The 118,192-nt window shown below is 44.6% G+C and overlaps 1 protein-coding gene and 1 long non-coding RNA gene across 5 annotated transcripts; one reads left to right on the forward strand and one right to left on the reverse strand.

Annotated features, from left to right (window-relative positions):
• The first annotated feature begins 1,551 nt into the window (after positions 1-1,551).
• Positions 1,552-84,019, forward strand: OTOA (otoancorin). 4 transcript variants are annotated; one of them, XM_055099999.3, is made up of 28 exons: positions 1,552-1,646; positions 1,956-1,984; positions 2,076-2,106; positions 2,224-2,251; positions 4,776-4,863; positions 8,260-8,391; positions 10,445-10,680; positions 14,631-14,734; positions 20,853-20,953; positions 23,959-24,098; positions 28,233-28,356; positions 32,929-33,144; positions 38,052-38,219; positions 39,984-40,124; positions 42,210-42,268; positions 42,464-42,581; positions 46,001-46,074; positions 49,648-49,783; positions 51,368-51,558; positions 53,971-54,064; positions 59,397-59,526; positions 63,865-64,052; positions 68,058-68,213; positions 75,114-75,256; positions 75,558-75,694; positions 76,216-76,313; positions 80,273-80,468; positions 83,605-84,019. In XM_055099999.3, the coding sequence occupies exons 1-28, from the start codon at positions 1,556-1,558 to the stop codon at positions 83,673-83,675; spliced, it is 3,420 nt and encodes a 1,139-aa protein (XP_054955974.2). In that variant the 5' UTR covers positions 1,552-1,555; the 3' UTR covers positions 83,676-84,019. The 4 variants fall into 4 exon arrangements, with proteins under 4 accessions (XP_054955974.2, XP_054955977.2, XP_054955976.2 ...); XM_055100002.2 differs by having other exon boundaries at positions 1,556-1,646; positions 23,959-24,140; XM_055100001.2 differs by lacking the exons at positions 1,552-1,646; positions 1,956-1,984; positions 2,076-2,106; positions 2,224-2,251; positions 4,776-4,863 and adding an exon at positions 7,059-7,459.
• A 1,087-nt stretch (positions 84,020-85,106) lies between these two features.
• On the reverse strand, positions 85,107-90,505 carry LOC134729422 (uncharacterized). Its single transcript, XR_010110517.1, has 3 exons — positions 90,346-90,505; positions 89,939-90,061; positions 85,107-86,175 (listed from the first exon to the last, which is right to left on the reverse strand). It is a non-coding gene; the product is annotated as an uncharacterized LOC134729422 (long non-coding RNA).
• Between the last annotated feature and the right edge of the window lie 27,687 nt (positions 90,506-118,192).

A 118,192-nucleotide genomic window follows, 5' to 3' on the forward strand; every position in this document is an offset into this window, starting at 1 on the left:
GCTTTTTAATTGTTTAAGGCAGGACGGTTTATCCATTGCCAATTACTCCATCATGGCTAGAATAAAATTATGATGAATTTCTTTTTATTGTTATTACTGAATGGTATCCCACTGAATGGAGATCCACGTTTAACCTTTCACCTGTTATTGGATATGTGATTGTTTCCAATATCTGGCTACTATGAATGAAGCTATATAAATCTTTGTGTAGACATGTTTTCATTTCTCTTGCTTAAATACCTAGGGGTGGCATTTCTTGATCATAGGGTATTGTATATTTAACTCTGTAAGACACTGTCAAACAGTTTTTCCAAGCAGCTGTATCAGAGTTCCTGTTGTTCCATATCATCACCAACATTTGATAGTCAGTCTTTGAAATTTTTGCCCATTCTAGTGACTTTGTAGTGGTCTCGTTGTGAGTTTAATTTGCTAGTTCTTGTTAGCTAATGTGATAATCGTTTGTGTGCTTATTGGCCATTTTTACATCTGTTTTTATAAAGTTTAGCTTCATATCTTTTTTTTTTTTTTTTTTTTGAGATGGAGTCTTGCTCTGTCACCCAGGCTGGAGTGCAGTGGCGTGATCTTGGCTCACTGCAAGCTCCGCATCCAGGGTTCACGCCATTCTTCTGCCTCAGCCTCCTGAGTAGCTGGGACTACAGGCGCCCGCCACCACGCCCGTCTAATTTTTTTGTATTTTTATTAGAGACGGGGTTTCACCGTGTTAGCCAGGATGGTCTGGATCTCCTGACCTCATGATCCGCCCACCTCAGCCTCCCAAAGTGCTGGGATTACAGGCGTGAGCCACTGCGCCTGGCCAACTTCATATCTTTTTAACATTTTTTCCCCTTGGCTTGTCTATCTTCTTATTGAATTATAAGAGTAGTTTTTGTATTCTGGATATAAATTTCTTGCAGATAAAATAGAGTCTATACCTTTTTTTTTCCAGAGTCTCGCTCTGTTGCCCAGGCTGGAGTGCAGTGGCACAATCTTGGCTCACTGCAACCTCTACCTCACAGATTCAGGCACTTCTCCTGTCTTAGCCTCCCAAGTAGCTGGGACTACAGACATGCACCACCATACCCAGTTAATTTTTTATTTTTAGTAGAGACAGGGTTTCACTATGTTGGCCAGGCTGGTCTCGAACTCCTGACCTCAAGTGATCCACCCACCTTGGCCATGCAAAGTGCTGGGATTACAGGTGTGAGCCACCATGCTTGGCCCAGAGTCTACTTTTGACTATACCTTTTTGCTGGATTGAGAGGAGTCGGGGATAGTGGTAAGATAAACAGGCCATTGTAGTCACCAAGGAGAGAGATGATAGTGTCTTAGACAAGAATGGGGGTTTAGATGGAGGAAAGTAGGTGAGTTTTAAAATTATTTTTAAAAAAGACTTCAAGGGATTCTGGGTGTACTTGGTTTTTCCTTTTGTCTTCTGAATGTCCATATATATATATATATATATATGTTTATATATATGTATATATATGTGTGTGTGTATATATATATATATTAAAAAAACATGAATCACTTCTATGCTTAAATTAACTACAGGAGAATGTCTCAGGAACCTACGACATACTCCCTTTTCTTATTCCTTTTTCTGAGCCATGGAGTGTCGAGTTATACAGTGCCAAATTCCAGGCAGGGTAAGTCCTGAGGGAAGAATCACCCTTTGTGGTTTCCACACAGTTTAGGGAATGAGGTGGGATAGATACATTAGGTACATGATGCTGTAAGTTGTTTTTGGGCTGTGGGTGTGTGCATGTATGATTTTTCAGGATTATTCTAAGAGGATTTTTCAAGCCACGGTTTTCTCAGAGTGGACAGTTATAATTAAAATTCACTAAAAATTTCCTTCATGAGTGGCTTTCTGGGGCTTTTCCTCTAACCCATATTTGTAGTTTTGAAGGTCACACAATTCAATTCTAGTTATACATTCAATGGCTTTCTTACAGATTTGCATCCATTGTTGCAAAACATGGCGGTGAGTATTCTATTTCTGTTAATCAGAGTCCCCTCTACTGGAATTGCCAACTTTTGGTTGTTATACTTGATGTTATCTCTTTGCCTTTTAGGAAGAAATAATAGATGGAAGCTATCTGAATGGTAATGTGCCCCCTTGATCTCCACTTGCTTCTTCTAAGAATTTCAAACAGAATGTAGCTGTGATCTCTCTGGAATGATTCCTTTTAAAGATGTCTTTTCATTTTACTCCCATTGTAGCACTGCTGGATCTCATACAGTTTCAAAGGTAACCTGCCCTAGAGGAGAGGGGAAGGGATGGTATAGATTTTTAATAAAAATTCTTAATGGAAGTCTCTTAATTGTAAAAAGTAATATGTGCTCATTACAAAAAATGTCAATCAATGCACAATGTGTTAAAAGTCAACACCCTTGCTCCACGGGCATCATTCCTCCTCACTCTAGCATAAGAGCTGATTTTTTTCTTTTTTTTGAACGGAGTTTCGCTCTTGTTGCCCAGGATGGAGTGCAGTGGTGCTATCTTGGCTCACTACTGCAACCTCTGCCTCTGGGGTTCAAGCAATTTTCCTGCCTCAGCCTCCTGAGTAGCTGGGATTACAGGTACCTGTCACCATGCCCGGCTAATTTTTGTATTTTTAGTAGAGATGGGTTTTCACCATGTTGGCCAGGCTTGTCTCAAACTCCTGACCTCAGGTGATCTGCCGGCCTCAGCCTCCCAAAGTGCTGGGATTACAGGTGTGAGCCACCGCAACCGGCCTAAGAGCTGAAATTTACTGAGTGCTTTCTATGTAGTGGGTATTCTACTAAGTGCTTGGTATAGAAACAATCTAATCCTCACAAGTGCCACACAATGTAGGTCCCATTGTTATCCCATTGCACACAATGGTGAAACTGAGGTCCAGGAAGGGTAAATCAAGGACACACAACTGGGACGTGAACCAGTGGCCTGGCTCCAGGACCCATTCCCTTTACTGTTGCGTTATAAGCTGCATACAGACAGATACCAGGGACATGGGGCAGGGAACTAGGTAGTGTGGAAATGCCAATATTAATAAACAATTCTAATATGATGAGTACTATAATCGATAAGAAATAGGGGTCTTGGGGCCTCATGTCAGGGATACCCAGTTATGTTAAAGTGAAAGATTCCCATAACCACTCCTTTCCCTAAGATAGCACCAATGGGTACTTTTGGATATATTCTTTCAGTCTAAGTATTTTATTTATTTATTAATTTATCCATCCATCCATCCATCCATCCATCCATCTCTTTATAAGATTACAGGCCGGGCGCGGTGGCTCATGCCTGTAATTCCAGCACTTTGAGAGGCCAAGGCGGGCGGATCATGAAGTCAGGAGTTCGGGACCAGCCTGGCCAACATAGTGAAACCCTGTCCCTACTAAAAGTACAAAAGAATTAGCTAGGCATGGTGGTGCATACCTGTAGTCCCAGCTACTCAGGAGGCTGAGGCAGGAGGATCACTTGAACGCAGGAGGCAGAGGTTGTGATAAGCCAAGATTGAGCCACTGCACTCCAGCCTGGGCAACAGAGTGAGACTCCATCGCAAAACAAACAAACAAACAAACAAAGAAGCAAACGTAAGATTACAAAAGGCTTTTCATAGGCTGGGCATGGTGGCTTATCCTGTAATCCCAGCACTTTGGGAGGCCAAGGTGGGAGGATCGCTTAAGGCCAGGAGTTCCAGCCCAGTCCGGCCAACATGGCAAAACTCAGTATCTACTAAAAATAGAAAAATGAGCTGGATGTGGTGGTGCACGCCTGTAATTCCAGCTACTTGGAAGGCTGAGGCAGGAGAATCGCTTGAACCTGGGAGGCGGAGGTTGCAGTGAGCTGAGATTGCACCACTGCACTCCAGCCTGGGTAACAGAGTGAGACTCTGTCTCCAAAAAAAAAAAAAAAAAAAAGAGAAAAGGCTATTCATGGGCATTTACTGTGTGTTGGGCACAGTCTTACGCAATTTTCATGTGTGAACAAATTTTAATCTCACAGTTGTTAGCCATATTTCATATAAAGGGAAACTGAGGCACAAGAAAATTTATCAAATTGTCTCAAGCCACACAACTAAGTGATGGAACTAGGATTCAAATCCAGTTTGGAGCCCACACTCCTAACTATGCTATTCCAGCCTCTCATGGTGTACCTAGCGTCTGCTTTTAAATGTACATCTTTCTAACACAATCAGTTTGGATTGTAGTCAATCTAAGCAGATTGTTACGGGAATTAGAATATTGCATACAGCTTAGAAATTTGGGAATTGGCTTTGAGAGAATGGGATCCAGGCAGATTCCTAGAATTGGAAACTATCCTATCACTGTGCTTGGTTAAGAAATGTTTTACTTCAGGCTGGGTGCGGCAGCTCACTCCTGTAATCCCAGCACTTTGGGAGGCAGCGGTGGGAGGATTGCTTGAGCCCAGGAGTTTGAGACCAGCCTGGGCAACATAGTGAGACCCCATCTCTACAAAAAATTAGCTGGGTGTTGTGTCATGCACCTGTGATCCCAGCTGCTTGGGTGGCTGAGGTTGGAAGATCACTTGGGCTGGGGAGATTGAGGCTGCAGTGAGCCGTGATCGCGCAACAGAGCAAGACCCTGTTTCAAAAAAAGAGAAAAGAAAAAAGGAAAGAAAAGAAAAGAGAAACCTCCCACTTCCAAGCACAAAGTCCTAACACCCCTGGTCCATCCCTACCTGTCCCCTGGGCACTTAGCTAGTACAGTAGTGCTTGTAGGAGAATCTGTCATTGTGATCTTTTCCTGTCTGTCTTCAACTGAAGCTCCCACGTGTGGACGGATGACCTGTCCCACAGAGTCCTGGCCTATCTGAATTCCCGGAATGTTGCCTTCACCATCCCCAGCCTGCAGGTGTGTACCTGAGACCCATCTATATGTTCCCATCTCAGTGCTCAGGGATTGCAAACTCAGGGGCCAGGTAAGTTGGAGAAGTGGGCTGGATGTAGAGATAGTCTTTGCTTCTGCAAGGAAAAGGGTTCTGTCCAGTTTTTCTTGAAACATGATATAAGCTATTTTGTCTTTCTTTCATTTTCCCACCTTTGATGGAGACATGGTATATTAGGATATAGGCTGAGCTGCTATAACAAAAAGACCCCCAGATGACAGCAGCTCAAACAATTTAGTTTATTTCTTTCTTGGACAATAGTCCAGAGCTAAGTGGGAAAGCCACAGAGAAAAGGCAGCTCTATTCCATGAGGTTATCCAAGGACCCAGGTTCCTTTTATCTTTCTGCTTTGTCATCTCCTGGGGAGTTATTGCCCATGTGGTGGAAACACCTCTTCCCTTCTCCAATCCAGGGGAGGGGTGGGAAGAAGAAGACAAGGGTAAGCATCTTCTCTTCTGAGGATATGACGCAAGTTACACAATTCCCTCTGTACACATTAGATTGGCTCACACACCATAGTCACATCTTACTGCAAAGGAGCCATGTACCCAACTAAAAGTTGAAGGGTTCAATTGATAAAGAGCAGTGAGAGAGTGGATATTTGGATATAGTGATCAGTCTTTCTACCATGGGTCCAAGAAATGTACTACTGTAATGAAAACAATAGCACAAGCGTGTTGATAGGTGGCAAAGGATATTTGCCTTAAGGGGCAATAGGGCTCGTGCCTGTGGTGGTGACTGCGGTGAACTGCACAGCACCTGCCTGACTGTTAGCCTAGTGTGGCATGTTGTGTCTTTATCATCACACTGTGGATAACACAGAAAATTGGAGAAAAATTCTTTCAGTATTGAGAAAGTTATTCAGTTTAGCAAAAGGCCATTTATGTCATTAATTAATGAATAAAGTTCTGACATATGTCTTCATTGTTTCCATTTTTACTTATGTTTTAATGAAAATGGAAACATCAACCAACATTGATATCACAAATATAGTCAGAGAGCTTATTGTCTGCCAGGTCCCAGGACAGCCACTAGCTGGAGGTGGCTGTTGGCCCCACATGGCATCTGCTTTTCTTCTCTTCTTCATCAGTCAGGGAAACTGAAAGAGAAGCAATGCTTGCCACTTTTCTCTCTAGCAGTAATGGATACTCATGAGATGTATCTACTTTAATCTGATACATCTCTTCCTGTGTATATACCATATTTACTTATTCATTCAATATCTACTGAGTTAACATCTGCTTTCTGCCAGGCATAGCTCTAGACACTGAGGACTCAGTAGGGAACAAGCCAGTCATGATACTACCCACAAGGACCTTTCATTTTAGGGGTGAGGCTTTAATTAAGCCACTATTCACCTTGGTCAAGATAGAGAATAATAGCTGGCACTATTGAGCACTTACTGTGTGCTAGCAACTATTGAAAACACTTTACACACTGAATCCTCGTAATAACTCTATGTGGTAAGTCCTTTTATTGCCTCCATTTTGCAGATAAGAAAACTGAGGCCCAGAAGAAGTGTTGCTGATTTAGCAAATAAAAATACAGATGTGACTCTGCGTGGTGGCTCATGCCTGTAATCCCAGCACTTTGAGAGGCATAGGTGGGAGGATTGCTTGATACCAGGAGTTGGAGACAAGCCTTGCCAACATAGCGAGACCCTGTCTCTACAAAAACAAACAAACAAACAAACAAACAAAAAATTAGCTGAGTGTGGTGGTGTGACCTGTAGTCCCAGCTACTTGGAAGGCTGAGGCAGGAGGATTGCTTGAGCCCAGGAGTTTGAGGTTACAGTGAGCTATGATCATACCACCGCATTTCAGCCTGGGCAACAGAGCAAGACCCCGTCTCTAAAACAAAAACAAAAACAAAAAACAGATGTCCAATTTCGTTTGAATTTCAGATAAATAATGAGTGATTTTTTTTTTTTGAGACAGAGTCTTGCTCTGTTGCCCAGGCTGGAGTGCAGTGGTGCCACCTTAGCTCACCACAACCTCCTCCTCCCAGGTTCAAGCAATTCTCCTGCCTCAGCCTCCTGAGTAGCTGGGACTACAGGTGCATGCCATCATGCCTGGCTAATTTGTGTATTTTTAGTAGAGATGGGGTTTCACTATGTTGGCCAGGCTGGTCTCAAACTCCTGACCTCATGATCCGCCTGTCTTGGCCTCCCAAAGTGCTGGGATTACAGGTGTGGGCCACCTTGCCTGGCAAACAATGAGTGATTTTTTAAGTTAAGTATGTCCTATGCAACATTTGAGACATACTTATACTTAAAAAAAAAAAAAGTGTAGTTTTTCCCGAAATTCAAATTTAACTGAGCATCCTGTATTTTACCCAGCAACCCTAGTTCAGTAACTCGTCCAAGCCACACAGCTAGTAAGTGTCAAGGCGGGGATTTGCATGTGGCTTGTCTGGGTCTAGAGTTCACCTTTTGCCCATGACATCACACTGGGCATGTCTGTTTAACGGAGATTTAGAGAACAATTCCCCAGACAGCAGAGGAAATCTCTTTCAGGAGAGGCTGATGGCTTCTGCTCCTTGCCCTGTAGGGGGCGCCACAGAGTATGTTCATTTCGCCTGTATTTTGCTCCTGCGCTGGTAGCTTGGGTTTGGGCACAGTGCCATCTGGGGTTCTAAACTTCCTGGACAAAGGCCAGCTGCTGCTGATGGGAAACTCAATCACCTACAGGGACCAGGCAGGCCATGGAATGGGGGAATCGGGCTGGCTGGGCCTGAGAGTTACTTCAACAAGCAGCTGTCCCTTGGCTTGCCAATTATTGCCAAAAAGGGGATGTGCGCCCGGTGTTGCCAAACCTTTACATTTTTCAAGAGAAGTTGGAAATCTTGATCTTGTGAGGAATCCCATTATTATTATTATTATTATTATTATTATTTTTTTTTTTTAGATGGAGTCTCGCTCTGTCACCAGGCTGGAGTGCAGTGGCGTGATCTCGGCTCACTGCAACCTCCGCCTCCCGGGTTTAAGCGATTCTCCTGCCTCAGCCTCCCAAGTAGCTGGGACTACAGGCGTGCGCCACCACACCCAGCTAATTTTTGTATTTTTAGTAGAGACGGGGTTTCACCACGTTGGCCAGGATGGTCTTGATCTCTTGACCTCGTGATCCACCCGCCTCGGCCTCCCAAAGTGCTGGGATTACAGGCATGAGCCACCGCGCCCGGCCCCTCATTTTCAAATGTTGGCGACTAATGAGGAAATTTGGAGGTGGCCAAACCAGACTGCTGGCCACTAGCTGTGGTCTCTGCAGGGAATGAGGTGGCCGGGCTGGGCCTCTGGCCATGGTGCTGACCATGTGCTCCTGCTCTTTCTGTTCTCACCGACTCTCCCAACACCCCAAATACAGGCAGCCGTGGAAAACCACCTGGAGCAGCGTCTGCACCAGCCGCAGAAGCTGCTGGAGGACCTGAGGAAGACAGACGCCCAGCAGTTCCGCACTGCCATGAAATGCCTCTTAGAAGACAAAAAGGACAGCTTGGTGAGGCGCCCTTGGCATCCCGGGGATAGAGGAAGTCCAGCACCACGTGGTATTTGTTGAATTGAATAAAATGGAGCCTGACTTAGGCCTTGGCCCTTCATTGTCTCTTCCTCTCTCCTTCTGCCTCCTCCAACCCCCTGGGGGCTTTAGGACCTAAGTTTTCTCACTTACTTTCTCCAAAGTTAAAATGAAGAGCCTTACAATTTTTTATTTTATTTTTGTTTTAGAGTCTCACTCTGTCACTCAGGCTGGAGTGCAGTGGCACAATCTCAGCTCACTGTAACTTCTGCCTCCTGGGTTTAAGTGATTCTTGTGCCTCAGCCTCCCAAGTAGCTGGGATTACAAGTGTGCACCACCATGCCTGGCTAATTTTTGTATTTTTAGTAGAGACGAGATTTTGCCAGGCTGGTCCCAAACTCCTGGCCTCCAGTGATTTGCCTGCCTCGGCATCCCAAAGTGCTGGGATTACAGGTGTGAGCCACCATGCCTGGCCTAATTCATATTTTTGTCAGTACTAAGAAATGACGGGTCCTAATTAAGGATCTGAGAATCTCCTGGTTGTTTGGGTCAATAAACATCCACTAGTAAAAATTACTATGCACCAGTGGACACAGAGATCCTCCTGCACTCAAGGAGCTCACGGTCTGGAGGGGAGACAAAAAACAGGAACAGTTAATTTCCACAAAATGAGTTTAGTGATCCAAGAATATCACAAAGCAAGGCCTCTGAGACCTTAAAAACTGGGACTTAAAAAAGGTAAGTCATTTGCTCAGGACACACAGATAATGGAGGCCCTGGGATTGGAACCTGGGAATGCCTGACCCTAGTACCCATCAGGCTTAACTGGTAGGATTGTCATGAGAATTAATCAGATGATGCGTTTGCTCCAAGCTTGGCACAGTAGAGTCAATGCTCAGTAAAATGGAGGCTTTTTTTTTTTTTTCTTAGAGACAGGGGCTTGCTCTGTCACCCAGGCTGGAGTGCAGTGGTGTAGTTATAGCTCACTGCAGCCTTGATATCCTGAGCCCAAGTGATCCTCCCACCTCAGCCTCTCAAGCAGCTAGGACTACAGGTGCGCACTAGCACACCCAGCTAATTTTAAAAATTTTATTTTTTAGGGATGGGGTCTCCCTGTGTTGCCCAGCCTGGTCTCAAACTCCTAGGCTCAAGCGATCAACCTGCCTCAGCCTCCCAACATGCTGGGGTTACAGATGTGAGCCACTGTTCCAGGCCAATCAGTCCTTTTCAAAAGCTCCCCAGATGGGCTGGGCATGGTGGCTCATACCTGTAACCCTAGCACTTTGGGAGGTTGTGGGCAGATTGCTTGAGCCCAGTAGTTTGAGACCAGCCTGGACAACATGGCAAAACTCCATCTCTACAAAAAACAGCTGAGCATGGTGGTGTGTGCCTGTAGTCCCAGCTACTTGGGAGGCTGAGGTGGGAGGATCGCTCAATCCCAGGAGGTTGAGGCTGCAGTGAGCTATAATCACACCACTGCACTGCGGACTGGGTGACAGAGTGAGACCCTGTCTCAAAAATAAAATAAAACTTTAAAAAAGCTCCCCAGGTGATTCTGATGTGCACCCAGAGATGAGAACCACGGGCTTGGAGGAAAGACGCATGAGTCCCTTTAATGCATTATAGAGTTTGGTTCAAGATGCCCTGGGGCCACATAAGGGAGGGAAATCTGATCTGAAGTAGGAAGTTGGAGGGATCAGAGACTTCACGAAGGAGATGGCAATGGAGCCCAGACTTAAAGGATGAGCTAGATTTCACCAGAAAAAGGAAAGATGCAGAATTCCAGGTAGACCAAGGGCCTGAGGTATGCTGGTCAGGTGTATCTGGAGAGTGGGGAGGCTCCACAGTGAGTGGAGCAGGTAAAGGCCTTGACTTTGTTCTGCAGGGAATGGAAAGTTCTAGAAGTTTCAACATAGCAGCATGGTGTTAAACAGTGATCCTGACTTTCCCCACTGTTGCAATGTGTGGTCCCTCCCAGGGCTTCCAAATTGAGAGGCAGCTCTCAAACTGACCCTGGCTTCTGTCATTGCTTTAGGACCTGAAAGACATCATCATCGACTTAGGAGAGATTCGAGAACGAGCCTTGCAGAGCCCTGGCGTGAACCGCAGCCTGTTTCTCATCACACTGGAGAGGTGTTTCCAGATGCTGAACTCCCTGGAGTGTGTGGAGATCCTGGGCAAGGTGCTGAGGGGGTCCTCAGGCAGCTTTCTCCAGCCAGACATCACAGAGCGGCTCCCTCGGGACCTGCGCGAGGATGCCTTTAAGAACCTGTGAGTGGTTCCTCCGACCTTTTTTTTTTTTTTTTTTTTTTTGAGATGGAGTTTCACTCTGTCGCCCAGGTTGGAGTGCAGTGGTGCAGTCTCGGCTCACTGCAACCTCTGCCTCCCAGGTTCAAGTGATTCTCCTGCCTCAATTCCAAGTAGCTGGGACTACAGGGGCGCCTACCACACCCGACTAATTTTTGTATTTTTGTACAGATGGAGTTTCACCATGTTGGCCAGGCTGGTTTCGAACTCCTGACATCAAGTGATCCACCTGCCTTGGCCTCCCAAAGTGCTTGGATTACGGGCATGAGCCACTGCACCCAGCCACTCGCACCTTCTTAACTCATCACACTATCCTTCAGGGGCTGCCGTGAGAATGCAAAGAGATCTCACCTGGCAGCAGGGAGAAGACAAGTGGGGACAGGTTGATATGCACGTTTTGGAGCAAAAGCTTAACATCTGTAGAGTTAGGCTGGGTGTGGTAGCTCACACCTGTGATCCCAGCACTTTGGGAAGCAGAGGTGGGTGGATCATGATGTCAGCAGTTCGAGACCAGCCTGGCCAACATGATGAAACCACGTCTCTACTAAAAATACAAAAATTAGCTGGGCATGGTGGTGGGTGCCTGTAATCTCAGTTACTTGGGAGGCTTGAGGCAGGAGAATTGCTTGAACCTGGGAGGTGGAGGTTGCAGTGAGCTGGGATCATGCCACTGCACTCCAACCTGGGCGACAGAGTGAGACTCCATCTCAAAAACAAAAACAAACAAACAAACAAAAAACAAAAACAAAAAAACCCACATAAATAAATACAGTGGGAAAAAAAGTGTTACTAAATCCTAGCTAGATATGTTGCTTGCTTAAGTGTGTTAGTCAGATTGGGCTGCTGTAACAAAAATACCATAGACTGTGTGGCTAGTAAACAAGAAGCATTTATTTCTCATGGTTCTGGAGGCTGGGAAGTCCAAGATCAAGGTGCTGACAGACTTGGTGTCTGGTGAGGGCTCGCTTTCTGGTTTATAGGTGGCACCTTCTCGCTGTGTCCCCTTGTGGTGGAAGGGGTGAGCAAGCCCTCTGGGATCTCTTTTATAAGGGCACTAATCCCATTCATGAGGTATCCAGCCTCATGACCTAATCACCTCCTCAAAACTCTACCTCTTAATACCTTCATGTTGGGAATTAGGATTTCAACACATGAAATTTGGGGAAACGCAAACATTCAGTCCACAGCACAAAGGCTCTGAGCCTGGGTCTTGTTCCATTGATTTAAAAACAATCTGAGTGTGTTTTAAAGATTCACTGGCACTAAACTGAGACTTTGTTCTTGAGGGACAGCAGAAGGAGTGACAGAGCACTGAAAAAGGAGGACTTTTCTCCTTTTGAGATGCCATGCCAGCTTAGATTGGTTACACCTAGCCCTGCATGAAATTGCGCTTTGATGTAAACCAAATTCGAGGATTGTGTCTAGGACTTGAAGGGCCATAGGCATTGCAACCACCGCCAACTCCCTCCTTTTACTAATCGTAGTGCTTTATGGCCATAAAGCACTCTTTCTAAATCTAAAAATGATTTAGAAGAAGGAAAAGACCAATATGATTATAACAATGTGGGAGATTCCTTTTATCTTTTGCAGCCAAATGACAGTAGGGAAAACAGACAGTATGCTGACCTCATTGTTTCTCTAAGTTGCCAGTTTTTTTCACTAAGATGTATATAAATGAAACCCTTTTGCTCTGCAGGCTATTACACTATTCCTTTTAAATTCAGCATCTCTTCCCTCCTCCGTTCATGCAGGTTGTGGAAGAGAACATCATTGGGAGAGAGAGTTTATTGGTTACTGCTCACCTGAGTAAGCAGTAAGCCCAAGTGGCAGAAAAACCCATTCAAACTGGCTTGAAGCAAAAAGGGAATTATTGGAACATGTAATTGAATAGTTTTAGGTGTAGGGCTGACTTCAGACGCAGCTGGATCCAGAGACTCAAATGATGCCATCAGAAACATCTTTGGCTCTTTGTCATATATGCTGAAAACCACTGAATTGTGCACTTTATTTATGTAATTTTTTTTTTTTTGAGACAGAGTTTCACTCTTGTTGCCCAGGCTGGAGTGCAATGACCCCATCTCGGCTCACTGCAACCTCCACCTCCTAGGTTCAAGTGATTCTCCTGTCTCAGCCTCCCAAGTAGCTGGGATTACAGGTGCATGCCACCACGCCTGGCTACTTTTTGTATTTTTAGTAGAGACAGAGTTTCATCATATTGGTCAGGCTGGTCTCAAACTCCTGACCTCAGGTGATCCGCCTGTGTTGGCCTCCCAAAGTGCTGGGATTACAGGTGTGAGCCACTGCACCTGGCCCAATTGTGTACTTTAAATGGGTGAATTGTAAGGTGTGGGAATTATATCTCAACAGAGCTGCCCCCACTTCCCCAAAAAAGGACCAAGAGGTGAGGAAGTGGAGACAATATGTATGGAATATTCTTTGGAAGGTGTTTAGCTGTGAAGGGGAAGAGGAAAATGGGAAAAATAGTTACATATACCTAAGGAGTGTGTTTGGGGGTATTTTTTATTTTTAAGTTCTGGGGTACACGTGCAGGATGTGCAGGTTTGTTACATAGGTAAACATGTACCATGGTGGTTTGCTGTACCTATCAACCCACCACCTAGGTATCAAGCCCAGCATGCATTAGATATTTTTCCTAATGCTCTCCCTCCCCCACCCCACCCCACCCCCACAATAGGACCCAGTGTGTGTTGTTCCCCTCCCTGTGTCCGCGTGATCTCATCGTTCAGCTTCCACTTACAAGTGAGAACATGGGGTGTTTCATTTTCTGTTCCTGCGTTAGTTTGCTGAAGATAATGGCTTCCAGGTCCATTCATGTCCCTGCAAAAGACATAATCTTGTTCATTTTTATGGCTGCATAGTATTCCATGGTATATATGTACCACATTTTCTTTATCCAGTCTATTATTGATGGGCATTTGGGTTGACTGCATGTCTTTACTATTGTGATTAGTGCTGCAATGATCATGTGTGCATTTATCTTTGTGACAGAATGATTTATATATTTTTGGGTATATACCCGATAATGGGATTGCTGGGTCAAATGGTATTTCTAGTTCTAGATCTCTGAGGAATCGCTACACTGTCTTCCACAATGGTTGAACCAATTTACATTCAGGAAAGGGAAGGTTTTTTTTAAAAAATATACTTTAAGTTCTAGGGTACATGTGCACAACGTGCACGTTTGATACATAGGTATACATGTGCCATGTTGGTTTGCTGCACCCATCAACTCATCATTTACATTAGGTATATCTCCTAATGCTATCCCCACCCCCTCCCCCCACCCCCCGACAGGCCCCGGTGTGTGATGTTCCCCTTGCTGTGCCCAAGTGATCTCATTGTTCAATTCCCACCTATGAGTGAGAACATGCGGTGTTTGGTTTTCTGTCCTTGTGATAGTTTGCTGAGAATGGTGGTTTCCAGCTTCACCCATGTCCCTGCAAAGGACACGAACTCATCCTTTTTTAGGGCTGCATAGTATTCCATGGTGTATATGTGTCACATTTTCTTAATCCAGTCCATCATTGGAGGACATTTGGGTTGGTTCCAAGTCTTTGCTATTGTGAATAGTGCCACAATAAACATACGTGTGCATGTGTCTTTATAGTAGCATGATTTATAATCCTTTGGGTACATACCCAGAAATGGGATTGCTGGGTCAAATGGTAATTCTAGTCCTAGATTCTTGAGGAATCACCACGCTGTCTTCCACAATGGTTGAATCAATTTACACTCCAACCAACAGTGTAAAAGCGTTTCTATTTCTCCACATCCAGGAGAGGGAAGGGTTTTAACACAAGACAGCTTTGGGTCACATTTGCTGTTGTGACTCCCTTTTTAATGCAGCCCCCACCTGCTTGTTATTAGCTGATGCCTGTTTTTGTGTCATTTAGATCTGCAGTGTTCAAAGATCTCTACGACAAAACCTCGGCTCATTCCCAGAGAGCTCTCTATTCCTGGATGACTGGAATATTGCAGACATCCTCCAATGCCACTGGTGAGCCTGTACTTGGAGGTGGGGTCACTTTTTGGGGGAAGAATATCTTCAGAAGAGGTGCTTCATCTCTGAAAACATGGATTTGATGTTGTTCTCTTCTGATTTTTACCACCTCCCACCGCTTCGAAAAACAGTTTGATGTGGCTTATGGAGTAAAACACATACCCCATTTCGTCAATGCAATTCGCACATGTGGAAGTCTGAAATAATGATGTGTTTGTATTTCATAATCTATGTTGTGTCCTAGTTTTTCAGTGGAATATAAATAATGATGGTAGCTTAGATTCAATGTGAACCTTGAGTAGGGGTACAAGTTCAAAATCTGTATTAAAAAATCTATATTAAAATGAGAGAAGAGGCTGGGCACAGTGGCTCACGCCTGTAATCCCAGCACTTTGGGAGGCCGAGGCAGGAGGATTGCCTGAGGTCAGGAGTTTGAGACCAGCCTGACCGACATGGTGAAACCACATCTCTACTAAAAATACAAAAATTAACCGGGCGTGGTGGCGGGCACCTGTAATCCCAGCTACTCAGGAGGTTGAGGCAGGAGAATCGCTTCAACCGGGGAGGCAGAGATTGCAGTGAGCTGAGATTGCACCACTGCACTCCGGCCTGGGTGACAGAGCGAGACTCCGTCTCGAAAAAAAAAAAAAAGAGAGAGACAGAAGAGAATTTTATTAGGAAATCTAGGCAATAAAGCACAGAAATTTAACTCTGAGCGTCCTGGCTACCAAAGCAGGTAGGTCAGGATTTATTTATTTGATGGATGTTGCTTAAAGCCTCCTTGTGTCCTAGAGCAGTCAAATTCATAGAGACAGAAATTAGAATGGTGGTACAGTTTCGATTTTGCAAGGTTCAAAATATTCTGGATATGGCTGGTAGTGACGGTTGCACAATAGTGTGGATGTGAATGTACTTACTCCCGCTCAACTGTACACTTAAAAATGGGGCCAGGTGGGCTGGGCATGGTGGCTCATGCCTACAATCCAGCATTTTGGGAGGCTGAGTCAGGCAGCTCAACTGAGGTCAGGAGTTCGAGACCAGCCTGGCCAACATGGTGAACCCCCTTCTCTACTAAAAATACAAAAAATTAGCCTGGCGTGGTGGTTCATGTCTGTAATCCCAGCTATTTGGGAGGCAGAGGCAGGAGAATCACTTGAACCCAGGAGGTGGAGGTTACAGTGAACTGAGATCATGCAATTGCACTGCATCCTGGGTGACAGAGTGAGACTCTGTCTCAAAAAAAAAAAAAAAAAAAAGAAAGAAAGAAAAGAAAATAAAATTGGGGCCAAGTGCGGTGGCTTACACCTATAATCCCAGCACTTTGGGAGACTGAGACGGGCGGATCACTTGAGGTTAGGAGTTTGAGACCAGCCTGGCCAACATGGCAAAACTCTGTCTTTACCAAAACAAACAAAAAAACAAAAAAAAAACAAAAGCCAGGTGTGGTGGCGTGTGCCTGTGGTCCCAGCTACTCAGGAGGCTGAGGTGGGAGAATCACTTGAGCCCGGGAGGCAGAACTTGCAGTGAGCTGGGATTGTGCCACTGCATTCCAGCCTGAGTGATGTAGTGAGACCTTGTCACAAAACAAGCAAACAAACAAACAAACAAAACAGCGATAGAAAAAAATGGCTATATAGATTAGCAATACAAACAATTTCTCAGATAGCTTCAATTTGTTAAACTTTTAATGTCAGTAATGTAAACAGAATAAACTTTTTAAAAGCTCATTATGTATCAATAGCTGAAGATAGAGAAGGAAACAAAACAAAGTCTCTGCTCTTACGGCCCTATTGTTTTATTGTGGGAGGGTTGGTGGAGAAAATTTTTTTAAACATGTAAGTAAATAAAGAGAGAGAGAGAACTTAGAAATTTAGATACTGGTAGCGGCTATGAAGAAAATAAAATAGTTTGTTGAGACGGAGTCTTACTCTGTCACCCAGGCTGGAGTGCAGTGGCACAATCTCGGCTCACTGCAACCTCTGCCTCTGGAGTTCAAGTGATTCTCCTGTCTCAGCTCCTGAATAGCTGAGAGTATAGGTGCCTGCCACCATGTCCAGCTGATTTTTGTATTTTTAGTAGAGATGTGATTCCTCCATGTTGGCCAGGCTGGTCTCAAACTCCTGACCTCAACAGATCCACCTGGCTTGGCCTCCCAAAGTGCTGGGATTACAGGCATGAGCCACTGCACCCAGGCAGAAAGGATATTACAGGTACTTTAGACTAGAAGAGCGCTTGGCAAATGTTTTCTGTAAAGGACCAGGTAAATATTTTAGGCTTTGTAAGCCTACCGTCTCTGCCTCAGCTATTCAGCTCTGACACTGCAGCTTGAAGACAGCTGTAGACAATAGATGAATGAGCATGCCTGTGTCCCAGTAAAGCTTTATTAATGGATGCTGAAATTTGCATAATTTTCATGTGTCACCAAATAGGATTCTTCTTTTGATTTTCCTTTCAGCTATTAAAAAAGGTAAAAAGCAGGCAGGGTGCAGTGGCTCATGCTTGTAATCCCAGCACTTCGGGAGGCCCAGGCAGGAGGATTACTTGAAGCCAAAAGTTCAAGACCAGCCTGGGCAACATAGCAAGACCCCATTTCTTAAAAAATTTATTAAAAAATAGCTGGTGTCCTGGTACATGCCTGTAGTCCCAGCTACTCTGGAGGCTGAGGAGGGGAGGATCCCTTGAACCTAGGAGTTTGAGACTGCAGTGAGCCATGATGGAGCCACTGGACTCCAGCCTGGGTGACAGAGCGAGACCTTGTCTCTAAAAAAAAGTCCAAAATAATAAATGTAAAAACCACTTTTGGCTCATGGGCTGTATAAAAACAGATGATGGGCTGAGTTTGCCCCATGGATTGTAGTTTGCCAACTCTTGGACTAAGGAATCAGGGAAGACCTCTCAAGTGGGTGACATTTGAATCAAGACCAAAATGAGGAGATGGAACCAGTCACGTAAGGCTCTGGAGAAAGGGCATCCCAGAGAGAGATCCCAGGAAATACAAAGGCCCTGAGCTGGGAATGAGCTCGGTGTGGGGAAAACATAAGGAAAGCAGATGGGGCTGGAGGATGGGGAATGCCAATCAATCTTTTCCTGGAATTCAGCTCTGAGATTTGTGCATAATGAACATTAAACAACATCATAATCAAAGTCTCAAATGCATAGTAGAATTCCCTCTGCCTGGTGCATAATTGTGGCCTCCAGGAATCAGAGTCTCACACTGGGTAACCATGAGAAAGCCACTCAACCTTCAGACTTCTCTGTCTTTATTGCCAGAGTTTAATTAGGCACAGACTTTCCTTCTAAAATTCTTATACGGTGCGCTTCATTATTAAACTACAGTGAGTTAAAATTAATTCTGTTTGGACTTAAATTGTTTTTTCATGAAGGCCCTTGAGGGAACTGGAAATACGTTGGCTGTTAAAAATATCCCAACCTTGCTGGCCAGGCGTGGTCGCTTACACCTGTAATCCTAGCATTTTGGAAGGCTGAGGAAGGAGGATTGCTTGAGGCCAGGAGTTCAAGGCCAGCCTGGGCAATGTAGTGAAACCCCCCCTCTCTATACAAAAAAATTAAAAGATTAGCCTGATGTGGTGATGTGTGCCTGTAATCCTAGCTACTAGGGAGGCTGAGGCAGGAGTTTGAGGCTTCAGTGAGCTATGATCATCCAACTGCACTCCAGCCTGGACAACAGAGGAAGAAAAAAAAAATCCCAAGCTTGGGGATGATTGATCTGCGGAAATACAGTTTATGCTTAGTAATAAGTTAAAAAATAAACAACTAAGCTTGGTTCTTTGTGAATGTGTGATTCTAGCCTCAAAAGTTTCCAGCCCTCTATATAGGCAAGGCAAATGTCCAGGGTCCCCATCTAGAGGATCGTAGGAGTCTGCCTGTGTCACCCCAACATCTTTGATTCCTGGTTTGGGAGAGGCACTCCATATTTTCTTGTGAATCAGTCCATATAAAAGTTGATTTCTCCATCTTGTTTGGGCATCTGTCATTGCCCACGGCTTCTGCAAATAGCTCTTGGTGTTAGAGTCACTGCACCCTGTAAATGCTCCCCACTTCCTTCATTTTCCCCAAATGCCTCCAATACGATATCGTGTGTAAATGTCTTTTGCTAAAGAACTGGGGAGCATTGGCAGCCACTTCCAGCTCAGTGAAACTTGAAGTCTGATCCTAGACTTGAGATATATATATATATATATATATATATATATTTTTTTTTTTTTTTTTTTTTTTTTCTGAGATGGAGTCTGGCTCTGTCACTCAGGCTGGAGTGCAGTGGTACGATCTCAGCTCACTGCAACTTCTGCCTCCCGGGTTCAAGTGATTCTCCTGCCTCAGCTTCCTGAGTAGCTGGGACTACAGGCGTGCGCTACCATGCCTGGCTAATTTTTGTAGTTTTAGTAGAGATGGGGTTTCGCCATGTTGACCAGTATGCTCTCGATCTCCTGACCTTGTGATCCACCTGCCTCGGCCTCCCAAAGTTCTGGGATTACAGGCGTGAGCCACCGCACCTGGCTGACTTGATGGTTTTTAAAATTCCACTGACATCTCAGTGATGGGGAATTTCAAAAGCCAGAACGGGGTGTCAGAGAGAGTCCTCTGGGAATTCAGTGGAGGGAGAAAGTACTTCTTGTGAAGGAGATAAGAGAAGGCTTTAAGGGAGAGGAAAATTTGAGCTTGATCTTAAAGTAGGATTTGGATGCAGAAGGGGTAAGGAAAAGCATTGTAGGTGGTGAGCAGGGCCAAGGCCAGCCAAGATTTGGAGAATGTTTTGGGGAGGTACAAGTAGTTTGCTTTGGTTCAAGTATAGTAACATGGTGATAATCAGTGAGGATGATCCTTACTAGTGGTAGTGATGCAAGAGAGTCAAACATATTTCATGTTGCCAGATTATTATTATTATTATTATTAGACAGAGTCTCTCTCTGTCGCCCAGGCTGGAATGCAGTGATGTGATCCCGGCTCACTGCAACCTCCACCTCCCGGGCTCAAGAGATTCTCCTGCCTCAGCCTCCCAAGTAGCTGGGATTACACCTGGCTAATTTTTCTTTGTATTTTTAGTAGAGACAGGATTTCGTGATTACAGGTGTGAGCCACCACATCTGGCCTCATGTTTCCAGATTATTTAGTAACCAATCGAATGAAAAAATAAAACTACATTTTGTGGGTTTTAACTATTAAAAATAATCTGCATTTCTTATTTATTTATTTATTTTTAATTATTATTACTTTTTTAAAGAGACAGGGTCTCACTCTGTTGCCCAGGCTGGAGTGCAGTAGAGTGAGCACATAGCTCACTGTAGCCTCAAATTCCTGGTTTCAAGCAATCCTCCCTTCTCAGTTTCCTGAGTAGCTGGGACTACAGCTGGCTTTTTTTTTTTTTTTTTTTTTTTTTTTTTTGTAGTGATGAGGGTCTTGATATATTGCTCAGGCTGGTCTCAAACTCCTGGCCTCAAGCAATCCTCCTGCCTCAGCCTCCCAAAATGCTGAGATTACAGGTGCCTGGCCAGAAAGAATAATCTGTATTTCTAACAAGTGGCCAGGTGACACAGATGTTGCAATTCCAAAGACCACACTATTGAGTAACAAGGTCTGAGGTGGTGCGAATCTGTGTTCACATCCTACGTGTGATCTCACAGGTAGGCCCTACGTATATGATTGTTGAATGAGTTAATAACAAATTAATGTGGCTGGGCGCGGTGGCTCATGACTGTAATCCCAGCACTTGGGGAGGCAGAGGCGGGCAGATCACCTGAGGTCAGGAGTTTGAGACCAGCCTGACCAACATGGTGAAACCCTGTCTCTACTAAAAATACAAAAATTAGCTGGGCATGGTGGCGGGTGCCTGTAATCCCAGCTACTTGGGAGACTGAGGCAGGAGAATCGCTTGAACCGGGAGGCGGAGGTTGAGATGAGCTGAGATCACACCACTGCACTCCAACCTAGGCAACAGAGTGAGATTCTGTCTCAAAAAACCCCGAAAAACAAAATAACGAATTAATGAATGCAAGAAGTAGGTCTTGACAGCAAAGATGCTGTTGACTATCACATACCAGTGTAAAGGCTTTTATTTATGTATGTACTCATTTATTCATTTCTTTATTTTTTGTAGATGACTCTGCTTCATGGGTCAGTGCGGAACACTTATGGGTTTTGGGCAGATACATGGTTCACCTATCGTTTGAAGAAATTACAAAAATTAGTCCTATAGAAGTAAGTTGGAAAAGTACATTTATATGTCACCATTACTAATACACTTGGGGTAAGGTGTATTCTCAAACTCTAATGTTCATCCAGCCAGTCAAGGTGCCTTGGAAATTGTATACCCTCCTCAGCCCAATAGACCTTGGGCCTCTGAAGAAAACTATTGGAAGAAAGTTTCAAGTGGGCAGTCATGGGATTGTTTCAGTGTGGAAGGGCTAAGAAAAGAAAAAGAATTGTGGACAACTAAGATCACATCTCTGATGTGAGCAAACATGATTTAAAGGGATTGTTGGCTATGAACCAAAAATCATTTAAGGGTATTTTTGTACTGGAGAAGGCCAAGGACAAAAGATATAAAGTTTCCCATCCTTGGGAGCATGAACTCAAAGCAAAAGCAAAATGGATTAATAGCTACTTCTATTTATAGCTACTTCTGTTAATAGCTACTTGAGCATGAGCAATGGTTAGATTTTAATTCTAGAGTTTACAGTGGAGAAATACACACATTCTAGGATTACTTCACTCACTAGTCAACCTGTCCCTCTCCTTTTGATGTTGACCCAATGACACTAAAATCCCTTGGGCATCATGATTCTTGAATGCGGTCTCCAAAGAATGCTGCCAACACAAAGGGATTCATGAAGAGACTGTGGGCCTTGCTTCCAATTTTTCTTCTTCTTCTTCTTCTTTTTTAAGTCATATGTGCCCTGACTCTTCAGGCCAGTGAGAGAAGTGTTTGCCACAAATGACTGGCCTGTTCAAGGACCTATTGACCCAGCAATGTGTGGTTATTATGAAACCAGAGGCAGAACGAGGTTTCTCTCTTTTACCTAGGGGGCTGGGAGTATTTCAAGTGTCTTCCGATTTTTATAACCCGCAGTCCTAGAATTAACCCCGCACCCCACTGCCATTTACTCTCTCAATGTAGAGTTGCTTTGAGTAGGTAACAGCTTAAATTCTTAGAAAGCTGAGCCCCCTAGAGGAAATTTCTAAGGTCAAGCACTTATTTGCAACTTTTTATTCTCTAAAAATGTAGAGAAGGGAGAAGTCAAGAATAACACTGCTAAAAGGGAATTTTATTTTATTTTATTTGTTTATTTATGAAACGGAGTCTCGTTCTGTCGTCCAGGCTAAAGTGCAGTGGCGTGATCTCAGCCCACTGCAACCTCCTTCTCCCAGATTCAATTGATTCTCCTGCCTCAGCCTCTTAAGTAGCTGGGATTACAGGCACATGCCACCACGCCTGGCTAATTTTTATATTTTTAGCAGAGACGAGGTTTCACCATGTTGGCCAGGCTGGTCTTGAACTCTTGACCTCAGGTGATCTGCCTTGCCTCAGCCTCCCAAAGTGCTGGTATTACAGGTGTGAGACACCGCACCCAGCCTAAAAAGGAATTTTATATGGACAAAGAGTACGATCCACAAAGGAGAGACAACTTTATGAGCCCCTTTGAGCACAGCATAATAGTGTCTCAAAATATAGAATGTGCCGGCTGCCGTGGCCCATGCCGGTAATCCCAGCACTTTGGGAGGCCAAGGCGGGAGGATCACTTGAGCCCAGAAGTGCAAGACCAGCCTGAGCAACATAGTGAAACCTCATCTCTACAAAAAAAATTTAAAAATTAGCCAGGTGTAGTGGCGTGTGCCTGAGGTCTCAGCTACTTGGGAGGCTGAGGTGGGAGGATCACTTGAGCCCAGGAGGTCGAGGGTGCAATAAGCCATGATCACACCACTGCACCCAAGCCTGGGTAAAAGAGTGAGACTGTGTCTTGGCCGGGCGCAGTGGCTCACACCTCTACTCCCAGCACTTTGGGAGGCTGAGGCAGGTGGATCATGTGAGGTCAGGTGTTCAAGACCAGCCTGGCCAACATGGCGAAACCCCGTCTCTACTAAAAATACAAAAATTAGCCGGGCATGTTTGCACATGCCTGTAATCCCAGCTACTCAGGAGGCTGAGGCAGGAGTATCACTTGAACCTGGGAGGCTGAAGTTGCAGTGAGCTGAGATTGTGCCACTGCACTCCAGCCTGCGTGACAGAGCGAGACTCCATCTCAAAAAAATAAAAATAAAAATAAAAACAAAAATAAAATAAAAAGAGTGAGTCAGTGTCCCCCCAAAATTATATATATAATTTATAATCTGCTAGAAATACAAGGAAGAATAGATAGATATGAGTCCTGTAGTAGTAGAAGACTTGCACGTGGCACCCTTGGGCATGTGGGCCAAAAAGGAACAAGAATGTTGGGAATCTGAATAGTATATTTAATAAGTTGAATATATATGCACCAAACTTTGTGTCTTACAAAGAGAACACATACTCTTTTCCATCACCCAAGGGCCATTTATAAACTCATTCATCTATTAAAAAAATTCTGATTCTTCAAAGCAGAAAGTTTGTGGACCACATTCTCTGACCTCCATATAACAAATCTAGAAATAAATGTGCAAAGATTAGCTTTTAAAAAGCCCAGTTTCTCAGATATTAAAAAATAATTCTTTCCTAAAGAATAGTTAGGTTGAGGAGGAAACCAAAGTAGCAGTTACAGACCACTAAGAAATCAATGACAATGAGGCCAGGCATGGTGGCTCATGCCTGTAATCCCAGCACTTTGGGAGGCCGAGGTGGGTGGATCACTTGATGCTGGGAGTTCGAGACCAGCCTGGACAACATGGTGAATCCCCATATCTACTAAAAATACAAATATTAGCCAAGCGTGGTGGTGGGCACCTGTAGTCCCAGCTACTCCGGAGGCTGAGGCAGGAGAATTGCTTGAACTCAGGAGGTGGAGGTTGCAGTGAACTGAGATCATGTCACTGCACTCCAGCCTGGGCGACAGAGTGAGACTCCATCTCAAAAAAAAGAAAAGAAAAGAAAAAAAGACATCAATGACAATGAGAACCAGGAGGTGTATCCAAGTGTCCATGATGGGGCACAGTGCAGACCACCAGGGTGGGGCCACACTGGGCCACTTCCACCCTCCTCACTGATATTCTCGTCCTTGTCCACCAACTAGATTGGGCTGTTTATCAGCTATGACAACGCCACCAAGCAGCTGGACACGGTCTATGACATCACACCTGAGCTGGCCCAGGCGTTTCTGGAGAGGATCAGCTCCTCCAACTTTAACATGAGGAATACCTCCACCATCCACAGGCAAGGGCATGAGCTCTGGGCCTTGGAGCCCTTTCCCAAGATGTGATCTAAGCATCAGAATTCTCTGAGCAGCAAAACACCCAGGGAGGGAAGGGAGGTGGCTGGTCCATCTCTTTGAATAGTCCCATATTTCTCTGTGCATGTGAGGAGAGGTGTCTGCAACTTTTTTTATGAAGAGGTTATGAAGCAGGGTGAAAGGGTAAATGCTTTCTGAGCATCTCCTGTGTGCCAGGCATTTTATGCAACCTTATCAAGTGCTAATTCTGTCTCTCAGCACAGAAATGAAACATTTTAAATACTCAGGACTGGGTCCTGTTCCAAAGTGAATGTGTGATTTCCGTTTAAGTTGAGTCAAGTGTTGGAAATAACTCATGGGTCCCCATATATGAGAACCGCTTGTTATCAGACTCTTAGCTGGGGAGCCCCTGGGTGAGATCAGCTCTAGAATTTAGTGACTGTAATGTGATCCTCCCTAAAACCATTCCCAGCAGGGGAGGAGGGACAGGAACTCTACATTCCAGGGGTGTCAGGAAGGGAGTGGGCAATGGGAAGGAGGTGGTGAGTACAGCTCAATACTCCCTCCTTTTCCTTTTATTTATTTATTTTTTTGAGACAGAGTCTTGTCCTGTCACCCAGGCTGGAGTGCAGTGACGTGACCTTGGCTCACTGCAACCTCCACCTCCTGGGTTCAAGCAATCCTCATGCCTCAGCCTCCAGAGTAGCTGGGACTACAGATGTGTGCCACCATGCCCAGCTAAATTTTTTGTATTTTCAGTAGAGATGGGGTTTTGCCATGTTGGTCAGGCTGGTCTCAAACTCCTGACCTCTTGAACTGCTGACCTCAGGTGGTCTGCCTGCCTTGGCCTCCCAAACTGCTGGGATTACAGGCATGAGCCACCACGCCTGGCCCATTCAATCCTCTTTTTTTTTTTTTTTGAGACAGAGTCTCACTTTGTTGTCCAGGCTGGAGGGCAGTGGTGCAATACCAGCTCACTACAACCTCCACCTCCAGATTCAAGAGATCCTCCTGCCTCAGCCTCCCAAGTAGCTGGGATTACAGGAGTGTGCCACCACACCCAGCTAATTTTTGTATTTTTAGTGGAGACTGGGTTTCGCCATGTTGGCCAGGCTGTTCTCAAACTCCTGACCTCAAGTGATCCACCCATCTTGGACTTCCAAAGTGCTGAGATTACAGGCGTGAGCCACTGTGCTGGGCCATCATTCAATCCTCTTCTGTCCGTCTCTCAAGGTCTTATTATTGCCACACTGCTCCCATCCCATATTACCTTAAGGTTTTTCAAATGAGCCACTCTTAGGGAATGTACTCATAGGAAACAATTACATCTGTTTCACCTACCTTTAGTAATTTTCACTTATTAGCATGTGTCCCATTTTTCTATGGTTTCACACACACAAAAATAGCCTCATGATTAAGAACATGGGACCTCGAGCCAGACTTCGTGGCTTAATCCTGCCCTGCTGCTTACTAATGGTGTGATCTTTGCTATTTTTACATCACCTCTCTATACTTCCGCTTCCCCATCTGTAAAATGGGAGATAAAAATATGCCTACTGCATTAAGGTCTTTGTAGGGATTTGCACACTTGACACATAGTAAGTGCTCAATGAATAATATTTTTTCTTTTTATTTATTTATTTATTGAGACGGAGTCTCACTCTGTCGCCAGGCTGGAGTGCAGTAGCACAATCTCGGCTTACTGCAACCTCTGCCTCCTGGGTTCAAGTGATTCTCCTGCCTCAGCCTCCCAAGTAGCTGGGACTACAGGCACACGTCACCACGCCCAGCTAATTTCTGTATTTTTAGTAGAGACGGGGTTTCACCATGTTGGCCAGGATGGTCTTGATCTCTTGACCTTCTGATCTGCCTGCCTCGGCCTCCCAAAGTGCTGGGATTAGAGGCGTGAACTACCACGCCCAGCCTATTTTTCTTCTATAATTTATTTTTTTAAATTGATAAATAAAAATTATATCTATGGTGTGCAACATGTTTTGAGATATATATTCATTGTGGAATGGCTAAATCAAGCTAATTATCATTACCTCACATACTTTTTTTGCGGTGAGAACACTTAAAATCTACTCTTAGCAATTTTTGAGTATATGATACATTGTTATTAACTGTAGTCAGCATGTACAACAGATCTCCAGAACCTATTTTCCTATTTAACTGAAACATTGTATCCTTTGTCCAAGTCTCTCCAACTCCCTTCCCACCTCCAGCCCCTGGTACCAACCATTCTAAGGCTCTGCTTCCATGAGTATGACGTTTGTTTATTTGTTTTTCAGATTCATAATATAAATGAGGTCATACAGTATTTGTCTTTCTGTGCCTAGCTTATTGCACTTAGCATAAGATCCTCCAAGTTCATCCATGTGGTCCCATATGATAGAATTTCCTTCTTTTTCAAAGCTGAAGAGCATTCCATTGTGTATCCACCAAATTAAAAAAAAAATCCATTCATCCACTGACGTGTTGGACGCTTAGGATGATTCCATGTCTTGGCTGTTGTGAATAGTTATTCTCAACGTGGTTATTAACGCTCAGCCCTCACTTCCCCTGAGTCTTCTTTACTCGAAGTTAAGCAGATCTCTTTTCCTCATGAGACACACTTTCAAATCTTTTCCCTGGACCTGGCAGCTCTCCTGTGGGCATGTCTGAATATGTCAATATCGCTCTGAGAGGGTGGAGCCAGGCTGACTGTGGTCAACTAGGTAGTCTTCATTCTAACTCTAAGAGCATTCATTAATGAATGAGTGCTTGGTTTCCACCAGGACGTATGCAAATCAGTTGGTATACCACTTCTCATTTAACTTTCACAATCATCCTCTTTCTTTCACTCATGTTTATTATGATGTGCTACGATGAACAAAGAAAACCTCCCATTTATTAGAGGCTCAGAGAGGGAGAGGCACCCTGTCTCTGTACAGTATGGGAGTACAGAGTGTGCACTGCAGAACTGTGTATAGCGGCCTCACACAGAAGTTAAGTAACTTGGTGGAGATCAAACATCTCACAGAGCTGGGCTTCAAACTGCAGTAGGCCTGAATCAATGCTCTTAATGATTAGAAACATTGCTCTCAGTTATACCAGGGTTCCAATCTCACTTCTGCCCTTCCATTGTTTTCCTCCAGTCTTTTTTGTTTTCCTTCTGAAATCTTTGCATCATCTGGGTGGGTACCAGAAGGCATCCTAGAAACAGATCTCTGCCTCAGAGAATCCCTCAGGGTGAGATCAGCTCTAGAATTTAGTGATTGTAATGTGGAAAATGGGGAGTTTTCTGTGGCTACTGGCACCTTTCTTTCCTTATTCCCTTTATTCATCCCAGGTGGAGAGATGGCATAGGTGGATGGATCTACATTTAAGTCCCAGCTCCACCGACTTGCCTTGGACAAATCAAATCTCAGTTTCCCCATCTGTGAAATGGGGCTAATGAGAGCACCTGCCTTGTAGGGTTGCTGTAATGAGATAATGCAGGTAAACGGCTCAGTGCAAGACCTGATAAGTGGTAGCTGCTATTAATATAATCAAGACCCCATTGGTTTGGACTGGGGAAGGGGTGTCGTTGTGTCCACCAGCTCTCAGCCCTCTGTTATGGAACCAAACTGGGTCTGTTTGCCCATGCGCAATGGAAAACCAAACACTGAAGCACTAGGTTTTTGTAGAGAGAAACGTTTACTGTGAATCAACTGTCAAGGAGACAGAAGACAGTGCTCAAATCTGTGTCTCTGAGCTGGGGACTGGGGCAGGTTTTATAGGCGGAGGGTAATGAGACTTGATCTGATTGGGTCTTGCTACAGGGTGATGCTGGGAGGTGTGATCTGATTGGATCATGCCATGAGGTGATGCCAGGACTCAATCTGATTGGATCGTGGACCATGCCATGTGGTGTCCACTTCATAATTCAGCCCCCATTCCTTGGTCTCGTCTGAGCAGTTAGGTTCCGCCTGTGGTTGCACATTTGGTTCATCTGAGGATGTTCAGGTTATGTGACCTTCAACCTGGGAGTCCGTGGCAACTGAAAAACAACTCACCATTTTATTACACAAAATTGAACCAGAATGGGCTGGTTCTGCGGTTACACCTCCACCACCATCCCTCCTCTTCTCACACAGGCTGGGGCTGCTGGTTTGTTTCTACAATGACCTGGAATTGCTGGATGCCACTGTGGCTCAAGTCCTGCTTTACCAGATGATCAAGTGCAGCCACCTGAGGGGCTTCCAGGCTGGCGTCCAGAAGGTACAGCTGGGGTGCAAGGCCCTGAGGCCTCTGCCTCAGTGTCACTAGCCAGAGAAATGGGGAGAACAGCCTAGCTTAGCCTTTGGGAGAAAACACACAGCATTAGTCGGGATTTAAGCCCAGTCACAGCAGATGGCATCTCAAATACTGAGGTAAGTGTAACATCGAAGCCCAGACAGAAAATAGCAAAGGAACAGACCCTGGGGAGATCAAAATTTAATCAGAAAGCCGTCTCAGCCAGGCGTGGTGGCTCATGCCTGTAATCCCAGCACTTTGGGAGGCCAAGATGGGAGGATCATTTGAGGCCAGGAGTTTGATACCAGCCTGGTCAACATCATGAGACCCTTGTCTCTGCAAAAAATACAAAAAAAATGGCTGGGCACGGTGGTTCACACCTGTAATCCCAGCACTTTGGGAGGCCAAGGCAGGCAGATCACCTGAGGTCAGTTTGAGACCAGCATGGCCAACATGGTAAAACCCTGTCTCTACTAAAAATACAAAAACAGGCGTGGTGGCATGCACCTGTAATCCCAGCTACTCAGGAGGCTGAGGCAGGAGAATTGCTTGAGCCTGGGAGGCAGAGGTTGTGGCGAGCTGAGATCGTGCCACTGCACTCCAGCCTGGGTGACAGAGTGAGACTCTGTCTCAAAAGAAAAAAAAAAGCCATGTGCCTATAGTGCCAGCTACTTGGGAGGCTGAGGTAGGAGGATCGCTTGAGCCCAGGAGTGCCAGCCTGCAGTGAGCTATGATAGTGACTTTGCACTCCAGTTGGATGACAGAGCAAGACCCTATCTAAAAAAAAGAAAAGAAAAGGAAAGAAAGGGACAGCTACCTCCAACTTAAATATGCATACAGATCACCTGGGGATCTTAACTGCAGATTCTGATTCAGGAACTCTTGGTTGAGGCCCAGGACTCCCATCTTCCTCTTCTTCCTCCTTCTTCCCTTGGCCTCCCAAAGTGTTTGGATTACAGGTGTGAGCCATTGCGCCCAGCTGACGCTGCACTTCCAACAAGCTTCCGGGTGATTCTGGAACCGCTGCTCTGGTGAGCACGCCTGGAGCGGCAGGAGATAAAGCAGTGGTTCTCAAACCTGCCTCTAGATTAGTAACATCCCTGCCAGGTGCCACCCCCAGAGAATCTGATGTTATTGTTCTGGGGTGTGGCCTGAGGTATGGCCTGATTTTAATGCTTCTCAGGTGATTTCAATGCAGCCAGGATTGAGAACACTGGATTGCAGGGTGGTTATGAGTTCCCAAGACCAGATGAGCAAACACACTCTCTCTCATTTTTCTTCCTCTCCATCTCTCTCTTCTTCCTTCCAGTCAAGTCTCAATTCTACCCCCTTCCAGTCCACTTTTTGTGGCCCTTTTCAATTTGCTTAAAATCAAAAAGATGACATGAAAATAATATTAAATGAAATTTTGATAAAGCCATCAATAATTTCACAGCAGTTTCCCACACATCACCATAAAGTCCCCAAACACATTTGACATTTGAGAGTGTGGTCATCTATTTTGGTCAGCGCATCTTTATTTTTTTTTAAGATTCTTTTTTTTTTTTTGAGTTTCATTCTGTCACCCAGGCTGGAATGCAGTGGCATAATCTCAGCTCACTGCAACCTCCACCTTCCGGGTTCAAGTGGCACAATTTCAGCTCATTGCAACCTTCGCCTTGCCTCAGCCTCTGGAGTAGCTGGGACTACAGGTGCATGCCACCATGCCCGGCTAATTTTTTGTATTTTTAGTAGAGATGGGGTTTTACCATGTTGACTAGGCTGGTCTTGAACTCCTGACCTCAAGTGATCCACCTGCCTTGGCCTCCCAAAGTACTGGGATTACAGGCGTGAGCCACCGAGCCTAGCCTGTGAATGCATATTTTTGTTTCCAAGGAAAAGAATCCGTCCCAAGCAAGCTCAAGCAAAAATAAGAAGATAAATGTATTTTAAGGCCCAGGGGTCTCAACATGTGGCAGCCCTGACCAAGGAGAAGGTGGCATGCAATTAGATATGAGGGAGCCCTTTGGGATCATCTAGCTCAGTCGTTCTCAAACTGGAGACTGCATCTAAATCACAGGGAGGGCCTGTTCAAATACAGCTTGTGGCAGCGCTCCAGTTTTGTGGAAGAAAATTTTTTGGCACCAGGGACCGGTTTTGTGGAAGACAATTTTTTTCCGTGGACTGGGGCCGGGGGATTGTTTCAGGATGATTCAAGTGCATGACATTTATTGTGCTCTTCCTTCCTTCCCTCCCTTCCTCCCTCCCTCCCTTCCTTCCTTCCTTCTCCTTCCTTTTCTTTCTTTCTTTCTTTCTTTCTTTCTTTCTTTCTTTCTTTCTTTCTTTCTTTCTTTCTTTTCTTTCTGTCTCTCTCTTTCTTTCTTTCTTCCCTCCTTTCTTCCTTCCTTTCTTTCTTCTCTTTCTCACTTTCTTTCTTTCCTCCTTCCCTCCCTCCCTCCCCCCCTCCCCCCCCATCCCTTTCCCCTTCCCCTCTCCTCTCCTTTCTTGATGGAGTGTCGCTCTGTTGCCAGGCTGGAGTGCGGTAGCACGATCTTGGCTCACTGCAACCTCTGCCTCCCAGGTTCAAGCAATTCTCTGCCTCAGCCTCCTGAGTAGCTGGGACTACAGGTGCACGCCACCACGCCCAGCTATTTATTGTATTTGTAGTAGAGACGGGGTTTCACCATGTGGCCAGGATGATCTCATTCTCTTGACCTTGTGATCTGCCTGCCATGGCCTCTTAAAATACTGGGACTACAGGCGTGAGCCACCACGCCCGGTCTGTGCACTTTATTTCTATTATTACATTGTAATATATAATGAAATAACTATAGAACTCACCATAATGTGAAATCAGTGGGAGCGCTGAGCTTGTTTTCCTGCAACTAGACGGTCCCATCTGGGGGTGATGAGAGACAGTGACAGATCATCAGGCATTAGATTCTCATAAAGAGCGCACAGACTAGGTCCCTTGCATGCACAGTTCACAATAGGGTTTGCTCTTAGGAGAATCTAATGCCGCCTCTGATCTGGCAGGAGGCAGAGCTCAGGCAGTAATGCTCACTGGCCTGCTGCTCACCTCCTGCTGTGGCTGGTTCCTAACAGGCCAGGGTCCCGGTGATCCCCATCTGTGACCCGGAGTCTGGGGATCCCTGGATTTCGGAGCCCCACCCAGTCTCTGATTCAGGAGGTCCGGGAGCAGCCTGGCAATCTGCATTTCTAACAAGTTCCCAGGTGTTGCAGATGCCGCTGGGTGTGCTCCACACTTTGAGAGCTGCCACTGTAGTCCACCCCTTCGTTTTACAGATGGGGAAACTGATTTCTAGGTAAGGCAGTTGCTGAACTTAGAGAACCCAGGCGCTTTGACAGTTGTTTCTTCTACTTAACTCTGCTGCCCCCCAGTGGCTATTTCAATATTGCCAGAAACCCGTTTTGTGCACCTGCCTGAAATGACTACGTTATTACGTAAATTCGGGTGTTAAAATATGAACCATTCTTGTTTTTTGTTACAGAGCTCATTGTATAGTAGGTGACTTTATCACATTCCTTACCGAAAGCAGCTGTAACGCACACTTTACTATCATTAGGCAGGCATATTGCAATAAAATAATTATTAAAATGATCATAGAAATGTGCAAACAGGCGCAAGAGATAATTTTAAGAAGAGTAAATTGTGCTTCTGTTCATATTACAACTCTGTAAAAACTATGTAGTGTCTCTATATTTATAAAGGTATAAGAAATCTTGGAAGCATATACACCCAATTGCTAATCATGGTTATTTTTATGTGGTAGGATGTTCAGGAGACTCTTACTTTCTTGTACTGTGAAGAGTTATTTTTGGCTGGATGTGGTGGCTCATGCCTCTAATCCCAGCACTTTGGGAGGCTGAGGCATGTGGATCACATGAGGTCAGGAGTTTGAGACCCGCCTGGCCAACATGGTGAAACCCTGTCTCTACTAAAAATACAAACATTAGTGTGGTGGTGGGTGCCTGTAATCCCAGCTACTCAGAAGACTGAGGCAGGAGAATCGCTTGAACCCGGAAGGTGGAGGTTGCAGTGTTGCAGTGAGCCAAGACCACACCATTATACTCCAGCCTGGGTGACAAGAGCAAAACTCTGTCTTAAGAAAAAAAAAAAGTTATTTTTACACAGATTATAAATTATTGTGAAAAGGCCCCTGGCTATTTAATGAAAGGAAAACAGCCTGTATATATGGATATAGAGTTCAAGGTCACCAGAGGACAACAGATGCTATAAGAGTGTAGTGTAGTTATAAAGGGAACATTTCTTTCTGACATGGATTAAGGTTGATTTAATAACAAATTAATATTTAAATGAAGTACAAAGGGAATTTTTGGCACATGAAAGCCAAGGCCAGAGGAGGTGTCCTCCGTGTGGTGTCTCACTGTCTGGGCATGGCAGGAGTCCCTTTCCTTCATCGTTTCTGAGCCCAAAAGCTTTGATGGGACAGGGTCAAGGGAGGTGCTGTGGAGTCCTAATAGCCCTGGATATGGTCAGAGGGAGCCACCGCCCTGCTTCCTATCAACACTCATTCCAGTTTGCTCTCCTTCCAGCTCAAAGCAGAACTCCTGGACATTGCCATGGAGAACCAGACCCTCAATGAGACCCTGGGTTCTTTGTCGGATGCAGTTGTAGGTTTGACCTACAGCCAACTGGAATCCCTCTCCCCCGAGGCTGTGCACGGAGCCATCTCCACCCTCAACCAGGTCTCAGGTTGGGCCAAGAGCCAGGTCATCATCTTGTCTGCCAAATACTTGGCCCATGAGAAGGTCAGCTGGAGTTTTAAACTCTTTTTTATTCCCCTAAGATGACCTAAGTGTATTAGACCTGCCAGGCTGCCATAAAAATATACTGTAGATTGAGTGACGTAAACAACATAAATTTATTTCTCACAGTTCTGGAGACTGGGAAGTCCAACATCGAGGTGTCAGAAAGGTAGGTTTCATTCTGAGGCCTCTTCTCTTGGCCTGTAGGTGGCCGCCATCTTGCTGTGTGCTCACCTGACCACATGAGAGCAAGCTCTCTGGTGTTGCGTCTTACAAGGAAACTAATCCCATTGGATCAGGGCCCCACCTGACCCTCATTATCTCATGACCTCATCTAACCCTTAAAGGCCTCTTAAAGGTCTCACCTCCCAATGCCATCACGTTAGGGGTTAGGACTTTGACATATGAATTCTTGGGAGACACAAATATTTAATCCATAACAGTCAGTTATACACACACAGCAGGGGGCAACCGATCAGTAAGAAGATGATGCTGAGGAGGACTGCCTGGGTTCAAATCCTTGCTCTGCCATTTACTAGCTGTGTGACACTAGGCAATTTGCTATTTTCACTTTGACTCAGTTTCTCTATTTGTAATATGTGGACAACAATAGCACTTACTGCCGGGCAAGGTGGCTCACACCTGCAATCCCAGCACTTTGGAAGGCTGAGGTGGGAGGATCACCTGACGCCAGGAGTTTGGGACCAGCCTGATCAACATGGTGAAATCCCGTCTCTACTAAAAATACAAAAATTAGCTGGGCGTGGTGGTGCATGCCTGTACTTCCAGCTACTTGGGAGGCTGAGGCAGGAGGATGGCTTGAACCTGGGAGGCAGAGGTTGCAGTGAGCAGAGATTGTGCCACCACACTCCAGCCTGGGTGACAGAGCAAGACTCCATTTCAAAAAAAATTAAACAACAACAACAACAAATCAGTAGCACTTATCCTGTAGCATTGCTGCGAATATTATGTGAGTTGGTACACATGAAGAAGCCAGACCACCAGGTGACACCACAGAGTAGGAGCTCAAGGGGCATTAGCCATCCCTGAGTGGGATCAACGTGTGGGACTCATCCCAGGATTTTCCTGCCTGCTGTTAAGCTGCTATTAGGTTGATGCAAAAAGTAATTGCGGTTTTTGCCATTACTTTGGGATTAGGGATGATGCTATTTTATTCCAATCTTGGGCTGCAGAGAGGGAACTGTCAGGCAGACAGTCCTCTTTGGTGGAGACAGGAGTCTTAATCTGTGTTCTTGCTGCTCCTGGGGTGGAAAATGGACATTCTTTTGGGGACAATTAATGTCCCTGGGTTGGGTCCAGTCCAGAGGGCTCCAAATCTGGGAGACTTGAGTTCTAAGCATTTTGGTGTCATCTAATTTTTTTTTGATACGGAGTCTTGCCCTTGTCGCCCATGCTGGAATGCAATGGCACAACCTCAGCTCATTGCAACCTCCGCCTCCGGGTTCAAGCAATTCTCCTGCCTCAGCCTTCCGAGTAGCTGGGATTATAGGCACCCACCACCACACCCAACGAATTTTTGTGTTTTTAGTAGAGACAAGGTTTTGCCATGTTGGCCAGGCTGGTCTCGAACTCCAGACCTCGTAATCCGCCCGCCTCAGCCTCCCAAAGTGCTGGGATTACAGGCATTAGCCACTGTGCCTGGCTTTTTGTGTCCTTCTCGTTTAGTCCACACTCCTGGCCATTTCCCAGGATGCAAACTGGCTCACAAGGATTGGATTAGGACCCATTCCAATCAAATAATAATAACAAACATTTATTTATTTTTGGCTTCTGGATATTAATTTTAATTACTTTGAAACAACATAATTTACTACCAGATGTTTAACAAGCACCCATTATAATTGCTAAACTGTGAATTTAGTTTTAACTGTGTCTGACCAACTATACAAAACTCATCAATTTTTATTTTGACAAAAGGTAGTAGGCTGGGCGTGGTAGCTTATGCCTGTAATCCCAGCACTTTGGGAGGCCAAGATGAATGGATCACTTGAGGCTAGGAGTTTGAGACCAGCTGGACAACATGGTGAAACCCTGTCTCTACTAAAAATAGAAAAATTAGCTGGCCATGATGGTGCACACCCGTAATTTCAGCTACTTGGAAGGCCAAAGCAGGAGAATCACTTGAACCCAGGAGGCAGAGGAGGTTGCAGTGAGCCAAGATCATGCCACTGTACTCCAGACTGGGCTGAGCTACAGAGCAAGACTCTGTCTTAAAAAAAAAAAAAAGTAGTAGGAATCCCAAAGAATAAAGGAGAGACTACTCCTTAAAGGTCATGTTTACTAACCTAGCACCGTAATTCTAGTGTTAGTACCTCCCATGCAGCTTGAAGGAGGATATGGGAAGAGGTGAAGATGTTGAAAATGTAAGGGGCCCCATTTTGCTTGCTCTAAAGCAAAATACCACAGTGTCTCACAAGGAAGAAAATCACTAGGCCAGGCACGATGGCTCACGCCTGTAATCCCAGCACTTTGGGAGGCCGAGACAGGCGGATCACGAGGTCAGGAGATCAAGACCATCCCGGCTAACACGGTGAAACCCTGTCTCTACTAAAAATTAAAAAAAAAAATTAGCTGGGCATGGTGGCGGGTGCCTGTAGTCCCAGCTACTCGGGAGGCTGAGGCAGGAGAATGGCGTGAACCTGGGAGGCGGTGCTTGCAGTGAGCCGAGATCGCATCACTGAGGTTGGAAATGAAAACAAAAGCTTTTGATTCAGGTGGTAAAATGAAAACAAAAGCTTTTGATTCAGGCGGTAAAGGGGTTTAAGAGTTATAGAGTAGAATCCATGCATCCAGAAGGCAGTGCTGGAGTCGGCCTCAGGAACTGGGGGGTTTCTTCTTCTTTTTTTGTTTTTTGAGACAGGTTCTCACTATGTTGCCCAGGCTGGAGTGAAGTGATCTGATCTTGGCTCACTTCAGCCTTGACCCCCCAGGCTCAGGTGATCCTCCCACCTCAGCCTCCTGAGTAGCTGGGACCACAGGCACATGCCACTACGCCGGGCTGATTTTTGTATTTTTTTGTAGAGATGGGATTTTGCAATGTTGCCCAGGCAGATCTCAAACTCCTGGGCTCAAGCAATCTACTCGCCTTGGCCTCCCAAAGAGAAGGAGTAGGGAATTTCTTCTTGGCATCCAAGTCTTTTTAAATTTCTTCAAGTTTTTAAAGCTGGGTGTGGTATGTCATGGTTCTGAGCCAGATATATTCCAACCACATTCCCCAAAGTAAATCCAAGTGGGAACTGGAGCAGGATGTCGGTAGAGAGGGCGAGGGAGGGATGAAGGGCAGCTGCAGCTCCGAGGGCTGGTCCTAGCCTGCTTCCTCCATCGCGGGGCCAAGGGAGGGGGGGTTTGGAATAACAAACATTTACTGAACACTTACTATGTGCCAGGTTGTGTTCTAAGTGAATTAATAATTTAATCCAACAATCCTCTGAAGTCGGTAGTGCTGTAGTCTTCATTTTCCAGTTCATTCACATGAGGTACAGAGTGTGTAAGGGAACTGGAAAAGGCCACGTGAAAGTTACGCAGCTGGGATTGAACCCAGGGCACCTGGCCTCAGAGCCATCTTGTTTAACTCCTGTGCTCACTGTCTCCATTATGGCACCATGACCAATGCCCACGCACTCCCACTTTCTGACTCAGGTACCAGGCCAGCCCATTCATCTGGTCTCTTCTAGCCTCGTGGTGACTTTATGTTGAAGGCTTTGAATCCTTGTTTCTGGACCTTGACTGGGGCTCCATGGGTCCACCTTGACAGTCCTCTCTGAATTTGATTTTAGGGAGTTGAGGGAGACGGTTTTGTTCCCTCCCAGCCCAGGACAAAGTGGTTTGTCTCTTTCCTAATACCCAACTCTTCCTACTGAGGGGTGAGGCCACTTTTACTCAGAAGGCAAGAGGTCAAAAGGTCTTGCCTTCTTTGAAGACAGCATGAGATCACCCATTATACACAGAATAACTAAAGGAACCCACTCAGCTGTCTTTTCATAGAACCAAAGCATGTCCTTGATTATATGGAAAACTATCTAGCATCTTCACTCTAAAGGAAGGAAAAAAAACCCAAGTATAATTTCTTTCTTTCTTTCTCTTTCTTTCTCTCTCTCTTTCTTTCCTTTCTTTCTTTTTTCTTTCTTTTTTCTTTCTTTCTTTTCTTTCTTTCCTCCTTCCTTTCTTTTCCTTCCTTCCTTCCTTCCTTTCTTTCTTTCCTTCTCTCTTTCTCTCTCTCTTTCTCTCTTTCTTTCTTTCTCTTTCTCTTTCTTTCTTTCTCTCTCTTTCTCTCTTTCTTTCTTTCCTTCTTTCCTTTCTTTCTTTCTTTCTTTCTTTCTTTCTTTCTTTCTTTCTTTCTTTCTTTCTTTCTTTCTTTCTTTCTTTCTTTCTTTCTTTCTTTCTTTCTTTCTTTCTTTCTTTCTTTCTTTCTTTCTTTCTTTCTTTCTTTCTTGAGACAGAGTTTTGCTCTTGTTGCCCAGTCTGGAGTGCAATGGTACAATCTCAGCTCACTGCAACCTCTGCCTCCTGGGTTCAAGCAATTCTCCTGCCTCAGCCTCCCAAGTAGCTGGGATTACAGGAACCTGCTACCATGCCTGGCTAATTTTTGTATTTTTAGTAGAGATGGGGTTGCACCATGTTGGCCAGGCTGGTCTCGAACTCTTGACCTCAGGTGATCCACCCGCCTGGCCTCTCAAAGTGCTGGGATTACAGGCGTGAGCCACCACGCCTGGCCAACTCTCTTTCTTGATAGAAGGAAGGAAGGCCTGTGGAGGCAGCATCTGTCTGGCTCACTGCTGTGCCCCTAAGGTGTCACCCATCCCTATACTTGGCACATAGATGGGCTGAGTGCACGTTGGAGAGGTGAAAGGCGGGAGCAGAGCCTGACTGCGCAGTCGCTCCTCTTCCAGGTGCTGTCTTTCTACAATGTCAGCCAGATGGGCGCACTGCTGGCTGGGGTCAGCACCCAGGCCTTCTGCAGCATGAAACGCGAGGACATCTCGCAGGTCCTGAGAAGTGCCGTCTCCCAGTATGTATCCAACTTGTCACCTGCCCAGCAGCAAGGTATCCTCAGCAAGGTGAGAGGAAGGTGTCTGGTGCTCAGCCACATGTCACAGGGGGTATGTTTTTGGGGTTGGTGAGTGGGCTGTGACTTTGGGCCATGAACCCAGGGCTGGGATTGTCTCAGCTGTTGGTGTCTGGGGTGGCTCTGCCTTCTCCTGGTGGCACACCTTCCTTCCTTTCCAGACGGAGCCCTTCAGTCATGCTGTCATTCTTCCCAGACCCCTTTGTTCTGCCAGACAGTCTAATCTGGAAGACTTTTCTTAAATCAGGTTTCCTGATCTTATAACACTTCAGGTTCAAGTGTTTTTTTTTTTTTTTTTTTTTTTTTGAGACAGTCTTTCTGTGTTGCCCAGGCTGGAGTACAGTGGTATGATCATAGCTCACCACAGTCTCCTGGGCTCAAGCAATCCTCCTGCCTCAACCTCCTGAGTAGCTGGGACCACAGGCATACATCACCATGCCTGGCTAATTTTTTTAACTTTTTGTAGAGACATGGTCTTGCTATGTTGCGCAGGCTAGTCTCAAACTCCTGGCCTCAAGCCACCATGTCTGGCTAATTTATTAATTTTGTAGAGATGGAGTATTGCTATATTGCCCAGGCCGGTCTCCAACTCCTGGCCTCAAATAATCCTTCTGCTTCGTCCTCCCAAAGTGCTGGGATTATAGGTGTGAGCCACTGTGCCTGGCCTAAAATTTGTTTTTCAAATCTAAAAATAAACCCCAAAGTCCTAGGGTGCATCTGAAAGCCCTTTTCATGGTCCACAGCCATGTCCGTATTCTGTTTTTTTGTTTGTTTGTTTAGATAGGGTCTTGCTCTATTACCCCAGCCAGCATGCAGTGGCGTGATCTTGGTTCACTGCAGCCTCCACCTCTGGGGCTCAAGGGATCCTCCCACCTCAGCCTCCCAAGTAGCTGGGACTACAGGCCTGTGCTGCTCACTAATTTTTGTTTTTCTAGAGATGGGGTCTTGCCATGTTGCCCAGGCTGGTCTCAAACTCCTGGGCTCAAGTGATCTACCCGCCTCGGCCTCCTACAGTGCTGGGATTACAGGTGTGAGCCACCATGCCTGGCCCCTTTTTTACTTGTCAGGGAGTCTTTTGACATCTTGCTCTATCAGGTCCGTTCTGTCCAATGGCAAAATCTGTTAAGAAACCAAAACTTGGCCAGGTGAGGTGGCTCACGCCTGTAATCCCAGCACTTTGGTAGGCCAAGGTGGGCGGATCACGAGGTTAGGAGATTGAGACCAGCCTGGCCAACATGGTGAAACCCCGTCTCTACTAAAAATACGAAAAATTAGCCGGGTGTGGTAGTGCACTCCTGTAGTCCCAGCTACTCGGGAGGCTGAGGCAGGGAAATTGCTTGAACCCAGGAGGTGGAGATTGCAGCGAGCCAATATCGTGCCACTGAATTCCAGCCTGGCGACAGAGGGAGATTCCCATCTCAAAAAAAGAAAAAAACCCTAAAACCTAAGGGGTTTGGCCTAAAACACCAATACCTTGCAGATAGCAAGTAGCCCATACAGTTAAAATAAAGAAATAAGGAGCACAGGTTTTGGAATCAGACAGACTTGGGCTTGAATGTCACTTACTGACTTTCAACTCATCACACTTTAAGTCTCTGTTTCCTCACTTGTGAAATGGGGATGATGCTACTCTCCACTTCCTAGGGTTACTGAGTGGGTCTGATGGATTTTATTGCCTGTGATGTAGTGCCTGGCCCTTCCTCAAAGCTCAATGCATTTTTTACAATGTTGTTTTGTTGCTTCTCACTTTTGGCAGATGGTCCAAGCGGAAGACACTGCCCCAGGCATCGTGGAGATACAAGGGACTTTCTTTAAGGAAGTGTCTCTCTTTGATTTAAGGAGGCAACCTGGATTCAACTCTACAGTCCTGAAGGATAAGGAACTTGGAAGGAGCCAGGTATTACCATGAAACACAGATCGATCCTGTATTTCTGACTATCTGTCTTGTGAGAATGAATGGTCTGTTTTAAGGTTAATTTGATAAAAGAAATTTATTTCTGTGGGATTAGTATAGGAGGCAGAAGAGTATAGTGTTAAGAATTTGGACAGGCTGAGGCAGGAGGATCGCTTGACGCCAGGAGTTCGAGACCAGCCTGGGCAACATAGCAAGCAAGATCCTGTCTCTACAAAAAGTTAAAAAATTAGCCAGGCATGGTGATGCATGTCTGTGGTCCCAGCTACTCAGGAGGCTGAGACAGGAGGATCACATGAGCACGGGAGTTCCGCAATGCAGTGAGTTATGGTCATGCTACTGCACTCTAGTCTGGGCGACAGAGCGAGACCCTGTCTCTTAAAAAAGAAGTTAGACAAGACCTGAGCATGAATTCTGGCTCCCACTTACTTATTAGCTTTGGAGAAGTTCCTTATATGGCCTCAGTTTTCTCATGTGCAAAATGGGGATAATTTTGATAATAAAATGAGGGTCACTGATACATGCCACCTGGGCTGTGTGCTGTAAATATTCGCGGCTATTATGTGTATTATTAAATGCTGTGAGCATTGAGGCCGCTTGGGGGGATGGTGCTGTTGAAGTGGATGCTCTGCCTTAGTACCATCGTTGACTACCTTTGTATTCAGTCAGTCTTCATTACATGCACCCAGCAAATGTTTATCAAGCACAGCCCAACAGTGCGCCAGGCACTGCTCACAGTGCTGAGTGTGCAAAAGTGAATGAAACGACACAAATCCCTGTCTGTTCCAGGCGCTCTTGCTCAGGGTCTCTCATGAGGCTGGATGATGTCCCGCTGATCTATTGCTGTGTCACAAACCACCTCTAAATTTAGTGACAGTGGCAACCGTTTTATTTTATTCTGTTTTATTTTTTGAGACAGAGTCTCTCTCGGTCACCCAGGCTGGGGTGCAGTGGCACAATCTTGGCTCACTGTAACCTCCTCCTCCCGAGTTCAAGCAATCCTCATGGCTCCACCTCCTGAAGTAGCTGGGATTACAGGCACACACCATCATGCCCGGCTAATTTTTGTATTTTTTATAGAGACAGGGTTTCACCATGTTGGCCAGGCTGGTGTCGAACTCTTGACCTCAAGTGATCTGCCCGCCTTGGCCTCCCAAAGTCCTGGGATTACAGGCGTGAACCAGGGCACCCAGCCAATAGTTTTATTTTGGAAAATACATTCTGCCACCGAAGACTTCAAGATACTTTTGTCTCGGCCATTGAGCTGATGGGATTGCTGTTTCCTGAGATGGGGAAGACTGTGGGAGGTTCCCAGAATTTGACCCTCAGCCCAGGAAAATCTCTGGGGCCACAAACAGTGTCCAGAACTTTCCTCCATCGTCCATTCCTTTTGCCTGGGCTTTTGTGCTGCTTTCTGGCTCTCAGCTACCATGTCTAACACTAGCTCATAATTTATTCTGTCTGGGGAATGATACTCAAAGTTTCAGAGTCTATAAAATAGACAAATGTAGTACTTGATTGCGTCTGCAAGTTAGGGATTCTGTAAAATTATGTTCCTTAAAACAAATGACTCCCCTGTCTACTAGGCATTGTTCTAGAGTGCTCATTGGGGGGTGGTTTGAAGACAGTGCATGCTGCTAGCTGCAGGTACTTTATTGCTGGTGCTTTCTAGCCCATCCTGGTTTATTCTGGGATGCCTGGTGTTCAGGACCTGGCAGGTGCACATGTGAATAGGAGCCACAGGGAGTTCTCAACTGGTCAGCAGCTTCCTAAAGCACAGGAAGTAAAACTCCAGCCCTGCCACCAATGTCTTTGCCTCTCATCTGCCTCATGGGGTGTAGAGAATCACCTGGAGTGTGAGAGTGGGGCTCTGGAATTACCTTGACACTGGTTCAAATCCAGGCACTGCCACTTAGCAATGGTCTAGTCCTAGGTAACTCACATAGCCTGTTAAGCCTCCATTTCCCCATCTGTAAAATGGGATTGTGGAATGCCTTCCTGATAGGGCCTCACAGTGTTGGGCACACGCTGAGTGTGCCATCAGTGCTAACGATCATTCTCTTCTCGCAGGCTCTGTTCCTGTATGAGCTTCTGTTAAAGACCACCAGAAGTCCTGAGGAGCTTTTGAGGTAGGAAAATGTAACTCGGCCTGGGTGCTGAACAGGCTTTTCAGAGCCTTCTGCCAGAGCAGCCTACTTTTCCAGGTGGGAGAGTTAGGCAGTCACGTCTGTAGCTTGTATCTGATCATATCTGCCTTCTCTTGCTCTTTCTTTCCTCTCCTCCTCACTTCCTTCCTTTCCCGAGTGCCTTGTTTTGTTTTCTAGTGCTGGGCAGCTGGTCAAAGGCGTGACCTGCTCACACATTGATGCCATGAGCACTGACTTCTTTCTGGCCCATTTCCAGGATTTTCAGAACAACTTCGCCCTGCTTTCACCCTATCAGGTACCGTTAAAGCATTTTCCAGCTTCTAATTCTCTCTCCCTGCCCCAGTCACTGGGCCTGGATTGGCTGTGGCATCTAAAGATCTTTATGCCAGAATCATTCAGACGCAAGTGATGACTTAGGCCCAAAGATTGAGCCAGGTTTTTTCCAGTTTCTTTTTAAACAGCTCCAAATACCCACATCACTACAGCCAAAGAATCAACAGATTGGTTATTCCATACTCAAATTTAAGCCTTAAAATATATTCATAAGGGACAGTATTTTGTGTGTTCATAATTATGTTCCCGTGGGATGGAAGGTACTCCTTCAGCTAATATTCCAACACTTTCCAGGAGTAGCTGTGAATGCAAACAGTACTCTGAGAACATTTTCTTTCTCACTTAAAACTTCATTTTCTAAAAGGTTATGGAGGCTATTTAACCTTTGGGGAGACTAGAAGCAGTAACTGATTTCTCTTTTTTTTTTTTTTGAGACACGGTTTTGCCCTGTCACCCAGGCTGGAGTACAGTGGCATAATCATGGTTCATTGCAGCCTCAACCTCCTGGGCTCAAGAGATCCTTCCGTCTCAACTTCTTGAGTAGCTGGGACTAAAGGCACACACCACCATGCCTGGCTAATTTATTTATTTTTTGCAGAGATAGGGCTTGATATGTTGCCCAGGCTGGTCTTAAATTCCTGGGCTCAAGTGATCCTCCTGCCTCAGCCTCTCAAAGTGCTGGGATGACAGGCATGAGCCACTTCACCCAGCCAGTGACTGATTTTTCACAGTGTCTAAGCTAGTAAACACAGGCCTTACAGCATTTGAACTTTTGGTGTGAACCGCTGGCTTACAGACTCCTGTAATGGATATTAAAAAGCACCTTCTCAACTCTGGCCTTGTGTTTCAGACCAGAATGAAGAATTTCCAAAGAGTAAATTATTTCCCAGGAAACCAGAAAGCATAGAGTGCTTGGTGTATAATCCTTCAAGATCATTACAGGAATATGCAAAGTTTTAATGAAGCTCTCTCATTCCCTTGGACTGTTAATTCTGTTAGTGATTCTCAAAGTTGAGCTTGCATCAGCATTGTGTGGAAGGCTGTAAAAACACAAATTGGGGGCCCCACTCCCAGAGTTTTACATATAGTAGGTAAGGGGTGAGGCCTGAGACTTTGCATTTCTAATCAGTTTGCTGGTACAAACCACTGAACTATATTAAAAGACCTGCCCAGGTGGGCAAGCCAATAACTGAGCAAATGGATGGAAGCTAGACCTGCTTTGAGGAAGACCTACATGTTCGAGCGGGAAGAGTTGCCCCAGTGAAGGTGCTTTTCTAGGCTTCCAGCTCTCAGAGCCTTCAAATACCAGTTAATTAGAAAATTTGCCTTTCTCGTTTATATTTTTACTAAAACACATTATTATTATTATTATTATTATTATTATTATTATTATCGAGACAGGACCTTGCTCTGTTGCCCAGGCTGGAATACAGTGGTTCAATCTCACTGCAACCTCCGCCCCTGGGTTCAAGTGATTCTCCTGCCTCATTCTCCTGTCTAACTGGGATTCTAGGTGCGCACCACCACACCTGGCTAATTTTTGTATTTTTAGTAGGGACGGGGTTTCATCACGTTGGCCAGACTGGTCTTGAACTCCTGACCTCCAGTGATCCACCAGCCTCAGCCTCCTAAAGTGCTGGGATTACAGGCATGAGCCACCACGCACATTCTGAAAACACATAATTATTACACACACACACACACACACACACACACACAAACAAACAACCAATACAGAGAAAGTAAAATTTCCCCAAATTTTCCCCAGAGCAGTTGTTCTCAACAGAGTACTGTTTTGCCCTCTTAGGGGACTTTTGGCCATGTCTGCAAACATTTTTGGTTGTCACAACCGGAGCAGAGCTACTGGCATCTGGTGGGTAGAGGCCAGGGGTGGAGCTCAACATCCTACAATGCGTAGGACAGCACCACTACACAGAGGTACCTGGTCGAAAATGTCAATAATACTGAGGTGAGCAACTGTGTTTCAGAGGTAACTATAAAGAACAGTTTGCTATTACTTTTGAGAGTTTTCTTTTATATATAAAATATAGGCCGGGCACAATGACTCATGCCTGTAATTCTAGCACTTTGGGAGGCTGAGGTGGGAGGTTCATTTGAGGATAGGACTTTGAAACCAACCTGGGAAACATACAGCAAGACTCTAACTCTACAAAAAAATACAAAAATTAGCCAAATATGGTGGCACATGCCTGTAGTCCTAGCTACTTGGGAAACTGAGGCAGGAGGATCACTTGAACCCAGGAGTTCAAGGCGGCAGTGAGTTATGATGGAGTCACTGCATTTCAGCCTGGGTGACAGAGTGAGACTCTATCTCTAAACCAAATTTTAAAAAAGTATCTATATGTAATATAAAAACCACAAGTGGGCCAGGCACAGTGGCTCACGCCAGTAATCTTAGCACTTTAGGAGGCCGAGATGAGTGGATCACTTGAGGTTAGGAGTTCGAAACCAGCCTGGCCAACCTAAAAAAATTTTTAAAAAATACAAAAAAAAAACCCCAAAAAAACCCACTAAAAATACAAAAAAAAAAAAAAAAATTAGCCGTGCATGGTGGGGGGTGCCTGTAATCCTAGCAACTCGGGAGGCTGACGCAGGAGAACTGCTTGAACCCGGAAGGCGGAGGTTGCAGTGAGCTGAGATTACACCACTGTACTACAGCCTAGGTGACAGAGTGAGACTGTCTCAAAAAAAAAACAAAAAACAAAAAACAAAAAAACCACAAGTGAGCTCATACTATACATGCTGTTCTGTTTATATATATAGCTAAGATATATATATGTATAAAACTATATATATAGTTAAGCTATATATAACTATGTATAATTAAATATAGCTATATATAGTTAAATATAACTGTATAACTATATGTATAGTTAAGCTATATATATAGCTTAACAGAATTGTGTGTACAATATGAGCCCATTTGTGGTTTTTACATTATATATAATATAACTATATATATGCACATGCATAAAATAGCACAGACATCATTTAGTGTTAATATATATATAAATCTACCTTATTAAAACAAAGTAGGTGCACTATTCCATTGTATGTATATACCATAATTTACTTAACCAATCCCCTGCTGAGGAACATTAAAATTATATCTCCCTTTCTTGCAGATATAAGCAAAATTGCGATGAGCATTCTCACACTTAAATGTCCGTGTTCATGTTTGTTATTACCTCAGCGTTCTCATCCATAAACTGGGCACAGTAGTGGTACTTACATCATAGGGTGCTCTATTGCATAAATGAACACGTATGAAGCACTTAGGATAGTACCTGGCACATGGAAAGCACTGTGTTTGTTTTTCTTCTTACTGCATTAAATCCCCAGAACTGCTTAATCTTTCAGGTTAATTGTTTGGCGTGGAAATACTGGGAAGTTTCCAGATTGTCTATGCCACCTTTCCTCTTGGCTGCACTCCCGTAAGTGAACATCAGCCCCCACCTTCTGGCTCAGCAGTGAGATCGGTGGGAATCACTGAAGTCAAAATGATTCTCTCCCCACTGGGTTTTCTTCAGGAACCAGAGGCAGAGTGGAGGGTGCCTTAGAGAGTTAAGCCCTTGAGATCCAGGATTTCAATTCTGAGTATCACACAGACATTTGAGACAGACCTTCTTGCTTTTCCTGTTATCTAAAAACCAAGCCAAAGCAACCCAAGCCTGAATGAGTGTCAGTGAGGCAGGTCCCATCTGGCCTGGCTTTGCGGCTGTGCCAGGCTCCAGGGGAATCAGAGCTGAGGGGAGCAGTAAGTGTTTCTCCTGGCATGTGTGAGCTTTCAGGCCTGCAGGGTGGCCCTGCTTTTCAAACATGATCTGGACATTATTTCTCTCCTTCTCTCCTTCTTTATTTCCCTCTACCTTTTTTTGCTCTTATTGTCTTCGTTCATTCAAAAAAAAAAAAAAAGTTCATTGAGTACTTGCTGTGTGCTAGTTCTCAGATAGCTAAATTTTCTATCTGAAGATTTAGAAATTCCTATTAATTTATAAGACCTTATAATCTCATGGTGGGAGAGGGAATAGACAAACATGAAGCCAATTATAATATCAGGTTGATATTTGGTTGAAAGCAACAGAACTGAAACTGAAACTAGCTTATGCGATAAAAGGGAATTTTTCGTTCAGGTAACTGGAAAGTTCAGAGAGGGACTTCAGGCAGGACTCGATCTAGGGGTGCAAATGATGTCATTTGTCTCTTGTCCCAGCCTTTCTCTGTTGGCTTCACTATCAGGCACGTTATTCCTCTGTGGGAACCCTGGAAGATCTAAGGTTAAATTTTCCCAGTTTCATATTCAGGGAAAAGAGAAAAATGTTCTCTTCCCATCATTCTCAATACACATCTTGGGTTTGACTCTCATTGACCTTAATTGGGCGAATTTGTTTTCCTTGAACCAATCAGTGAGGTTGGGAGGATGGGTAACTTTGACTGACTTCAATCTGTATTGCACCCCTGGAGCTGGAGAGAAACCACAAGGACTTAGAGTGAGGGAGATGGTTCTCCAAGAAAAACTAGGTGCTTTCCAAGAAAGCCAGGTGCTGTTACACACCTCTGTTAGGACAGAGGTGGAAGAACATGTTTGGGGGAAGATGTTGAATCTGGTTTTTGAACAGTCAAGTGGTGGGGTTGACTAGGCCAGATGGGTTTCATGCAGCCTTTCTCAACTTTTTTATTGCCTTCCAAAGGAGAGGCAAAGGGGAGGGATAATGAGCACTGGACATAGAGGAGGGAATATCACCCATAGACCGGAGAGACAGGGGAGACCGAACTAATGCTGGATAGAGAGTTTAAGATGGACATTCCAGGCAGTGGAATGGGGATGTCCGGTTCAGCGGTGGGTAAGAAAAGCAAATCACTCTGGGAACACATGGGGGTATATCTGCAGAGTAGATAGGGGAGAGAAGGCCAGAGAGTTAAGGGACATCAGATCATGGGGGCTTTGTAAAGTGAGGTGTTTCACACATATTCTGTGTGCAGCCATCAGATTTATATTTCAGAAAGATCATAGCCACTACCCACATAGAGGATAGAATGCAGGGAGGCTGAATGGAAAGAAGGGAGACAGCTGAAGATTATTTCAGTAACCCAGATCTTGGCATGGCACTTCTACCACTCATTCATGTCTCAGCTCAAATGGAACTGCCTTAGAAGGGGCTCGTTTGATTATCCCCATTGTCATTCTCTTTTACAGAGCCATTTTATTTTCTTCCTTACATTAATTAATTAATTAATTTATTTATTTATTTTTGAGACAGAGTCTCCCTCTGTCACCCAGGCTGGAGTGCAGTGGTGTAATCTTGGCTCATTGCAACCTCCGCCACCTGGGTTCAAGAGATTCTCCTACCTCAGCCTCCCCAGTAGCTGGGATTACAGGTGTGCGCCACCACGCCTGGCTAATTTTTGTATTTTTTGGTAGAGACAGGGTTTCACCATGATGGCCAGGCTGGTCTCAAACTCCTGACCTCAGATGATCTGCTTGCCTTGACCTCCCAAAGTGCTGGGATTACAGGCGTAAGCCACCATGCCAGCTATTAATAGCTGAAATGTCTTGTTTTATTCACTGGTTTCTGTGTTTCTTCTCTCTGCTAGAATTAAGGACCACTTGTGTCTTGTTCATTGTTATATTTGGTGTCTAGAACAGTGCCTGGCTTACTGTAGATGCTCTGTAGATATTTGCTGGATGAATGAAGAAATAAATAAGACAGTGGTACTGGGAATGGAGAAGTTAGAATAGATTTTTTTGTTGTTGTTGTTTTGAGACGGGGTCCCATTCTGTCACCCAGGTTGGAGTGCAGTGGTGCGATCTCAGCTCACTGCAACCTCTGTCTCCCAGGTTCAAGTGATTCTTCCACTTCAGCCTCTAGAGTAGTTGAAACCCCAGGTGTGCGTGCCACCATGCCCAGCTAATTTTTTGTATTTTTGGTAGAGATGGGATTTCACCATGTTGCTCAGGCTGGTCTCAAACTCCTGATCTCAGGTGACCCACCTTGGCCTCCCAAACTGCTGGGATTATAGCTGTGAGCCACCACACCTGGCCAGAAGTAAGAACAGATTGGGATAATGCTAAGGAGATAGCAATGACAGGCTTGGGATACAGAAAAAAAGGAGTGTGGGATAGCATAGAGGCGGAAGAACATGTTTGGGGGAAGACGTTGTATCTGGTTTTGGAACAGTGAAGTGGTGGGGTTGAGTAGGCCGGATGGGTTTCATGCAGACTTTCTCAACTTTTGTTAATGCCTTCCAAAGGAGAAAATTTTAATTTCTCCTGAATGAAAGAAATTATACACTGAGGAAAAATATTTTGAGTAGGAATGAGCTTCAGTGGGTTACAGATCATTGTCATAACAGTCTTTTTTATCTCCCATCCAAACCAGTTTCTCCTTCTTGAGGGTGACTTTGACCCTGTTAAGAATACATTGTCAAGAGCTGAAGGATCAAGAGCTGAAGGCAGAGTTCTGGACTGGAGATGACAGAATTTCTCTTTCCACTCTTTTTCTTATCTTTCTTTCTCACTTTCTAGTTATTCTCTCTCCTCTTTGTCTCTTTTTTCATCTACTTTTTCCTTTCTTTTTCATCTCCCCTCAACCAGTCCATCAATCAACATGTCTATTTACGGAGAACCCATTCTCTGATCAATGCTCTGTGGCATAGAAGAGGAGCATGATGGGAAGTTTGTTCCCACCCACAGAAGAGGGTCATGATGGGAAGTTGGTTCCCACCCATAGAAGATTTTGGTTCCCACCCATAGAAGAGAGCATGATGGGAAGTTTGTTGCCCATTCATAGAAGAGGAGCATGATGGGAAGTTTGTTCCCACCCATAGAAGAGGAGCATGATGGGTGGGAAGCTTGCTACCTGCTGCAGGGAGCCAAAGCATCACTGGGAAGAACAAACATTTAAAGAATGTCTTTGGGATGAGCTCTTGGGCATGCGGACCCTGATTTTAGGGGCCAACAGGAGCAGCCATGTGTTCCTCCTCTTGTTCTCCCCATCTCTCTCCAGGGCCCGCTACCTGGCTTCTGTCCCAGCCTCCCAGTGTGTGCCCTTTCTGATCAGCCTGGGGAAGAGCTGGTTGGACTCCTTGGTTTTAGATTCCCACAAAAAGACTTCAGTCCTCAGGAAAGTGCAGCAGTGCCTGGTAAGAAAACTCTTCCTGGGTGTCCCCTCCCTCTGGGTATCTGTGGCCATCTTGGGGAGCCCTGTGAGGGATCTGGCTAGGATCTTGAGCCTGCTGTGATGGCCAGAAGTTTGATTGGTGGGTCTTGAAGCTTACTCTAAAGCTGCTGGTTGGAACAATCTTTTACATTGGTTCTGGAGACTTCTGCCCCACGGCCCAAAGGAGGGGAGGCTACTCTGGAGGAATGGAAAGAGCACAGTACCCAGAGACTGAGTGCCAGTGATTGGTTATGTGGCTTTGGGTGAATCACCTTTCCTCCCTGAGCCTCAGTCTTCTCATCTGTAAGGTGGGGGTAGTAGCACATCTCCCGTAGAGTTTTTTTTTTTTTTTTTTTTTGGGACAGAGTCTCACTCTGTCACCCAGGCTGGAGTGCAGTAGCACGATCTCAGCTCACTGCAACCTCTGCCTCCCAGGTTCAAGTGATTCTCCTGCCTCAGCATCCCAAGTAGCTGGGACTACAGGTGCGTACCACTACACCCGGCTCTTTTTTGTATTTTTAGTAGAGACAGGGTTTCACCATGTTGGCCAGGATGGTCTCAAACTCCTGACATCAGGTGATCCATCCACCTCGGCCTCCCAAAGTGTTAGGATTACAGACATGAGCCACCATACCTAGTCTCCTCATAGAGTATTGAGAACATGACATGGGCAATGTATTATTTAATGTAAAGGCTCAAAGGCCAGATTGTCTGGGTGTGAATCCTAGCCTTGCCACTAGCTGGCAGTTTCTTTTTCTTTAAAAAATGGATAATAGTAGTACTTACTTCTTACAGTTACTTTGAAGATGACTAGATTGAGACCCACAGATACTCAGGACGGTGCCCGCACATAGGAAACACACAATAAATGTGAACTATTTTTGTCATTTTGTGAAAGTGCAAAAGAGCTTTGAAGGCTTTCAAGTGGCATACAAACTTTGAAGTGCTGTTTTCATTGTTGTGGTGCCAATAGTATAATGGTGGTTGAACTCTGGAATATTCTTAGAGCAATAACAGTGACAGTAGCGCTCAATTACTGAGTGCTCCTGGTGTGCCAAGCCAGGGTTTTCCAGATTTCTGAGGCCTGCATCCCTGGGGAAGATCAGGTCCTGTTCCATCTCTAGGAATCCATGGCAGGGTAGGCAGTTAAGATCCTGGAATCTTTAAGAAGTTTGGGATCGGAACTTTTTTTTTTTTTTTTTTTTTGAGACAGAGTTTTCCTCTGTCACCCAGGCTGGAGTGCAATGGCACGATCATCTAGACTCACTGCGACCTCCGCCTCCCGGGTTCAAGCAATTCTTGTGCCTCAGCCTCTCGAGTAGCTGGGACTACAGGCATGTGCCACAATGCCTGGCTAATTTTTGTATTTTTAGTATAGATGGGGTTTCACCATGTTGGCCAGGCTGATTTCGAACTCCTGGCCTCAAATGATCTGCCTGCCTCGGCCTCCCAGAGTGCTGGGATTATAGGCATAAGCCACAGTGCCCACCCCACAGGATGTGTTTCTAATGGCTCACGATCTTATGCTCTGTTGGAACTGCCCATTGGCTCCACTTTTTGGGTTCAGGACAACTCCATTGCTGATGAGTACACTGTGGACATCATGGGGAACCTGCTGTGTCACTTGCCGGCAGCCATCATCGACAGGGGGATCTCCCCCAGGGCTTGGGCGACTGCTCTACATGGCCTCAGAGACTGCCCAGACCTCAACCCTGAGCAAAAGGCTGCAGTGAGGCTCAAGCTCCTGGGACAGTATGGGTGAGGAGCGGCTGGGTTTGGCTTTTGGTGGTGTGGTATGCTCTGTGGAGGGACACTCAACCTTGGCTCTCCTGCCCTGCAAACAGAGTCTCTGGCTTAGGAGGAGATACAATTCTTATGCTTATTTTGGAAATGTGACCTTTCTTCTTTTGGCTTCAGATTTTTTTTTTTTTTCTCTTAGACGGAGTGTCGCTCTGTGGCCAGGCTGGAGTACAGTGGCACGACCTTGGCTCACTGCAACTTCTGACTCCCTGGTTCAAGCGATTCTCCTGCCTCAGCCTCCCGAGTAGCTGGGATTACAGGCATGTGCCACCACGCCCAGCTATTTTTTGCATTTTTAGTAGAGACTGGGTTTCACCATGTTGGCCAGGATGGTCTTGATCTCCTGACCTCGTAATCCACCCACCTCAGCCTCCCAAAGTTCTGGGATTACAGGCGTGAGCCACCGCGCCTGGCCTTGGCTTCAGATTTGCTGTAAAGTGGAATCAATAGTAGCTGCCCTAAAAATCTCAAAGAGTTGTTACTTACACAGCTTGGCATATGAAGGGGAAATTTGGAAAAGGTGGCCCTTTACAGATGCAAGGTAGTGGTATTATTATTAGTTTAAAGACTATTTTTTTTTTTTTTGAAATGGGGTCTCGCTCTGTCACCCAGGCTGGAGTGCTGTGGCACAGTAATGGCTCACTGCAGCCTCAACCTCCCTGGGCTCAGGTGATCCTCCCACCTGAGCCTCCCAAGTAGCTGGGACCACAGGTGCACATCACTGTACCCAGCTAATTTTTGTATTTTTTTTTAAGGGATGGAATTTCACCATGTTGCCTAGGTGGGTCTTGAAATCCTGGGCTCAAGGGATTCACCCACCTAAGCCTCCCACAGTGTTGGGATTATAGGTATGGGCCACCATGCCTGACCCTAGAGACTATTTTTAAGACTAGTTTTAGGTTCTCAGAAAAATGGAGAAGATAGAGATTTCCCATATCTCTCTGACCCCGTACACGCATAAGCTCCCCATGATCAATATCCCCCACCAAAGTTGTACATTTGTTAGAACTGATGAACCTATGTTGACATTATCGTCATTGGATTCTCATTATCATCCAAAGTCCATATTTTACATTAGGATTCACTCTTGGTGCTTTACATTCTATGGGTTCAGACAAGTATATAATAACATGTATTCACCATTATAGTATCATACGGAGTATTTTCACTGCCCTAAAAATCCTTCCGGGCTTTGCCTGTTCATTCCTCTCTCACTCCTAATTCCTGGCAACCACTGATACTTTTGCCTTTTCTAGAATATCATATATTTGGAATCATACAGTAGATAGTCTTTTCAGATAGACTTCTTTCACTTAGTAACATGCACTTAAGTTTTCTCCAGGTCTTTTTTTGGCTTGATAGCTCATTTCTTTTTAGTGCTGAATCATATTTCATTGTCTTAATGAACCACAGTTTATTTAGCCATTCACCTACAGAAGGACATTTGGTTGCTTCCAAGTTTTGGCAATTATGGATAAAGCTGCTATCAACATCCATATACAGGTTTTCATGTAGACGTAAGTTTTCAACTCCTTTGTGTAAATACCAAAGAGTGTGTTTGCTGGGTTATATGGCAAAAACATGTTTGCTTTTGTAAGAAACCACCAAAATGTCTTCCAAAGTGGCTGTATGATTTTGCATTCCCACCAGCTGTCACTGCTAATTGGGCAGACCTCCTTTAGAGATGTCACCAAAGATAGTGTAATGCTCTTCACTGTAGGCATTTATGATCTATACAAGAATAACAGTGGATTCTGGGTCAGTGCCTTTATTTTATCCTGCCAAGTTCAAGAGAAAGGTTTTTTCTTATTCTAAGAGAAGACTGTTATGGTAAATTAAAAGGAAGAAATATATAATTACTCTTCTGTTGAGGAGGGAGAAGAAGGAAACACTGTGATGTAAATGGCAGAAATTCAATAATTTAATTCAAACTAAAGAGAATGGGAATGTATTGAATTCAGGAATGGAATGTAATGGGAAACTTCACTGGTGGTCTTCAGGCATGGCTGAATCCCGTGTCTCAAATGATATCTTCAGGAATATGTTCCTCCCATCCCTCAGCTCTGTGTTCCTTGGTGTGGTCTTTACTTTTTCCACTTGGTAATATGAATGTCCTCCAATATCCTCCCCTACTGCCAGAGATACCAGAGAAAGGAGAGCTTCTCTGATAGTTCCATCAAAACTCCCAGGGATGACTCTGATTGGTCAGCCTGCATCACATGCCAATTTTATTGGTCAAGGAAGTGGGACCATGTGATTGACATGAGTATAAGACAATCTGTTCCTGAAAGAAAAGGGTGCTGGGGGAAAAGGCAACAGATGTCCACCACAGCATGTTTTTTCCCTTTACTGGTTATTATCTCTTTTTAGACTCCCTCAGCACTGGACAGCCGAGACCACGAAGGACTTGGGACCCTTTCTAGTACTTTTCTCAGGAGATGAATTAAGCTCTATAGCCACAAAGGTAATGTTGTGCTCCATCTTAAGAAGGCTGAAGGAGTTTGAAGGGGAGAGAAAGTGTGGTCAGTTATACAGCGTTGGGTTTACTGCTGTCTATGGTTCTGGAAGCTTCCTCCCTGCCTCCAAGGGCTAAGATGTTTCCAGCTCCATTCCAGGATGTGCAAGGTTCTGGAAAAGGGAGTGAGGCCACAGCTAAATGAACTCAGGCCCTTTTGTGTGGCCCCCCAGGCAGATGTGTGCAGACAGATATTACTTAGCTACCACTCTGCTATTAGTGTGCATCTCACACGCATGCCTGTTCTGGCTCTCACACTGGCTGGTGCCCTATGCACATGCACATGTATGTCCAGTGTATGCAGTCACATGTGCAAGCACATTTAATCCAATAACAAGTCTTTATTGATCATTACATTTGGGCATGACACTTTTCTAGGAGTAAGGCTCCAGAAGTTAGACAGTCTAGGCCAAGGGTCCTGCAAAATAAGCATGAGTTAGTCATTTGTGCTGCATAACAAAGCCACACAATCTCAAGGGCATAGAACAATTCGCATATGTTTCTTGCTGCCTGATTTGTGGGTCGCTGGGGCAGCCCTGCTCTAGAACTTGTTTTTCTCACCATGAAGGTGTGAAACTACCAAAAAAGGGAAGGGATGAGTACAATTCTCCTTAAGTCCTAGGTTGGAAATTGGCACGCTGTCACTTCTGCCACACTCCAATGGCCAAAGTAAGTTACATGACCAAGACCAACTTTATTGGGGCAGGAAAGAGTCTCCTTCCATGGAGGTGGAGGGCAGGAAAGGAGTGAATGTTTGCTGAATGACAATCAGATCCCCCACAAAGCACATCCACACACTCTCATACCTGCACTTGCAGGCACAAGGTGCACATGGTCACACATGCTCAGCAGGGCCTGAACACACACAACTTCACCTAGGATCACACACAGCACACATTCTGAAGTCCAGTCACAGTAAAATCATATTCTGGATGTCTGAATATATAGTTATAAGCAGTTGATGCACAAATGTTTATTTTTATTTTATTATTTTATTTTATTTTGAGATGGAGTCTCCCTCTGTTGCCCAGGCTGGAGTGTAGTGATGCAATCTCGGCTCACTGCAACCTCTGCTTCCTGGGTTCAAGTGATTCTCCTGCCTCAGCCTCCCGAGTAGCTGGGATTACAGGCCTCTGCCACTATGCCCAGCTAATTTTTATATTTTTAGTAGGTATGGGGCTTCACCATGTTGGCCAGCCTGGTCTTGAACTCCTGACCTCAAGTGATCTGCCCGCCTCGGCCTCCCAAGTGCTGGGATTACAGGCGTGAGCCACCATGCCCGGCCCGGCCCTGATGCACAAATGTTATATATCCATCTATTTTTTTTCCTTCCTTGTTTTTCTTATGTTTAGATGTTTATTATTATTTTTATTTTTCCATAAGGTATTGGGGTACAGGTGGTGTTTGGTTACATGAGTAAGTTCTTTAGTGGTGATTTGTGAGATTTTGGTGCACCCATCACCTGAGCAGTGTACACTGCAACATATTTGTAGTCGTTTATCCCTTGGCCCCTCCCACTCTTCCATCCAAGTCCCCAAAGTCCATTGTATCATTCTTATGCCTTTGGGTCCTCATAGTTTATCTCCCACATATCAGTGAGAACATCCATATATCTATCTAATCTTAAAAAAATCAACTTCTGAAATTGAAAAAGTCTTGTATCAACACTGAAATCTCAAAAACACAGTGTAGAGTTAAAAAAAAAAAACCCAGATTGCAAAAGAATATCTATAGTAGGATACAAAGTAAATAAATAAATAGTAGCTGAATTAATTTAAAGCAAATGTAAGCCGAGTTTATATGTAAGAGAAGTGTAAAAGTGAATGCCAAATTCAGAGTGACAGTTACTTCTGGGGAAGGAGGAAGGCAAAGAGTGAAGGAAGGACTTATTATTTATATTGTGATGTTTTATTTCTTAAGTTGGGTTGTGAGGACATGGGTGTTTTGTTGTATTATTCTGTATACTCTTTTTTTAAATACTGGAAATGTTTAATAAAACAAGTAATACATGCTCCTGGTTAACAAATCCCAATCGCACCAAAGGTAATAGGATGAGAAGCAAGTCTCCCTCCCACCCCAGACTTCTAGTTCCCTAGCCTCCCTCTTCAGAGGCAATTGCTGTCCCCAATCTCTTCTGCATCCTTTCAGAAATATCCTGAATACCTATATAACAAGTTTTATATAGGTATAAAAATACCTATATAACAAGCCTCGCCAACATGGCGAAACCCTGTCTCTACTAAAAACACAAGAGCATATACACACTCTTCTTTAGAAAATACAAAATGGAAAATGCCATTCACTCCGCTATGCACATTGCTTTCTAAAAGCTAACTGTCTTAGAGCGGTTGCCTTCAGCCTCAGCTGCACATTAGAATCACCTGGGGAGATTCCAAGAGGGTCCAATCCATGGTATCCAGCCCAGCCCGACTGAGTCAGAATCTTTAGGGGCTGGCTCTGGGTGCCCCAGGTGACTCTTACGTACAGCCAGGGTTGAGAACTGCTGGCCTAGACTGTGACTCTAATTCTGAAGATGAGACTAGAAAGGGGAGCTACATAGGCTGAGAGGCTTGCTCTCTGGGTGAGCTGGGACCCAGTGAGGCATAGCTGTTTGTAGAGCCTGATGGATTATCTGGGCCCATGGGCAGGCCTTCTAATAAAATCCCGAGTCTTGACAAAGTGTATTCGTTCTAGATGAGAAATGGCACTTTCTCCAAGGCAACCCAAAGTCCCCTAAGTCCCCTCATTGCTAGTCTCCACCCAGGATGTTGAGACAACCCTTCTTCACCTCCTTTTCATGACAAATGTTGTGTTAGGCAATTCTTTTTTTCTTTCTCTTTTTTGAGATGGAGTCTAGCTCTGTTGCCCAGGCCGGAATGCAGTGGCACGATTTTGGCTCACTGCAACCTCCACCTCCTGGGTTCAAGTGATTCTCCTGCCTCAGCCTCCTGAGTAGCAGGGATTACAGGCATACACCACCATGCCGAGTGAATTTTTGTATTTTTTGTAGAAATGGGGTTTCACTGTGTTGGCCAGGCTGGTCTTGAACCCTTGACCTCAGGTGATCTGCCTGCTTGGGCCTCCCAAGTGCTAGGATTACAGGTGTGAGCCACCGCACCTGACCTGTGTTAGGCAATTCTTGCATTGCTATAAAGAAATACCTGAGACTGGGTAATTTATAAAGAAAGGAGGTTTACATGGAATACTATGTGGCCATAAAAAAGAATGAGATCGTGTTCTTTGCAGGGACATGGATGGAGCTGGGGGCCATCATCCTTAGCAAACTAATGCAGAAACAGAAAACCAAATACCGCATGTTCTTACTTATAAGTGGGAGCTAAATGATGAGAACACGTTGTCACATAGAATGGAACAGCAGATACTGGGGCCTATTGGAGAGTGAAGGGTGGGAGGAGGGAGAAGATCAGCAAAAATAACTAATGGGTACTAGGCTTAATACCTGGGTGATTAAATAATTTGTACAACAAACCTCCATGACACAAGCTTACCTATATAACAAACCTGCCATGTACCCCTGAACTTAAAATAAAAGTTAAATTAAAAAAAATAAAATAAAAAGGGCCAGGTGCAGTGGCTCATGCCTGCAATCCCAGTACTTTGGGAGGCTGAGGTGGGCAGATCACGAGGTCAGGAGATTGAGACCGTCCTGGCTAAGAGGGTGAAACCCCGTCTCTACTAAAAAACACAAAAAATTAGCCGGGCGTGGTGGTGGGCGCATGTAGTCCCAGCTACTTGGGAGGCTGAGGTAGGAGAACGGCGTGAACCCGGGGGGCGGAGCTTGCAGTGAGCCGAGATCGTGCCCCGCACTCCAGCCTGGGTGATAGAGCGAGACTCTGTCTAAACAAACAAACAAACACTGCCAGGCACAGTGGCTCACATCTGTAATCCCAGCACTTTGGGAGGCCGAGGTGGGCGAATCACTTGAGGCCAGGAGTTTGAGACCAGCCAGGCCAAGATAGTGAAACCTTGTCTACAATAAAAATTAAAAAAAATTAGCCTGGCTTGGTGCGGCATGCATGTAATCCCAGCTACTCAGGAGGCTCAGGCACGAGAATTACTTGAGCCTGGGAGGTGGAGGTTGCAGTGAGTGGAGATCACACCACTGTATTCCAGCTTGAGCAACAGAACAAGACTCTTAAAAAAAAAAAAAAAAAGAGACAAGAAAAGAGGATTGATTGGCTCATGGCTCTGCCGACTGTACAGGAAGCATGATGCTGGCATCTGCCCAGCTTCTGGGAAGGCCTCAGGAAACTTACAATCATGACGGAAGGCGAAGGGGGAGCAGACACATCTTACTTGGCCGACACAGGAGCAAGAGCGTGATGGGGGAGGTGCTACATGCATTTAAACAACAAGATCTCGAGAGAACGCACGCACTATTGTGAGGACAGTACCAAGGGGATTGTATTTAACCATTCATGAGAAATCTGCCCCCATGATCCAATCACCTCTCACTGGGCCCCACCTCCAACACTGGGGATTACATTTCAATAAGATTTGGGTGGGGTACACATCCAAACTATATCAAATATAAAGTTTAGTAAAAACTTTGAAATAGCACCAAACCATAAAAGGGGTAGGTACACATACATTTTTTTTTGTTTTTTTCTGAGACAGGGTTTTACTCCCATCACCCAGGCTGGAGTGCAGTGGCATGCTCTCGACTCACTACAACCTCAGCCTCCTGGGCTCGGGTGATCCTTCTGTCTCAGCCTCCTAAGTAACTGGGATGACAGGCTCATGCCACCACGACTGGCTAATTTTTGTATTTTTAGTGGAGATGGGGTTTCACCATGTTGGCCAGGCCAGTCTTGAGCTCCTGACCTCAAGTGATTTGCCTGCCTCGACCTCCCAAAATGCTGGGATTACAGGTATGAGCCACCACACCTGGCCTAACCTACGTTTTTTGTCGATATTACCAGATTGCTCTGCTAATAGTGCACAGTTTGACAGTCCCACGGAAAAATGAATGTGCCCAGCATTAAGTATTAGCACTTTATTTTATTTTTGACAATCTGATGGGTGAAAAGTGATTTACTTATGTTTTTTAGACTTTATTGGATTTTTATTGAAGTTGAGTATCATTTCATAGGATTCTTTATAGAGACCACATTAGTGGGACTAGGGATTCGATTTATATGAGAAGTTGCTATAACAAAGAATGAAGGCAGTAAGTAGTGTGACAGTTTCAACTCTAATTTCAATCTGTATTTAAGGGGTTTTAATTATTATTCCTCTTCTTTCATCTTCTTTCACACAGTTTCCTGAGATCCTTCTGCAAGCAGCTTCCAAGATGGCCAGGACCCTGCCCCCTAAAGAATTCCTCTGGGCTGTCTTTCAATCTGTTCGGAACAGCAGTGATAAGATCCCCAGCTCTGACCCTATGCCTGGTGAGTGTTTCCAGGGTATCTGAGCCACTGTTGGCATAGTAATTAATGTTTTGGGCAGGGTCCCTAACATCAAGAGGCCTCCTTATGCAGGGAACTGGATGAAATGTCTGCAAAGCAATAGAATGACAAAATCTATAAGCAAAAGAATTACACTTTTGGGTCAGGTGCGGTTGCTCAAGCCTGTAATCCTAGCGCTTTGTGAGGTTGAGGCGGGCAGATCACTTGAGGTCAGGAGTTCGAGACCAGCCTGGCCAACATGGCGAAACCCTGTCTCTACTAAAAACACAAAAATTAGCCGGGTGTGGTGGTGCACACCTGTAGTCTCAGCTACTCAGGAGGCTGAGACACGAGGATTGCTTGAACCCAGGAGATGAAGGTTGCAGTGAGCTGAGATGGCACCACTGCACTCCAGCCTGGGTGACAGCGAGACTCTGTCTCAAAAAAAAAAGAGTTACACTTTTGTAAAGTGACCTGGAATCATGTCCCATACTCCATACCCAGGCTAGTAGGTTTAATGCGTGAATATGTGTAACAAACATTTCAGTAGGATTGACTTAAAGGACCAACATGGATTAGTGGTTTAACATAGCAGTGACAGGGCCGGGCTGGCTAGATTTCACTCCTGAGTCTGCCACTTACTGGCTGTGTGGCTTTGGGTAAGCTCTTTAACCTCTGTGTGCCTCAGTTTTCATCCTTTATCAAATGGGGATAATGAAAGTCTCTACCTCACTGGGTTATTGTGAGAATTAATGGGTTTAAACCCAGAAACATGTTTACCGGAATGCCTGGCATGTAGCAGATCTTTAATAAGTATTAGATATTTTTAAAATTTGATTTTTTTTATTTTTTGAGATGGAGTCTTGCTGGAGTGTCACCCAGGCTGGAGTATAGTGGCATGATCTCGGCCCACTGCAACCTCCACCTCCCAGATTACAGCAACTCTCCTGCCTCAGCCTCCTGACTAGCTGGGATTATAGGCATGTGCCACCACGCCTGGCTAAGTTTTGTATTATTAGTAAAGACAGGGTTTCACAATGTTGGCCAGGCTGGTCTTGAACGCTGGCCTCAGGTGATCCACCTGCCTTGGCCTCCCGAAATGCTGGGATTACAGGCGTGAGCCACTGCCCCCGGCCTAAAATTTGATTTTATAGAGGCAGGGCCTCACTCTGCCACCCAGGCTGGAGTGCAGTGGTGCAATCATGGTTCATTACAGCCTCGACCTCCTGGACTCAAGAGATCCTCCCACCTCAGCTTCACAAGTAGTTGGGACTACAGGCATGCACCACCACATCTGGATAATTTTTTATTTTTTTTGTAGAGATAGGGTCTTGCTGTGTTGCCCAGGCTGATCTTGAACTCTGAGCCTCAAGTGATCCTCCTGCCTTGGTCTCCCATAGTGCTGGGATTATAGATGTGAGCTACCATGCCTGTCCAAGTGTTAGATATTTTATTATCATTACCACGCACCTACTAAGTGCAGACTGGGGCCAGGCATGAGGAGACAAAGTTAATCAGACCCAATGATAGTAGTTGACAGTCAGTGCTTGCTTTCATCCACCCAACAAATATTCGTTAAGCACCAATTTTGTAAATAAAGAGCTTACTTTCAAATGGAGGGTAGCAAGACAATAAATTTCCACACATAAGTAAAACATATGGTATATTGTATGAAAAGTGCCAAGAAGGAAAATAAAGCAAGGGAATGCACCACGAGTGTTGAGAGGGGACTGTCATGTGAAAAGAGAATCACGAAGGAACGTCTTATTGAGAAGGTGACATTTGAATGAAGACCCAAGGGAGAGTGGGCCATGTGGATATTTTCAATTAGAGTCTTCCAGGCAGAGAGTGCGACAGGACCACTTCCATGAGTGGGAGGTAAGGGCCAGTGTGTTTGGAGGGGAGTGAGAGACAAGGCCAGCCATGTAGCGACTGTTAAAGGAAACCCTAATGACTTTGGCTTTTACTCTGGGTGGAGGCATCGTGTGACATCGAGCAAAGAAGTATCACAATTGGATTTATGTCTACCTTGGGTGATTATCCCTCCATGCATTATCTTGTTCTCCCGTTTTTTTTTTTTTTCTTGGTGAATGTGGGGTTTTATTGGGTAACGGAGGTGGCTCTCGGTGGGATGGATGGGGAGCTAGAAAGGGGATGGAGTGGGAAGATGATCTTCCCCTGGAGTTTGGCTGTCCTGTGACCAATCTCCTCTCCAACTGTCCCCAGCCAAACTCTTCTTGGCCTTCAGACGCTCCTTTCTCTGCCATGCTGCTCTTCTGCTCCTCTTCTCTTCTATTCATCTGCTCATCTGCTTGTATGCTCATGGAGCCTGGGGTTTGGGGTTTATATGGGTACAGGATAGTGGGATGTGGCAGGCCAAAACCTAACATTTGGGTGTGAAAACAGGAATGCCTATTCCCATTGAGGGCTGCAGATTTCCAGGCTTGGGTGTTCTCTTGTTTTTTAAATGAAGAAAACTGGGGCTTAGGAGACTAAGGGACTTGTCTAAAGTCACAGAGTTAGTAAATGGCAGTTCTTGGATTTGTACCCAAAGCTGGTGGTGACCACCACTGGCTCCCACTGCCCTCAAGGTCTAGCAGTCCATGTCATCATATTGCAGAGCTCTTACTGCGTGCATGTGGTACACAAAATAAGGCTTTCCATGCTCAGGGGAAGGAAGCTCTGGTATCAGTGCATAGTTTGAGTGTTCTTTAGTTGGTTCTGGGTATTAATTGCTGCTGTGCTTTAGTGATTAATGGATTAGCAGAATTACCGCTTGGTTTTATATTAATTTGTGTGTGTGTGTTCACTCACTCCACAGATATTTGCTGAACACCTACTATGTACCAGGCTCTATTCTAAGCCCTGGACAGACACAGTGATAAGACCAAGTTCCTGATATACTAGTCAACCATTCTGCCCTCTCTAGTTCTGTGCTATCACTGATGTTGTTTTCACTAGAGGGTGGGCTGGGGGTTGGCCTAGGGAGGGATGGGTCTTTAGTCCTCTCCAAGTGGCTTATGATAAAGATGTTTGAGGACCACAACTGGCATCTTTGATCTGGTCTACTTTTGCCTCTTGATTGGAATGCAGTGAATTTCCATTGAAGGTGCAATGAGAAGAGAGAGGCCATGGGGCTCGGGAAATACCCTGGCCTTGGGTGGGGTTGGTGCATCTGTCAGCATCAGTGGTGGTCTGCTGCTAAGATAAGAAATCCAGGGTTGCTCTTAAGGATCCTAGAGTTTTCTCCCAGGTTGGGCACATCAGATCCAGCAACGACAATATCTCACTTGCATGTTGGTTGGTAACTGGTTTGAGTAGGTAAGGTTCACATTATTCAAAGACCGAAATGGATGTTTTTCCTGTTGCCAAGAGAAATGCAATGGGCTCATTTCTCTTTTCTCTTGGGATGGGAAAGCCACAACCCCCACTATGATTTTCATGGACAGCAACTCATCTTCCTGGTTTTTATTTTTTATTTTATTTTGACACAGGGTCTCACCATTACCCAGGCTGGAGAGTAGGTGTGATCACGGCTCACTGCAATCTTGACCTCCCAGGCTCAGGTGATCCTCCCACCTCAGCCTGCTGGGTAGCTGGGACTACAGGCATGTGCCACCATGCCTAGCTAATATTTTGTAGTTTTTTTTTTTTTAGAGGTGAGGTCTTACCATGCTGCCCAGGCTGGTCTTGAATTCCTGGGCTCAAGTGATCCTTCTGCCTTGGCCTCCCAAAGTGCTGGGATTAAAGACATGCGCCACCGCACAGCCCATCTTCCCATTTTTATAGGAAGGCTGCTGCATAATTTTGGAATCTTTATGCTGGGTTGCAAACTCAAAGGCATAGGGGGTAAGATAGGCAACAGAAATTGTATATCGAGTGCTTACTGTATGCGTGGCACTGTTCTAAGTGCTTTACATATAACACATTTAGTTTTCACAACCATCCTATGAGGTGATTTTATTTCCATTTTATAGACAAGAAAACTGAAATACAGAGAGGTTAAATAGCCTTGGATTTGAATCGAAAGTCAGGACTGTTCACCACCAGCTCTTACTGCCTTAAGGAATTTGTAGTTTAATTGTAATGTTGCACCACTCCTAGTTTGTGCATGTGGATGTGCAAAAAGCTGGCATTTCCATGACTTTGTTACCCAGTAATTAGCAAGAAATGGCAGAAGTGGGATTCAAACTGGTCCCTGGGCTCCTGCTCTCTGCTTTTACTCTGTAGTCCCTTCCATGCATAAATCTGACTGGCGAAGAATGTTACTCATTTCAATACACTAACATTTCCTGAAATTCTCTTTCCTCTTCTCCTTCCCTGCATCTCTCCTTTCTTCAGGTTGCCATGGAGTCGTGGCCCCCTCTTCTGATGACATCTTCAAGTTGGCCGAAGCCAACGCCTGCTGGGCCCTGGAGGACCTGCGGTGCATGGAGGAAGACACATTCATCAGGACTGTGGAACTGCTGGGAGCTGTCCAGGGTTTCAGCCGGCCTCAGCTGATGACCCTGAAGGAGAAAGCAATACAGGTGAAGCCCACCTCAGGGAGGAAACATTAAACAGAGGAAAAAAGAAAAACACCAAAACCAGTTCAGCATTTCTGCACATAGAGCCCTCCTCGAGCAGTTTTCCCATACATCCTCTTGAAATTTTACTGCATCAGCTCAGTGATATTGTGATCTCCTTATCTGAGAAAGGAGGAAATTTCCAGTTCCTCCCTCTTAGGGCTGTGGCAGAGAATGGGATGAGATGTGTCTTGGCATCTAGCAGATGCTCAGTGAATCAAGTTCTGTGGATGTCCCAGTGCCTCTGACCAAGGTGGTTTGCAAGAATTAGGCTTTATTCCTTCACCTGGAGAGCCCCAGCTGCTGCTCACAGCAGGTTTTCTCAGCATCATTTGCAAATTTGTCTGAAAATATAACAGAAAGGAGTAAAAAGAGGACTGGAAGTAGCTTTCCATCTTTAAAAAGGTCCCTTTGTTGGCTGGGTGCAGTGGCTTATGCCTGTAATCCCAACACTTTGGGAGGCCGAAGGGGGGTGGATCACGGGAGGTCAGGAGTTCGAGACCAGGCTGGCCGTCATGGTGAAACCCTGTCTCTACTCAAAATGCAAAAATTAGCCAGGCGTGGTGTCATGTGCCTGTAGTTCCAGCTACTCAGGAGGCTGAGGCAGGAGAATGGCTTGAACCCGGGAGGTGGAGGTTGCAGTAAGCCAAGATTGCGCCAGTGCACTCTAGCCTAGGTGTCAGAGCTGATACCTTGTCTCAAAAATAAATAAAAATAGGCTGGGTGCAGTGGCTCATGCCTATAATCCCAGCACTTTGGGAGGCGGATCACGAGGTCAAGAGATCGAGACCAGCCTGGCCAACATGGTGAAACCCCATCTCTACTCAAAATGCAAAAATTAGCCGGGTGTGGTGGCATGCACCTGTAGTTCCAGCTACTCGGGAGGCTGAGGCAGGAGAATTGCTTGAACCCGGGAGGCGGAGGTTGCCGTGAGCCGAGATTGCATCACTACACTCCAGCCTGGTGATAGAGCGAGACTCTGTCTCAAATAAATAAATAAAAGGAAAAGGTCTCTTTGTGGCCTGTTTTAGCTTTTCTTTCTTTTTTTTTTTTCTTTTTCTTTTAAGACAGAGTCTTGCTCTGTCGTACAGGCTGGAGTGCAGCAGCGCGATCTGTGGTTCACTGCAAACTCTGCCTCCCGGGTTCAAGTGATTCTTGTGTCTCAGCCACCTGAGTAGCTGGGACTACAGGCACAAGCCACCACGCCTGGCTAATAATTGTATTTTAGTAGAGACGGGGTTTGTTTGGCCAGGCTTGTCTCAAACCCCTAGCCTCAATAGATCTGCTCACCTTGGCCTCCCACAGTGCTGGGATTACAGGCATGAGCCAATGCACCCAGCCCTATTTTAGCTCTTTACATGGTTGTGGAATATCTAGTTACCCTCAAGGGTTAAACAATTCAATGTCTTAAAATTATAAATATAACTGTATTTATGTATTATATGAGTACTTCAAGTTTATTGTAGAAAAGTCAGAAAATAATGAAGAAGAAAATCAGTGATAATCTTTTACTCACTGTTGATATTTTGATAAGCACTGTTCAGCAGATAAGCACTGTTGATATTTTGGTATATTCACTTGAAGCTTACCACACTCCAAAACTATGTATATAAAAAATATTATTTTATATATTTCATACATATATCTCATGTTTTACAAAAATGATATTATACTTACCTACTATTCAATAACTTGCTTTCTACACCCAACAGTACAGACTGCATATTTTTTCATATCCAAAATGTACATCTGTGTCAGTATTTTATTTATTTATTTATTTTTTGAGATGGAGTTTTGTTCTTGTTGCCCAGGCTGGAGTACAATAGTGTGGTCTTGGCTTACTGCAACTTCTGCCTCCCAGGTTCAAGCAATTCTCCTGCCTCATCCTCCCAAGTAGCTGAGATTACAGGCATCCACCACCATGCCCGGCTAATTTTTGTATTTTTAGTAGAGATGGGGTTTCACAGTGTTGGCCAGGCTGGTCTCGAACTCGTGACCTCAAGTGATCTGTCTGCCTGGCCTCCCAAAGTGTTGGGATTACAGGCGTAAGCCACAGCATCTAGCCTATATCAGTATTTTAAATAGCTTTGTAATACAATTAACCTTCCATATCAGTGGGTTCCACATCTGCAGATTCAACCAACCTCAGGTAGAATGTATTTAGAAAAAATGCTCCAAATAACAATATAACAATAAAAAACAATACACATAAAAATACAGTAGCATTTTTTACATAACATTTTGTACATATTTACATAGCATTTATATTGCATCAGGTATTATAAGTAATCTAGAGATGATTTAAAGTATACAGGAGGATGTGCATAGATTATATGCAAATACTACACTATTTTATATAAGGGACTTGAATATCCATGGATTTTGGTATCTTTAAGAAGTCCTGGAACCAATCTTTGGTGGAGGTATCCACAGGGGCAACTTCATTTTATTTATGGTTAGTTCTTATTTATTTAGCTAATTGTTAGACTTTCAGGTTGCATTAAAAAAGTGCCTCAATGTATGCCTTTATACATATACTGTTGGGTACTTGTCTCATTTACTCAGGCTAAATTCCCACAGGTGGAATTCCTGGGTCAAAGAATATAAATACTTTAAAAGCTTTTGCTACAGATAAGCCAAATTGCCCTCTCAAGAGTATGTACCAACTTATATTCTCAACTACAACAAATGAGGGTATCCCTTACCTTGTATCTTTCCAGTATCGTAAATGGTGATAAGTCTTTATACTTCTTGACATGTGATGAATCAACATGGTCTGATTGTTTTTAATGTATATTTCTTTAATTATGACTGAGAATAAACTTTTCCCCATACATTTAATTTTTCTTTTGTGAATTCCTTGTTGATGTCTTTTGTCTATCTTTTTTTTAAAACAAATATAGTCATCTTTTTATTATTGATTTAAAAGAGAGCTTTATATTAAGATTTACCCTATGTCTTTTTAATTTTTATTTATTTTTTATTAAGGGATAGTTGACAAATACAAATTATATATATTTATGGTGTATACATATATACAATATGATGTTTTGATGTATGTATACATTGGGGAATGGTTAAAGCAAGCTAACATGTCAATCACCTTTCATACTTGTCCGTTGTCAGTTTTTGTTGTGAGAATATTTAACATCTACTCTCTTCACAATTTTCAACCATTCAACACATTATTATCAACTGTGGTCACCATGCTGCACAATAGGTTTCCCTATGTCTGTTTTATTTTTATTTCTTTGAGACAGGGTCTCGCTCTGTCACCCAGGCTGGAGTACAGTGGCACCATCTTGGCTAACTGCAACTTCTGCAAGTGAGTCTTGTGCCTCAGCCACCCAAGTGGCTGGGATTACAGGTGTGCGCCACCATGCACAGCTAATTTTTTTTTTTTTTGGTATTTTTAGTAGAGGCAGGGTTTCGTTATGTTGGCCAGGCTGGTCTTGAACTCCTGGCCGCATGTGATCTGCATGCCTTGGCCTCCAAAAATGCTGAGATTCCAAGTGTGAGCCACTGCACCTAGCCTCCTTATGTCTATTTTAGATACTGCCTTTGTCCATTCAGGCTGTTATAACAAAATATCATAGACTGGTAACTTATAAACAGAAATTTATTTCTCACAGTTCTGGGGGGTGAGAAATCAAAAATTGAAGCACTGGCAGATCCAGTATCTGGTAAGGACTTGTTTTTCATAGATGGTGCTTTCTCACTGTGTCCTCACATGGTGGAAAGGGACTAGCTTGTAGCTAGCTCTCTGGGGTCTCTTTTACAAGGGCACTAATCCCACTCATGAGGGCTCCACCCTTATGACCTCATCATCTCCCAAGGCCCAACCTTCCAATACTATCACATTGGAGATTAGGTTTTAACATATGCATTTCAGAGGGGCACAAACATTCAAATCATTGTAAATACCATCACCAGTGTTCAGTCTAATCTATTTTCTTTTTTTGTCTAAAGGTTTGGGACATGCCATCTTACTGGAGAGAACACCATATCGTCTCCCTGGGGCGCATTGCTCTGGCTCTTAATGAGAGTGAGCTGGAGCAGCTGGACCTCAGCTCCATAGACACTGTGGCTTCCCTAAGCTGGCAAACAGAATGGACCCCGGGACAGGTGGGTGGATGTTTCTGGGTCTTTTAACTATTCCATATTTATAAGAGCTGCCTTCATATCCTTACTGTTAATTTCCTCATCATGGTCATTTTTGAGTCTGTTTCTGTTGACTGATTTTTCTCTTAGTTATGAGTCATATTTTCTTTTTTTGTTTGCAAGCCTAGCAATTTTGATTGGGTGATGAGCATTGTGGATTTTACATTGTTGAGTATTTGATTTAGTTGTATTTCTTTGAAGAGTATTGGGCTTTGTTCTGTCATACACTTAAGTTACTTTCAAATCAGCTTGATCCTTTTGATGCTTCCTTTTGAGTTTTGTTAGGGTAAAACCAGAGTGACCTTTATTCTGTTGTTAATTTATCATCATTACTGTGACATGATTCCTTTGAGGATGTTACCTAATGCTCCATGTATTTCAAGATCTCTCTACTTTGGCTGGTGAGAATGTGAACTATTTCCAGCTCCATATGAGCTCTGGAAGTTGCTCAGCCTAATCCTTTCTGATTACTGATGACTCTTTTCCTGCCTATGTGGAGTTTCACTCTTTGCATGTGCAAAATAGCAGTCAGTACTAGACATCTCTGCAGCTTTCTGGAACCCTCTGCAGTTTCCTCCTCTCCAATACTTTGCCCAAGTGATAAGTGCCGTGGCCTCTCTGAACTTGGATCTCTGTATCCTCAACTCAACCGGGCCACTGGGCTTGTTTTGGTTCCTCTTCCTGATCCATGTCTTGGAAACTGCTTTTTGGCAGTAAGTGAGGGTAATTTTAAGGCTCGTCTTGTTTGTTTTTCTTCTTCTGGGATTATGATTCTGTTGTTCCATATCCGGATGCAGTTGTCTTATATATTTTGTTAAATTTTCTAGTTGTTTATGGTGGGTGGACAATTCCTATGTTAATTAATCCTTCATGGGCTAAAGAAGAAGTTCTTCCCAGAATTTTAATTGTTTTGATTGGGAGAGAAGTTTAGGGTGTCTAATCCACTGTACTGCTGGAAAGGGAAGTGTTAGCCCTTCCATGTTATCTTCATTCTTAGGCAGCTCTCTCAGTGGTCATTTTCAGCACTAGGCTTATATACAACCTAATTAACAAGCCCATAAAAATGTGCCTCTTCTTTATTAGTTTTTGGAAAAGCCTCAGCATTGACTCCACTCATGTAGTTACCCGCCCCTGAGCAACCACTGTGGTCTGGGGTTGAATATGTTGGTTGGCGAGGCCTGCATCAGGGAGCGGAGTCCATCTTATCACCATCTCATGACCACATGAGCCGAGTGGGGAAGGATATGTGGTAGGCTGATTAAGGTCCCCCAAAGATATCCATGTCTGAACCCCTGGAAGCTGTGACTATGTTAACTTATGGAGCAAAAGGGACTTTGAAGACGTGCTTAAGGATCTTGAGATGGGGAGGTTATCTTGGATTATTTGGGTGGGCCCAATGTAATCACAAGGGTCCTTTTAAGAAGGAGCGAGGAGGGTCATAGATAGAGAAGGTGACATGATAATGGAAGCAGAGGGACCTAGAAAGAGATCTGAAGGTGCTCTGCTGCTGATTTTGGAGATGGAGGATGGGGCTATGAGCCAAGGAAATGCAGGTGGCCTCTTGAAGCTAGAAAAAGCAAGAAAATGAATTCTTCTTAGAACTCCCAGAAGGAACCCATCCTTCTAGTCCATTTTAGGACATACAGTCTCCAGAACTATAAGAGAATAAACGTGTATTTTTAAAGCCACTATGTTTGGGGTAATTTGGTAGAGTAGCAATAGGAAGCTAATAGAGGGTAATTTTCCAAAGAAAAAGTGTGGACGCTGAGCAGCCAAAACCAATGAATGTCCCCCTACTCTTTTGAGCTTTTTGTAATCACGGTGGCCATGTTTCATAACTCTGAGTGGCGCCATTCAAACAGAATACAGTGTGAATGGTGCACCCCTGGAGCTGGGCAACATGCAGATCCTGGCCATGAAGATTACATGAGTTAATACTTGAAAACATTTTGAACAATGTCTGGTACATAGTAGTCAATAAAAATTAGCTGTTTTTATGTTGATATTGACATCATTGCATTGTCATCATCAACATTATCATCATCATTACAGCCCCTTTCTCTGGGTTAGTCTCCTCCTTTGCAAGATGAGAGGGTTAGCCCCAACAATCTGAGGTTCCTTCCAGTCTGATATTCTATAATCCCATGGTTCTTTGACTCTAAAACTGGTTTTGACTAGTTTGAGAAGTGCCACATCACACTGTGCTATTAAAATCATTCTATTTGCAGTCTTGGAGAAACAGAAAAATACATCCGGAAACTAGGGTATCTCCTTCCCTTCACACCGATTTTAATTCTCATGGATGGCAGTGAGATTTATCAATATGTTTGAAGAGGATATGAAAACCTAACACTTGCATGTATCATTTGTAGTCAGTTCTTCAACTTTAGCTCCCAATCAACCTTAAATGCATGTTTCTAGATTAATAGTCAGACCTGACGGAACTACATTAACAGATAGTTCAGCTCAAAAACCAATATAAGGGAAGAAACTATTATAGAAGCCAGAGGGATGAACAGAGAGATTGAAATCTTAAAGCTATTCATTTTTCAACGGTTAATATTGCCTAAAAGTGTTGATATTAATTGTCTTGGAATCATTACATATACACTGGTCTCATCACTCAAGGAAATTTATTTTAACTTATCACCTTGCAGGCTGAGCTTGCATTTTCCGGGTTTCAGTGGCAAGGACAATTTAATACCATATCTTCAAAGTAATTTCATTTAAATTGTATTTTTGCACTTTCATTTTAAAGTGAGCATGCCTGATAGTTGAGGAGCCCAAATTGCTCTGAGTCAACTAGTGAAACCTGATTGTGAAGACTTAATAAGAAAAATTTGAAAACTAACTTGAATCTCCATCTTTTCTCCATAGCCAAACACCTTCACTGGCTAAGAGTATAGGCCCTGGAATCAGACTGCCTGGGTTTTGATCCTAGAACCATCATTTTCTTTTCTCTTTCTTCTTCTTCTTTTTTTTTTTTAGAACGAGTTTTGCTCTTGTTGCCCAGGCTGGAGTGTAATCTCCACTCACTGCAACCTCTGCCTCCCGGGTTCAAGCAATTCTCCTGCCTCAGCCTCCTGAGTAGCTGGGATTACAGGCATGCATCATCACACCCTGCTTATTTTGTATTTTTAGTAGAGACGGGGTTTCTCCATGTTGGTCAGGCTGGTCTCCAACTCCCGACCTCAGGTGATCTGCCCGCCTTTGTCTCCCAAAGTGCTGGGATTACGGGCAGGAGCTACGGCGCCTGGCCAGAACGATCATTTTCTAGCTGTGTGATCTTGGCCTAGTTACTTAACCTCTCCTTGCCTCAGTTTGCTCATCTGCAAACTAGGGATACTATTAATACTTACCTCATAGGGTTATTTAGGAGGATTAGATGAGATAGTATGTGTAAAGTGGTCAAAGTGGTGCCAGCACACAGTATGCACTCAAGAAATGTTAGCTACAATAAATGTTAGCTATTACCACTTTGGATATACAGTCCCATTAAGTCAAAGACATATAAGTCTAAGCATGGTGTCACTGCATCCCCCGCCCCCATAGTAGCTGTGAGCTTTGTAATCATGGAGGACAACTTGATGAGGACACTGACCAGTCCGATTTTCAGAAACATGAGAAATCTTCCTGAAGCCAGTCTATTACATGAAGGCAGCAAAATGAAGCATGTCAAATAATATATATTGCCCAGGACTTCTGTAAGTCACTCACTCAGATGTTGTTTCATTCATTCATTCATTCATTCATTCATTTACTTACTCAAGAAGTACTTATTGAACTCCTACTGTGTGACAGGCATTATGCTAGGTGCTGGGGACTCATTGGTAAACTACCTGGATATGGTCCTTTTCTTTTGGGAGCCTACTTGGTGATACAGACAAAAAAGTGAGTAATCAAAGTGAAAAATTTGAAAAATCACGATAAGTGATGCGGAAAATGGACAAGGTGCTCATGGGAATAGTGGGAAGAAGGGCTGTTTGAGATGAAAGAGTCCAGAGGGCAGTTTTCTCTGAGTAGGTAGCATTTAAACACACCTGAGGGGTGGGAAGCACCAGCCCATGAAGATGGAATTTCATTGCAACATTTCACAATCTTCCTCAACACTTTCTCTCAACACCTTAATGATCTATATTGTGTGATGGTGATGACTAACATTAAAAGGAGATGGGGGCTGGGCATGGTGGCTCATGCCTGTGATCCCAGCACTTTGGGAGGCTGAGGTGGGTAGATCACTTGAGGCCAGGAGTTTGAGACCAGCCTGGCCAAAATGGTGAAACCCTGTCTCTACTGAAAACACAAAAAATTAGTTGGGTGTGGTGGCGGGCGCCTGTAATCCCAGCTACTTGGGAGTCAGAGGCATAAGAATTACTTGAACCCTGGGGGATGGAGGTTGCAGTAAGCCAAGATCATGTCACTGCACTCCAGCCTAGGTGACACAGTGAGACTCTGTCTCAAAAAAAAAACAAAAAAAAACAAAGAGAGTTGGGAAGATTGACTATAGCCTGTGATTTTCGCTTCCACTTAGAGGTCTGTCCTTGGATGTCTCCTCATCTTTGCCTTGTGAGGTCTTATAATCTCTTTTACTTGCTCCCATGAGCACTGAAGGAACCAGACTTTATTTTGTGAGACAGAGTCTCACTCTGTCACCCAGGCTGGAGTGCAGTGGCACAATCTTGGATCACTGCAACTTCCACCTCCCAGGCTCAAGCAATCCTCCCACCTCAGCCTCCCAAGTAGCTGGGACCACAGGCACGTGCCACCATGCCTGGCTAATTTTTGTATTTTTTTGGTAGAGACAAGCTTTCACCATGTCGGCCAGGCTGGTCTTAAACTCCTGACTTTAAGTGATCCTCCTGCCTCGGCCTCCCAAAGTGCTGGGATTACAGGTGTGAGCCACCGTGCCCAGCCCAGACTTTATTTTGTAGCTGATCTTCATAGGATTGGCTTGGATGCCTCCTCAGGTCCTACATAGGTAGATAAAATGAATCAGCACATGTTTAGTTACAAGTGGCAGAAAACCCAACACAAACTGGCTTGAACAAATAAAGGGGCTGGGTGCAGTGTGCAGTGGCTCATACCTGTAGTCCTAGAACTTTGGGAGGCTGAGATGGGCAGATCACTTGAGGTCAGGAGTTTGAGACCAGCCTGGCCAACAGTGAAACTACTTCTCTACTAAAAATACAAAAATCAGCCAGGCATGTTCACGCCTGCCTGTAATCCCAGCTACTGGGGAGGCTGAGGCATGAGAATCGCTTGAACCTGGGAGAGAGAGGTTGTAGTGAGCAGAGATCATGCCACTGCACTCCAGGCTGGGTGACAGAGTGAGACCTTGTCTCAAAAAAAAAAAAAAAAAAAGGAATTTATTGACTCCCATTACTGGAAAGTTCAGGGGTAGTGTTCAGATACAGCTGGATCCAGGATCTTCAACACTCTGGGTGGGAATCTGTCTCTTATCATGTTTTTGAACTTTGCTTTTCTTTGTGTTGGCTTCATTGAGAGACAGGCTCTATGCCTGCATGTGGTAGGTTCCAGCAGATCCTTGTGTATATCCTTCTAAGTTCAAGTCCAGAGTAAAGAAAGCTCTTCCCCTAATGCTCCACTCAAAGTTCTGGTTGACTCTGGTTAAATCACATGTCCAATCCAGAACCAGTGACTGCAGCTAGGCTAAGGTATGAATTGAAATTCATCACTCCTGGAACTTGGTGCAGTTAGCTTTGACTGAACCACATGAAGCAGGAATACAAGAGAGGTGGTTCTCCAGAGGAAGTTATGAATGATGAATAGCCACTGTGCTAGAATTATGGAGACTTATGTGTCAGCCGCCTTAAATCAAGGCTTCGTTTAAAATAGTTTAACACCAAAGCATTTTGTGTGCTACTCTTGGAATCGAAGAGTAAACATTGGAATTGAAGGGGTAAACATATTTCTGTAGGACCACAGAGGAAGAAAAAATCATTAAGGGGTAAACATATTTCTGTAGGACCATAGAGGAAGAAAAAATCATTCTGGCTGAAACCTCATGAAGAAGGTGACATTTGAGTTGAACCAAAAAAAAAAAAAAAAGAATGTCTGCACTTGGAAGTGCAGAAGGGCATTTCAGATGAAAGGACTGGTTTGAACAAAGGCAAAGAGACAGGAAATTATAAGGTTTTGTTGGAGGTTGTGGAAAGGCTGGGTGCGGTGGCTCATGCCTATAATCCCAGCACTTTGGGAGGCTGAGGTGGGTGGATCACTTGAGGTCAGGAGTTTGATACCAGCCTGGGCAACATGGTGAAACCCCGTCTCTACAAAAAATACAAAAAGCCAGATGTGGTGATGTGCACCTGTAATTCTAGCTACTTGGGTGTCTAAAACACGAGAATTGCTTGAACCTGGGGAGGTGGAGGTTGCAGCGAGCTGTGCCACTGCACTCCAGCCTGGGTGACAGAGCAAGACTCCGTCTCCAAAAAACGAAAAAAAAAAAAAAAAGGGAGAAGAAACGTTGTGGAAAAAGATGCTGGAAAAGTTTGGATCCTGATGCAGAAGAAGTTGTATGTCCAAACTGTCTGAAGGTCATAAGAGTGACTGAAGGAAATAAGCAGCAGACACACAGGACACAAGTGCCTTTAATATTGGTGAAGGATGTAAGAGATTCGTTGCCTGAAGACACTTCCATAGATTAGGGGACATACTCAGTTGAAGTAGTATCTTAAGGACATGAACTTGGATGCAGAGGCCAGGATGGTTTGGAGTGGGGATTCCAGAGGAGTAGGATGGGAGATCAGTCAGGAGACTACAGCAACAGCTTATTTATCCCCTCAGGCCTGGGGACCTTGATCATTCCTGGATGGTTTATCTTTTATTCTTACTATTTTTTAGGCTGAATCCATTTTGCAAGGGTACCTGGATGATTCAGGATACAGTATCCAGGACCTGAAGAGCTTTCATTTGGTAGGACTTGGTGCAAACCTGTGTGCTATAAACATCACTGAAATCCCACTTATAAAGATCTCAGAATTCAGGTAACTAAAATATGAATGTGCAAAATGGCAAATGGGTTAATTCATCCATCCATCCATCCATCCATCCATCCATCCATCCATCCATCCATCCAGATATTCCACCTCCTGACACTTGGCACCTTTCTGGGCTAAAATCTCACTGGGCTAATGGGATAAGCTAGATCTGCTGTCCCTGCTGAGCCTACTGTGCAGTGTGTGTGTGTGTGTGTGTGTGTGTGTGTTTGTGTGTGTGTGTGTGTGTGTGTTTTTGGCTGAAGAGTCCAAGCTCATATTATATCCCTCCCTCTTTAACCACTACCAGGGTGGTAGTGGCCAGAATTGGGACCCTGCTCTGCAGCACACATGTCTTAGCCGAGTTTAAGAGGAAGGCTGAAGTTGTGTTTGGGGATCCCACTGAGTGGACCAGTTCTGTCTTGCAGGAGCTTGGGACCATTGCAGGTAAGACTCACCCTGAGCATACCTTTCTCTCCCTTTCCAAACTCAAATGTGGGGACACAAAATAAAACATTATCCTTGGCCATGTGTAGCAAACATCAGTGGCGTTACAGTAGAACCTACATTTCATGATTTGAAGTTGCAGAGGGTGGGTCTGCAAATCTGCTTTTAAAACAAGCTCTTTTGGAGATTCTTGTGTACACTAAAGTTTGGAAAACCGCTAGTTTAGAATGTGATTTAATTGGCCCCTAAGTAGGTTTATACAAAATTTGAAAGTGTGTAAATTGAAGTTCCTTCTGGGCATACGTTTCACTGTAGGAGGCCAATCAGGGCTAATGTGACCCACATTTTTTTTTTCTGAGTTGATGAAGGAACTTGATTCCCCAGTGTGATTTCCAGGGCCTTTTGTAAGGAATGATGCCTGCCTAGAACACTCAGATCTGAGCATTATGCAGCACCATTAATAAAACAAGCGGAGTTCTGATGGCTTGAACTAAACCCCCGTGATTCCTTTTTCTCCCCAGCTGGATTAACTAAGGCAGAGCTCCGGATGCTTGACAAGGATTTGATGCCATATTTCCAGCCATCAGCAATAAAATGCCTTCCTGATGAGATATTCAAAGTAGGTGCTCAGTTCTTCAAGGAGAAATGGGAGCTTGACCCCATTTCAAATCACACAGGGAAACAGGTGATGGGCCTTGGAATTTAGAGGCTTGTGACCAGGCTCTGCTGATGGGGTCAGAGGAGATCTGTGTGAGTTTAGGTGTTTTTAAAAAACATTTTTTCTTAAAATTACAATATGTAGTTTAATTATATTTATTTTTATGGTCATCTTCTCTTCTTCTAGCAGGTGGTACTGATTTTCTACTTATGGTGGTATGACAGGTTCATAAACCCTTACAAAAACCCCTGGGGACAGATATAGTTCAGAAATCAGAATTTCTCAGATTTTGAAAAGATCACCCTGTACATTTACTGTATGTAACTTCATACCCCCAGCAGTGTCTGGGGAAGCACCTTGTAAGCAAACACATTAATATTTCTGTGAAGAAATCTGTGACAAGCCACACTAATTGGAATAAATAGAGACTATAAATAAATAGCCTCACATTACTTCAGGTCAAGTTTTGCTGATAAATAAGTTTGACTTAAACTTTGGGGGAAAACTTGCAGTTTTCAGATTATTTTTGGACTTCGGAATTGCAGATGAGGGATTGTGGACCTCTGTAACATTTCCTTTTAAGATATAATTAAATAAAAATATTTTAGTTGATTTAGGTCAGGCATGGTGGCTCACACCTGTAATCCCAACATTTTGGGAGGCTGAGACAGGCCAATCACCTGAGGTCAGGAGTTTGAGACCAGCCTGGCCAACGTGGTGAAACCCCATCTCTATGAAAAATACAAAATTAGCTGGGCGTGGTGGTGGATGCCTGTAATCCCAGTTACTTGGGAGGCTGAGGCAGGAGAATCACTTGAACCCGGGAGACAGAGGTTGCAATGAGCCAAGACCACACCATTGCACTCCAGCCTGGGCAACAAGAGCGAAACCATCTCTCTCTCTCTCTATATATATATATATTTCTATATATATATATTTTTAGTTGATTTAAAGAAAAGTATTAGGAAAATCACAAGAGGACAGGTGAAAAACTGCTATGAAAAAATTGAGAGGGTGAAATTGGATCATTTGAAGGAAGGGAAGCAGGGTATCTAATGACCTTGCGACCCTTTTTTCTGTCTGTATACAAGATTAGGGGAGTGTTTGGTGGGAATAGTCTGCTCTGATGAGGAGGCAGTGATTCTGGTGTTCCTGTTTGCTGTGTAATGTGGGAACACATTTTGTCCAGCACTTCTGGATAAAACACACAAACCAGGCTCGACAAACTCCCCCAGTGCCACATCACTTGTTCATTTCAAGAAAGATAGCCGAGGCCGGGTGCAGTGGCTCACACCTGTAATCCCAGCACTTTGGGAGGTTGAGGAGGGTGGATCACAAGGTCAGGAGATTGAGACCATCGTGGCTAACATGGTGAAACCCTGTCTCTACTAAAAATACAAAAAAATTAGCTGGGGTGGTCACGTGTGCCTGTAGTCCCAGCTACTCGGAAGGCTGAGGCAGGAGAATGGCGTGAACCCGGGGGGCGGAGCTTGCAGTGAGCCAAGATTGCTCCACTACACGCTAGCCTGGGCGACAGAGCGAGACTCTGTCTCAAAAAAAAAAAAGAAAGCCGACCTTCAATCACTTCAGCATCCTGGACAGTTCCGAGCAAATTGCAGGCATAGTAGCTGTTTGAGGGCAATAAATAGCAGTCCTCAAAGCCATTGAGCAAATACCTTCTTCCCCTCTGGGGCACTCTGCATGGGACAAGCAGCTTGGTCTTGGATGCTGGCATTTTGCTAAGCACTTTCTCTTGGTCTTGTTTGGAGTGCTGTTGTGCTGCTTCCTTGTACAGGTATTTATCTATTCCAGAAATCCCTACTGATCACCTACATTGTGGCAGGCTCCAGGGTAGGTGAACCTAAGGATGCACAGGTGAAGGGGTTATCACATAGTGCCTTCAGGGGCCTAAAAGGTAACATAAGGTGCAGTAGGCTGGGTAGAGACCGAAGTGAACTGGAGAGCCCTGTCTAAATGTGGAGGCTGCTTCTCATTCCTAGCACATTCATGCAGTGTGGCCATGTGGGCCCAGGATTGCTGAATTTTCCTTTTCACTTTTTTCGAGAAGAAGTCAGAAATCTTCATTTTCATATGGAATTGCTTGATAATTAAATGTTGGCAGCCAATCTGAATTTATTTTTGAAAACACAGTGCCGTAGGCCTAGAGATTCAATCTGGCCTGTGGGTCGTGAGTCAGCAACATTGATAAAAGAGATAATTTTTAGAATACAGACTCTGTGTTAATGGTATATGGAAGCCAAAAAAGTACCTCTGTGACCACCCCACCGTGTGTGTGTGTGTGTGTGTGTGTGTGTGTGTGTGTGTGTGTGTGTAGTGAGAGGAGAGGAGGTGATGCTGAATTTTAATTTTTTTGAGACAAAGTCTCACTCTGTTGCCCAAGGGAGTGCCGTGGCACAATGATGGCTCACTGCACCCTTGATCCCCTGGGCTCAAGCAATCCTCTCACGTCAGCCTAAGTAACTAGGACTACACACTTGGCTAATTAAAAAAACTTTTTGTAGAGAAGGGGGGTCTCACTGTGTTGCCCAGGCTGGTCTCGAACTCCTGAGCTCCGTTAATCATTCTGCCTCAGCCTCCTAAAGTGCTGGGATTGTAGGCATGAGCCATGGCACTTGACCGACCAGATGCTGAATCTTGGAGAACAGCTGGCGATGAAGAAGAAACAGTGTTCCAGGCAGAAGGAGGTGCACAGAAAGATGCTGCCTCTAGGGAACTGTAAATATTGGCACCCACTCTCCTGGAGTGAAGAATGCCATGTGTGAGGCTGGAAAGGTGGGCAGAGTTTTTTCCAGGAGCCTGAACTGTGTTCTGGAGTGGGGTTCCTGGAAGGGCTTTACACAGAGGGATATGATTCCAGGGAAGTATCTACCTGGACAAAAGAGGAGGAGAGGGTGACTGACAGGAGTGGAAGGGATGAGGGAGCATAAGCATCTTTCCCAGATTCTTCAGGGCCTTTAGAAAATAAACATGATGATATAGAGTCCCCTTCGTATTCCAGTCCCATTGGAATGAGTCACCAAGTCCTTTGATCTGGAAGTGACTTCAGAAGACACCTTGTTCACAGTCCTTGAAGACATAGTCTGGCCGGCAGAATTTCCAACTCATGTTGTCCATAGCAGATATCACCAATAGATGACTGCATTTTCCCTCCATGGAGCCCTCACAGAGCTCATCACATGGTGCTCAGGCAGTCAAACCAAAGGATCAGAATCAGTCAGCAGAGGAGATGAGTTCTCTATGCTGTCTCACATTTATCCCCAAAGCCCAGGGAGGCTGTGTAATTTCTTCAAGGTGACACAGCAAGTATGTGGCAGAGCAGGGGCTCAAATTCAGGCCTCTGATCTTTAAGGCCTGTGTTTCCCCCTCCACATCAGTGTTTCAGGAGGTGGAAGACTTGAAGCACTGGGAAGCTGTCTTGCATTGCATTAAACAACATTGCCACATAGGGAGGAAATCATGCTTCCCTTTTCAACTCTCTATTAGTACTTCTAAATACCTCAAGAAGGAAGTGTCAATTTAACCCTGTATAATACATTTTATATTCTCTCTCTCTTTTTTTTTCAAGAGGCCAGGGGTTCAGATATTGTTGGCGGACAAATCTAGCTAGGATTCAACAATATTGTTTTATTTTTATTTTGCGGCTCCTATTTAATGCTTGCTTATGGCAAGTCTGCCGGCTTTCCATTTTTGGAAACTTCCATTTTTAAATTTTCTATTTTTAAATGCATTTACTTTGGTAGTGCAAGAGTGATCTAATTTTAAGGAAATATCTTAAAGAGGGCCACACATGATACACACAAGGGGATGACAAAGTTGTGTGCATCTTGCGCGGACGCCCGAGATGTGGGAAATCCGGGGAGGGGCCCCGTGTGAGGGTGCTGCCCCTTTGCCTCCTGCAGGAGCTGTCCGCGGAGCAGATCGCCTCCCTGGGTCCGGAGAACGCCGCGGCGGTGACCCACGCCCAGCGCCGGCGGCTCAGTCCACTGCAGCTGCAGAGCCTCCAGCAGGCGCTAGATGGCGCCAAGACTCACTCCTGGCAGGACGCGCCCGCTAGCGCCGGTCCCACTAGAACCTCATCCTCGCGTTCTCCCGCAGGTGAGCAGAGCCGCCCTCTGCCCCGCGTCCCAGCCCCACTCTCCTTCCTTGTCCTCCCTGTCAGGCCTGGGGTGGGGAGGTTCTTAAGATTCAGAGCGAGGTCTCTGACAGTCACTGGGGATTCTGCCCTCCGTGAAAAACCCAAAGTCCCTATCAAGCTTCCCTACCAAGCTTCAGAATTAGTGATTGTCAACTATGGCTGCCCTTGGGTGGGGGGCATTAAACATCTTCCAGTTCTCCCGCCCCTACCCAGGACGCATAACATCAGAAACTCAGGACTAATTTCATTTTAGCCGCTCCTTTGCAAACTCCCTCCTCACTATCCAATAATAATGAACTATTATTATTATTATTATTATTATTATTATTATTTTGACTCAGAGTCTCGCCCTGTCGCCCAGGCTGGAGTGCAGTGCCGCGATCTCGGCTCACTGCAACCTCCACCTCCCAGGCTCAAGCGATCCTCCCACCTCAGCCTCCCAGTAGCTAGGATCACAGATGTGTGCCACCATACCTGGTTAATTTTTGTATTTTTAGTAGAGATGGGGCTTCACCATGTTGACCAAGCTGGTCTTGAACTCCTGACCTCAGGTCATCTGCCCACCTCAGCCTCCCAAAGTGTTGGGATTACAGGTGCGAGCCACCAAGCCTGGCCTGTCCAATATTAATTAATTCCACCCATGTTTACTGGGCACCTACTATGTTCCAAGTCTGCAGTAGGGGCTGGGAATACAGAGGTGAGCAAGATAGATAAGGCCCTCTTGTAAATGAAGAAGATATTTCAAATCTGACAAGACCAGGGAGGGTGATAGTGACTGAGGGCTGAGCTAAGATAGAGAAGCCTCCCCAGGGAGTGGCATTGGATCCTGGGAACATGGCCTTCTTTCCTTTTTCTCCCCCATGCCTTTCTTACAGCTCTCCCCATTTCCCCTTCACTTTCTCACTTCTTTGTGGTGCCTTCTGTTCTTAACACCACATTTGGACCATGCTCTGGGGAGATAGCTTCTAACAAGATGGGGAACAGAGATGTTCCCTGCCCTCATTGAGCTCTCGGTGCAGCCTGGCGGGGAGGGAAGACATGTACCCTGGTGAACATGAGGCAGGTGCTGGGTGCTGAGATGGGGAACACACATGGGTCAGGAAACCTCCTAAAGTCAGTGATGTCTCAGGTGAGACACAAGGTGAGAAGAAGATGGGCTTAGCGAGGTAGACAGTGTCTCAGGAGTAGGTACCGGCATGGGCAAGTGCCCAGAGAAGTCAGAGGACTTGGTGCTTGACTAAAACCTCCACTCCACATTTTCCTGACTTGAATGTCTCCCTATCCTGCCTTCACATAGGGATGGTGAATTGGAGTATTCCCCATTTCTGCAGCCACAAGTGGCCAGAGGTGGCACTTGAAAACATAAATCATGCCTTTTGATGTATTATATTATTACTTTAAAACACTTTTCATCGAGGCTGGGCACATTGGCTCATGCCTGTAATCCTAGCACTTTGGTAGGCCGAGGTGGGCGGATCACCTGAGGTCAGGAGTTTTGAGACCAGCCTGGCCAACATGGCAAAACCCCGTCTCTACTAAAAATACAAAAATTAGCCGGGTGTGGTGGGGGGCACCTGTAATCCCAGCTATTCGGGAGGCTAAGGCAGGAGAGTTGCTTGAACACTGGGGGCAGAGGTTGCAGTGAGCTGAGATCATGCCAGTTCACTCCAGCCTGGGCAAAAGAGCAAAACTCCATCACAAACAAACAAACAGCAACAAAAAAAAACTTTCCATTGAAATATGATATGCATATATTTAAAAGTTATTTGTAAATGTTATAGCATTTTGCATGAATAGATAATATGTGCAATAGATAATGCACAGGGTTCCAAATATATAAAGTCTGAAAGGCATGTGGTGAAACCTTGTCCTCCAGCCCCTGTCCCCCAGCCACCCTGTTCCCTCCCCAGAGGCAACCAATGTTAGCAGCTTCTTGTGTATTTGTCCAGAGATATTCTATGCATACACAGCAAATCAAATATAGATGATCTCTGCACTTTTCACAAAAGCTTATTATACACCTTATTCTGCACCTTGTATTTTTCACCTAACCATATACTTTGGAGGGAGTTCTGTATCTGTGCACAGGAGCTGTGCCATTGTTGGTTTTATGGCTATGCCGTAACTGTATTCAACCAGAGGTCTGTAGATGGACCTTGCAGTTGTTTCTATTTTTTTTTTTTTTTTTTTTTTTGCTGTTATGAACAATGCTGCAGCTCCTGACCTGATATAATTTGCATCTGTGCAGTATATCTGTAGGATAAACTCTTCAAAGTGAGATTGCTAGATCACAGGGTCTGCATTTATAATTTTGATGGATGTTGGTCGGATGTGGCAGCTTATGCCTGTAATCCCAGCACTTTGGGAGGCTGAGGCAGGTGGATCACTTGGGGTTAGAAGTTTGAGATGAGCCTGGCCAACATGGTGAAACCCCGTCTCTACTAAAAATGCAAAAATTAGCCAGGTGTGGTGGCACATGCCTTAGTCCCAGTTACTAGGGAAGCTGAGGCAGAGGAATCGCTTGAACCTGGGAGACAGAGGCTACAGTGAGCCGAGATGGCGCCATTGCACTCCATCCTGGGTGACAGAGCGAGACTCTGTCTTCAATTTTTTTTTTTAATGGATGTTGTCAAATCCCCTGCAGAAAGGTGTGACCAGTTTTCCCTTGAAACAGCAGTGTCAGAAAGTGATGAGGGCCCCTTAAAAAGATGTTCCCTGCATGTCCCTGGCTGGGCAAGATCCTGGATGCCCCTCCTTCATTCACCCCAAGGGCCTAAGTGAGGGCTGGGAGAGATGCTTAAAATACAAATTCCTGGGTCTCCTGGCAGACTTGCTAAATCAGAATCTCCAGGGGATCCTGGAATTGGTGTTTCTAACAAGCTCCCTAGTACATGTTGACTGACACAATCTCATTTAATTCTCACTCCCCCACCCCTCCTCCTCTTTGGGGGTCATTGTTCCCATTTAAGAGACGAACAAATCAAGGCTCTGCATCAAGTGGTCCCAGAGAGAGACTCGGGGAGTTGGACATGATGTGTCTACCTTCTGCTTGCTGCCAGAACTTCATATGTACTCTTATTTTGTATTTGCTTTTAGGAGCTCTCCAGTCGTGGGGTCTTTGGCTTGGTTGTCCCCTGCTGGTTCTAATGGCCAAGCTCCTGTGGTGAGTGGCCTGAGCGCATCGTCCTGTGTTGCCCCAAGCAGCTGGCCAATGTGTGTAGAGACAGGATGCTCCAGATGGTGGGACACCGTTCCCTGGATCCAGACCCTCATCTAGGGCAGGGAAACCCTGGGGCCTTGATGGTGAAAATGCACCCCAAATGAAAAATAATTATTAAAAATGATCTTGCAAATTATTTTTAATTTTTTTTAATTTTAATTTTCGTTAGTACATAGTAGGTATATATATTTATGGGGGACATGAGATGTTTTGATACAGGCATGCGATGTGTAATAATCACATCGTGTAAAATGGGGTATCCATTACCTCAAACCTTTATCCTTTGTGTTACAAACAATCCAACTGTACTCTTTTAGTTATTTTAAAATGTGCGATTAAATTACTATTGACTATAGGGTCGGGTGCAGTGGCTCACGCCTGTAATCCCAGCACTGTGGGAGGCCGAAGCAGGTGGATCACCTGAGGTCAGGAGTTCAAGACCAGCCTGGCCAACATGGTGAAACCCCATCTCTATAAAAATACAAAAATTAGCTGGACATGGTGGTGTGCGCCTGTAATTCCAGCTACTCGGGAGGCTGAGGCAGGAGAATCGCTTGAACTGAGGAGGCAGAAGTTGCAGTGGGCAGAGACCATGCCACTGCCCTCTAGCCTGGGTGACAGAGTGACTTTATCTCAAAAAAAAAAAAAAATTACTGTTGACTATAGTCATCCTGTTGTGCTATGGAAGAGTAGGTCTTACTCATCTTTCTGTTTTTTTTGTACCCGTTAACCATCTGCCTCCTCCCCACCAACTCTCCCATTACCCTTCCCAGCCTCTGTTCACTCTCCTTCTACTCTATCTCCATGGGTTTAATTGTTTTGATTTTTGATCTTGCAAATTCTTAAGCCCACTCATCTCCTCAGCAGGAAGCCCTTCTCTGTCCCATTGCAGCCTCTTTTGTTTTCCAGCTTGGAGACAGAGAACCTGCGGGGAAGGAAGGGTGTTTTCTGTTAACAGCACGAGACCCTTACAATCAAGTTGCTGCCTTCACTTTAGAGAGATACCAGAGAGAGGCAGTGCAAGAAAAGGCACCATTTTAGCCAGGGCCTCATCTAGTTTCTACTTGGGCTTAATTTCACTTTCTTGAAGCTACAGGCTACATTGGATTTCTCCTCTACGATATTTAGCAGAGCTGAAATAAATGAATCCCTGAGCAGAAGCCAGTATTCTTGCCTGATTGCTGGGACTAATTGATGTTTTGGTGGGCACTGCATTGGTTGGAAATTAAAACATTTAACATGGCTCAACGTTAAATCAATTTAAAAATACATTTTTCAGGTGTCTTCCATTTCCTTGGGACTCAGCTGAATGGATGGCTGTGAAGTTATCATTAAACTCTCAAAATATTCCCTGTTTTTGGTGGAGATGGTGGCAGCTCTTCTGGTTTTAAGTTGCTCTGGGCTTTGGGGAATTGGTTGAAATAAAAAATAAAAGTACATTGGGTAAGTCAGTCACTGATGTGATCCTGGCGGGCTGAGAAAACTCCACCCACTGGCTCGATCCTGCTAGAATGAAGTGACTTCCGGGAATTGCCAGGATGCTTTTAGCCTTAGGTTTAGGAAGTCAGGGCTCAGGGAAGGGGGGCAGCAGTGGTGTTTGCAAACACCTTCTCGAAGACAGCATCACAGCTGCGTGTCAGGGCGTTTCCCTGGTGGCATCCTAGGTGCTTCTGTTCTGCCATCAGCACACCTTGGGTTCTCCTCCTAGTCACCTATCCACAGTAGACATCTCATCTGGAGGTAAGAAAACTGCATGTTTCTGAAAATCTTGGTGTCCCTAAAAGGCGGTGGATTTTACAAAGCGTCATGAGTAGGTGTTGCAGAGGCTGGAGTGTATTTTCAGAGGTCACGTGGTTTTATAGAAAACTAAGACTGCAGTGTGAAAGGTGTGATCCTGCACGTGTTATTTAATGTCTGACTTGGTTTTCCTTCATCCTGGCAGGGAAGTGGCAGCAAATGGGTGCTCCTCAGGTACAGAACATTAATTTTTTTTGTTTTTGTTTTTGAGATGGAGCCTCACTCTGTCACCCAGGCTGGAGTGCAGTGGCATGATCTTGGTTCACTGCAACATCCACCTCCCGGGTTCAAGTGATTCTCCTGCCTCAACCTCCTGAGTAGCTGGGATTACAGGCATGCGCCACCATGCCCAGCTAAGTTTTGCATTTTTGGTGGAGACGGGATTTCACCATGTTGGCCAGGCTGGTCTTGAACTCCTGGCCTCAAGTGATCCGCCTGCCTTGGCCTCCTAAAGTGCTGAGATTACAGGCATGAGCCACCGTGCTTGGCCCAGAACATTAATTTTCTTACAAACAGCAGCCCCCAGTTTAGCTGGGCTGGACCAGCTGCTTGGAGAGGGGTTCTTGATGAGAACGTGTCTGCACAGACTCCCATGAGGATGTCCTTGGATCTCAATCGGTATTCTCACTTTCTGCCGGTCTTGGATTATCCTGGACAAGAAAAAGCAAACAGTAACAAAATCCACTCTCCTGTGAGTCAGGCTTCACACTGCCAACTTCATGTAGCTTTTGTATTTCATCTCTTTCTGATCTAATTCCTGTTTCTTTCCTCCCATCTTGAATAATGACTCCCATTACAGAGGGCTGACTCTGGGTCAGGCTGTCTAAGGGCTTTCACTGTGTCATTAGCTCATTTCATTGTGGCCATGCTCCTGCCGGGTAGGCACTGTTAGGATTCCCATTTTCCAGATGAGGGGACTGAGTGTGAGAGAGGTTAAGGAGCTCTTGTCTAAGCTTCCCAGATAGGACAAATTTGAATCCTGACTTCTTTATCTCTGCACTGTGCTGCCTCCTGGACAGGTGTCCTTTAACTTCTCTAATAAGTCAGATCAGAGAGAGATTCTGTAAATCCCTTCACCTCCTCCTCTAGCGGGAGGACAGTTTGCCTCACAGCACATATAATTGGTGATCACCCCAGGCAGGAAGACAAATCTAGTTGATGCCCTGCAGGAACCCCAGGGTCTCAGGTTGAAATGCGCAGTCCTTTGCATGCAGGAAAGCAGCAGGTCACGCTGGCAGGTGCTGCTCCCATTCACCTTTCAATGTCAGCTCTCCTGATGGATTTCTAGCCTCCATCCTTCACAGCCCTCCTCAGCTGGAGGCAGGGATCACTGGCACTTGTATGCAGATCACAGCATGTTGGCTTTGGTTCTTATCGGCCAGGACCTGTGCCATTCTGGCTTCTAAATTTTTTGAATATCACCCCAGTTAGATCCTTTTGCAGAATCTCTACCTTCAGGCCCGCTCCAGACACCAAGCCTGGCTTGATGGGGGCTGCAACTTCAGCCTAACATCCAGTGGAACTTACAAGGAAGTTATCCTCTCTAGTCCTGGTACCCAGGGGTTCAGCCACAGCTGCTTGTGATGGGCTGTACTACCAAACAGAGGTTACTGTGTCTTGGGGCATGTGTGTGTTTACTCTGCTTTACTGAAGTCATGGAAGAGAGTTACAACACAGTAAACAACTTAATATTCAATACTAGGCATTTTTTGTCCTTAAAAGTCCTTTGCCCACTTTTGTCTCTTGAGGGGCCTTTAGAAATATTGGGCCAGGCGTGGTGGCTCATACCTATAATCTTAGCACTTTGGGAGGCTGAGGCAGGAGGATCACTTGAGGCCAGGAGTTCATGTCCAGCATGGGCAACATAGGGAAATCCTGTCCCTACCAAAAAAAAAAAAAAAAAAAAAAGGCTGGGGGCAGTGGGTGGGTCACTCCTGTAATCCCAGTATTTTAGGAGGCTGAGGCGGGCAGGTATCTGAGCTCAGGAGTTCAAGACCAGCCTGGGCAACATGGTGAAACCTCATCTCTAGTAAAATACAAAAAATTAGCTGGGAGTGGTTGCACATGCCTGTAGTCCCAGCTACTTGGGAGGCTAAGCAGGAGAATTGCTTGAACCTGGGAGGTGGAGGTTGCAGTGAGCTGAGATTGCACCACTACATCTGAGTCTGGGCAACAGAGTGAGACTCTGTCTCCAAAAAACGAAAAATTAGCCCCCGCCTGGTGGCACACACCTGTAGTCCCAGCCACTCAGGAGGCTGAAGTGGGAGGATCGGTTGAGCCCAGAATTTTGAGGCTGCAATGAACTATGATTGTGCCACTGCACTCCAGCCTGGGTGATGGAATGATCTATATCTATCTGTATATGAGATATATATCTCATATACAGAAAAGCGTAATACAAACTACCTATGGTATTGGAAGAATCCCAGGAATCGTTGGAGGTCTTGAATGAATTTGAAGAGGGTACTCAGTTCAAGACTACTTTAAGACACACATTTTGTAGATGTCCCAACTAGACACTGTGTGGCCTGGGAATATAGATGTAGATGGATATCTATATCTATCTGTATATGAGATATATAGCTCTCATATCTTATATATATGAGATATATTTCATATATATAAGAAAATAATATATATGAGATACGTATAACTCATGTATATGATAATATATCATATATAAGATAATATATGAGATATATATCAAAGATTATATTTAGATATATAATATATCTATATTATATATAGATATATAAGCTATATATAATCTTATATATGATATATATTTCTTATAAATATATTATAACATAATATAATTGAAAAAAAGTAAACATTGCAGAATTCCCAGGCCACACAGTATCTAGTTGGGACATCTACAAAGTGTGTGTCTTAAAGTAGTCTTGAACTGAGTACCCTCTTCAAATTCATTCAAGACCTCCAACTATTCCTGGGATTCTTCCAATACCATAGGTAGTTTGTATTACGCTTTTCTGTTGTCGCTTCCCCGATTACTGATTGTTTCCGAAAGAGACATGGGCTTGGCTGATCCATGGAGATATCTGCAGCTTGCCAGCAGCTGAAGTCTTTATTTGCCTTTATCTCCGTTGTGGCCTCTGATGAGCCAGACTACAGAGATGCTGATGAAATCTGGGAGGCAATGGTGGAGGCTGTAGTTTCCCAGGAGAACTCTGGCCCTGGGGAATTCCTTCCAGTCTCTGAGTCCCTGTGGCACATCTCCATGTGTGGCGAACTAGGTGATTGCTCCTAGTGATTCTGCTTAGTTCCTTTATTAGAATTATAAGCTTTTTGCCATGTGACTTTGTAGTACATCTCAATAGGTAGAGTCTAATTCCTTGCCCTTCTAACTTTGGGCTTTGGTCATTGGAATGTGAGCAGACACAACATTTTTCCCCCAGCAGAAGTTTTAAATGTGCTGCATGATTTGACTTGACCTCTTGGCAATTGCTTCTCATGTGAAGGGACATGTGGAGCAGACCTGAACTCAACCCAAACCTTGGAGCCAAGCTGAGCTCAGCAGAACCTAGCTGAGCTCAGCCAAGCCAAACCCAGTGTAATCACAGCCAATCTGAAGACTCAGAAGCAAGAAACAAATATTTGTTATAGGGATCTATTGGGATTTGAGAGTTATTTCTCTTTTTTTAAGTTATTATTTTTTTTTGAGATGGACTCTCACTTTGTCACCCAGGCTGGAGTGCAGTGGAGTGATCTCGGCTCACTGCAACCTCTGCCTCCTGGGTTCAAGCACCACTAGTGCCTCAGCCTCCCGAGTATCTGGGATTACAGGCATGTGCCACCTTGCTTGGCTAATTTTTGTATTTTTTGGTAGAGACAGGGTTTCACCACGATGGCCAGGCTGGTCTCAAACTCCTGACCTCAGGTAATCCACCCACCTTAGCCTCCCAAAGTGCTGGGGTTATAGGCATGAGCCACCATGCCAGGCCTAGGGAGTTCCTTGTTATTGTAGCAAAAGCTGTCTTATATATCATGTCATTAACATGCCCACCTTACACAGTGCTGGTCCCATTCTGATGACAGGAAGATGATACATTTTATCCTTTACCCTTACCATCATTTACTATGTACACTATGCCCATTTGTCAAGCTCTTCTGCCTCCAAAAAGTGCTATGGTACTTGATACCCGATAATGGTCTTTAACTTCTGTCATGCACCCATTTATTTCCCATCTTCAAGACCAAGGGTCCTAGAAATCACAGGAAAGCTGGGGTCAGAGCTTATACTCATAACATGGTGGTTCCACCTACTTTGCCATGGCAGACTTTGTATCTCATGGCTCACTTAACTACTTCCCTTGAGCACTCACTGTTCTAACACTCATTTCCCCCAAATCTACAACTTAGCTTCTCTCCCTGGTGCAATCAAGGCCCTTTTACCTGGAGTCTCCCAGAAGGATTTTCAGGTCATGTGCTATATTAGGTCATCCTTAGGGAAGAACGTTCCAATTGAAGAAGCCATCTGACTCTCCCCCAGGTGTGTGGTCATCTTCTCTGCTCATGCTGGAAGATGGAAGACCCTTTGAAGTAACTTAGTTCAACAAGTCTGCCCTTAAGTTGTCTTCCCCCTGGGGATCTGCCCCATCTTCGTCTTCTCCCTGCCACACCAGGTTCATTGAGAGCTCACTCTCCCCCATGGTCCTCTCTCATGCTCCCTGGCATCTTGCAACAGGGAACTTGAGATGCTGATGGGCAGTTGGGTGGATTCTCAATGGTGGCCAGTCCAGCTCCAGGACCTGCCATACTGGAAAGGGTTTGGGGTTGGAGGAATCGGCATGACAACTCACCAGCCTGTATTCCACCCGAATGTAAGCTTCTGTGGGCAGGAGGCTCATCTGTCTTGTTCGCTGCCGTGTTGCTACTGCCAAGCAGTCCCCAGTAGGCTGGTCATGGCTGGTGTCCATTACATATTTGTGCAGTGTATGGGTGAACATACACACGTCCTTTCTGAAACAAAATTGAACTCAGTAGGACACTCACTCAGGCAAAGATTGGGAAGCTTTAGATCCATTCTGGAGGAGGGCGGAGATAGAATCAGAATATATTCATTTAACAAACATTTATGGAGAACCTACTTTTTTGGCAGACCCCATGCTACAGAAACAACAGTACACAAAGCCCTGCTTTCATGAAGCTTACAGTCTACTGGGGGCTGGGAGAGGCAGACCATAAACACACACATGCACACATATACATGTTCACATCCACACACCCCTGTATCAGATAGTGATAAATATTATGGAGCAAAGAAATCTGGAGGAAAGGATCGACAGCTCCAGATGGTGATGGTAGGGATAGGGGTGGTGGAGAACAAGCTTTAATAAAACATTAGGTGGTCAGTAAAGGCTCTGCCCTCAAGAGGGATACAATCGCTTCTTAAAGGTCCCACCTCTCAATGCTCCCACTTTTGGGATTCAGTTTCAACATGAGTTTTGGGGGGTCATTTGAATCATAGCACATGGTGTCCACCATCAGCTCTAAGTTTACAGCCTAACACTTCCGCAATAACAAGAAAGAGAGAGAGAGACAGAGAGAGACAGAGAGAGAGAGAGAGAGAGAGAGAGAGAGAGAGAGAGAGATCTTTCCTAGTTACTTCAGCAAAAGTCCCCAGGTTAGGTCTGATTGGGCTTGCTTGAGGCAGGTGCCCATTTCTGATCTGACCACTGTGGCCCAGACAATGGTTACACCAATTGGCCAAGGCTAGGTCTGATTACCCTAAATCCTACCACAAATAACATTGACTGAGCAGGAAAGGACTGATTCCAGAAGAGATCAATTACTAAAATGTGGTAGGCAGAATTCTGAGATGGCCCCCAAGATCCCTGCTCCCTGGTGTGCACAATCTGTGCAATCTCCTCCTCTCCAGTGCTGCACAATTAGAGGATGTGATGGAATAGCCCTGCCCTGACTGGGCTACTAGTTAGTTGATTTTGAGTTAATCAAAAGGGAGAGCATCTGGGTGGGCCTGACCTAATCAGGTGCACCTTTAAAAGGGACTAGGCCCTTCCTGAAGTCAGAGATGCTCAAAGTGTGAGAAAGCCTATGGAGAGGCCACAGGGCAAGGACCTAGGTTTGTCTTTAGGAGGTAAGAGAGGTCTCTGGTCGATAGCCAGCAAGAAAACAAGACCTCAGTCATATTGATGCAGGGTAGATGAACTCCAAACTGGGGCTTAGCCTGTGAGGGTTCTTGGCCTTGCCCAGGAAAGAATTCAAGGGCAAGCTGGAGGTAGAAGAAAACAGCTTTACTGAAGCGGTGGTGTTACAGCTCCTGCAGTGTTACAGCTCCATGACGGCTCCTGCAGAGCAGGGCTACCCTGTAAGCAGAGAGTGGCATCTCTGGGCAGTTTTGCAGTCATATTTATACCTGCTTTTAATTATATGCAGATTCAAGGGTGGTTTCTGCAGAACTTTCTAGAGAAGGGGTAGTAACTTTAGGTCATCAGGTCATTGCCATGGAAAGGGGTGGTAACTCCCAGGTATTGCCGTGTCAATGGTAAACTGACCTGGCACACTGGTGGGTGTGTCTTAGGGAAAGCTGCTTCCCTCCCAGCTCTGTTTTAGTTAGTCCTGAACTTGGTCCGGTGTCCAAGCCCCACCTCCAGAGTCAAGTCCTGCCTCCTATCTCAAGATAATCAGAAGGAGCGGAAGTCTGAAAACAACCAATCATCCTGGAAGAAGACCCTGAGCTTTAGATAAGACTACAGCTCCAGCTGACACCTTGATTTCAGCCCCATGAGACCCTGAGCAGAGAATCCGGTTGAGCCGTGCTTGGATTTTGACCTATAGAGCTGTGAGATAATACATTTGTGTTGCTTTAGTTGATGCACTTCTGTCAATTTGTTACACAGCAATGAGAACTGAATAAAGGAGAAACAAATGCTAGGTAGACAGAAGCGACAGATGTGCATGAGGAGCTGAGACAGACAGCTGCCTGGAATTGAGCCTTACTTAGCCTGGAAGGTATGACTATGTCTGTGAATCCTCATTGGAAGAAGTTTTATTGGTCAGACATCCTGTTCCATGTCAGCCTCTCCCTCTAGGATCTTTTGCTTCCTGCAAGGAGTGGGGCCTGGTATGTTTATCTTTTGCATTTATCATTTATAGGGACTCAGCATCAATTCATCCTTTCCCACAGTATTGTGAATTTCCTTTGGGGAAGCACACTTTTGGTACTCTCCAGTGGATTAGGTGGCATTAGACCCACCTTCACTCCAGTGCTGGGCCCTGATTCCCTTAAGTCAATTAGCATACTCCATTCCCCAGGCCATAATGACTGATTCAGGGATGGACCAAAGAGAGCCAGGCTTTGGATTTTTTATTCAACTGTCAGAGTAAAGAGAAAGAACTTCTCTTTCCTCTGCACATGAATTGGGCAGCCATCTTGAAATAGTAAGAAGAGAAGCTTTATAAAGGAATGAAATTAAGAAATGGAGTGAGAAGAATGGAGTTAAGAAATGGTGTGAGGTCAGGCATGGTGGCTGACACCTGTAATCCCAGATCTTTGGGAGGCTTAGGTGGGTGGGAGGATTACATGAGCCCAGGAGTTCGAGACCAGCCCTGGCAACATAGTGAGACTGCCAGTTTCTATAAATAATGAAAAGAATTAGCTGGGCATTGTGGTGCATGCCTGTGGTCCTAGCCACTCAGGAGGCTGAGGTGGGAGGATTGCTTGAGCCTGGGAGGTTGAGGCTATAGTGAGCTGAGATTGCACCATTGCACTCCAGCTTGGGTGACAGAGTGAGATCCTGTTAAAAAAAAAAAGAGAGAGAGAAAGAAGGAAAGACAAAAAGAAAAAGAAAGAAAGAAGGAAAGAAAAAAAGAAAAAAGAAAGGGTGTGAGAAACACTGGGTCCTGGCAAAAGATTTTGGCACCTGCATCAAACCATACCTGCAGGTTTGCCCCTGGACCTTTCAGTTATATGAACAAATATGGGTTGGATTTCCTTATACTTACAAGTAGTTGGGTTGCTTTCTTTTTTCCTGTTTATTTTTCTTGCTCATGAGATGCACACAAATTGTTTTTTATTATGGGTATAAGTGATCACAAAGTGCCCGTTTTCTCTATAACCTGAACAGAGAGAGTATGGGCATCTCAGCTTCACTGCGCCACAGCATCAATCTTTACCCTGAATTCAGCTTTGATGCACCTGAGTGCCTGATGAGCTACAGGGATCCTGTTTTTGAAAACTTTACGTGGGTGACAAAATAGCAAAATAGTGTGTGAGGCCTTTGCCTTGAGACCTGGGTTTGTTCCGGAGACAACTCTAATGGAGGAGAGAGATTTGCTCCTCCCACTCTCCTCGCTGACATTTGGCCTCAGGGGACTGAGTCATACCCGACTGACTCCATGTATATAAGTTTGAATGGCAGTCTGGTAGTCCAACCAGGTGATGCTTCCTGTCCCCTGAGGGTAGCCAATATCATCTCCTGCTTTTCTTCCTCCTGATTTAGCATCACTCAGGGCAGGAATTCCGGGCTGGAGGAGAGGGGCCTATAGTTCTCTTGTATGGTCTGAGTTTGCTCACACAGCAACCTGCTCTTATCTAGTCTGATTTTTTTCAACGGCATCCTGTTGTACCTTGTCATCTGGCTCTGTGGACAGGCCTTTCTGGTCTTCACACTGATGCAGGTTTGTTAGTTTTTTTCCTGCTTGTTAATGTATAGTCAGGAATTTAACATCCTTGACTGTCCTCATCATCGGACACCCTCACTAGTCTTGTCAAGTCTTAGCTATACAAATGAAAGCATGGAAGCTTGGAGGTGATATGTCATGATGCTGAATCCTAGGACTGAGCCCCGTGAATATGCTGTTAAGGTTCTTCAATCCCCACTTGCCTTCTGGGCCTGCCACTCTTGCAACATCCTTGTGTCATGCTCAAAGACCTTTGCAGTGCCCAGTTCTGTGTTTCCTAACAGTGTCTTTGTTTTGGGTGCATTCTTTGATATTGGATGCTTGAAATGGACTAATCAGGTCCTGGCAGGCAATGGATGCACATTAAAATCAATTACTTGAGGACAGTTTAGCAAAGAGAGTATTTACAGAAGCATGGACTGGGTTAAATGAAACAAAGGATGTGAGGTACTCTGAAATTGTCAACAGCACAGAGCCCTTACCAACCAGGTCTAAAAGGGAAGGGGAGAGAGACTCCTGGAATCCAGAAAGAACTGTAGTGTGATTACTCAACCTTCCTACCCACTGCATAGACAAAACCAGTTTGCTGAGACTGTGGTATTGCAGTGAAGAAAGAGTTTAATTAACTTGAGGCTGGCCATGTGGAAGAACTGGAGTTATCACTCAAATCAGTCTCCCCCAAAACTTGGAGGTTGTGGTGGTTTTTCTTTTCTTTTCTTTTGTTTTTGAGGTGGAGTTTTGCTCTTGTTGCCTGGGCTGGTGTGCAATGGTGTGCTCTTGGCTCACCGCAACCTCCGCCCCCCGAGTTCAAGTGATTCTCCTACTTCAGCCTCCCAAGTAGCTGGGATTACAGGTATGTGCCACCATGCCCGGCTAATTTTGTATTTTCAGTAGAGACAGGTTTTCTCCATGTTGGTCAGGCTAGTCTCAAACTCCTGACCTCAGGTGATCCCCTTGCCTTGGCCTCCCAAAGTGCTGAGATTACAGGTATGAGCCACCGCACCCAGCCTGTGGTTTTTCAGAAATAGTTTGGTGGGCAGAGGACTAGGCAATGGGTGCTGCTGATTAGTTGGGGATGCAATAGAGGTGTGGGAAATGGTCCTGGTGCTCTGAGTCCACCTCTGGGTAGGGGCCACAGGACCAGTTGAGTCATGAGTTACAAGTCCAGGTGGGGTCAGTTATTTGCCAGAATGCAAAGTCTGAAAAACATCTCACAAGACCAATCCTAGGTTCTATAATAGTGATGTTATCTATAGGAGCAATTGGGGAAGTCACAAATCTTGTGACTTATAGAACAATGGCTGGTTCTAAAACTATGCCTAAGACTATGCCTCCATTTTAGCAGAATTCAGGCCCCTCCCTAATCTTGTGGCCTTTCCTTAGTTTTACAAAGGTGGTTTCAGCCCTGAAACAATGAGGGAATCAGTTTTAGTGGAACACTATTATCATCCTTGCTTTCAAATTAAACTCTAAACTAAATTCCTGTCCAGGTGCAGTAGCTCACACCTGCAATCCCAGCACTTTGGGATGCCAAGGCAGGCAGATCGCTTGAGCCCAGGAGTTCAAGACCAGACTGGGCAACATGGCGAAGCCCCATCTCCACAAAAAATACAAAAAAGTTAACATGCGCCTGCAGTCCTAGCTACTCTGGAGGCTGAGGTGGGAGGACCACCCTGAGACCAGGGAATTCGAGGCTGTGGTGAGCCGTGATCATGCCACTGCACTCCAGCCTGGGCGACAGAGTGAGGCCTTGTCTCAAAAAGCAAATAAATAAAATAAAATAATTCATCCCATGATTAACTTGGCCTATGCCCAGGAATGAGTGAGGACAGTTAGCCTGTGAGGCTAGAAACAAGATGGAGTCAGCAACACCAGATTCTCTCACTGTCATAATCTTTGCAAAGGCAGCTTCAGTAGCTGTGAGAAAGAGCCGCCCAACAAGGGCTGTAGCAGCTTTTCCCAGTGGCGCCAATGCTTCCCTAGTCCAGGCTCTGGGGAATTCTCTCTTGGAAGACGCAGCAGGCTGGAGTTGAGGGTGGGGACTTTAATCCTCCTCTGCACATTGCCAGGAACCACCTTTTCCCTTCCAGAGCAGACTTTCATTTTAAAAGTTATTTTGTGTTCAGCTTCTGAAAGTCCATGTGTTTGCTCATTCCCAGGAGAATTTTTATGACTTCTACACTTTTAAAAAGCTCATGTGAAGCTGCCTGGCTTTCTGTCTAGGTTTTGGATACCTTCTGCTTGCGCCTCCAAATCCGCTGTCCGTTCTTCTCAACTCTGGTGTGCCCAGGGAGCCAGACTGGCCAATGGGGACCCAGTAGGAGATTGGAGGGTGGAAGGGGAGGTCAGGGTATTTATTCCCTTGGCTTCTTTCCTTCCGGGCTGAGAGTTTGCAGTGGCTCAGTTTCTCCCTAAAGGCCACAGTTCCTGTTGGGCAGCTCTGTCTTACAGCGACAGCTCTCTCTGGGTTCCGGGATTCTCTCTCTCTCTCTCCTTCCCTTTTAGACCCCACTGTTGATAATACCAGCGTGCTCCACATCCTTGTTTTCTCTTAATCCTGTCCACACTTCTGTAAATAATCTCTTTCCTAAACTGTCCTCAATTGCCCCATTGGAGTGTGCATCTGTTTTTTGCTGGGGCCTTGATTGCTCCATTTCAAACACCCAGTGTCAAAGAATTCACCCCTGAAGGCTGCAAGGGGAACCTCAGGGAAAGCTTCCGCAATGTCTGTCTGTTTCCAGGTGGTAGTCCACCTCCGGCGTAGCCTGGGCCAGGTCAATCAATGCTGCCTATTTTATATGATCAAGTTTGTCATTGAGGTCGTGAAGATGCATACCTCTTACTTCTGGCTTGGGGACAGTTGGGCACTGCCCCGTAGTTAATGACTGTGGATACAGTTCTCAAATTAATCTGGGTGTCAGCTGAGTCCATCAGCCAGTGAGTAGCCCCTGATTGCGTGGCCAAGGAAAACCAAAACTCCACCAGGGTTTCTGCAAATGACTGTCTCAGGACTCCTTCTAGTTGCATGCTATCGATGTACCTCCTTGCCCCAGGTGTGAATCCTCTGAAATAATTCATAGTGGAACATTGTGGTAGACAGCTTCTAAGATGACCCCAAATGATCCCTGCCACCTCATATTCATGTCCTTTTGTGACCCCTTGCCCTGACTGTGGGCTGGACCTAGTGACTAGCTTTTATTTTTTTATTTTCACTTAAAAAATAATTTCTCGGCCAGGTACGGTGGCTCACGCCTCTAATCCTAGCACTATGGGAGGCTGAGGCAGGCAGATCACGAGGTCAGGAGTTCAAGACCAGCCTGGCCAACATAGTGAAACCTTGTCTCTACTAAAAAAAAAATGCAAAAATTAGCTGGGTATGGTGGTGCGCTCTTGTAGTCCCAGCTACTTGGGAGGCTGAGGCAGAAGAATCGCTTGAATCCAGGAGGCGGGGGTTGCAGTGAGCTGACAGTGAGCTGTCTCTTTTTTTGAGACAGGGTCTTGCTCTGTGGCCCAGGATGAGTACAGTGACACAATCATGGCTCACTGCAGCCTTGAACTCCTGGGCTCAAGCAATCCTCCCACCTCAGCCTTCCAAGTAGTTGGGACCACAGGTGCACATCACAATGCCTGGCTAATTTTTAATTTTATTGTAGAGAGGAAGTCTCCCTATGTTGCCCAGGCTGGTCTTGATTTCCTAGGCTCAAGTGATCCTTCTGCCCCAGCCTCCCAAAGTGCTGGGGTTATTGGCATGAGCCACTGCGAACAGCCTATAATTTCAACTTTTATTTTAGATATAGGGGATACATGTGCAGGTTTGTTACATGGGTATGTTGTCTGTTGCTGATGTTTGGGGTATGACTGGTTCTGTCACCCAAATAGTGAGCATAGTTTGTCAGCCCTTTTGTCTCTCCCTTTCTCTCTCATCTAGCAGTTCCCGTTTGTTTGTTTGTTTGTTTGTTTGTTTGAGACAGAGTCTTGCTCTGTTGCCCAGGCTGGAGTGCAGTGGCATGATCTTGGCTCACTGCAACCTCCACCTTCCAAATTCAAGTGATCCTCATGCCTCAGCCTCCTGAGTAGCTGGGATTACAGGTGCTTGCCACCACGCCCTGCTAATTTTTGTATTTTTAGTAGAGACAGGGTTTTGCCATGTTGGCCAGGCTCGTCTTGAACTCCTGACCTCAAGTGATCCGCCCAGCTTGGCCTCCCAAAGTGCTGGGATTATAGGTGTGAACCACCATGCCCAGCTGTAGTCCCCAGTTTTTATTGTTCATATGTTTATATCCATGTGTACCCAACGTTTAGCTCTTGCTTATAAATGAGAACATGCAGTATTTGGTTTTCCATTCCTACGTTAATTCACCTAGGAAAATGGCTGCCAGCTGCATCTATGTAGCTGCAAAGGGTATGATTTTGTTCCTTTTTATGGATGTGTAGTATTCCATGGTATATATGTACCACATTTTCTTTTTCCAATCCTCCATTGATGGGCACCTAGGTTGATTCAATGTCTTTGCTTTTGTGAATAGTGCTGCAATGAACATATGAGTGACTAGCTTTTAATCAGTAGAACACAGCAAAGGTGATGGCATTTCAGTTTGAGATTAGGTTACCAAACACGCGGACTTCTGTCTTGCTAGCACACACTCTGTCTTGCCTTCTTGCTGTTACTGAACCTAACTTGGGTCCCCCTGCCCAGCACAGCAAAACCAAACATTGATATTGGGATTGTAGCAAGAGGAAGTGGGGTATTTATTGGAGGGGCACCAAGCAAAGATAATTAGTTAATGCTTAAGTCGCAAGCTCCCGGATGGCTTATAGGTAAGAATTTATAATTGCAGGAAGGCAGAGGTTACATGCAAAGTTATAAATCAATATATGGGAGGCTCTACATTGGTTTGACCTAAAAAGGCAGGACGTCTCAAAGTGGGAACCCATGGGTCAAAGGTAGATTTAAAGATGTTTTGATTTGTAATTGGCTTAGGAGGAGAAGCCTTGTCTAAAAATTTGAGATCAGTGGAATGTTAGTTCTGGCCTGGGGTGTGACTTCCTCTACTCCCCTTAGGAAGAAATTTAGAACCGAGAAAAGTGTTAAGAGTTTAGCCTCCAGGTCCCCCTTATCTGAGTCCTATGTGTTGCTGGACCCATTTAGTGGGGAGTCCTCATTTTTGAAAAACAATCTATGAACATTAGTTTTTATAGGGAAGCCAAACATCCCATGATTTTAACTTTTTTGCCCATTATTCTAAGCTACTATTATCTTCTTGCTTATTAAGTTGTTTATTGATGTATTTATTTATTTTTGAGACAGAGTCTTTCTCCATTGCCCAGGCTGGAGTGCAATGGCATGATCTCGGCTCACTGCAACCTCCACCTCCTGGGTTCAAGTAATTCTCCTGCTTCAGCCTCCTGAGTAGCTGGGACTACAGGCATGTGCCACCACTCCTGGCTAATTTTGTATTTTCAGTAGAGATGGGGTTTTGTCATGTTGGCCAAGCTGGTCTTGAACTCCTGACTTCAAGTGATCCACCTGCCTCGGCTTCCCAAAGTGCTGGGATTACAGGCATGAGCCCCCGTGCCCAGCCTTATTTATTTTTTAAGGGCTAGCTAAGTGCCTGGAATTTTTCTTAAAGGAACTTAAGATTTTTCTTTATTTCTATGTTTGAGGGTGGGAGTGCTGCATGTCCCGAAGAGAGGTCCCTGTTCTGCCTTATTGCCTGCTTGCTCTGATAAATCAAGCTGTTATGTTGTGAGCTGCCCTTCGGAGAGGCCCACGTGGCAAGGATCTGAAAGCAGCTTCTGACAACAGTTCATGAGAAACGAATCCTGCCAATAATCATGTGGGTGCACTTGGAAGTGGATCCTGCCCCAGTTGAGTCTTGAGATGAGACCTAGCTTACACCTAGATAGCAACCCATGGGAGACCCTGAAGCAGGGGGCCCATCTTCGAATTCCTAACCCACAGAAACTGTGAGATAATAAATGTGTTGTTTTAAGCCACTGAGTTTTGGAATAATTTGTTACACAGCAATAGATAACCGATATAGCAGTGTAGACTTTAGTTGATGATTCCAGTGGGGAGACCAAAGTGAAATTTACATTGCACACTTCACAAAAAGTAACTAACTAACCAACCCATCAGTCATTTCTGTGCATCCTCAGCCCTCTCAATGCTGAGAGCTCCTCTTTCTTGCTCTTGTTCTCTCTCAATATCATTTTCTAATTTGGCCACGTCTAGCTTCATTGCATATTATCTTTCTCTGGATTGTCAGTTTTTTCTGTGTCCATTTTGGCAGAGAATTTTAGTTTTTTGTGATTTTTTTTCTTTAGAGATGGAGTCTCACTCTGTTGCCCAGGCTGGCCTCAAAGTCCTGGGCTTAAGCAATCCTCCCCACTTGGCCTCCCAGAGTGCTGGGATTACAGGCATGAGCCATCACACCTGGCCCTTTCTGACTTCTACTCCCAAACGTGTTGGCCAACTCCTCAAGGTATTCAGCAGGAAAAAATCCTCTCTATTAATGCAGCGCACCTTTCCTGGGCAGCAGTGTGGGTAATAGATACATGAAATATCTATTACATAAGTCTCTCAGCTTCTTCCTGCATATATTGCTATTCAACTGCTTAAAGCTATTGAAAAATTCATGCAAACAAAATTTTAATCTAACAGAGAAAATATCTTTGTGACATTGTTCAAATCAAGTTATATCATGTATGAAGGAGAAGCACATTCCACCGAGAAAAGCTTTTTAAACCCTCTGCTTTTGGACATTTTAACCAGCATGTTAGATAAGAAGACTGGTATGGAAATATAGTTAGCAACATTGTTGGAAAATATAGGCTAGAAAAGAGTTCAAGAATATGTATCCCTTGAACTTGATGAAATAATTTAGAAGCTGAGGCTGTGAAATCTTGACAGCAAAACTGAAGAGACACTGTAGAGTTCCCATTTTGCAGATTTATATTTGGTTGGTTCATGCAGGCAGACTCCAGGAGAACTAAGACTTTGTTAAATACCTAACACATACCCAGTAAGAAGGATAAATGTAGGTGTTCACATCAGTGTTTTAAACACGTGATCCAATAAATCAGCAAAAAGGCGGCAAAGCAATTGTAGTAATGGTTAAAAAAAAAAAAGGAGTGGGGAAGACTTCAGGAGCAGGAATTGTATAAAAATACATCCAAATGTGGCTATTTCTGACTACTTCATTTAAATGTGAGCCTCTATCCGTTCTCACCTGGATTCCAGCAAGAACTTTCTAGCAGTTTTCTCTGTTTGAGATTTGCTTTCTTGGGGTCTATTTTCAACAAGGCAACTGGAATAATACTTTAAAAAAAAAGTATCAGGCTGGGCATGCGGGCTCATGCCTGTAATCTTGGTACTTTGGGAGGCTGAGGTAGGAAGGATCACTTGAGGTCAGGAGTTTGAGACCAGCCTGGGCAACATAGCTAGACTCTGTCTTTACAATACATAAATAAATAAGTAAATACATACATTAGTCAGGTGTGGCACATGCCTGTAGTCCCAGCTGCTTGGGAGGCTGAGGTGGGAGGATCACTTGAGCCTGGGAGGTTGAGGCTGCAGGGAGATGTGTCCCTGCCACTGCATTCCAGCCTGAGTGACAGAGTGAGACCTCGTCTCCAATCTCTCTCTCTCTCTTCTATCTATCTTCTATTTAATTTATCTATCTATCTATACACACACACGAAGTATCAGAACATTATTCATGATAGCCAAAAGGTTAAAAAGACCCCAAATGTCCATTAGCTGAATGGATAGTTAAATTGTTGTACAGTATATCCATACAATGAAACATTACTTGGCAATTTAAAAAATGAAGTATGAGTAGTCATATTTATAGAGACAGAAAGTACAACGGTGGTTGCCATGCCAGGGACTGGGGTGGGATGGGGAATGGGAATTGTTGTTTAATGGGTACAGAGTTTCAGTTTGGAGAGGTGACAAGAGTTCTGGAGATGGATGGTGGGTATGGTTACACAACAGTGTGAATATACTTACTGCCATGAAATGATACACTTGAAAATGGTAAAGATTGTTAAAAAAAAACCCAAAAGGACTGAAATGCTGATATATGCTACAACATAGACGAACCTTGAAAATCTTATTCTAAGAAGCCAGATGCAAAATGTCACATGTTGTATGATTCCATTGATATGAAATGTTCAGAATAGGCAAATGTATAGAAAGTAGATTAGTGGTTGCCCAAGGCTGGGTAGGGGTTTTGCGGGAAGGGTTGAGAAAATGGGGAGTGACTGCTAATGGGTAAAGACTTAAATGGGTGGTGGGATGATAAAAAGTTCTAAAGTAGATTACGGGCAGGTGTCGTGGCTCATGCCTGTAATCCCAGCACTTTGGACCCGAGGCAGGTGGATCACTTGAAGCCAGGAGTTTGAGACAAGCGTGGCCAACATGGTGAAACCCCATCTCTACTAAAAATACAAAAATTAGCCAGGCGTGATGGCACATGCCTGTAATCCTAGTTACTTGGGAGGCCAAAGTGGGAGGATCGCTTGAACTCAGGAGATGGAGGATGCAGTGAGCTGAGATCACGCCACTGCACTCCAGCTCTGGACAATAGAGCTAGACTCTGTCTAAAAAAAAAAAAAAAAAAATTATAATGATGGTTGTACTACATTGTGAATATATAAAAATCCATTGAATTGTAAACTTTAAATGGGTGAATTTTATGTCAATTAAAGCTATTTTTTAAAAAAGACCTATATGAAAAACTTGAATTTTGGGGAGTTAGTTGTATTAACCAGGCCCTATCCAGTCTTTTTTTTAAAATTAGAGATGGGGGTCTCACTCTGTCACCCAGGCTGGGGTGCAGTGGCGTGATCATAGCTCACTTCAGCTTCCCAAAGAGCTGGGATTACAGGCGGATGCCACAATGTCTGGCTAACTAAAAAAAAATTTTTAAGAGATGAGGGGTCTCACTATGTTGCCCAGGCTGGTCTTCAACTCCTGGCCTCAAGTGATCCTCTCGCCTCAGCTCACAGGCGTGAGCCACCATACCTGGCTTATCTAAGAAAGCCACCATACCTGGCTTATCTTTCTCTCATCTTGAGAAAGAATGAATTCAGTTTGGTTACTGCACATTGAAGAGCAAGCTATCCTCAACATCCAGTAACACACCATAGCCTTTCCAAAGGTAGAAATGGTGATAGGGTCAAATAAGTATTTGTTTCACAGCATTTGAAGAAAAAAAGGCAGATTATGTTATTCCTTTGCTCAAAACCTTCCAGTGGTTTTCCATGTTAATGAGTGGAAACTAAAGTTCTTAAAATTGCCTACAAGGTCCAATACACTCAGTTTCCCACCTGCGACTTGTTTGAGCTTACCCCCTACTTCCTTCAGCCATGCTGACCTTCTTCCCATCCGTCCCATGCCCTGGACCCACTCCTGCCCCAGGCCTTTGCACCTGCTGGCTGTGACCTCTGCCTCCAAAATTGTTTTGCCAAATTCCCTCATAGCTTGCTCACTTATACCTCCTTTAGTTCAAATGTCACTTCTTGGCCACCTGTCTGGCCACCCGCCACGAAAGTGCATTCCTGACATTTTCTGCTTTTCCGCTTTTCTTCCCTCCTTCATTTTTTTCCCATGACACACCTGCACAATACACAGTTTGTTCATTCTTTGGTTCATTGTCTCCTCACACCCACTCAAGAATGTAGTACAAAGGCAGGGATTTTGTCCATCTTGTTCACCGCTGTATCCTCAGTACCTTTATAATGGTGTTTGGCACATAGTAGTAACTCAATAAGTATTTGTTAAATGAACAAATGAAAAGCTGCCATGTGTTCAAGAAGTCATTGTGTGTTGCATAGGAAAACAGTAGCTGTTAAGGAGATACCAGCATCCTACAAATAGTGGAGGAAAATGCCATGCAAGTTGCCAAATTGATTAAAGTGTGCCTTTTAACTTGTAGACTCCGGAGGGTAACTTACACAAATATGGACAATTGTTCCCTTATATGTACAATTTGCCCCTGATTTTTCATTCCAGCTGTCACACAATTGCCTGGAGGATTTTTTTTTTTTTTTGAGACGGCTGTCACCCAGGCTGGAGTGCAGTGGCGCGATCTCGGCTCACTGCAAACTCCACCTCCCAGGTTCACACCATTCTCCTGCCTCAGCCTCCTGGGTAGCTGGGACTACAGGTGCCCGACACCACGCCCGGCTAATTTTTTTGTATTTTTAGTAGAGAGAGGGTTTCACCTTATTAGCCAGGATGGTCTCGATCTCCTGACCTCATGATCCACCCACCTCGGCCTCCCAAAGTGCTGGGATTATAGGCGTGAGCCACCGCGCCCGGCCGAGGATTGTTAAACATCATTTAATAAGTGGGTCTTTGCTGCCCTTCTCCCAGGAATAGAGTATATAGAGTTGCCCATGTGAGAAGCAGCCGAAGCCCAGGTCAGCACCTGCAATGAGGAGTGGCTGCCTGGTTGAATGGACCGGGGCTTCTGTTTGAAACCTCACTGGTTTTCTCTGTTGACAGCATCTTGATATATATGGCATGTGTCTCCTGACCTTAGTGGCCTCTCACAAAACTCTGGAGCATAACAGTGCATCTCTTTGAGATTCTCTTAGCAGCATAGTCCGTAGGTGAATTCTCTATGGACTATGTGTCTTATATTTTAAACCAATTTAAACCAAACCCATCACAAAAGTACCCTCCAACTTTGGGGAAAACCTGTGCAGCCATTTTCTTATGATACTGTAAGACAGAAACTTAATTTTTTTTTTGGAGACAGTCTTGCCTTGTTGCCCAGGCTGGAGTGCAGTGGTGAGATTTCAGCTCACTGCAACCTCTGCCTCCTGGGTTCAAGCGATTCTTATGCCTCAGCTACCTGAGTAGCTGGGACCGTCGGCACACACCACCACACCCGGATGATTTTTGTATTTTTAGTAGAGACAGGGGTTTCACCATGTTGCCCAGGCTGGTCTTAAACTCCTGGCCTCAAGCAATCCACCCACCTTGGCCTCCCAAAGTGCTAGGATTACAGGCATGAGCCACCATGCCCAGCCTGTATTTTAATCTCCAGGTAAAATAAGAACCAGAAAGACTGGGTCTTGTGTTTGCAGTATGTGGAACTGGAAATTAAGACTTTCAAATAAGGTTGAAGCCCGAGAGACAATGGTAGGTAAGGGATGGGTCTGTGGAGGGCTCTGGACAAAAACCTATGTCTACCCACAATTGGTATGCAGATTATCTTGAGTAGTTGGGATTACAGGTGCCTGTCACCATGCCTGGCTAAGTTTTGTATTTTTAGTAGAGACAGGGTTTCACCATGTGGCCAAGCTGTTCTCAAACTCCTGACCTCAAGTGATCCACCTGCCTTGGCCTCCCAAAGTGCTGGGATTACAGGCATGAGCCACCACATCAGGCCTAGAAATGGTATTTAAGGTTTACTTATCTGATAACCTGATTTCCTCCCTAGAGAAAGAATTAAATTGTTTTTAGCTGATTGAATGGGGGCTTGGGTGACATTTCAGGAGAGTTAGAAAGTGTACGTGTATATTTAAAGACTGATTTGTAAGTTGACACTTGAATATATGTAAGAGTAGTCAACTTGGTTTGAAACAGTCTTTTTTATTCTTTTTGGTTTATTGGTAACTGTGAGTTGATTTATCCCTAAAATAGTTCAAAGCCTTTTCTGTTTTAGCTCTGGGAATAATGTTTTTCTTCTTTTCAAAGATGTAATATTTCTGCTAACACTATAGAAAGATAAGAACCTTCAGGGCTCTTTGAAGACAAAATTGTATTCTGAATTGGGCATTCATTAGACTGAGCGGATAAATCTCTAAATCTGGGTTTTATGATTTTAGGTTTGTTTGTTTAATGGATTTCTTTGCTTAAACTTCAGGTGCATGCATGATAATTTTGAAGAGCAGAGAGATGGACAAATGTGATTTGATTTATAAGTCTTTTCAAAGGCATTTGAAAATGTATTTCAGGTTTAGTTAAGCTTATTTTTCACACTCTTAGTTGAAGGCAGGAGTGATTGTTTTCCTCCCTCCACACCTCAGAAAGATGGAATGGTTTTTCACTTATAAATTTTTCCATCTCAGAAAAGGAGGAGCAGAGATTTTCCAGAAGGGTTAAGAATAAAGGTGGGGAAGGCAAGCCCTTGTTACCATAAGAGCAGGAATCCATACGGAAGAGTGGCTGGTTTAGATTTGCTGGCTTGAGAGTGGATTATTTTATCCAACTCTTGATCAGTGTTGTGAGAATTAAGTAAGATAATGGATTTAAGGGGCTCAGAAGTGTCCAATCAATGTTAGCTACTGTTGTTATTCTCAGTACTACATGTAGGCTTGATGGATATATTTGGAGACATTTGTACCAAGGGTTATGGGGCAATAAGTGCGTGGTTCACCATTTGGCCCAGTGAACTTTTCAGGACTTAGGATGAGGAAGGCGGGAAAGGCCCTGGGGCTGGCAGGTTTAGAGGGAGACTCTTGCATTACGGTCCTGAGAGCCCCAGGATAGGAGATGACCTTTATCACAAGATCTGAGAACTGCTGCTATCTCGGGCTTCTGGGATAATGAGCTGGAAGCTCACACTCTGACAATGGAGGGATTTTTTTTTTTTTTTTTGATGGAGTCTTGCTCTGTCACCCAGGCTGGAGTGCAGTGGCGCGATCTCGGCTCACTGCAAGCTCCGCCTCCCGGGTTCTTGCCATTCTCCTGCCTCAGCTTCCCGAGTAGCTGGGACTGCAGGTGCCCGCCACCACGCCCGGCTAATTTTTTGTATTTTTAGTAGAGATGGGGTTTCACTGTGTTAGTCAGGATGGTCTCAATCTCCTGACCTCGTGATCCACCCTCCTCGGCCTCCCAAAGTGCTGGGATTACAGGCGTGAGCCACCGTGCCCGGCCCAATGGAGGGATTTTTTATAGCATTATGTCTACCTGGCTTTTGATATGACTTGTGTCCTGCTCATGCAGCTTTGATGACTTCTGAAGTACAGATGTTCCTTGACTTACAATGAGGTTGCATCTCAATAAACCCACTGTAACTTGAAAATATCTTAAGTAAAACTTGCTTTAATACACCTAACCTACTGAACATCATAGCTTAGCCTAGCCTACCTTAAACATGCTTAGAACACTTACATTAGCCTAAGGTTGGGCAAAATCATCTAAAATAAAGCCTGCTTTATAATAAAGTGTTGAATATCTCACACAATGTATTGAACATTGTACTGAAGGGGCAAACCAGAATGGTTGTATGGGTACTTGAAGTACAGTTTCTACTGAATGCATATTGTTTTTGCACCATTGTAAAGCTGAAAAATTGTATATTTAACCAATGTAAGTTGGAGACCATCTGTGTTTTGTTCCTCCTTAAAGCATACAAAAGTGTAGCCAAAGAGTGTTTCAAAGCTGGATTACATAATGAATTATTATTATTATTTTTTGAGATGAAGTCTCGCTTTGTTGCCCAGGCTGGAATACAGTGGCGTGAGCTCGCCTGACTGCAACCTCCGTCTCCTGGGTTCAAGCGATTCTCCTGCCTCAGCCTCCCGAGTAGCTGGGATTACAGGCATGCCTGGAATTACAGGCACACGTCACCACACCCAGCTAATTTTTGTATTTCTAGTAGAGACAGGGTTTCGTCATGTTGGTCAGGCTGGTCTCAAACTCCTGACCTCAAATGATCTACCCGCCTTGGCCTCCCAAAGTGCTGGGTTTACAGGTGTGAGCCACTGCACCTGGCTGAAAATCCAGATTTTTGTCCAAGATTGCAGAATAAATTGCCTGGGACAAGTCAATGAGTGAGGAGAGATAAGTCAATGGACTGAGAAGGGGTAAACTCAGTCTTGCATAAACAGAATACAGAGGGGATTTGGGTGGATGGGGAGCAGTGAGTGAATGGGCAAAGATAGGACAAAACCAAGCCCACTTAAAGAACAATAATATTACAAAGGACAAAGTTGAGAATACGAGGCAAAGGGAGGAAATTTAAAAAGCACATTTTTGAGCACTGACTAGTGATGCTTTCCCTGCATAATCTCATTTAACCAGTTTAACAACCTTAAAAAGGAAGTAGTAGTGTTCTTATTTCATAGATGAGGAAACTGAGGCTTGGAGACAGGAGAAATGTTCAGAGAAGACTGTTTCTAAAAGGGTATGTGGTTAGCTATATTCTAAACATTCTTGATACCTCCCCCAACCCCCCTGCCCTTGAATAGTCACTGTCTTCCCAGCCATCATCTATTCTACCTTCAAAACATATCCCCAGTTCATCCACTGCTTCCCGTTTCCTGCATTGTCACCCTAGGCTACCACTGCATCTCAACATATACAGCCTCTCGATTCTCCTATTTCCTAATCTGCCTTCTGCTTAAGTTGTTCTTTCAACAAAATCCAGAGAAACCCCAAACAAGTGCACATCTGATAAAGATACTGCCCTCATTAAAACCCTCAAAGGCTCCCTTGCAATTACTTTAAGAATCTCAAGTGCTCATGCTGGCCTTCAAGACCCAGCATGACCTTGTCCCTGCCAGCCTTTCTGGTTACATCTTCTTCATCATCTCCTTCACCCGGTGCCCCACCAATGCGGTCCTTTCATTTCTCTAACTGCATCCTCGCTTTCCTTCTCCGTGGTCTTTACTCATGCTCTCCTTGCTACTTAAAATACTTTCTTTCCACTTTGCACTGACAAAGTGACTTGTCTTACAGTTCTCACTTTAAACATCACTTTTCTAACTTTCCAAATTAAAGTAAGCCTCCTGTACTTATTAAGAGTGGCATATTTTTCTTTGGGACACTTCACAATATAGAATTATATACTTGTTTGTGTGATAATTTTTTTTTTTTTTTTTTGAGTTGGAGTTTCGCTCTTGTTGCCCAGGCTGGAGTGCAATGGTGCGATCTCAGCTCATTGCAACCTCTGCCTCCCCGGTTCAAGCAATTCTCCTGCCTCAGCCTCCCAAGTAGCTTAGATCACAGGCATGCACCACCATGCCTAGCTAATTTTGTATTTTTAGTAAAGATGGGGTTTCACCATGTTAGTCAGCCTGGTCTTGAACTCCTACTCCTGACCTCAGGTGATCCACCTGCCTCAGCCTCCCAAAGTGCTGGGATTACAGGTGTGAGCCACCATGCCCGGCCTGTGTGATAATTTGTTTAACATCTATATCTCCCTAGTAGATTATAGCTCCACCTGGTGAAGGAGTGTGTTTTTATTGCTCACTATTGTATTTCCAGGGCCTCATGAAGTGCTGCCAGGTAAATAGGCCCTCCATAAGTATTTATTGAATGAATACATGAATGAATGAATGAATGAACTGCACCTAGGATTGCTGACAATTCTGGCTTTTGGGACTTTAGTGTCATTTTTCATTTACTTTCTTAAAGAGCAGTAAGTTTAAACTTATACTTTCACCTAGAAGACAGAAGAGTTTTTGAAGCAAAACCTTGAAGCTCGTGACGTGTGCCACGTAATGAATGGATGTCCACCCAATTCAAAGTCCCTGTGTTGTGATCTGACATGACCTCTGAGCTTGCCACAATGAACTTGACCACAAAGACACTGCGTGCACTGCCAACCACAACTAGCAATTGAGTAGCAAGCAGTGGTGTCAATCTTAAAAGCCTAAGATATTCTTAGATGCTTATTTTTATAATCAGTTTTATTATAGAGTTGCTAAAATGGGCCCAAACCATATGTCTCTCCATCGAGAAAAGTCAGCACTGACTGCATGAAACAAAACACTTGCAGAGACATTGAAAAGCCACTTGTTTGACTTTGGAAATAGAGCGCTAGTATTTTTTGCAACTCAAAAGACAAGGCTTGTCTTGGAGCAGTACAAGGAGAAGTGCAATCAAACAAATAGATAAAAAATCATTTGTCTCTTCATTCGAGGTCGGTTTAGAATCACTGTGAAAGGTACATGCAATAATAGAAAGCCTGGTGAAGCCCGGAGCTGCAGAAAAGGGTTGAAATTATTTTGGGTCAAAAAGAGGCAGCCAAGTTGAAAAAGGTGCCCTTATTGAGTGACACCATCAAATGGGTTCAAAAGACGTGCTTGAAAATTGGTGGAGAGTCCCAGAGGCAGCTAGTTCTTTACATTTTGATGAAAGGGGGAGACATCCATGACTTGGCTATTTTGCCATCTTTAAAATAATGAAGTCTAAGAAGGTATGCTGATTTTCCCAATGCTGAATGGTATAGCAGCTGGTGAATTTTCAATAAGATACACTTTTCTCCTGTTCTAGCAAGTTTTGATATTTGCCATTTGGTTCCAGAAACTTATTGTGTCTATGTTCCTAAAGCACTTTGACTCTGAGAGAGAGGACAAACTGAACCTGATATATGATGTTTGTGCCCCTTGATGGAGGCTGAATTTTCTGAACTTGAATGATCAATACAACAGTGTCTTGCTAAAAATTGTCTCGCAGAAAATTTTTCATTCATTTTTCTTGATGGCAAGTAATGTATTCCTTCATCAGAACAATTAAACATCTTTAATGATTTTTAACGACAGGGTGTAATTACATGCACATGATAAAAATTTAAGCAGCACCAAGGGCGTACAGTGAAAATTAAGTCTCTTTCCTGACTGGAGACCATAGTATGAGTGTTTCATGGCTCCTTTCAGAGAGATTCCATGTCTAGCATTTATACATGCACATAAATTCATTTCCTTCTTAAAATTAACACAAATGACAGCATGCTGTATTCTCTCTCTTTTAAAACATTGAGATGGGGTCGGGCACGGTGGCTCACGCCTATAATCCCACACTTTGGGAGGCCGAGGCAGGCAGATCACCTGAGATCGGGAGTTCAAGACCAGCCTGACTAACATGGAGAAACCCCGTCTCTACTAAAAATACAAAATTAGCCGGGCGTGGTGGCACGCACCTGTAATCCCAGCTACTCAAGAAGCTGAGGCAGGAGAATTGCTTGAACCCAGGAGGCGGAGGTTGTGGTGAGCTGAGACTTTGCCATTGCACTCCAGCTTGGACAACAAGAGTGAAACACCATCTCAAAAAAAAAAAAAAAAAAAAAAATTGAGGTGAAATTCACATAGCAAAATTAGCCGCTTTAAAGTGTACAATTCGGTGACATTTTACTCCATTCACACTGTTGCTCGGTTATCACTTCTGCCTAGTCCCAAAACGTTATGTTCTCTTTTGCAATTTACTATTGCTCTTTCACTTAAAAATCTATCATGGAGATTGTTCCATACTAATACATATAGATTCATGTCTTCCATCTTCGTCCTATGGGTAACCCTTGTGCCAGACCTGGAGATGAGCTGCTCAGATCCTCCTTAAACAAAGGCTCTCTGTCCAGCTGTGGGGAGTGAGGAGCTGATAGCCTTAACCTGGCAGCTCTTTCAGGGTCCCCTTAGCTGTTAAGTCATGGTCATGCTCTTCTTGGAGTGGCTCCCATCCAGTGACTGAGGGTACAAGGGCCTGACCATTTCTCTAACAGGCAATCTTTGCTGCCTTCTGAAATGGTGGTAGCTCTAAATTGTGCTCTAATGGCCCCTCCTGCCCAATCCTATCTCTTTTGCTTTTCTGGCAGAGGTGTTACTCCCTAATGAATCTTTTGCCTTCTATCTGGGCATGCGCTTCTCGGAGAACCCAACCAACATGTACAGTATCTCATGTATACAGTCTTCTAAGGATTGACACTGAGGTTGCTTTTGGATTTTTGCAATTACAGATAGTGCTGGATACAAATCTTTGCAAATATACCTTGCATGCATGCATGAGAATATCTGGAGAATAAATTCCTAGGGTCTAATTGTGGGTCTATTTAAATTTTGCGTAAAAATTTGATACATGTTTTCTAACCACCTGCTCCTCCCAAGAGGTTGCACCAGCTTACAGTCCCACCAATCAGGGAAGAGGGATTTTTTTTTTTTGGGGACAGGGTCCGGTCCTGCCACCCAGGCTAGAATACAGTGGTGTGATCATGGCTCATGGCAACCTGGTCTTCCCCAGTTCAAGCAGTCCTCCCGCCTCAGCCTCCCCAGTAGCTGGGATGATAGCCGCATGCCACCACACCCAGCTAATTTATATTTTACTTTTTGTAGAGACAGAGTCTCACTATGTTGCCTAGGTGGATCTTGAATTCCTGAGCTCAAGCGATCCTCCCACTTTGGCCTCCCAAAGCTCTGGGATGACAGGTGTGAGCCGCCATGCCCTGCCTGAGAATTGTTTTCTCACACCCTTGTTAATAGAACTATTATCACATTTTAAAATGTTCTCAATTTTATAGGTGAAAATACGTCATAGTAGTTTTAATTTGCCTTTATTTTATGATGAGTGAGGTTGATTGTATTTTCAACTCCTTAAAAATGATGACAAGCAAATGAAAACTATTTCATACTAAAACAAGCAGAGAAGATAAACATTTGCCATGGAATCTTGAGATAAAACACAATGCTTTAAAGAAATCCTCCGCTTGTAGAGGGCTACTTTGTGCTAAATTTCCATACATCTTTTGGCACAAATTCTCCTTCCTATTAAGAAAACTGTGATAGAAAAATTTGAGAAGTCCCGCATATTGATGTAAGATTTTCTTAAAGTACAGGAGGAAAGGTGTCTACCTGTATAAGGGATTTCCTGAGTACTGAATCTATTAGGTTTGGACATTAAGCATGTCATAATTTAATATGTATAATGAGTTAAAATGATTTTTTTCGGGAGTTGTTGTGAGTTGGCAATTAGAATGTTTTAATTCCTACCATTGGTTACACTCTGTCAGGCTCCATGAGATAAAGGTAATGGCAGAAATAATTACGTTTCCTGTTTTCCCAAATGAGTCTAAGGAGGAACCAGGGCAGGGAAGGCTAAGCTCCCATTTCAAATGTAACAGCTGTGAGTGCAAAGGACCAGTGGGGAATTTGTCCTGTCTGATGACAGGGGCAAGTTGAGGTGACATAGGAAAGGAATATCATAACATTCTGAGCTTTGGTCACAGACCAAGGCTATATCTATTAATTAATGGTCTATTTATTTTTATTTTTATTTATTTTTTTGAGACAGAGTCTCACTCTGTTACCCAGGTTGGAGTGCAGTGGCATGATCTCGGCTCACTGCAACCTCCCCCTTCTGGGTTCAAGCAATTCTCCCGGCTTAGCCTCGTGGGTAGGTGGGATTACAGGTGCACAACACCACGTCCGGCTAATTTTTGTATTTTTAGTAGAGACAGGGTTTTGCCATGTTGGCCAGGTTGGTCTCAAACTCCTGACCTCAAGTGATCCACCCGCCTTGGGCACCCACAGTGTTGGGATTACAGGTCTGTATCTATTCCATTTGGATGATGTTTTGAGACTCATTTTGCTTCTTTGTCTCCCTTAGGAGCAGGAGACTTGGTGAGGTATATTGATTAGACTAGAGGGTAGGCTGCTGTCACAAAGAAGCCCTAAAGTTCAGTGCTTCAAAAATATGATTAGGACTTATGTTTTTCTCATGTTATAATCCAGGTGGGCCCAGGGTTGGATAGGTAGCTTGGTTCTGTGAACTCGTCTAGGGACTTGGGTTCCTTCTGTCTTATTGCTTAGTCATCTCCTGGAGTTTGTTTTTATTCATGTGACTGAAGCTGACTCACCAGCATCACATGCATGTTCTGGCTCATTGGAAGGGTGAAAGAGAGGAAGTGGAGGACCAGCAGTTCCCTTTTTAGGAAAGTGATGAAGATACTGACACATCACTTGCACTCACATTCTGTTCATGAGAATTTAGTCACAAGGCCACATCCAGTTGCAAGGGAAGCTGAGAAGTGAGATCCCAGTAGGGTGACCACATGCCCTGTTAAAACTCCATGGGAGGGTATAAATGGAAGAAGAGAGGATAAATTTTGGAGGACAATTAGCCATCGATGCCACATGGACTCAGAGCCTGGCAGAATTATGATCCAAGAAAGGCAATAAGTCTACATCTATCATTAGCCACATCCATTCCAAACCTCCTGAACTGGCACCACAAGTGGGAAAGATAGTGGCAGGGGAGAAGGTAGCACCACTTTCTTCTTTGATCCTTCAAATAGGCCAGAATCTGTTATCAAGGGTGCCCAGTTAACTAACTTGGGAGCCATTCAGTCATTCGACAGATAATTAATGGAGCATCTGCTATGTGTCTGGCATTGCCTAGGCACCGGGTGCAGGGAGGTCCTTGTGGAGTTTCTAGGAGAGTGGAGGAGGTAGATGTTTAACAACAAAGAACTTTGCTAGATATATAATTACAAATTATGACAAATGCCATGAAGGAAAGAGTAGAGGATTCTGTGAAGAACTTGAGATATGGATTTCATTCATATTAGAGATAGAGGGAGGTCTTGGAGGGAGTATTTAAGCTGAGATCTAAAAGATGTGCTGGAATTGGCTGGTGGATGATGAAAGGGAAATAATGGTCTAGGTAGACTGTCTTAGTCCATTCAGGCTGCCGTAACAAAATGCCATAGGCTGGGTAGCTTATAAACAATAGAAACTTACTGCTCACAGTTCTGGAGGCTGGGAATTCCAAGATCAAGGCATTGGCAAACTCGTATCTGGCAAGGGCCTGCTTCTTTTTTCACTGTATCTTCACATGGCAGAAGCAGCAAATGAGCTCTCTGGGTTCTCTTTTATAAGGTTACTAATCCCATTCATGAGGGCTCCACCCTCATGACCTGATCACCTACCAAAGATTTACCTTCTAATACCATTACCTTGGAGATTAGGATTTTGACATGAATTTTGGGACACAGACTATAACACAGAGGAATTAGAATAGTAAATGAGAAGAGAAAGAAATTGTGTGGCTGGAGAGAGAGGCAGCATAGTTTTTCTATAGACTTGTAGGCCTATATGTATCAGAGAGCTATTGTTGCATATCAAATTCCCCCAAAAGGTAGTGACTTAAAACAATAGTCCCTTATTACTTCATGATTTGGCAGGCTGGCAGTCTAGGCTAGACTCAGCTGGGAGGCGTTCTGGATCTAGGCTGAGCTCCCTTATGCATCTGGAGTCAGCTGTGGGTCAGCAGATGCCTCTGCTTCTGGGGTAGGCTGGTTGTTGGCTGGGGCACCTCAGCTCTCTTCCACATGGTCTCTCATCCTCCATTAGGCTAGCCCAGGCAGGATTGTTCACATGGTGGCAGGGTTCTAAGAGAAAGTTGCTGCATGCAAAGCCTCTTGAGACTTATGCTTAGAACTGTCACGCCATAATTTCTGCCACATCTATTGGCCAAAGCAAGTCCCATGGCCAGCCTAGATTCAAGGGGTGAGGAAATAGATTTTAACTCTTGATGGGAGGAGCTGCCAAGCCACATTGTAAAGGGGGCAAGATAGAGGGAGGGGTGAATTATCAAGGGCATTTTTGCAACCAGGTAGGAAATTTGTGTGGTTGGAAGTCACAGGAGATTTTTAAGCAGGGACCAGCAATAACAGGGCACATAGCCAAGGTCATTTGTGCTGCACTGTGATGGAAACTTTCAAGAGCTTGTGTCTTACCTTGCCGTTGTGGTTATGAGTTCTTAGGATGCAAAGTCTGCGATGTCCTTTCCCAAGGCTGGACACAGTGCCCATCTGCCAACTCAACTCCCTTGGTTGCAAACAAGAATTGAAAGCTCTGTTTTCAGCACCTCCAGGTTTGCCAGTGAGGTGTTGTTGAGGAGATTTCACACAGACAGCTTAACTTGTTTGGAGTTGTGAAGCTAATACCATCACCACAAGCTGAGCTGTGAAGAATCCCAGACTTGTCTAAATTATAATTTGTTTGTTGGGCCTTAAGGGGGTCTGAAAAGCCTGTTCCAAATTCTTTCTCTCCAACACAAAAGCATATTTACCCAAACTGGCATTTCCCCTTTTGAGCATGTTTTTTTTTCAATGATAGTGTTTTGCCAACTATGGTGTGCTGGTTGTTAAGCTATTGTCTCTCGATGAACCCATGAACCCATCCTTCTAGACTTTTCTCTGCAGTAGCCTCTCTCCTTTCTTTCTCTCTCTCTTTCTTTCTTTATCTTTTTTTTGACAGAGTTTCGCTCTTTTTGCCCAGGCTGGAGTGCAATGGTGCAATCTTGGCTCACTGAAACCTCTGCCTCCCAGGTTCAAGTGATTCTCCTGCCTCAGCCTCCCAAGTAGCTGGGATTACAGGCATGCACCACCACGCCTGGCTAATTTTGTGTTTTTAGTAGGGACGAGGTTTCTCCATGTTGGTCAGGCTGGTCTCGAACTCCTGACCTCAGTTGATCCACCCGCCCTGGCCTCCCAAAGTGCTGGGATTACATGTGATAGTTTTTCTATAGCCTTGTAGGCCTATATGGATCAGATAGCTATTGCTGCATACTGAATTCCCTTAAAGGTAGTGGCTTAAAACAATAGTCACTTATTAGTTCATGATTTGGCAGGTTGGCAATTTAGGCTAGACTCAGCTGGGAGGCGTTTGTGTGACCTAGGCTGAGCTTCCTCATCTGCAGTCAGCTGTGGGTCAGCAGATGCCCGTGTGATGTTGGGGTGGTGCTCTGTGGAGCACCTTTTCCCATCACCAGCCAGATGCTCTGTCATGAGGGAGACTGGAAGGAAGGAAGAAGGGGAAGGGACACCCTCCTTTTTGTTTGCTTGCTTTTCCAGTAGCATCTCTTCAGCAGTGATTCTTTACCCTGGCAAGGGCCATTGATTACAGAGGAAATTGTTCCAGTTTCCAGTTTCTTTCCCTACACTGCTAGAATCAGCCTCAGGAGCTCCCTTAGAGACACCAGCATTGTCAGGGGCCAACCCTCTCCTCATAGGGTCCCAGCTCCTGGTGGTTCCAAACTTCTAGGTTCTAATAACCCAATGCTCTTCCCTTTATTCCTTCAGGACAATAACTGCTTTACGTAGTTCTTATCTCTTTGTTAACTCAAGGGTTCCCTTTTTTCCTTTTTTAGTTCTCCCATACCATTTAAAAAATTCTGATAAAATAAACTCATGCAGTTTCTGTTGTGTTGCCCAAACCTTGGCTGTTATATATAGTATATAAGATTATTTTAAATGATACCCACTTGAGCACTCAAACAAAAATTTGAATGGGCATTTATTAGTATAATATATATTATGGAAAAATATAACGAATACACAAAACTCATTAGTTCTTGAATATTATTGCTTAAGATTAAAACAATAAATTAAGAATGGGTTAACTTAAAGAACAATATTATGCAAATAGGACAAGTGGAACACAGGCAAAATAGCTGTGGGTGTAGGCTAGCTGCTGGCTGGGGCACTTCAGCTCTCCTCCACGTGGTCTCTCATCCTCCATTAGGCTAGCTTTCGTAGGCTTGTTCACATTGTAGTAGAAAGCATATGCATGCTGGAGAAAGCATATGCATGCAAGAAATTTTGAGAGTATGCTAGTGAGGTATGTCTACCCTGCCCATTACTGTAATAAAATGACCTTTTAGAAGGAAAATCATCTTGATTCCAAAAAAGGATCCCGATAGAGAGATTAGAAAAGTCATAAATTCAGATTTCCTATGTTTCTTTACATTCCCAGGTCCATATATGATGTCATCAGGGTTCCCAACATAGCAGCCAACCGTGGTCATTCCCCAGCACCTGAACTCTATCCTATAGCTGACTGTTTGCTGGATTTGAAGGCTGAACTTTACATATTCAGATCAACCAACAGTTGAGAGGGTTGGCTGCCATTTTGAAAGTCATATATAGAAAGAGCTGCACAAAAGCAACCAGTGGAGTCTCCAAAGTTGGGGGCCCAGATATTTGTGTTTCATCATCATGGTGTTGCTGAGCTCTGAGTTGCTTTCTGGGCGGCAGTCTGGAGGTCAAATACCAGACCTGGGAAGACTGTGTAGCGAGGTCGGAGAGGGAGTTGGGGAGGCTTGAGGAGCCACTCAAATATCTTACCTGTAGCTGACAAGGCACAACCCGTAATGACATCCTGTTCTCAGAACTCTAATGCTATCTTTTTTTTTGCTTTCGTGACAAGGAGTTGAGGTAGTTATTTTTGTTCCAAGCAACTCCAGATGGGTGAAAGTCAACCCAC

Source organism: Pan paniscus, chromosome 18, assembly GCF_029289425.2.
Source record: "Pan paniscus chromosome 18, NHGRI_mPanPan1-v2.0_pri, whole genome shotgun sequence".
NCBI classification, from domain to species: Eukaryota; Metazoa; Chordata; class Mammalia; order Primates; family Hominidae; genus Pan; species Pan paniscus.

What these genes read in the sequence shown, in the direction of transcription:
- OTOA (XM_055100002.2), top strand. Translation starts at nt 1,556, where the DNA reads ATGTCTCAGGAACCTACGACATACTCCCTTTTCTTATTCCTTTTTCTG. An exon ending in GATCTCATACAGTTTCAAAG is followed by an intron (nt 2,252 to 4,775) that starts GTAACCTGCCCT and finishes CTTCAACTGAAG; the next exon opens with CTCCCACGTGTGGACGGATG. An exon ending in TTGGAGCCCTTTCCCAAGAT is followed by an intron (nt 24,141 to 28,232) that starts GTGATCTAAGCA and finishes CTTCTCACACAG; the next exon opens with GCTGGGGCTGCTGGTTTGTT.